Source organism: Salminus brasiliensis, chromosome 16 (genome assembly GCF_030463535.1).
Source record: "Salminus brasiliensis chromosome 16, fSalBra1.hap2, whole genome shotgun sequence".
In the NCBI taxonomy this organism is placed as follows: domain Eukaryota; kingdom Metazoa; phylum Chordata; class Actinopteri; order Characiformes; family Bryconidae; genus Salminus; species Salminus brasiliensis.
Window position 1 is genome coordinate 28,332,294 of NC_132893.1, and position 144,179 is coordinate 28,476,472.

General features: G+C 40.9%; 2 protein-coding genes across 2 annotated transcripts; one reads left to right on the plus strand and one right to left on the minus strand.

Annotated features, from left to right (window-relative positions):
* Window positions 1-13,560: 13,560 nt before the first annotated feature.
* On the plus strand, window positions 13,561-55,360 carry plppr1 (phospholipid phosphatase related 1). The gene is made up of 8 exons (XM_072658619.1): window positions 13,561-13,770; window positions 29,654-29,748; window positions 43,968-44,156; window positions 47,225-47,357; window positions 48,395-48,645; window positions 51,433-51,609; window positions 53,438-53,569; window positions 54,652-55,360. Exons 2-8 carry the CDS (start codon window positions 29,689-29,691, stop codon window positions 54,682-54,684), a joined length of 975 nt encoding a protein of 324 aa, XP_072514720.1. The 5' UTR covers window positions 13,561-13,770; window positions 29,654-29,688; the 3' UTR covers window positions 54,685-55,360.
* A 4,723-nt stretch (window positions 55,361-60,083) lies between these two features.
* grin3a (glutamate receptor, ionotropic, N-methyl-D-aspartate 3A) lies at window positions 60,084-82,887 on the minus strand. The gene is made up of 9 exons (XM_072658880.1): window positions 82,126-82,887; window positions 69,577-70,178; window positions 65,385-66,435; window positions 65,123-65,268; window positions 64,167-64,282; window positions 62,294-62,445; window positions 62,025-62,189; window positions 61,792-61,862; window positions 60,084-60,420 (listed from the first exon to the last, which is right to left on the minus strand). Exons 1-9 carry the CDS (start codon window positions 82,885-82,887, stop codon window positions 60,084-60,086), a joined length of 3,402 nt encoding a protein of 1,133 aa, XP_072514981.1.
* Between the last annotated feature and the right edge of the window lie 61,292 nt (window positions 82,888-144,179).

Sequence of the window (144,179 nt, forward strand, 5' to 3'; positions counted from 1 at the left end):
CACCATTGGTTGATACTTGGATTTCACCCCCTACCCCCCTGGTCCTCACCCCCTACCCCCAGAAATCTAACCTTAGTCTTCTTTGTCACAAGTTTTAATTAAATTTTGATTTACGTTAAATTATTTTGTCACTCACAAGCTGTGTACTGACCAATCATGACCATACAACCAGCTCTCAGTGGCACTGCCAGGGATTTGATTGATTTTGAACCCCATGAAAAAATATTGCATTGGGCACTATATTTTATATGCTATATTGGCAATACAATATTTTAGCAATATATTTAAACGACGCAGACTGAAGACGTGAAGATAGACTACTGGTGGGGTTCAAGATCGCAATGAGCATCGCGGCGCGCCTTACGCAGGGTGTAAGATAGGGCCTTTAATCTCAACAGTGAGGCAGTTCATATACACACCAATTTCATTTTATTTAAAACTGGTGATGCATTCATTTCTACTATAGCCCTTTGCTAATGTTCTCCAAGGCATGTCCAACATTGCAACGGTAGCTACAGAAGGCTGCATGTTTGGGCAGAGCATGAAATACATTGACTTTAGACTTTCAGATTAGCCATAAAACCTTCACAACTCGATACAGTCATATCCAAGTCCATCATACATCTTACGAAATCTGCTCACGACTGCCGTTGTCCTTTCAGGGGTGAAATGATGCTGCTATCTGTTTATCTACAAGCTCCTATGGCCTCCGTGCCGGCTGATATGATACACCAGAGGATGCTGCGCAGTGACGAAGGGAGATCCGTGTGTGTGTGTGTGTGTGTGTGTGTGTATGTGTGTGTTTGTGTGACGCAGAGCTTCACAATTTCCATTCTCCGATTCAGCCATGCTTTCTGAAGAGCCCCCTAGCCGTTGTATCCGTTGTGATGTTACCATGGCTACCTTCTCTCAGCCCAGGTTATTTATAGCATCTGCTAGCATTCACCACAGGCGGATATGTTCTCTGCTCAAGGAGGAGCAGAGGAGCATGCGTGCCAAAATGGCAGCCAAAAAATGGAGGCTGTGAGGAATCAGGCATGAGGAGGGCTGTATTGTTTCGCACTAATGAGGTTTACGCTAGTGATAGTGGAAAGTCTGGTGCACATATGGGATGTAAACACTCTTCTGCTTCATTGTGCTTCATCTGCTGACATGCTGAATTAGACTTAAAGGTGCCCTAGACTGGAAAGCTGCAGCCTGTTTACCTAGGCATTGTTGAATAAGTGGTTGAGGGTTCGGTACATGGAAGTGACAAACTGTGATCTTCACACACTGTTGTTTATTCATTACAGCCCGCTAGCAAAAGCCCTATAGCCCTTTCGAACCCAAAAGTTGGAACGCAAGGACCACTTTGAGACAATATGGTGTTTTTGATACCTTCAGTTTTCTGAGACAAGCAGCATATTTACATTACATTAAAATTTACGGCATTTAGCAGACGCTCTTATCCAGAGCAACTTACATAAGTGCTTTGCTATTTACCCAAGAATAACTTCATCTAGTTTGAATAGGCTAATAATTCAAAGATACCTCTAAGCTTTAGACATTACTAAGCACAAGTCAGTAAGGTGACCATAGTACTCATAGTGCTATTTGTCCAAGTACTCTCGGAAGAGGTGGGTCTTCAGTCTGGGTTCGAAGACTCTGCCGTTGGAAGTTCGTTCCACCACTTTGGTGCCAAGGGTGGATCTTAAGGGATGGTGGGTCGAGCCGAGCTGTACTTAAAGCTTGATGGGCTCTTGGTACTGATCTTCTTTTGACCATTGCCATCAAGTATGGAGGGGTTGGTCCTTTCTTGGCTTTGTAGGCCAGCGTCAGGGTTTTGAATCTGATGCGGGAAGCAGCTACAGGAAGCCAGTGAAGAGAACGCAGCAGTGGAGTGACATGGCTGAACTTAGAAACGTTGAAGACGACCCGTGCCGCTGCATTCTGGATAAGTTGCAGGGGCCTGATGGTGTGCAGAGGAAGACCAGCCAGAAGAGAGCTGCAGTAGTCAAGTCTTGAAGTGACGAGAGACTGAACGAGCACCTGGGCGACTCTCTAGAGAGGAAGGGTCTAATTTTCTGGATGTTGTACAGGAGAAATCTGCATGACCGAGTCAGAACTGCAACATGACTTGAGAATGATAACTGATCATCCATGACTACACCAAGGCTTCGAGCTTCTGTAGATGGAGTGACCAGTGAGTTCTCAAAAGAGATGGCCAGATCATTGTGAAGTCCAGCAGTTCCCGGGATGTACAGCAGCTCCACCAGACTTTGCTAGTCAACATAAAACAAACTGCTACATGAACCAGACCGTCTGACCACAGCTTGTCCTGTGGCATTGTCCGCAGAAGGCAGCTAAACCCAGCTCCCTCTGCGGAAAGAAAGAAGCTAAAGCCAGGCAAGCTAACACAGCTCGAAAAAACAGACAGGACTATCTCAGACTACAGTTATCCACACATCAGAAGGGGAGCTCAAAAGAGCTGCCAAAGGAAGGCAAACCTGAGAAAGCAAGAAGGTGCTAGGCAGGTGCTAGTCTAAAAGCTAACTCTAGCCAACCTGCTATAATCGAATCTCCTCAGATTGCTAGCAGCACATAGTGCCAGAGGGACATCGAGAGGACATCAAGAAGACTTTCTGAATAATTCGAAAAAATTATTACACTGTTACAGCGCTAAAAACAAAGCAATGCTATGCTACGCTGTGTGGCTACTATGAACTGTCAGGGTGATGAAAACCAGCCCTCTATCAGAGCAGAGCTCATTATTTTTTCACAAGCCCACCATAAAATGTGTGGAATAAAATCTGTGTGGTTCAATCTGAGGTAAAATCTGAGTTTTATGCTGGCGTGTAAAACCGCCTAGCCATTCTGGGCAGACAGAGTTTGCTGCTGTAATGCTGTTTGCTCTTGCGGTGTATGATGAATCTGGCCCAGGATTTTTTTCAGGAAGAATTTGGACAGGACTGAAAATCCAGACTCTGTGTCTAAATAACACACGCTTTCAAACAACACAGCTACAAAAATGGGCCATGTTTTCTGTTACTGAGCATTAAGCAAGTGCTGGAGTAGCCCAGCCTTTTCTCCAGCGGTCATGAGATGATGTCTTAATCTGGTACGGTTTCATTGTGCAGCTGAATGGAGGGAATCGAAGTGGCTGCAGACACCATTCATGATGGATTAAAGCTTTCCTCATGGAAATAAATCCTGCCCTGACACATTCCCATGGTTATTCCGAACCACGTTGAGAAAATGACTGGCCTGGGTTTGAAAAATGATCTTCCTTTATAGAAAACGGAAGGGCTGATTCTGGTTCACTGGTCAGTATGTTCATGTAGTACTGTATTCTAAAAACTGAGAACAGTCCTGATGAAACCAGGGTGTGACCATGCTGTAAAATCACACAATTTGCTACTTCGCTTCTCGGATTTATGACACCAACATACTGGATAAATGACTGGGAAAACACTGGGAAAACTCCAGCTTTAACATGGCTGCTACTACTGCTTTTAGTGCTACCCAGCCAACATACTCATGTGGGGCTCACATTGGTGGAACGTGGGCTAGGTGGGTTCCAGGTGGACATGGGCTCTGAGTGGGTTTGAACATACTTCTTAAATGGGCCCTGTTGTTAAAGCCCACCTTAATTTCACATGGATCCCACCTAGGCCCCATACACTGCATACAACCCAGATGGGGACATGTTAAATTGGTCCACTGACCCTGGTGGACATTCATATGTTGGGCCAACATAAAACCCGAAGACAAAAACTTCTGATCTTCCACCCGTATAGACCCCACATGGACATGTTAGCTGGGATGTGATTTGCACTATATACTAAATGCTTGTAGACAGTAGTCGTCTGAGAAGGCTTTAGACTACACTCTCAAAAGTAAAGGTATTAAAAATGGTCCACATCCCAGTACCAGGGGGTTTTACACCCCTTGAGATGAGCTTAGACTAGCTTGTACTGCTACCTCAGAGCATCCAAGTGTATTCACACAAATTCTTCAATTGTGTGTAACTGGATGCCTGTGCCAGTGCCAGCTTTAGCCTTCCCTGTGCCTCAACTAAAGCCTGACTTGCCATGGGAGGGCCTTGGCAAGTGAAAGGCTCTACACCATTTTCACAATGTGTATATGGAGGAAACCAGAACTGAACTGTGTCAGCAATGAATGCACCTTAAAGTAGCTGAACTCACTAATTAGAAGTGGTGTCTGGATACTTTTGGACATAAAGTTCATTGTTTCATTGCTAACAGCACGCCATAAGCACATCTATTTGAGTTTATCAAACCACTAGACATGGTTTAGGGCGAATGCAGATAAACGAATGCAGTTTGCAAAATGCTAAACTCGCTATTAGCTTCCATTGCTGAGCTACATTAGTATCCTAGCTCCTGAGAAGCAAACTGAAGACACCAAACACGTCTTTGCTGATCAAGTAGATTTTGGATACGGGGATAAAATTGTGTAAATTGGATACACTGTCTTGAACCATTGCTCTAAGAGTGTCGTACATAGGATATGCTTGTATGCTTGCACAGTGTACAGTAGCCTACCTTCCTCCAAAATGACAAGAGGAATCAGTAAGAAAAGTATGAAGCCTCCACTGTCCTGTCTCTCTCATTTCTCTTCATCCACCCCTCCCTCACTGGGAATTTGTTTTTCTCCTCTTTTCGCACGATCAGATAAAGGAAAACCCTATTTTAGACACAGACTTTAGACACACAGGGCTTTGTTTGTTAACTAATCATGGGAAAGGTCATTTATTTCCGTGACTCGTTTGCTTTCCCACACAGAGACATTTCAATCTCTCTTGGTGTGACCCTTCTTATTTTATTAGTCTATTAGTTCATCCAGCCAGTGGCATTGCTTTTCTTTCTCTCTCTCAGATTTATACTTGGTTCAAGAGTTATAATATGCTCATATCCAAGGATGAATGCCAACATTCAGCCACTTCTTTCTAGTGTTGGTATTTACAGGAGTAAGATATTATTGCTCATTCTGTTGGAAGTGGATATGTAAATCAATAGCATATGACTGTGTTATGAATATGAAAATGAACTAAATCACATTCATGAGCTATACACTGCCAGTCAAAAGTCTGGACACACCTGATTGAATGTGTTTTATGATTTCATACAAACATCTTATCTAAAAGCTTAAGTGCCAGAAATGGGTTTCTTGATTTAATCAGAAAAAAAATGTTTTTGCAACCAGGAGGTTCTGCTTAGTGGAGTTATGAAATAAATAACTGAATTGTGGGAGCAGGAACATGAGTACAGCCTGTTTTATCCTATAAATTCCATCTTTGCCTCGTTCCTGTGTGTATGACAAGTCGTCACAACCCTCCACCACCCCGTCACCTCCCTTTTACACCCTGTCATCTATCATTCCTGGCTCTACATATGAAGGTGGTGGTGGTGGTGGGGGGGGGGTCTTTCTACCACAAAGCAGAAGCCGCCCAAACCCCCAGCCCAAAACTCCCCTGAGTTTCCATCCTCTCTCGCAGTCTTCTTTCAAATCATGAGCCAAATGCATGCAACTAGCAGGTGGATGATGTTGCATTACTGATGAAGCACGAAGTGGCTGAGTAATGATGCCAGCGCTGATGAGAAAAGTCCATCAACAGAAGGCAGTCAGATGAACTGTACACTTTACCTGTAACTATAAGACATGGCAATGGAAACACAAGTAAGAATAAGCAGATATTGATTGAGGGCAGCTCATTAATGAACTACAACAGACCCATCTTACAACCTCACAAGATTGTAGGATCCCAAAAGGAAAAAGTATTCTCTTTGTCTGAGGAGAAATAAAGCAGAGCTCAGTTTTGTTTGACTGGTTTCTGAAGTCTTAAATTGTTTCTCCTAAACCCTCTTTTTGGAGATAAGAGGAGATCTGAAAGATCTCTGAGATGTAGAAACAAGCTTTAGAAGAAATGGAAAGGTCTCATACTCGTCTTATGTGAATCCTAGGTCTCACATTGGTCCTGTGAAACAGGACTGTGTCTAGGAGAAATAATATCTGAGGAGGAGATCCTAACTGAAATACGTCTTTCTTTCCACTGGGGGAGGAGAGGGCACTATTCTTTCACTCCCCCCTCGACCCACAAGATGAAGCAGCCACCTTCTGGTACCAAGCCCATGTATTTATCCCCCCACCCCCCAAAAACCTCTTTAGAAAACTGCTTGAGAACTGCTAAAGCTACATAAATACACATAAAGCAATAAAGGTTGGCATATACAACCAAAACAGGGGCAGAAGTATTAATAATTATGTGAGATATGCATAAGATGTAGAAAAAAGTATTGCCGGAATCACATTTCTGTAAACTAACTGTTCCTATTACTTTAGGCAGGAGAGCTTTAGACTGATGTGGAAAACTCAAAGTCCTCTAAACTAAAGTGGTATAAAGGAGACAGAGCTAAATAACTCAAATATCTGAACAAAATCCTAAATATAGACCCTACAAAGGAGGAGAAAGTGTGTGTGAAACAATCCCTATTGTCACGGCTGGCCTGTCTCTCCAGAGCCTCATTTGCAATATATTGGCTCAGCCAAAACTGTCGACACATTGATTTAGAACTGGGGCCTGTGATACGTCTTGCCAGGCTGGCTTGCATTGCCATGGCAACTCCGCTCCCAGCGCAAGGACCACCGAATTCCACACCGCAGACCCTGAATCTGAATATCCCAATCAATAGTTGTGTCTGCTTTTTGACGGAAGGCTAGCGCTAGAAAACGTAAAACGCTCGAGAGACAACCCGAGTCTTTGAGACTACTGTACATAATGCCAGCCTGCATCTAAATGAGAGAAGAAAGGTTACTTGGATGGGCTGAGGAGGAAATGGATTACCCTGGAGCTTTGCCTAGCCTGGGAAAACCCAACCCCTAATTGACCCAAGCAGTATTCCGCAGTTCCTGGACATTTTCTGAGGGCAGTGTTTTATTTATGAGACAAAAGCCCAGAGAAAGCAGTGTAAATATGTATGACTAATCAGAATTGAACAGCACTGCAAACTCTCTTGTTGTAGTTAGTATTTTGGATTTGATTGAAACTCTTTATTTGCTGCCAAGTCGTTTGTTCTTTCAGGGACAGAGCAGCTGCTACAAAGCTGGATGATCATCTAGGCTGTTTTGCAAAATATCAGGCAAGAATTGTAAATCCTTGTTGGATTTTGCCAGAAGCGATTTAACCCCTTAACGTTGAAAGGCTTATTACACACTAAGGCGTATTATTGTGTAACTACAGGGACGTTTTGTAATAACACTTTTATTGTAATAAGACTTTTAGGGTGTTATGGCGTTTAATGTATATTTGATAAATTATTGCCCAATTTACCCCCAATTTGGACTGTCAATTACCCAACCCATACTTAATCTCCAACCCGTCACACGCAATGCCGAGGGCGATGGAGACATTGCAGTCAAGACTCTTATTTATCAAACATATTTGTAACATCGCCAGACAACCAACACGACTGGAGGAAGCCTGTCTCCAGCGCGCCAGCCTGTGACGCCCAGCAACGCAACAAAGCGATGGGGGGGGGGGGGCAGCACTATTTACCCACCCACCTCTCTGACAATGGCTAGCAGCATGACCAGGATTCGAACCAGCTATCACCTGATCATAGTGATAGTGCCTTAGTTCGTTGGAACACTTAGGGCACCTAGATCCCCTGATCATAGTGACAGTGCCTCAGTCCGCTGGACCATCAGGAGCCCCTACACATGCGTTCTTAAAAAAATTAGGGTTCTACAAATGGTTCTGCGATCGATGGCATAGGAAACAAATGTGGTTGGTGTGGCGCACCAGATAATACCACTACCTGCTAGTGAGCTACCTCACCATGTGGGAGACTGGGGTTCGATTCCCAGTCTGGGTGACTATGCTGCGCTACTCCAATAAGAGTCCTTGGGCAAGACTCCTAACACTACACTGACCCACCTCTGTAATACGAGTTACCTTGTAAGTCGCTCTGGATAAGAGCGTCTGCTAAATGCCATAAATGTAAATGTAAAAATACACTGTTGGTCTTCATGATTTTAAAGGTTCTTCATACTAGAAGATTTTATATGATCAAACATGTACATAATTTATCTTTTGCTGCCAGTTTTTGCTGCTGGTTTGTCATTTAGACATGAGTTTTCTCATGACTACAAATGTAATCGACCAAGCTTGTCTTGATCAGTCAGCTACATTTGGGGTAAAAGGGGCATTGTATACATTTTAGGCTGAAATATCATTTTATCTTTTAACCTACTAGTAAGTTTAAACCTATTAGACTTAACAGAAAGTCAGAACAGTTGTATTATTATTAAAGTATAACCCTTTAGCTGCAGATGAAAGCATACCCACTTCCAACAGCTGTTTGGAAACAGTGTAGCATTCAGTATTCTTTATAGCAGAACACAATAAACACTATCACTTTCCAGACAGTGCTGCTTCTGTGGCCAAAAGCTGTTTTCATGTTTTCTGTAGCCATAGGTCAATACAAAGAGGATGTCAGCCGCCATGTCTTTACACAAAGTAGCTTACTAGTTGTGCAGGCGGCTAATTGCATTAACTCTTCCTGCAGTGCTATGAAGCGAATGACCAAATTCGACCTCTTTTGGGACCAGATTATAAACTTGGGAAGCAGAAAAGATGACAACATAAATATTAACACAGATTAAGAGTAGTATAGAATAGTCATTGAGAAAAGACGAACACAAGCCAGTGAATGCAGTAGCGATCATAAAAATCAAGTGCGATTGATGTGCAAATCGAGCAACATGAGGTAGAGGGAAACGAGGTGCAGGTAATGGAAAAATGCAGGAGGCAGATTTGAAGTAGAGAAAATATATGAGCAATACCTGTGAGCAGATGGCTAAGTCAAAGTGAACATGTGCAAATTCGGCCGGATTGGACTGGTAAACAGGCAGATAAGTGACAGAGGTATAAGTATTACTGTATTGTGGCCAGTGATTTCAAGTAGGCTCTGGAGATGTGGATAAGAAGATGGATGGATGGATAAATAAATTAAAACATCTATAATTTGAAATAATGAATAATCCAAAATTCTAATTATTGAAATAATTTTACAGCCCTTGCTAGAGGACTTTGGTCACTGGCTAATAGAGGCCTTCAAATCTGCCAGTTCTGTTATTTATCCTAATGTTTGGTATATGCATATGTTATGTATATGTTTTTTGGAGTCCCACAGGGTTCTATTTTAGGGTCTATAAAACTGATAATTAAGAGAGAATTGCAATGATAAGGGTGAAGCATGGACCCGTGCACAGGAGTTAAGCAGTTTCTTAAGGAGTTAAGAAAGCAATGACAATATTCATACCCTCAGACTGCATTCCTAACATAAGGCTGTAGACCAGTTAGGCACAGATAGCCATCTTCCAGCTTTGAGTCAATGGTCAGTTTCTGACCACAGTAAGGCTCCTGACTGGATATTTTTGGATGGTGAAACAATTGCAACTTAGCAATGGCACTGGTCTCAGCAACACTGCTGTACACTTGAACACTAGCATGTAATAGCCATGTCCAGTCAGATACTGACCCATGAAAAAAATCTAGAAGAGTGAGACTGGTAAACTGTCTGTAATTGCACAGTGAAAGTGGAGCTAGGTCATGGCATGGACAGTGAGAGAAAGTATAATGTCTATGTTTTAGAGTGTTTCTACAGTCTATAGGGTTCAGATACACCAAATGGACAAAAATATTGGGACACACCTCTTAATCATTGAGTTTTGGAGAACCTATCCATGCAGTCTGTCACTGCACACGTTAGTGAAAGAGTGGTGGTTTTAAAGAGCTCGCTGAAATCCAGCATGGTTCTGTAGGTAATAGGAGCCACCGCTGCGACAACAAGTTAGTTGGTGAAATTTCTTCCCTTCTAGATATTCCACCATCAACTGTGAGTGGCATTATTGAAAAGTGGAAACGTTTAGGAAACACAGCAGCTGTATCATTACAGAGTGGGGTCGCCGAGTGCTGAGGCGCACAGTGCAGAAAAGTCTCCAACGCTCTGCTGACTCAATAACTGCAGAGCTCCACACCTGCAGTTAGAGCTGCAAAGGGGGACCAACTGCATATTAATGCCAATGGATTTAGAATGGGATGTCATAAAAGCTCCTGTAGATATATGATGTAGGTGTCCCGATACTTTAGTCCATATAGTGTATATATAAGCTTTCTTTAAGACATGGGTCTCTAATACATAAAACTACTTAAGAGTAAAAACATGTACCACGCGCTGTGCTTCACTCTACGGAACTTCAGTTATTCGCTCTAATGAGACATAAATGTATTTGGATAAGAATGTATTTGCTTGGATTTGCATATTTAAAGCCGTCATTTCAGCACCATAATCTCCACCCAGTGGGACTACAAAGTTCAGAGCTTCCCGCAGTCACCCCGCATAAACTCTTTACAAAATGATACAATGAGAACCTCAGAAACAGCTTTAATAACTAACGGGTTTTCTATTTTCCCACCAAGAGGAATTCTCCTTAAATCACATTAAGCATGAAATAGAGTGATATCTTCTTTTTTTAATAAAATATCAGCACACGCATTTCTTTCAGCTAAGACTGCTCCATTAGCTAGCCCTGCTGGCCCTGACCTTGGCAAAGTGCACTGGACATAGTGAGTAATGATGCTGTTCACTGAATTTAGTTAGCTCCAAATGACATATCATTTGTATCCATCCTGCAGTAAAAGCATACATATCATGCAGCAGGATAATTAAAATCTACAAACCCTGTCATTACAAGAGTCATGTCCTACAAAAGTGTGCTTGGCAAGAGATAAAACGGAGTGTATCTTTGTTTCCCCCCCTGTAGAGTTCTTGTGACCGTGAATATGCCCCTTAAAATTAATGACTTTTCTTTTGTGCTCTGCTTACATTTAGTAATCAGCAGCGGGACTATTTGTCTTCACAATGAATAGTACGTTCCTTAGCCGGCAGGGTTGGCCAAAGCTGGCCACACTTAACGGCACATGAATATAGACCTACTGCATAGCGCTCGCTTAAGCTGACACAGTTCTGCCCCTAAAGAAACCATGCTGCCTGGAGTGGGCTATGCTACTATACTATACTATACTACACAAGGGGTATAACGCCCCCCAGCATTTTCTCTCAGGTGTTCTCTGGAATGATGGTTGAAGCTCCATCCAATACTTTTTGGATAAGATGGGGAGTTGGGGAAGAGGTGGGTGGTGATCGTCCAACATCCTGACCTCATTAATGATCTTGTTACTGAGTGCAATCAAATCCTCACAGCAGTACTTCTCCAAAATCTTCTAGAAGGCCTTCCCTAGTCCAACAAAAACAGGATAAACTATTTTTATATGCACTTGATTTAGGAAGAAACCATTCCTGAGCAGGTGTCCCAATACTTTTGTCCACATAGTGAAGACCCCTGAATTTATAGTCATTAGTAGTCAGTTTATATACATATTATAACCATATTATATACATATTATAACCATAGTTTTGCTTACCAAGGTTAAGGCATCTGATCAACTGTAATATGTTTATATATATATATATATGTAGTTTTATATACAGGACAGCTGTGTGGGCCTAAAGGCTAGTCACTTTAGCCTCTTTATACTCTTTATAAGCTTCAAAATGACAGTAAGATATTATGATATTATGATATTATATAACGGGCGTCTAGAGCAACAATAAAATAATATAGGACTGAATTTTGTGACTTGCCTTTAAAAGAAGACGATTCTGTTAAAGCAACACTATGGAAAATTGCCATTTCTTGCTCCTGGGCTCCCCCTGCAGTCCAGTAGTGTCATTTGCGCTTTTAACCTTCACTAAAGACCCGTTTTCCTGGATGAACTGACAGATACAGAACCATCAGTGAAAGTGAAAGAAGCAGGTGGACTGAAGCAGTCGGGTAATATTACAGGGTTTCACACAAATATGACTCGCGTAATGCAGCGTTACACAGCTCTCACAAGCGTCATCCTGCCCACTTCTCCAGAGTTACACAGTGCGGTCAGCAGCCTGCCGAGACCCGCGTGGCAATGACAGTGACACCAGCCTGCCTACTGCAGGTCAGTAAAGCATCGCTGTGATTTTAAAGCTGATATTTTAAGGTAGGAATTCTACATACGGCTGCTTTAAGGCGGCTCAGCTAATTCACAAATGATGCCGCTAGGGACTGAGAGTTACATTTCACCCCTGGCTGTCCCTTACCCACAATTGTGTGGACTTTGGGACAGCGGGAAAGTCAAAGTCTACATTTGCAACACAGTCAGCCAGACCAATATGGGGGGATCCGTGTCCAGATGGTTGAAAACTCTCTAAATCGGAGCAGCATAAGAAGAATTAGCTGTGTGATGGAGATGGTGGTAGCCTGCCATATGATGACAGCCTGCAGTGTAGCCAGATCAGTTGGGATGTAAGATGGCACTGGCCAGGCTTGGCTAATGGTTAAGCACAAAAGGAGGGACTCCTTTTCAGAAGCCAATGAAAGCTGGCCTGGAGGAGGGGGGCGACATGCCGCGAGAGCAACACGCGCTACCCTGCATTCCTTCACTCCCTTTGTCCTCGTCTCCGCGGAGTGAGCTGCTCGGCTGACAGATGTGTGAGCATCGCTTGCCACCCCAGATTATGCTGTAATGACGAGTGAGGGGGGGGGGGGTGTGGGGGGGGATTCATTTCGGATCCAGAGCAGGTTGCACGAAACTGCGCCCCCAGACGCGCGCGTGCGGTGGGACATTGGTGGATCCTTTCCTCAACCAGTAGCTTCATAATACCACTGCAAGGCGCAAGGCACGCGGCGTGGTGGCCGGTGGTGTGTGTGTGTGTGTGTGTGTTTTGTGGGATGGGGGTCGGGTCGCTTTCAGTTGTCCCGCTTTTGCAGCTTAGTTTTCTCCAGCCAGTGGAGGGGCTTGCTCTGGTTGTTTGTGTGCCCCCCTCCCTTCCACGCTTGAGTGAGCACTGCTTGAGCCTGTGCGTTTGTGTGTGTGTGTGTGTGTGTGTGTATTGCGTGTGTGTGCGCGCGTTCTCGTGCTCACCCACGGGGTGCTGTGTGTGTGTGTGTGTGTTCGTATTTACCTCTTTGTGGAGACCAAATGTCTCCTGGATAATAGGGCATAAATATGTCGTGGGGACCCGGTAGGGCTATGTGCTTATATAAATACTAAATAAATAAATAAACAAATAAATAAAGAATAAAAAATAAGCATATTTAATATTTAAGAAATAAGTCAGTAAATATGTACTTTTTATTTGTTTTGCAATTTAGCTACATCACTAAATAAAATAAATAAAAGACCCCACAAAGATAGCAATACAAACTCCGCGTGTGAATGCGTGAGCGAAGTGTTACTTTTCCCACCCGTTTCCAGTCCGCCCAAATCCCGCCTCCTCGCTTTAGCATTGGCTCCTTGTTCATATGCCCACTGATTGGCGCGCTGCTTGTGAGTGTGAACCATCCGCCAATCATAATAGGCGAAGCCCGACCGCCCCAGCCAATTGTAGAGCACGGAGGCGGGACTAGTCTGAAAACGGGTGGGATACAAAACAGCGCGTGCGAACCCCGCCCCCTCCTCAACGCCTGAATCAACTCCTTTAGCATCGGCGGCGATAGCCACTAACCTTAATCACGGAGATATCTAACAGCCAAGCACCGAGCGCCGTGGCACCTGGACGGCGTGATGGACTAGCTTAACCGACCTGACCCGTCTTTCTCATCCTCCTTCGCTTTTTTATCGATGGGTTTTCATGTTTTATCGGAGTGTAGCCTCCGTCAACTGCAACGGTAAGTTGAGGGGATGAGGCGGAGGGGAGACGCGGGGCGACCGTTGGAGCTGGTTAACCTCGCGCTACAACCTGCTATTGTGTGAGGAGCTTAAATGGCTAAATTGCGGGGTCCGGTGTGCGTTTTAAGAGGGTCACCATAAGTTTGACTGCGCTGTTAATGTCGGCAAACCTTTAGAAGGCTGTTAAACGTGAAAGCTGAGGTAGTTCGTGTGTAAATGCGACGAGCGAAGCCCTACATGTTGTTGTTGGTGGAGCTGTTAGGACTGTTGTGACTGCTCTAGCTAGCTATCTCTATCTAGCCGCTCCAGCAAACGGACACCTGTCTTCAGCGCCGTGTTTGGAGATGAAATCAAGTCTCGAATAAGTCATATTAAGCCATAACGTGAAGTTTTACACGTTTTCTGCCTCATTTCAGTCACAAGTCGTATTTACGTAAAGCGACCCACAGCTTTTCACCACAGTTTTGGGAGCTAGCCCGGGTCAGAGGCACTTTCGCCGCTCCCTCTGAAAGCACGCTGGGCTCTCCGGTGAGATGTTTCTCCTCAATCTGCTCCACGCTGACGGCTCATTTTAGTGCTAGCTGCCATCTCCACACTGCTTGATCCCCCAATATTGGATACCCACCCTCTACAGAGCAGTGCAGATTGCTGCTTTAGCCATTGTAGTTATCTACAGTCCACATGATGGCCACGGGGTGCTGCTTACTGCATTACATGCACCGTCCTTGGGATATTTAATAGCTACGAGGAGCTAGAAAGCATGACACTGTCCCTAAAAAGCCAAGGAAACGTGAAATGTGATGGTTTGGATAACCTTAAGACTCCAGATCACCAGTTCTGAGCAGTGTTTCTCACTCCTGGACCTTGATCCCCCCTGTCTTGCATATTTAGCTAGTGTTTTCTGCTCCTCATCAGCTCATTAATAAAGCCCTTCATGTGGGAAATGGGTGTGTTACAGCAGGGAAAGCACCAACATGAGCAGCCCAAGAAGACTCCTGGAGCAGGACTTGGAAAGCCTTGCTCAGATGATTCGAGCGTCCTTCAGATCCTTCAGTTTGGATTTGAAGCAAGTCATTGGCCTGTGTTGCATGTAAAGGTGGGCTAATACAGACAGACCCATTAGTGTGCACTTAAAGGTGTGCACCTTCAGCCTTCAGCTGCCTCTACAGGAGAAGCTCACTGCAAAAAGTAGGATGAAGAAGAGCTGAAAGTTGTGTGATAAGCTGCCGCTCGCAGTGTTTATGTCAGAGCCGTGTTTCTGAACCTTTAACTGCTTGTGAAACATCTCAAGAGGATAAGGTGGGCCTGCTGTTCAGGATGAAATCCAAACCTGTGGTGTGTTCGACCATCTGCCAGGCTCGACCACATCCAGTTCAGCATTGATTGGTTGGCTCTAAAACTTTCTTAGTGTTGTAAGACCTGAGTGTGTGCTTCATCACGACTTGAATTCATGGCCACCGAGTTGTGTGGACTACTGTTTGACTTAAAGTGCCACCTTCTTGAAATGTTGAAACTGTTGGTGTTGTGTTGGAACAGGAAGTTATATGATCTTGTGAAGATCCATGCATCTGAAGATACAGCCTGTCTGTCAGGGATGGTAAGTACCAGTACTAGTGGTATAATGGCACACAGAAGACGTTCAGATGTTTGACTCTGTATGGTGGTTCATGTTATCTTGCCCGTTTTAAAACTATGGGCAAGTTTCCTGAACATGGATTAAGCAAAGTCTTGGACTAAATTCCAACGCCAGTCATACATCGTCATTGGAAAGTCTTTGTAGTTACATTTAGGCTTAATCTGGGTTTCTAATCTTGGAGATGTTATAGCTTTCTCAGTCTTTCTTGTGAAACATTCAAAAAGGATAAGATGGACTTGCTGTTCAGGATGAAATCTGAACCTGGGATTCGTTCAACCATCTGCCACATCCATGGCTCAACCGCATCCAGTTCAGTGTTGAGTGACTTTAAAACCTGCATCTTTGTAAGACCTATGTGTTTGTTTTTCATCCCAAATTGAGTTTTTGGCCGCTCATTTGTATGGATGTGTAGTTTGGGGAGATGACAGTTAGAAAGCAATGACTGCTGTTTGACTAGAAGTGCCACGTTTGTGAAATGCTATTTGTCTTGTGTTGAAACAGTCAATTACATGAAGTGGTTGTTTCTCTTGTGAAGAACTATGCACCTGAAGATGCAGCCTGTCTATCCTGGCCAGTAAATATACACCACAGTTTGGACACCATGAGTTTGGTACAGTGGGAAAAGAGCAGTGAAATGTAAACTGTAAAAATACACTGGAGCCGAGTGATATGGTAAAAATGACACTTTTTACAATATACAATATTTATCGCAATATATTAATACATCCACAGTCCATTCAATTAAAAAAGACTGATTACACATTTTTTGTAATGAAATTTGTATTCTTTAAGCACTGGTGATATCCTTGATATACGCATAAAAGCATATTGTGTACCACGATAACAAAATTTATCACAATATGATAAAATATTGCCCAGCTCAAACATACACTCTTACATTGGTCATTTTTTATGTAAAATGATACAAAAGGCAACATAATAAAAAAGGCAATAGGTCAGGTCATGTCAGCCAAAACTGAAAGTAAGTAGCTTCACTTTGTCAAACACACAAACAGTAATCAATCTTATTTTGAAATATTTAGTCAGTAATTCAACATAAAATCTAGCAGCTGAACCTGTGAATAAATAAGTAACTTGGTCAAACAAACAAGTAGCAACCAGAAATGACAAAACATGTAAACATTTAGTGTAGTCTCATACAAACAAATTAAAGTGACAGAATGGGTTCCATGGATCAGCCTAATTATCCAATATCTGATCCAGCTCATTTAGTTAATATCGGGACTGATTATGGATCCTAATATCGGATCGGTGCATCTCTAGATGTAAACAATCATGGCGGATGGCTACGAAACCATTGCTATGCTAGTGACAAGTGCTTTATGCTGAAAGAAAACAAAAAATGATGTGGATGAAACGGTGCTTTTAAATAATGCTTTTACGATTCACGGTCGGGGCAGCCTCGTCTGCTTTGGGAGAAAATCTGAGGACTAAAGATATCATAGTCATAGTTTACGGTCACCCTGAAATGGAGTGTCTCGATTGTCAGTAAGAGCAAATTGGCTTAAAAATTGGCCTGATTATCTTGTAGTGTGGGTCAGACATAAGAAAAGTTATTACTTATGACTTGGTTATGACTTGCACTTGGTTCCGCCATACATTAATCAATCTTCACACATAGGCTGCACACGTATTCTCCATACGACTACGTCCACCAAACCGTAACACTCATACTGTGATGGTTTGGGACGAATTTGCATATTGTTGCTCCCCTAACGAGTAGTGAAAATTTCCTACTAAATTAGGAGTGTGGTGATTGTAAAGCTACAAAAGCCTTCTGAGCGTAATGTAATAATGTAAATGAACATAATACAGAATATTGAGCACTTCATTTGAAGTGAAAGCACTTTTCACATTTTGACACTGGCTGTGTTATTTGCATACTTCATGCTCAAGGCTCGGTGAACAGCGCTTACATTTTAACCACTTATTAGGAGGCTGCAAATTAATTCAGATCCAGGCTTTATTTTTTAAGTTCCCCTATTAATCTTTTGTTTTACTGTGCTTTGTAAGTTAACCTCTAACTTTCACTAGGGTATAAAATGCTTCTCACATTAAACTCTTAATTACTGAATGCTTTATAGATGTGGTTTGCGTTGTCTTCCTGGTTTAAAAACCATGGGCCAGTTTCCTGCACTAATCTGCAGCACCAGTGGTGCATCAATGGCATTTCTTTATAGCTTAGATTTAGTCTTATTCAAGGTTAAACTGACTAAATTGGCATTTACTTTCCTAGCATTAAGTTAAAGCCTTTATTTAATAATTATTTCCAGCCTCTGTTCTGAGTAAATTATATAATGATTTGCAATTAATTAGCAGTTAAGTAATCTGCCGATCAACAAGTTATGTATATCAGGTACCTAATACCACCTAACTACAAACTAAACAACCTTCCGACCGTTGTACTCTTTACACTACACGCCTGTCTTGTAATCGGGAATCTTTTAGTCGTTGTGGTGTTCACACTACAACACTGATCAGTTTCATGAATTATGAATTAAGATCTTTCACCAGGAAGAACCCACAACGAGTCTGTCTGTTCTCCAAAAACACATTTTGTCACAAAAACATGTGAGAACTGATGCAATACCATGTGCAAGACCCACTTTCTTTCTTACAAATCGGACCTCTATAGTGATGCAAGTTGCCTATGCGTTGATTTGCAGCAAAAACGCACAGAAGAGAAAGAAAAAAAATAGACGTTGTATAATCCTCCCTCATTTGCTGTAGCGCTGCTGTACCTCATTTGCTCTCTGCACTAACTTCCAGTCACAACACTTTCCACAGTACCGGATTTAGAGTCGTTAAAAGGTCCAGATATTAAGTCTAGATATTTGTCGAGGGATTGTGAGACACTGAGCTCTCAGATCGTGTGTTTCAGCAGTTCACACATGCTGACCGATCCAGCGCCAAGTGAACACCAATTTGTGTTCGACCTGAGACTTTTGTCTGCAATTCTCAAAAATAGTCTCGTAAATTGGGCCTAAAATCGTGTGGTGTGAATCTGGATTCATCAAGAAGGCAAAGATTCATATATTTTACAGATTTTATAATTTTAATTCATTTTTCGTATTAATTAAAGTGGCATACTATAGGTTCTAGCTTTGGTTGGTGACCTGCTCTTTAGCCATGTGATTGATTCAGGTTGTATGTTTTGTTGGTCACTGACGCAGTGGACTATAATGGTCAAAAATAAGTAGTTGGAGTGTACTGGGTCTAGATTGATTAAGTGAGTGTCAAACTGATCACTGACTCTCCCAGCTAAGATGATCGTAAGATGCTTCAGCACTTCATAGGGACTTGCAGTAAGTTGACTTGCTGATCACTGGTTACTAATTGCTAAAAACATAGGTATTACCTAACACAGAACTGTTTTCTGTTTGGCACCCTAATACCATTCTCTTTTACAATTAAGTAACACTGCAAGCACCTTCCACAGCAGTATTCTGGGATGAGGACTGTTTTCTTTGTCAGCATCGACACAGCACTGACATAATGCACTGACAGTGTTAGAACATGTTTATGTGTTGGCAGAGCCCTGGTGGCTCAGAGCTTCAGCTGTAACGAAAACCTCAGCTGTACTGGGAATGCGATAGGCATGCAAAATCTGATGTTCGTCAGGTGTGAAGTCCAGTGCAACATACAGTAGACCACTGGATGATTAATGACAGAAGCTGAACTCTCTCTTTCTCTCGCCCTCTCTAACTCTAATTCTCTAAGGCGGCTAATCTGAAACACCTCTCAGTCAAGATTTTAATTACCCGGCACTTGAACTGCAGAAGAGATGCAGCATTTCCCTGAAGAATGACAATTTTTTTACTGGGCACATGCTGACTTCCCCATGTGCCTGTAATGGATTTTCCCCTTTTGTTAATTGCTGGCGAATGGGAATAGGAATTGACGTACAAAGTCCTCGAGACTTTTTATCTGTGTGTGGAGCTTAAGATTCACGTCTGCCAAAAAGATTTATGCAAAATTCTCCCCCTTTGCACAAGTCCCTCATTAGCATTCTTTCATTTCTTAAACGGGTCAAAGGGATGCTTAGACTGTGCTTTAGAATATCAGTCCAGTGGTTCAAGGAACTAAAATCACGATTGATTTATTCATGAAATATACCAGATGAAGGATTCATAAGCTTTGGCTTAAAATAGAATGATACGTTTCCTTGCTTTTGTCCCGACTCCAGCGCACCTGATTATCCAGCTTATCAGCTAATTAGCTGGCTCTTCGTATACTTTACTGTATAGAAGGAAAATGACCTGAGTCATCATGTGGTGACGGTGATGGTCATAGTTGACGATATTCAGCTGATGAGTGCATCCTCATTAACCTTCCAATAACATTGAGGCTTACCTCACACTTTAGTGGTTGTAGCAAGTCAAATAGGACTTACACTGATCATCAGTGCCGTCAAACCACCTGTCTAATGTTGTGTAACTTCTCATTGTGCCACCAAAACAGCTAGGACTATTTACGCATGGACTCTGCAAGATCTCTGAAGGTGTTATGTGGTATGTGGCACCACAGTGTTAGCAGCAGATCCTTTAAGTTGTGAGGTGGGGCCTTCATGGATTGCATCAATGTTCCTTGGCACCAATGAGCCTGTTACCAGTTCACCAGTTGTCTTTCCTTGGAACACTTTTGGTAGAAACTGACCACTGCGTACCTGGAACACCCCACAAGACCTGCCTCATGTTTTGAAGATGGTTTGGCCCAGTCATCTAGCCATCACAGTTTGGCCCCTTGTAAAAGTAGCTCAGATTTTTTATTTTTTCCTGTTTCCAACACATCACCTTTAAACGCTGGCTGTTCACTCACTGCCTAATGTATCCCACCCCTTGACCGGTGTCACTGTAGATTTATTGAGATAAATCAGAATTATTCACTTAACCTGTCCAGGTGAAATCACAGAAATGACCTAGGCAAAAAAAATGGCCCAATACTAATTCCTCTTATCCAACATTCTTTTAAAATGCGACAAATTCAGTAAATCAGTATTAATAAGCTGTCTGATCTTGACAATAAGAAGAATATTGAATCTATACACTGTCTAAGTTGTAGATTATAGATGTATAATAGATGATAATAGATTTGACTTTTCAAAGTAATATCTGGTTATGTATTTATTGAACTCCAGAAGAACAGAATATGTTGGTGGCTCTGGGATAAAATTCCTCTTTTGCTGTATTTGTAACCCACTACAAATACATTTTATTTCTTTGTTATACTAATCCAGGTGGATTTATTCCCAATTTTTACACTATAAAGTTGATGTATCCGTATTGGCAGATACTGTATGTACATGAAAAGTGTTTGATATCAGTGCCTCCATAGTAAATTGTGCTCTTGGGATTAAATCTTTATTTTCTGTATCACCTAATTTGTTGTTTTGTGTGTTTTGCCAAATTCATCTCACCACTACACAAGTGGTTAGGGCTAAAAATCATCCCATAAAAAGTATACTAAAAATACTATTTCCTGTCCTGGCTGGTTGGTTCACAGCATCGTTGTTTTTAACAGCATCTAAGCCCGCAGTGAAACCCCACTGTTATTGTTCTCTCAGTAAAGTGGAAAAGAGTGGGAAAAAAATGTCCACAAACGTGTCCACACCACATGGTTTCTATGCCAGCTGTCCCTGAGGAGGGCTCATGAACCTTCTAGCGCATTACTGTCTACTAACTGGTATTGCATTACCCCCCTGGTAGTCAGGGAGGCTTTCTGATTCAGGCCAAGACTGGAGATGTGTCATGGTCAATCCCTCGGGAGAAAGCCTGTATCACACCGAGAAAGAGAGCGAGAGAGAGATTGTCATTCTCTAGAGAGCAGGGTAAAGATATGCTGCATCTCGAGTGATTTGGTCAGGGCCAAAGGGTGGCTTATCTCCCATCAAACCATATTGGAGACCTGGAGGATATCTGCACTTAAATGTGGATTGTACACTCTTCCCTACCTGCTAATCCTGAGCGTTTTCCCATTTTTACTGCTCTTGTGCTCATTGATCCATGCTGCATCTTGTTTATGTGACAATAAAAGAAGTCTACGACGTTCCTCTTTCACACGAGCAACTACTAAATCTGTCCTGAACAGCTGCGGGTTGTTCTCTCAAGTGACAGAATGCAAAATGATGGCTTATTTGATCTAAATCTGGAATGCCAGGACTTTTTTCCTTTTTTTGTTAATCAAATGAAGCAGAGTGTTTTCTGAAGATGTGTTTTGGACTCTTCTGAAAATGTCCTGATTGGCCTAATAAAGTCGAATCCCCTGAATGAAGGACTTGAATGAAGGACTAGTTGATAGGAAGTTGTTTGGTTAAGATGAAGAGCCAAAGGGGGAAAGAATTCAACCCTTGCACATTAGATCTAAGTTTGGATCTAAGTAAGATCCAAAGCTTCCCTGTGGCTGGGAAATGTAAAGGAATTATAATGCTGATGTTCAGCTTCTGAGAGCCGCACAGGGAGTAATGTACTGAACGTTTTGATTTAGTCTAGCAGTTAATTAAACGCTACTGTTAATGCATTTCACCAAGGAGCAGGAAATAAAATCGCTACAACGGTTATTTTGAGTGATGCTACAGAAAAACCAATAATGGGTTTCATAAAGAACCATAATTGTGGTGAGTGTTAAGAGGCGTAAGTGTTAAGAACCTTCAAATTTCTAAATAAACTTTGCATCGACTTATTTAATATAACCTTGAAATTGTTCTTCACACACATACACGTTTTTGGTCTTTTATGGAGCGTAAAGCGGTTCTTTAATGGCATCACTCTTACAAGCCCTTCAACACCATATAAACCTGGTCACTTCATGCATCTTGAGTATCAGGATTATATCTGGTTGAGGCCAAGCCACATAAAAAGGCAAGTGTAAACTCAGCCAAAATGCATTTAAACCAGATATTAATCTGATTACTCAAACCACTTCAGCAGGTTTGTCTGAGATGCATTTGAACCATGTTCTTATGGTGTAAGTGCTTCAGTCTCTCCAAGACACAAATTGCTGCACAATTAGGGAATTTACCTATTCCATCCCACGCAGCAATCAGATTGCAGTCTGATTAGCCGGAGACACATTTGACTACTGCTGTAAATGCATGTGGCTTATCAGGATACAATCCAGATACTAGTCACATTAAGTGACCAGGTGTACACTGGGTATTTGTCGCACCTTTATTTTTAGTGTGTATAGCCGCAGTGTTACAACTAGACATTTCTTCAAATCACTGTACTCTTCATGTCCAGGGAGGGATCTGTGATGCTGTCTGGGCTCTGTACAGTTTTGCTGTGGAATTGCAAGAGTGTGTGCATCATGCCTGAAGGAAAACTCAGTGATTTCTTGCCTCATGACATCTTTGTGGACATTTTATTTGCTAGTAGAAACTAACTGGCTTATGCTGCTGTACACTCCCCCACCCCTCACCCCTAAATCAGCCAGGAGGGCCAGGCCCATTTCCTTGGCCCTATCTCTCCATGCGCCTGGGAATTCGGGCTATCTAATTACAAACAGAACGGTTTGCCAAATGAGTGCTCCAGCAAGTCATTTTTATAGTAGGTGCTGTGATTGCACTGACCAGTCAATCTCTTTCCTAGGGCCTGATACTGAGACTGTTATTAGGGGAGGGAGAGGTTGACTTTCCATTGTCATTGGACATCACTGGACTGGCTAAGAGATTTCTGACTTTGATAGCTTGACCAACCCTGTTGTTTTGTATAGTTAAATATCAGCATGTGGCTGATAAAAGTAGATATTTTTTGAGGGTGAAAGAATTAATCAGATTTGTTTCTGTATCAAAGCTGGCCCGAAATATCACAGTAATTGTTCAACTCAACATAATGTACAATGAAGTAATGGAGTTGTTGAAATAACAGGAGTTATTTGTTGTCTAACTTTAGCATGCAGCGGATTAGACTGGAAATACAGTTCAGGTTAGCTATTGCTTTTTTCTTATAGGGGTTTAGTGTGTTTACTAAAGCAGGTTGAGCATATTTTTTAGATGACCATGGTGGATTAAAACGTGTATTGCTAGATTTGAAATAAACAGGAGCCGATAAATCTATGAACTAGGCTTGGGTGGTGTAACGGTAATACTGTGTACTGCGGTATATAAAGCGATGACGGTATCTCAAAATGAGGACAGTATTTCAAAATCACGATGTGTCTAATGTGTCAAATTCTTGTTTTCTATCTAATACATTGTCAAATAAGCTCATTCACCCATTTGTATTTAAGAAAGCTACAGGGTGGGGCATTGTGGGTGCTTACTGATTGGGGGATGTCACGCTCTGAAAACAAGTGAAAAAAAAAGCCCACCATAGTTGTAGATTTAGTGATGCCAAGTTCGGCGAGACTGTATTATGGGAATTAATTAACAAAAAAAAAGTGGAGCCCACCCAAAGCTACTATGAACATTAAACTTAACATGAAGCTTTTGTATTTTTGTACTTCCTGTATAAATGAGAATGTCACAGCAATGTTAGGGGGTTCCAAAGTCCACAAGTCCATCAACCTGCCCCTCTGTGCATGAGCACAAACGCCCCCTGTTGCTGAATGGCTGGAATAGTGCTGTCTGAGCCATTTTGTTTGTTTCCCCATTTACTCAGTCGAGTTGATTAAGGAACAATTCGCTGAATTTTACGAAATGTATTTGATTGAAATCGTGTACAGCACCTTTTAAATGATGCATTGATTATATTCTGACTACTGTACAGTAATAATAATAAGAAGAGTGGAAGTTGGAAGGCCCATCACCAGCTGTGTGAGTGAGGAGCTGCTTTCCACTGCATTTACTTTAGTCTTAAGTTCTCAGTGCAGTAAAAATAAACTGATCTTTCTGTTGGCTGATTTCTTCCAAATATAGCTTGTTTAAATATCAGATTTAATTTGATGGGTGTTGTTGGCTAATAACACTGTGAAATACACTGCAAATACGCAGCCGGGCTCAGTTTCTGTAATGACGGCACAGTGTGCTGTTAGACAAAATGGGAGTTGCTAACTCACTTAACTGTGAAACTGGACAGCTATGAAAGTTTATTTAGCTTGTTAATTAGACTTATTGTGACTGCTGCAATGAGTGAAGTATTCTTCCAATGGTGCTTCCAAATCTAAATTCACCTTTTTCAAAAAATGAGGACCAAATGTGTGAACCCTCCACCCCAAGATCATCTTACTTATGTCTTGTATGTTTTAGTATATGCTTTATCTCTGTATAACTTCTAAATATACTGTTATTAAATTGTGTAGTGATTATAAATAAATGAAAATCATCTAGTCAGGCTGTCTGATAACTGCTCAGTTTATCATACAGTAGAAGAGACCAATAGTTGTCCCCAAAGTAGGTTTCCATAGGCTGATTCATGCCCTTAGAATAAATAAAGATAGTGATTTGAGTTGTCTTGACACTCTCTAAGTATTTACATTATTCTGACTTTACCGTAGGTTTCCTCTGCTGTGTTAAACGCCATTGTCAACCTTTTGTTATTCTGTCGCTTGAGAGCCTGTGCAAGAGTTTCATATATTAAATTACAGCATTTATTGATTTTTACAGTCTCTTCTTATTGAATTGCCTTTAGTGACTCACGCCGTTGTTCGAAAATCATTTCAGACAGTGTTTCTAATGGTAATAAAGAGGCAGCGTTGAACTGCACTACACTTTGTTCTTAGTACAATGTTGTAAAAATATAATCCATGTCCATATTAGTCTGAAAATGTTCTATGGCCCAGTGTTTCCTCTACACTGGCCAGCAGCAGACCGACCCCACCCCAGAAATGACTGTACTAAAATGAAGGTACTAAAATTAGGAAAGATGACTTAAGACATGAAATACAGTGAAACTAGACTGCAAAACAAACTTTGTAGACCGTTTATTTGGATCTGCTTTATACATATGGCATCGTTCATTGACTTTGAGCTGGTTATATGTGCTGAAGTATATGTGCCGTACAGGTCTAGGATAGTAACGTTAGCTGAGGTAACCTGGCCTTAGCATTTGTTTGTTTACCAAAAGTCTTTCTTTGTGTACGTTTTAAGTCCCATGTGATCTGCTGTGGCTTTCTGTAGTCTCGATATAGCTTCTGTTTAATGTAGTACTGTCAAAATGGTGTGTGGCGCATTGTGTCGCACCGGGAAATTGAAAAGTCATGAAGCACCTGCAGCGGGTGCATCTGCTGAGCGACAGGCTTTATGTTAAATTGTGAATGAATGTTCTGTTCGATGGAAGAACCTCTCTAACTTAACACTTGCTTGTTTAATCTACCTTTGTCTCTTCTTTCCTCTCCATGTCTTTTTCCCTCCCTCTTTTCGGGTGTGTTTAGATATGATGATTCCCGAGTCAGTATTTCTATGTCTTTGCTTCCTATATCCATCGGTGTAAATTAGAGCTTTGTAATTGCAGTATCATGACATTTCCTACAAATTGCAAGCAGCTGCGGCAGTAATACTCTTCTGTAGCAGACAAAATCAATGTCATATGGCAGAATTTTGATGACTTTGGTCAACATCTCAAAATATTCTGTCAAAATCTAAAAACAAAGCTGTTTCAATATATTGTCTTAAGTAAATAGCTCATTATTTTTTAAATATTCCATCAAGATCTATGGAAAAATCATTTGTCAAAATGGTGTTACACTGGTGTTAGTGTTTGTCACTTTGTGGCACGGCCCGAAGCTGCATTTCTAATCTTTTTTTATTCCCTTTGGACTTCTAGAGTTTTAAGATCTTCAAATCAGTGGCTCTTATTTATTCTTCAGTCATGGTTGAGATTAAAGGGCGATCAAGCAGCCCCCAAATAATGACATTTTAAAATCCAATTTAGGAACCTGTTTATTCTCCCAGACATTTGAGTCTTTTTAAGGTTCACTGAATTGTGTAATTTGTTGATCAGTCCTGTCTTGTCATTTGTGTTTGTTTTAATGTCTTGTTTTATTAATCATTTCTTTCGTAGTTATTATTATTTGGTTGTTTTGTGCAGCACTTTGTTGGAAGTTTAAAGTTGCTCAATAAATGAAGAGTTAATTTGCAACAAGGGATGTTTAAAGGTTAGCATTTATCTGTTTTTGTAAATGAACAAAGTCTAAGGAAAATAAGCCATTACTTTGACATATTCATTGAAATAGTTGATATGCTGCTGCAGTAGAGAGGTCTGGTAGTACAGGTAGGAGGAATCTTTACTCATCACCTTCATACACATACACACAAAATACACATTGCTCATACAACAATACACATTGTTGTTACACCTCAACACAATTGTATACTGTATATAGAAAATGGAGCAATAGAATAATAACCATAATATTAAGCTACAAACTCATGTTAAGATCCTTGTGTTGCAATGGAGCAAAGTGTAATATACACTGACATGCCATAAGTCATGGGGCAGGAACTAGTATTGTGTGTCTATGGAAGTGAAAGAACGCTGCACTGACCTGTGGGATATGTGAGTGGGGCCTCATGCTTTGAATGTGGATGTGATTTCTGTGCTTGTCTGTTTGCATGGACAATTCTAGCCAGACTAGTATGGGCTAGGTGTGTTTCAGGTGGGCATGGGCTGAAAGGGACGGTACATGTGTTGTTACTGGGACCCAGTTGGGCTTCCCAAATGCGTCCCATCCTTGCAACTACCCTAACTTGGGTGAAACTAGACTGCACATGGGTCCTATTTAGGCCCCATGTGCAGTGTACAACCCAGATGGGGTCTTGCTTAAGCCTTACTGATACCAAACTGTGCATTTTTACTTACTGTGGCGGTTAAACACTCATTACTTGGGGGGGGGGGGTGATAGAGGACAAATCAAACTCAAAACTGGTCCACCATGACTGCAAACGTGCGTTATGAAATGTATCATGACACATTTTTTTTAAACACAACTACGTGCAACACGAAACCCAGTCGGCACAGCTCGAGAAGCGCTGATGATGCCCTAACATACTCCTTAAAGCACACTGTAACATTGTAATATCACAATTAAGACAGCAAAGAATCATATTGCCCACCCCTAGTGCAGTATACTGCTGCTGAAATGGCCTGTGTGTTGCTGAGCTGAGACTCTGGCTGTCAGCCTTCACACTGAAGTGCAGGACCTGCGGCGGAGAATGACTGGCTGTCAGTTTGAGGCCGATAACAGATTCGTGGATCAGCGTCACACAGGGCAGATCCCGAATGAAAGGGCGTTTAGTGAGACAGCAGTGCAGCTCAACATGATGTGTCCAAACTAAATCATCTCAAGCACCGACTGGACTTGTCCACTGCTGAGTTTGGGAGGCTGCAGTTTGGTTTTATGGCTCCATTATTGCCGAAGTCCTACTGGAACATGTAGGCCTAGGCTGTTTGCGTTTAATGATGCACTTTATCTCTGACAAGGAGGAGAGAAGGTGGCTCACTTTGTGCCCTTTATTTTGGTCAGGTGTAGGCGTGATGGGATTCATTAGTTTTACCTCCTCTACACTCGCTAAGCTTGAGAAGTTGTAGCAAACATGACTTGCTTTCTGATAAATCTGAATGTCCCAGTCTCCTTCATAGTGCATGATTTAATTCCCTGTTTGAATAATCAGTGCTTTCTATTAACAGATTCCTATTAAGTATGCCTCCCTGGTTTCAGGGAGCTCATCTGTGTCAGAGGATCGAAATAATTAATCCAGTTTTACATTAGTTTTATGTCAGACATATTGATAAATGATGAAACCTGCAATTTATTTTGTTTTAAATGTTAAAGTATATCTGATTAATGTTGTTATGCTGTGTAGAGTGTGAGGAACAGATCGGCCAAACAGATCGGTCAAAATAATACTAGGTTTGTTGGACATTTTTTTAGAGTGAAGTACATCACACAAGAAGCACAAGAAGTTATTCATCATAAAATACCACAATACAATGTTAGGTCCTTGTCCATGCTACACAGTTACTGTTATTTTAGCTGTCTACCAGAGCAGAGTTTAAATGAACTGATGAATATCAGGTTCTTGTCGGCCTGCTCAGCTGTTCCATGGCCAGGTGTGTCTTATTCCCTCATTATGTCAATAAGACGTAAGCAGATAAAAGGTCTAGAGCTGATTTTTATTTGCATTTACATTTGGGAGGACAAACAAGACTGTAGTTACCATAGCAATACTCCTATACCACTGCAGTTCCCACAATACCATGCAACCTTTTTAAAGCAAAAGATGTTCTGCAATAGCCAAGTCAGTCAATAGACCTTGGTCTAGTTGAGCTTGCATTTCACTACAAAAAACTGAAGGTAAAGTGTCTCAAAAACTTAAGACCGCTGCAGCAAAGGCCTGGTAGAGCATCACTAGTGTCGAAACTCAGTGTCTGGTAGTGTCTGTGGCTTCCAGACTTCAGACACATTGTTCATGGAGTTACACCAGAACACAATTTATTGCATATAAATTGAGCAATAGAATAATCACCCTAATAATTAAAGATGTAGTGTATATACCGTCTCTGTCCTGTCCTTGTATCTCAATTTCTTTTAAGTATCTTCCACTTTTTGACAAAATCTGAATGTGCCAGTTGTTCTTTACATTATGTCATGATGAATGGACCAATAGAAATGCTCAAAAATGACTTGGAGATACATCTCCTGCATATGGATACTGTGGATAATCATCTACCGTCAGAGCTGATTAATGGATATTTGATTAACCATACAGAAGAAAGAAAATAGTTTGGGCTGATATTGATATTGTAATTCTTCCTCATAATAAATAAGCAGGGTTCACTAATTCACTGGTGCTTGCTGGGCAAGAAAGTGGTATGCATGGGGGAGATTTGGCAGCAAGCAGATGTGTACTTTTGGTCACAGCTGATTAAACTGGTAGGTTTTCAATCTTGAATAACAGAGACTGTTTCTTCAGATGAGCTTATGAAAGTGGTGTCAGGGGCTTCCAGACTTCAGGCAGTCATTAACTCCAAATTATTTGCAGCCAAGTATTAAACATGTCAATTTAATTGGATGGTTATTAGTTTGTCCAGTTATGTTTGAGCCCCTACACAAGGCAGGGTATGTTTGAAAATGCTTGTAATTCTTTTACTATTTGGATGTAGGTAGCAGCAAATTAAAGCAAAATGTCTGCACTTCATTCTCTCCAGTATGCTGTAATAGAAGCTATGATCTCAAAATATTTGTTGATCGTCTAAATGTTTGTGGTTTTGGCTGTAATATTTCACAACTACGGAGTTTTATCAATATCGCCCAGCACTGTTTTGACTGCTTTTCCTTTTCTTCCTCAGACTGTCAACGACGGGACTGTGACTGAGTTGTGGAAATGGCCTCCAACAACACACAGCGTAGCTACTCCATCATACCATGCTTCATATTTGTGGAGGTAAGTTTCTTGGTATAAGAAGATATTAATTAGCAGCAGTGTTTTTCGTTATTAGCTGTTAGTGTAGTCGCTGGTCTTAGGTTTGCGCATGTGTGAACACCGTCATCCTCACCTCTTTATTCGCTGCACACTAGAAACTGGGTTGAAGGCATCCTCTGTATTTCTGAGACATTGTTCACAGTGCTGGCTGGGTATTTAATTAAAATTTCCGTCAAATCCCCTTAATCATTGAGAACTGCCTGACGACACTTCAAAGCCTTTTTCTCACTGAGACGAGCGCGTTGCCTGCTCACTTCTAACTGGGTCTCCTGCCCAATATACACCCTTTGCTGTGTTGGTAAAGCCTTGAACAGTGCCCGCCAAATACCCAAAGCTGTATAGCTCTGATACAGAAGCAAGCTTAGCTAGCTTAGCCTCCTGCTAGCGCAGTGTTTAAATGAACTTGAGCTACAGAGGTGGATTAAGTAAGAAGGACACATTGGCATTTGCCAGACCTCTGGATGTCCTCTGGAACACACACAAATAAACGTACACATACAGACACACATACACTTTGCCACACACACATCGCTGCAGTTCCCCTTTGACTTTTAGCTCATCATTTTTGTCCCAGATTTTTGACAGCTAACTAACTCACCAGCTGTCAGATGCCAGCGGTCTTGTCCTTTTATCACCCAGAGGAAAATTGAGCCGTTTCACACTGGCAGGATATGGCAGGACTGTCCTACTGCCAGGCTAGCAGTAGCAGGGCATGAGGAAGAAACAAATTGAGGTAATGTGTATGTATGTGTGTTGCCACTCATGAGGGTTAGGTAAGGGATTGTGTCAGATGTGACTAATACACACACACATACACATACACCCAACCTGCTGCTTATTACCCAAGCCCCCCCCTTCCTTACTCTGTGACAGCAAGAGTCGTGTTTTGCTTTCACAGCCTCTGACAAAACGGCTGTGTGCTTGTCTCCCCACTCATCTTCATCTTCTCCTCCTGGATCTGCTTATTATGGAGCTCTGAAAGCAAAACACTGCTAATGAAAACATGATGCTGCTGAAAAAAATGTTTCTGATGCTTTAGAGGTGTGCAATGTGGCATAACAGTATTCTTCATCTGATTTTTCCAGCTTCAGTGACCGTGATGTTCTCATAATTTGCATAATACCAAATCATCAGCTATGTTAGATTTTTTTTTCTCAGTGAACAACCTGCCACATTTTTAGTTTACCCCCTTTTAAATGATTGTGAAATTGAATACTTTCCGTACCGTACATCCCTAGAACCCTCGAATCCAGTATCCTGTATCGAATCATGGACTTAATTTTATAAAAGGCTCCCTCATCAGAGGTTCAGAGGTTTCTTGTTACCACAGCATTACAGCTTCACCCCCTTTACACACAACTCTGGGACTGTGAACAATAATCACATTTTAATAATAGTTAAGAATAAGGACGTTTCTGAGCTGGGCTTGTTTGTGTTTCGTAATTGGCCGTCCACAGTCTGGTGCTCTGAAGAGGACTCGTCTAGTTAGCTCACGCTAGGCTTCTAAAGTGTAATTCGGTTCACTCTAGCGCTGCATGTGTAATGGGATTAGGAATGTAATGGGAATCCATTCTGTCCTTAACCATGTGTTTAACAGAAACTCATATCTTATGGTTAAAAATTCAGTCAAACTTGCAGGCCTGCTGTTCATTCATTTATTCTATGGATATTGTTCGTCTGAATCTTGGGTCGTTAGTATGCCTGTCACTCACTTCTTAACGATGAACAAAGTAAAGACCTGCCAAACACACTTGTGGAATTTGGGTCGCTATGATGCAATGCAATGCCAAGACTAAAAGCAGACATAATGAAGTCTACAGCACGACATTACACAGCCGGTTTCGTTCACAGGCTCACTCTCTATACTGAAGAATAATCCTAGTTGTGAAATGGCTTCGTAGCTGAAAACCTTGCTCAATATGGTGACATATGTTAGTTACCTTCCCCTCCAGTGACTTACTGTGCAGGAGGCTGGAGGCTGGCCATTTTCTGGTCCTGCTCTTCCTGTTCCTGTGGTCAATGGCTGTGCCAGTTTACTGTGAAAACTGAGCGTGTGTGTGTATGCTTTTCAGATCCACAAACACACACAGCCAGTTTCCAGTTTTTAGCATGCAGGTTGTTGGTAATTTTGCAGTGTAATGCTGGAGCAACAGCAGCTCTGTGGGCTTTAAGGTGCTTGTTCTGATCCCACAGTGGGCATATAAGGATGCCATCTACTCATCACTGTATTGTGTGTGTGTGTGTGTGTGTGTGTGTGTGTGTGCGTGGGGGGCAAGGTAGGAGTGAAGTAGTTGATGTGGTAGCACCTCAGAGAAACCTGCGTTTTTGGGTCAGCTAACTTTTGTTCTTGGTATGTAGCTGTAGATTTTATTAAACCACACTTAAACAGCCTCTAAATTATAAAGCAGCCTCTTACTAAAAGAGGGATAGTGCTATCGATGGGTAACAGGTTTCTAGATGTGATGTTGGCTGTGTTTCTTCCTGTGAGGTAGCAGTGTTTGAATAGTTTGAGCATAATAGCCTGCTTTTAGATGCTCATTTTAAGCCTTGGGTCGACTGCAGGTTTTGCCTGATTTGAGTCTCAGTCTGGCAGAGTGTGTATGGGTTGGATCTAGCATGCAGGTTTTGTGGCAGTCAAAGTCAACAGTTGGGAGACAAAATTGAGTATTGAGCAGGAGGCCTCCTGCATGCATTTCAACCAGTAGGAGCGTATTAAATGTTTGCTTTTTCTTGACCCAACTCTGGACGTAATCTCGCACTGTGTACCTTTAGGCTAGAGGCAGCCTGAGGCATTTGTGGCCAGAAGGTTTACTTAATTATCATTTACATTCCCTTTGCATGCGTAAATGAATATCTGTGTTTCAAACAATGTAACCCTCACTGCCCACATATTTCTATGTATCTTTTATGTTGGTCATGGATGTTGAACCATATATTCACTTGAGGGCAGTTCAGAGTTACACACGTTTCTGACAACAACGAACATGGCGACTGTTTTGTTGTAATGGTTTGCCCTTGTGCCCCAGCGATGTCATATAGACCTCGTATAGATATTTGAAATAATTTTAGTAGTAGGTCGGTCAGGTTCTTATTGTCTTCTCCAAATAGGCTCCTGCTTTTAGCTACACTGTCCCATGATTCCCAGGGGTAATGCTCCATTCCGTCAATATCCATAAGCTTTTAGAGAAGAGTACAGAGAGAAGGCTCCATTACCACTGAGCATAAATGAGCCTTTAGTAGGTTGCCAGTTCAATCCCTTGGTCTGGCCAAAACTAAGGGCATAGGGAGTGAAGGTTTTTGGTTTGCTTGAGCGAGGTACCTAACCCCCAATTTCTCCACGGTCACTGATGTGACTGCCTACCACTATTACCTTCCGCTATTAGGGATCTCAATCTGAAGAGGTTCCACCAAGCTGGTGAAGAAAAATGGAGAGCGCAGAAGCATGTAGCATCACATAAAGAAAACATACACATGTGGCAAAATAGCATGAGTGCTAGCGTCTCGACAATGCACCAGGTAAAAATAAGGATGTCCTGATCCGATTTAGTGGATAGGGGCCAATCCAGGCATATTTGAATGGATCGAGTATTGGCTTTTTTAATCCCAGTTCAGTTCAGAGTCCTTTTTTAACCACAGTGTTTGGAGTGGCCTCAAGGTGCCATTAACAGAAATTAGGGAGTGTTCTCAGAAGGTAAATAAAGGAGTTGAGTCGGCAGTGTAGAGCTATTTTACAGTGGACACCTTTCTTTGTTTTAAACCAGCACTCAAGAGCGTATTTAGAATCGAGATGGGCTAATGCTAACGCTAATACACACGCTATAGAAACCCAAATATGGCCGTTCTATAAAACAGTTTCACATCAGCAGTCGACAAATAATAATAGATATCAGTCCAGAGTGTGTACCACTACACACAGACACAGGAAGTGATTAGACTGCAGTGCTGTAAAGGAGCTGGGAGCTGATTGGTCAGGGAGGAGAGTCGGACTGAAGTATTACACACTATATTTTAAGAAATGACTCTACTAAACTAAATCAGTCAGTCTAAAATGTCTAATCATAGAAACTGATAGTAAAAATAATGGGATTTTCATGAACAGATTAAACAGCAGTTCATCTTGGCTAAACTGTGGGGCTGGATTATTTATACACACACAAAGATCGGATCTGTATTGGCTGCCACTCAGCATTAACAGACTTGGATGGGATCGGGGCACAATATAACCTGTTTGTGACACCTTTAATTAAAAAATAACACCCTCTGATCACTCCTCACATCCTGTTTCTTCTTTATGGTTTTAGCATAAATTGCAGTGATTACAGCAGCAGCAAGTTGATATACCTCATGGTTGTTTTGCTATTCAAGTGTTCTAGTAAGGGTAGAGTGTGTGTGTGTGTGTTTGGTTCAACAGCAATCTCAGTTGTGTAATTTGTGATCTCAGAACTGGCTTCCCAGACAAAGATTAAGCCTAGTCCAGAATGGAGATTCAGGATATTGGACAGTAAATTACAGCTGGTCATGAGACAGATTATTTACTTTTGTGCACCTGAGAGCCACAGACAGCACATTAAAGTATCCAAACTGATTGTCACTCCATCATTGCCAATTCAACATACTATTTCCTGTGATTCTAGCCTAAGCACGACTGCTCCCTCGGTATGACCGCCTTGGAAAACAGCAGAGAATACTCTGTGGCTTTCCATGCATAAATAAAATGGATGGGGAAAAAATGTGGAGTGATGTATAGCAAGCTGCTGAGGTGTCCCTTTCTCAATACTGACAGGCTCATACCTGGACATCACCCCTACACCCATACCATCTGCTGCTGCCTTGCATTTCAAATGGACCAGCAGCTTGAGGAAGAAAAGAAAAACTTGGAGTGGAGCAGCACTGCAGCACATGGTCCTGAATAGATTTTTTTTTTTACTTTTGAGACGTTTCTTTTGAACTGCCATGTGTCTACAGAACCTGCCAACGTTGTGCACTTCTCTCTGTTCTTTGGGGAAAAAGGATGTAGCATTGGCTGACCATTTGTTGCTGTAAGGATGGATCAGGTTCAGTTGTTGATATGTTTTTATGATTCTCTTAGGGCTTAGCGAGTCTACTCATAGATTCACATTGTGTAATCTAAAGTACTGTGTGTTTTCACATGTACAGAGCTGTTAATCAAGCCTTTCACATAGGGACGAGCGATAATGCATAAAATTATATTAATTACAGTAAAGCTCAAAGACCACACAAACACAGGGCTCAAGTGACTCACCAACCTTTATTTTAACTGACCCTCCACCACACCAGTCCTCTAATGGGTGGGGCTCGAATAGTCTCAACACGTGCAGAATTTTTCACTAGTCTCTGGCAGCTCAGACTTTTATGCCGGCACCTTTAGGGCAGTGTAGAGTGGTGCCATGGGCAGGCCCACGGCTTTCTACCAATATGCACTACATCCAGTGTTCTGATAGTATCCACACATTTAATAAAGCACCCAGATGTAAGTCTTGTTTTAGGTTGTGAGGTGGGACTTTCATGAATCACATTTATGAGCCTAGAACATATGTGAGAATCATCGATTGCCCTCTTTTGGACCACCCTTTGGAAGGTACTGACCCTTGCATATGAGGAACACCAAAGGTGTCAAAAGTATTCACATTCATTACTCATGTAGTGGTGTAGATACTAGGGTTTAAAAAGACTTTTACTGAAGTAAAGGTGTAAAAGTACTGGTTTCAAAACTACTTAAAGTAGAATAGTAAAAGTACTGTACAGAAAACAAATGCCCAAAACTTATTTCGCGCCTTAGGGGTCTATAGTGCACTACCCCACCTCCCGAAAAAAAATTCTAAAAGCCATAATGAGGATAATGTTCTACTAAAATGTTCATGTTGAAAAATGTTGGGATGCACTAGGCTGCCTGTTTTAGCTGCATATCTGCCCATTGCAAATGAATGCATTTAGGAATTTCAGATCTATTAAAGGAGCATCTATGTGTACTATTGAGCATTTTCTTGCTTCCAACACATTACCTTCTAAAACTAACTGTTCCCTTACTGCCTAATGTGTAGATCCCACCCCTTAACAGATGCAAATGTAACCAGATAATCTGTGTGGTTCACTTCACCCATCAGTGGTTTTTAATGTTATGGCTGAAAGGTGTATAGTGGATAGAACCCAGGCTAAAAATAATAGTTTGTGTGGCCTGATGTCGACGTCCTCCCTGTGGGTGCAGTGCATCCGCTCTGCCCGTGTTTCTCCTCTGCGTGAGTGCAGCCACGTTTTGTTCCTGTAAGGTGTGAAAGCAGAGTGTCTTCTGCTCACGCTGCCTCAGCTCTCCTCAGCTCTCGCTATAGTTCAGCCATTTCCCTCAGAACAGCTGCGCTCCAGTGCACAGAGTGAATTATTTATCCCCAAAATCTGCTCTCCAAACCCACAGGCCCCTCAGTGCTGCTGTTTAGCCTCCACAACCCTGAGGCAGATGGGAGGGGAGTGTACCACGAAGATACAGAAACAGAGAAACTGATTAGCGTGGAGGCATGAGATTAAGACGTGACACCGCCTGGGTTTGTTATAGGGGGTGTGGAAATGCATCCGGGCTTAGAGATTCGACTGCACCAATTTTTGAGTGGTATTAAATTATTAGATTGCTTTTATTACTTATGTTATATAGATTTAATAATCAATATCGTAATATAATGTACAAAAGAAAAAAATGGCCACAATAAAATATATTGTCTTTTTTGAACTAATGTGTAAATATTTCCTGCAGTCATGTTTGTGTGTTCAGTGTATTGTTATGAATACATTTTTAACTATTTTTATTAATTATGGGATGCATGGGGATTTTATATCATTAATTTGACGCCAATATCTGCAGTCTATGTTTAGATAAGACCAATATTTCAAACCAATGTTTGACCCTATCAGACAAAGCATCTCACGGTCTTAAAAATAAAGTTTCCTAAAGTGTTAGGTTTGATCTGTGGTGTCGTTTAAGATTAAAGAACCTCATACAACCTTCAAGCATAAGGTAAAGGTTCTATACACATTGAAGGATTTCCCTAGAACTGCACATCCAATCCAAGATCCATGTAGGAACCTTTATTCTTAAAAGTAAAGGAAATTAGGTTCGAGTTACACCTTAAATTACCTCTGTAAAGGTTCTATGTCCAATATATGTTTTTCCTACATCACTTCAGGAACCTATATTTTTTGAGTGTCAGATGTTGGATCTTATATGGTTTAAGATAAAAAAACCTCAGCATTAGGTAAAGGTTCTTTATCTTTAAAGCATTAACGGGTTTTGCTAGAACTCCACGTCCAAGCCAAGTACCATGTCCATGTCCCCATTCCCCCTCTTTTTCAAGACTGTGAGATATTAGGTCTCATAGGGTTAAGGATATTTTATTGAGCTTAGAAGAGCAGGATGTTTAGGTGTTGCTGGATTACTGCACCAAATATTTTATCTATTTTATTTGTTATCCAACAGATGATGCAGATATGTGTTATTTCTCTGTAATGCTAATCCAGAAAGATTTAGTCCCATTTTGTGCAATATTTTTTTTTTCTGCTTTGGCAAATACACAACAATCTAATATGGGAATTTTGATACAGGTTATCCAAGCCAAGCCTGGAGGTTATGGATGAATGTGCAGTACAGCTGACAATGTTTAGTTATTGCCATTGCGGTTTATGCATAGCTGGACAATGTGAGACTGTCCAACATCCAGTATCCAGTTTATTTCCCTAGAGGTGAATGCTGAATGCTTTCCCCCAGTTCTATCTCTCTTTCTCTCTATAATATACATTTCACCCCTCTGCCTTCATTTCTTGCATGCTCAAACACTGACCCCTGCTGGAAGAAAATGTGCTGCACATGATCTCCTTATTCTTGTCCATTTTATTTCCCTTCCTTTTCTGTCCTCCTTCCTCCACACTTATTTTGTAGCGTACTGCTTATTGAGGTGTAGCTTTAGAGACATCTGAATGAGTCCCACATTGTTGAGTTACAGCTCTAGACGGGGTCATAATTCTCTGCCATTAAGCTCCCCTGCTGTTCCAGAAAACGTAATGTGTTCATTACACACCCTCTGCTGGGTCGTTATGGTGTACTACATAATGAGAGAATGCTTTGGAGGATATAATTGGAGGGGTGGGCTATATTTTAGCACAGATAATGTGCATTCAAAAGCTGAGGGTTCTGATTAACAATTATTATACCTATAACTATTAGTATTCATATGAATTCTGTTGCAATTTTAGTGGATTAGGAAAGCAATCTAGGCTTTTTTAATATTGGAGAAAAGAAAAGATCTTCCGTTTTGAGCAGCTGAATCTAAAACCAAACCAAATGTTGCAAGCTGGTAATCCACATTTGTCTTTTAAGCTTTAGCGCTTGTACAAGAGTGCTGTGGGAAAGGGTGTAGTTAGGTCAAACACCTCCAGGCAAACATTAGAAGGGCTCTTCCTCCTGCACATTCAGGCAGGGGGGATTTGGAATACTTCAATGTAAAAGTCTATTTTTTTCTGTCTGTTCAAAGCCGGGCTTATATATCACACATTTCACTCCGAGTACTCCAGACTGGAGTGCACATCTGCTCGAGTAGACTGGGCTTTCTAACCCCCTCGGGGTTGTAAGAAGACGTTAGTATGTCCTCTGTGGGGTTCTCTGTGAGGACATTTTGTGTGATTAATGTATGTATGTGCTTGCTTATGGCACAATAGCCCAGTGTGTTTTGGCAGGGTAAGATTTGTAGAGACTCAGTGATCTCCTTGATGGTATTTTGAACTTTATGTGTTTGGTACTTGTAGTACTACCAGGTGCAGATGAACCACTTTGCATGTGTTATTGGCATCAAATGCACTTGATCAGTTTATGGTTGTCTTGCCATTGTCTACAACTGGCTGTTTATGCAGTACAATCCAAACTAATGGCAGGTGTAAACAGACTCATAGAGGCTATGAAAAACTATTATTACGGTGTGTTATGAATGTTAAACATTTGCAAAAGAAAATGATTAAAGGCAAAAGAGGAGGAAAGCTTGAAACGCTGGTAAAAATAACACGATTGCATGGTGGCAAAAAGGCCTTAATTTACACCGATTAATGTGCATTTTATACAGTTATCATACAGTGGTTGTTCACAGAGTCTGTAATTAGTGTAAATCTGTTTGTGACATGCAGTTATACAGTGTTGTACAATTACTGATTATATCCATGATATACACAGAAGAACATTTGTTATTGTTTTTATAAGGATAATATTATTCCATACATTATTGGTATATTAATAAGTCATCATATAGCACTCACTATACTATTTTGGGGGGTCTGATTGTAACCCCTGATAAAATCAACCACTTTCCTACCAAGAATTAATTGGATTAGAATTGAAAAAAACTTTTCAAAAAGAAAAGAGATTTTCTTATATTTCTGAAATAACAATAACAATTCTCTCATATGGAGTTTATATTTGTATTGCAGAGTCCAGTGAGTGCTAATGTTAGGGTTTAGGAATAGCAACTAAGTGTGTGCAGGTTTAAGAATAGCAACTACTGATTTGTTGGCAAGGCATGAAATCTCCTCATGGTCATCTGCACAGTTGAGGGAACACCTATTTGCAGTCGATTTCATCACCTGCGCTTATGCAGACAGATAGCAGATGATGAACCTGCTCAGCACTTTTTAGTTTCTGTAGCTTTTGTCCAAGCCAGAACATCTCATTAGAATACATTAGTTCTGCTCACTATCCTGCACAGATTAAGGCAAAGTGAAATCATTTTTAGGGCGCTGGTCTGAGGACTGGAGAAAAGGTGCTGGAGTTCTGCTCATCAGAATTTACTCTTACTGCCAATGGCTTGGATTACTTGGTCACAGCAGATTATAAATAATTGAATTCTAAATGAAGTCCAACTGTTAGAGGTGGAGTAGTTTGTGAGTCCCAGATTGGTTATAATGACCATCATATGAAATGGAGTGAGTTACCTGACATGACTGCAAAGAATTACTTCTGACTAACGTTTTACTTTTTAGATTTTGTTTTATGCTCAGGATAGTTTTGTGGATTTTATACCAACACATGGTCATTAAAACTTCCAGGCTTTTTCCCCACACTGTTATAATTTAGGAACAACACAGCTAGTTCAAAATGCTTTGCATGTAGTTACCTATTAGTAATACTTAGGGTGTAATAAATAGGGATGCACCGATCCGATATTAGGAGCGGGTATTAGTCCTGATATTAACAAAATTAGCTGCATCTGTTATCGGATAATAAGACCGATCCATAGAACCGATCCTTTCACTTTAATTTGTTGGTGTAAAACTGCACTAAATGTACAAATAAATAAATAACACATAGATATAAGTTTACTAAATTGCCATTTGTCAGTTTGTTATATAAAGTTATGTTTAAGTCAATCCTGATGCCTTAAGTCTCTCCCACCTGGTGAGGTATACAGTTTATTAATTCAGCAATGGTATGGGACTGGTATTGGGTATCGATCGATATGCAAAGTTTATGTATGCATCCCTAGTAATAAGTTACAGAGCATGAGGAGTTCATGTAGAACGCTCCATAAACAAATTTAGGAAACTGCATTTGTTTAAATTGAGGATGAACAGGGTATTGGCGCTGCAGTATTGGCATTTGCTATATTGATGTTGCGGAAGGCTGCAATACAAAAGTTAGTTCTATAACAAATAGTTATAGTGTATGCTTGAAGCTTCATAAACCGCCGCCTGTTCCAGATCTCTGGATGCTATGGCATCCCAGATAAACCAAGGCACTCATGATCCAGCAAATGTGTACGGATTTTGTGGGAATATTGCATGCCTCTCATATCAGGGGTTCACCAGTATGTTGCCATTTCTTAATAGCACTATAGATCATATTTTGCTCTGTCAGGTGCTTGCATGTGCTCTCCAAAGTAACGTTTGTTTGTTTTTATTCTGAGATCTCTCCCTGACTGCAGTTGGTCTGCATCCAACATTTGTTTGTTTTTTGAGACAGACAAACAAACCTGACCTTCCTGACTGTATTTGGTCCCAGGCCCTGCCTTGTTAAGTCTGAGACCTCCCTTTGATTGTGATTGGTCCTAATCAATTCTTTGTTTGGTCTGAGAACCAAGCTGTGATTGGTTCTAATTCCCACCTTGTTTGATCTGAGGCCTCCCCAGACTGCCGTTGGTCCTCATCCACCCTTTGTTCCTTTTGAGACCACCTCCTTGGTCCTAACCCTCACCTCGTTTGATCAGAGACCTGCTCCAGACTGCAGTTGGTCCTCATCTAACCTAACTTTTTTTGAGACCACATCCTAACTGTGATTGGTCCTAATACTCACCTTATTTAGTGCAAGACCTCCCCCTGACTGCAGTTGGTCCTAATGCAAACATTATTTAGATCTCTTCCTGACTTTTGATTGGTCCTAATTATCAATTGTTCTGAGACATCGCCCTGACCTCTGTTTGTCCACATGTTGCCTGCACCTCTACACAGAGCGGGTCTCAAAAACATTAAGTGAGAAAACACATCGAGTTCTTGTCAAGTAATGGCACAGCAGACAGCCCGTTCAGCAGTTGTTCAGTTTGATTTAGTTCTTTTGTCATTTGAAGTACCCTGCTGACTTTACACTACCACAAGATTGCTTCAGCTGTTTGCTCTGGTGTCTAATGTCTGCGGCTGTAAACGGGTGGTGGAGGTTTTAACAAATGGTCCAATAGAACTAGCACACCGCCACCATGCAGTTTTAATGAGCCAGACAGATGCTGTGGATGTTCTACCCCTCTGCTTTAAGGAAGCTGTACTTTTTCACTGCTTGGCACTTTGAATCTTTGTAGTTTAATTGTGTGGGAAGTGCAAGTAAGCAGGAAGCCAATTCAGCCTTCTGTGACATTCTGCTCCGCTCCAGAAGTGCTGGAAAGGGCCTTGTAGTAGAAACGGCTGACCTGTTGACCGGTGCACAGTGGTGTCAAAAATCGATCCAAATACTTGTTGGCTACTATAGTAATTGGCAGGTTTTCTGTAGCGGGAAAGAGAACGAGAGAGGGAGTATTTAAGAAAAAACATTGCTATACTTCAAGTGAATGACACGGCGCAGTGATTGTAATTAAGCTTGTTTAAAAAGTCTATGGCTTCGTTCACATAGACAGTGAAGTGGGCCAAATCCGATTTTCTCCTCTTTTTATTGTGGCCTGTGTTTGACATTTGTCTAAACAGTTCACGTTGCTTGTTACCTCGCTGTCCTGCCACTAAAACCTCCTTCCCTGCTGTAATCCATTTCCTCTGCTCATTAGTGAATGTCGAATAGAATTGATGTAAAATCGCATGAATTTCAATCTGGCTGTTCAATATTTCAATATTTTACAGATGCCGTTGAGGATATGAGGATTTGGGTCACTTTTACCTGCTTGTAAACGTAGCCTAATTCAATCGTAGAAACAGCACAGAGTTTAGCACTGCTTTGTTTTAAGGGTAATTTGTTAGTTAGTTGTTGTGCTTTTTGTACACTATTTTAAAACAGTTAACTACAACCGGTTTGACAATCCTTTACTATTTTTTATGGCAAATCTAACAAAAATATGACCTACTCTTTAGGTCTGAGGTTATCATTGCTAGCATTGTCCCAGGTTTGCATGGTTGGTGAGACCAGTTGATGATAATGCATTGTACGGTATTTTGCCCATCCAGAGACCACAGAAACACGTCCACAGATAGACGTTGGACAGGACTGTGTGTACGGCTTATATAATGAGACACAAATTAGATAGAAGTGCTAATAAACTGTATAAACTGCTGTTTTTATTACTGTTGATGTGCTGTGTAGCCATCTTGGATTTGGAACTCTGGGTTCTTGAGGCTCTCCCAACTTTCAGAGTAGGAAATCTAACTCGTTGCAGTTTAAATTTCTGACTTGGAACTTAGAAATTTTGACTAGACAGTATTGTACCAAGCAATGTATCAAGCAATCAGGCAGAAAATATGTTTACAGAAAAAAATTCTCAAACAATCAACTCTAACTAAATTACATATATTATAGTTAATTGTCAGGTACTGCATACCCATACTGTCAGCAAAGGGTACCAAATGATGTAAAATAACTGAAGAAAAACCAAGTGAGAAATAGAAGCATCACTATTTTACATAGTGACCTATATTACATAGTAGATATATAAGACTCGTTTTGTAAGGAATCTATTGTCTGAACTGAAGAACAAGCCATATATACTAAATGTATAGAGACAAAGAGATGTCATTAGATTTCATTAGATAGCAAAGATGGTGCTCGTTTTACTTGTCTACAGCCTTTAGAAATTATTCATATTGTGTAAGATGAAAGCATCTTTTATTTCTATAACACCCTTATTTTCACATGTCTCCAATTTGTTTGGTCCTGGTGTATTTTGGACCCTGAACTGGACAAAACACTACCTGTAATGTTGTTTTTCATTTTGTAGTAAAAGGCGCTTTTTCTGTGTGCCAATACATTTATTTAAAAGACTAAAATGTATTTCCAACTTGATTATATCTTCTTATTTTATCACCACATGCCCTATTATGTTTTTTCCACATGTGGTGGGTAACATGTGCATCTCAGCGGAAACTCTGCAGAACCACTTTTCTGCGGTCGCACTCATGAAAGTATTAAACGTGTCTCATCCATTTGCCATGAGCTTCAAAATGAAGGCATGTTTTTTCCTGCTCAGGAAATGCATACAGTGTCATTAATCAGCCATGAAGTAGAGCAGCCCTCTTTTTTCACATTGTCGGGAGTTATGTAACATATTACTTTTTTTAAAAAGGGATGCCTGTGGCCCTTTCTACAGGAGCCGTTCATTAGCGGAGCATAGAGAAAAGGTTTTATGTAAGCCTTAAAGCAGTGTTTCAGAGCGAGGGAGAGAGTGGGGGAGGTTAGGTGGGTGGGGGGCTGAAGACGGTGCTTGTGATGGTTTTGTTTGGACTTAATGTTTTGCTGCCCTGATTATCTGAAGTTTAACGCAAATGTATGGAGGAAAAGTCATGTGCTGGGGAAACTGTCATCTGAAAACCATGTACCGTGTTTTAAGGTTTTCACACTATTTGAAAATGCTGGCTTGCTTTCGCATTGTGTGAACATGTCATGACATATGAACCAATAACAACTGGCTCAAAATGACTTCAAATTAATTCAGACCATTTCTTGTTTACAGTTGGTTATCATGGCTGGTACGGTGCTGCTGGCTTACTACTTTGAGTGCACCAACACCTTCGGAATCCACATCCAGGGCTTCTTCTGCAACGATGCTGACCTGATGAAGCCGTACCCCGGTGCGGAGGAGAATAGCTTCATCCCTCCTCTTGTCCTTTACTGTGTGGTGGCTGCAGTTCCCACCGCCATCGTGAGTAGTCCATCTCTTAACTCCTTTCTCTCAGAAATTTGCTGTTAATGCTTTTTTTCATTCTAATGACTTATAAATTAATGTATACTAAACTAGAAATAATGATCAGATAAGTCTGTGGTATTCTAGGTGTAGCCTGAGCTTCTCTGAAGGCTGTTACACAAAAGGTGCCAAAGAGTGGGTGTGTTTTTTTTGTTTGTTCGTTTTTGGGGTTTTTGGAGGGATGCCATGGGCAAGCCTCTTTTGGTGCCCCGAAGAATCTTTCAGTGGATGCTTTTTTGGAAAATAAAAAAGAATTTGCTCAACTGAAAGTGTTGTTGAAGAGCCAGAAGGCATTCTTCTGTGGTGTTTCTCCAAAGAATGCATTCTGGTACTTTTTATTTCCAAGAGTGCATTTGTATGTTTTTATTGACTATGACTTTGGAAAGAACCACTTTGCAGAGTTTACATGAGTTGAAAAAAGCAGTTTGCTTGTTTACCCAGGCCACTGAGCATTTAGAAGGCTTCAGGCACACGTCCTCCTTGGATTACCAGACTTGAACACAAGAGGGCACTGTGTCTTCAGCATCTGCAGTTCAAGAGCGACAGTCCCAAACATGAGACAAGCTTCCGACTGAAAGCCAGCCTTCACACTGTGCTTTTGCTTTTTTGGCCAAGAGGGCAACGATGACTTACACTTTACCCTTGTTTTATTGCCATTATGAATCAAAGATCAAGGTTAACTTAATGAATGGTAAATTAAATTGGCTGGCTGCGCTTTGGAGCAGCATGAATTGTGTTTTACACTGGACACAGTGACTCGTGGTGTCCTACGACCCATATGGGCCATAAAGCACCCAGCACTAATGAGATATGACTGCCTATTCCCCCTACATGGTCTTGAATGTAATCAGTAGAAGGATGGTCTTCACGCTTCTGTCTCTCTGTGGATTTCTGTCAAAAGCCTTTTCAGCTCTTTTAAGGGCTAAAGAAGCCATCGTTACGGTTGTTTGCATCATATAATTCTGGATCATATAATGTTAAGATTGCTTTTTTTTAAGGAATAGTTTTAATAAAAAATGACTAAAAAAGTACTTTTCTTACACATCAGTTAACTCAGTTCTACAATTTCTACATTACTACATATGTGACCGTATTGTCCATAAAGCTGTGACCATAAACTCATGGCTGTAAGGGTGTATGGAGTAGCCTTCTGCACTACTCAGTGAGCTGAGCATTACTGTCATTTCAGTCATAAAATAAAATCATGAGATATTGACAGCCTTATTTTACTGCGGTAAGCCTAGCAGAGCTGATAAAACAAGCTTTTAACAGGAGCACAATGCTCTGCCCTCAGGAGTAAAGAAATGCATTAAAGCTGGACTGGCCCTGCAGAGAGAAAATCTACTCCAGTGGAGAAAGAGCTGCACTGTTGCCGTCCCTTCGGCATAAAACACACTTATGTGGTAGCCTTTTTCCTCTCTCCTCAGTCTCTGTGACGCCAAAAAAAACTAGATGGCTTTTTTCAACTAGACGATGAGTAACAGCCACATTTCAATGGATGTGTTAAGTAAACTGTGATTCTTTGGGAAAGAAGAGATTTTCCCCCGTCTCACTGAGTTGGAAGTGAATCTATTCATTTGAAACCCTTGAAAAGCTACACTTGAATAATGCTATAGTGGAACAACTAGGAGCTAGCGGCAGGTGATGCAAATATGGAGCCAATCAGCGGATCCCGACGTCATTAAGCCCTCCCAATGAACAGCCTTGAGTACGGTTTCAGCCAACAGGTTGAAAAAAGCCAGTGGACCGGTTACCCTCCGTGCTCAGAACTGCTCTGCCCTGCTGTGGAAAAGGAGCCACTGATACCAGCACCACACACTGTACCATGTCAGTGTCAGTGCTATGTTAAGAAGGGTCCGCCACCCAACCTATTATCTGGTCAGTGGCTCCCAAGTGGCAAAACTGTCTTGGTTCCTTCATTTTAGAGATTCTTCAGTTTGATAAATGGTGATTCCACAACCATCCCTGACAGGTACTCCAAGAGAACATAATTGGCCTCACTCTCCCCAAATCACTCCGTGTGGGCATCTGTTAACTGACCGACAGAACAGAAGTTGCAGTTTGTTAGTTCAGACCATGCCATCAGCACATGATGATATGGGAGGAGACTGAAGAGATGGGAGAGAACTGTGGGCTGGAGTGCAGGCAGCTTCTGCTTGTGGTGGGAAGCCAGTCCCCCCTCTCTAGTAAGTGAAACCAGAAATGAGAGATGACCGAGTTAAAAGGGGGAAGACTGGGTTGTGGAGGATCGCAAACACTTGTCAAAGACACATGAACAAGGTAGAGATGGTGTTTATAGGGCCGTAGATTGGGAGGAGGGGCTTCAGGCATGTTATTCCATAACATCACTGTTCTCCTTTAGGCTTCGCTATGTTGTTATGTTGCTCCTTAAGCTGTCCAACAAAATTTTGCAGGAAGAGTATTGACAGAAATCCAAAATATGAATTTACGTACAGTAATGTGAAAGATTTTAGGCTAAAAAATGAAAAAGCTCCTTATCTGGGTGGTAAGTGTTTGTTTCCTCAGTAAAACACTAATATTAGTAACATCACTGTGTTCATTAAAACCTCTTCAAAGCTTTATAGTTATCATCCAAGACCTGGTTTGGTAAATCCGTGCCTAATGATGTTAGATCAGGTGAGGTGGGGATGAAATTGAACACATCTATACGCTGTCTGGGGGCGTCCAGGAGAGATCTGGAACCATACTTGCTTCTTCAAACTAGAAGATCTCAACTACTTTCTTCAAAATGTGAAATTCCTGTTCCTTGCTACTATGTTTATATTTACTTGAATCCCTTCTAATATGATCTAGAATTTCTGTGATCAAAATCTCTATGGCAGACTCAATTGCTTTAAAATGTGCTTAAGTGCCTAAAACATCTGCACAGTACTGTAGATCAGGTCAGCGCTGGTCCTATGATGTTCGTTATCCATTAACTGATAAAGTAGAGTGGAAGAGAGAAATGGTATGCCTTCAAAATGCAGGCACAGTGTCACAGTGTCCTTGTTTTCTCCGCTGTGTAGATCTTCATTGGGGAGATCTCCATGTACGTAATGAAGGCTACCAGAGAGGCCCTCATTGCCCAGGAGAAAACCATCGTTACTGGGGAGTGCTGCTACCTGAATCCACTCATTCGCAGGATCATCAGGTTTATTGGTGAGTCTTTTTTTTTTGTGGTTCAGAATTCTCTTCTTGAGCACCATGTATTTTAATGTGAGCTCTGTTGGCAGAGAAGCTCTGAGCAGCCCGATATGAGGGAAGCAAAAAGCAGAATCCTTCCACCCTGTTCTGATTTTTTATCACTGAGCTGGACTGGTTAGTTCAGAGAGGAATGCAGGGGAAAAGCATATCTGCTGCATGCTTGACTGTTCCTGTGTTTTACTAATAAAAGAACAACTCACATTTTTTTAATCAAAACTAGAGTTTTATAGTATAAACATATAATAGAATAGATCATAAATAAAGCACTAAGAAAGTCCGTTTATCAAGAATATTGATGGTACATTTTCAGTGTACTTTCACCTTTGAAATCCAGCTCTGGTCTGCTGTGAAGAGAGCTAACTCCTACAGCATTACTTGACCCTGATGCATAATTCAGGAGAGACTCCAGTAATGGTGTCCTTTGAGGCCTGGTATTGCAACGATATAGACTATTGTATTGAATACTTTTCACTCTGAGCTCGTAGACAATCTCTAACTCTCGGGACAGGGGAGCATTGCTTCTGTCTTTCTCTCTCTCTCTCTGTTTCTTCTTCTGTCTCTGGCGGTGGTAGTTTTCGCTTGATGCGCTCATTGCTCATGGGCACCTTTCAAACAATGGGAAGCCCCATGAATTCATAACACGGTTTTCTCGGCGGTGTGCAGTTTCACATCGAAGCAAGTCAGAAAGTATCACTCTGTTCGTCACAAGATGGCATAAATGAACAGGCAGGAAAAGAGCAGAGCTGTTTTGAGGCAGTATGGGAGGTCTGCATTTGAATCATGCACTGGTTACGATTGGTTTGCTCAGAAGGAGAAGCTAATTCTATTGTCTGATGAATCTCGTAATGCAAATAAAAAACAAAAAGATGTTCAGCCACCGCAACATTTTGTATTTGTCCTTCCTAGAATATCTAATCAGATTGCCTCTGTTGTCTGCACTCTGATTGGGAGCAGTGAGCCAAATTGAAACTTGTTGGCATTGTCTGCTGCAGGTGTCTTCGCGTTTGGCCTGTTTGCGACAGACATCTTTGTGAATGCCGGTCAGGTGGTGACGGGCAATCTGGCACCCTACTTCCTCACCGTCTGCAAGCCAAATTACACAGGCATGGAATGCCGCTTCAACCACCAGTTCATCTCCAATGGCAACATCTGCACGGGGAACCAGGTGGTGGTGGAGAGAGCCAGGAGATCTTTCCCTTCCAAAGACGCTTCACTCAGTGTCTACTCCGCTGTCTATGTCACTGTAAGAATCTGAAGGTTTTTGCTCTTTTTAATGAAGATGTTTCTCATATTTTACATTCAGTGTTTGTTACTGATGGAAGATGTTTATGTTGGTTTGTTTAAATGAAGGGTAATGTGAGCAATAGTGAACCACGAGAGTCCTGAATATTATGAAATATTATCAAATAGGGCTCTGGAGTGTGATAACTTGGGGCCAATTTATGCTTCTGCGTTGAGTCAACGCAGAGTCTACGCCGTAGCCTGTGTAAGTGGCCTACGCTGTTGCGTGCGTTTATACCTGTGCAGCCAAAACACTACTTTGGCGAGGGGGGCTGGGGTCCTAGTGCCACAGTGTTGAATCTCTTGCCATATTACAATCAGCAGCAACTGAAACTGAGCAGATCATGTAGAAGTTGGAGCGAAACTGGCTGCTGCTAGTCCAAAAGGCCATTAAACCAAATGAGGCAGAAGGAGGGTGAATTTTCTGTGCTTGTCCAGCCACTGAGAGACTCCGACGAGGAAATGCAGGTAAATTCGATGAATCGGTTCGCCATGTGTGATCATTTATCTCACATGTTCATCCAACTGATCCAACAATTTGCAGAAGTACGGAAATACGACGCTACCAAGCAGACTAATCAAATTTGTTGTGGTTCGTGTCGCCATGCCGCATAGTTACCTTTCTGGGCAATGCGTGTCAAGCTACGGTGTAGGCTACAGTATGGGGTACATGGCTATGTGTAGATTCGACACAGAAGCATAAATTGGCCTTTAGTTCAGAAAATGTCTTAGTATCATGATATTAAGGCTAGTGTTATCCACACACAAGAAGGTGGTTAAAATTAAAGGACATATTATACAGTCTGAACCTTACTGCACTAAATGTTTCATTCAACATATTACTCATATTTCCTGAGCTTGTGTTTAAAATGTTGACTTTGAGTCTATGTATGAAACAAAAGCCACACTTAAATAGTAGCCAAATCATTCTGTTCGTTTATTTCCAGAGATGTTTGAAGGCCACTTTGTCTGTTTAAGGCAGCAGTTCTCATTAGGTTATTTTTGAGGATAACCTTTTCATGCAGTCTAAGGTTAATAATCTCCCGTTGTCATCATCAACTACAACACAGAGTGTGGCTCCCCAGCATGGCTGGTGGGCAGTGTGCATCCTTGAGCCAAGCCGTTACCTTTGCTATATCAAAATTATGTGATTAGTAGCTTACTTAGCTGAAATGTTGTTTTATGGTCAGTGACACTGTGTGTTTAGCAGTTGCTAAACTTCAACATGAAACCAGACAAGAATGCATTTTATGCTTTGTGTTGGAATGGTCAGTGGTTTATATGACATGTTTTACCATCTTGTTTTTTGGGGGGTGTAAATTTTATATGACTGACCACTGCTCCCATTGGCCCTAGTCTTAAGAGAGAGGGTAAGAATAGGGTGTGGCTTTGTACAGCAGACAGGAAAAGTCAGCAGTGGCTGCCGCTCAGACAGATCAAACCTGTTGTTGATGTCTATGCTTGTTAGCCGCATATACCGTTATCCAGGTAATGGGGGGTTTGCCTGTTATGTTAGCATTAAGCTAGTAGTGGTAAATTTTGACTCCATTAGTAAACTTGACAGGAGCAAGTAAACCGTTGGTGGAAGCTTGTTGCCAAGTCTAAAAACACATAGGCAACACACTGCTGTGTCCTCAACCACAAACTGTTCTACATTAACTAATGCAAACACCAACAAGACCCGCAGAACCAGCATCATTATCATGGTAATAAGCCGACCACAATAGCCACTATGTGGGCAAAAGTATTGGGACACACAACTTAATCCTTGAATTCAGATGTTTCAGTCCCATTGGCACATAAAATCAAGCACTTAGTCATGCAGTCTGCCTTTTAAACACATTAGTAAAAGACAGACGAGGAGAGATGTGTTTTCAACAATAGAGCCGTTCCTGTGCTCCTGTGCCCAGGCCATGGTTGGAGATGCTCAGACGGGAGCAATGTAGTTCTAATGTGTCCTTCTGTGAAGTTGAAAGGGGAGCCAAACGTGTTTCCTAAGATAGGTAGAACACAAAAACTGACAGGATGATCTTCAGGCTGATGTATCAAAACTACTTTTCATGTCATTTATTATGTAATTCTATATAAATAATAAACCAGGATGAGAGAACTCTAAATTTGTATGGGGTTCATGTGAGCGACCTTGATGGAAGAAGTCTTGTAATGGGTTAGGATGGGATGCAGTGATAAACAGTACTGTATATATTAAATCAATATATGCAATTTACAACACTGGGGTCATTCAGAGGTCTTTACAGTGTAGATTGTGTGTGTGTGTGAGTTCTGGGGATGTCGTTGGATTAGTAATTTTGGGTGTGCGTAAGCTGCAGCTACACAGGCATATTTCATTTCGCAGAAGAGCCAGTGCTGGAAATAGTCAAGGCACCCCAGTCATGTTAATTCACCAGCTCCACATCAGCATGTTCAGAGAATAAGTGAGTCTGCAAAATGCCCTTGGACTAAAGTGGCGTGGCAAGCCTCGGTTTGGCCCGGTCTCCTTGAGCAGCTGAAGTTTTGTTATTTACTCCCATCGCTTCCTCCATAATTGGCTTTAATCTCCCCAAGGTTGTGCAAGCTGTGTGTATTTACCTAAGCCCCGTTCTTCAGTCACCTGGCGGGGAACACGCTCTGTGTGAAATAAATCGGCCCGCCTCTGTCTGTGGCATGTGTGTCCGTGGTTTTGTGTGTGTGTGTATGTGTGTGTGTGTGTGTGTGTGTGTGTGTCTATGCTTGCTTGCCTCTTTTTCAGATGTACATCACGAGCACCATCAAGACGAAGAGCAGTCGGCTGGCTAAGCCCGTGCTGTGCTTGGGGACGCTGTGTGCAGCTTTCCTCACCGGCCTCAACCGCGTGTCAGAGTACCGCAACCACTGCTCAGATGTCATTGCTGGCTTCATCCTGGGAAGCTCTGTGGCTCTTTTTCTGGTCGGTTTTATAATGTTTAATCTGTTATTTCCAACCTTTAAAAACAGCATCTAAAATTGTTTGCAGCGCTTTACTTTGTGTAAACATGGCATTTGGTGAGTGGACTGACCGAAACGCTCTGAAATTATGTCATTAATTTTTTGAATAGGACAGAGAGAGGCACGACCAAACCCAATTTGCAAGACCAATTATCCAATCCTTGTTCATGTGAGCTCCCTCTATTATTACCAGTGGTCCCAATACTAGGAGAGTGAAGACTAACATGTCTCCTAGGACACATTTGCAGCCAGCCACCACCTCTTTTCGAACTGCTGCTGATGCAGCTGTGCCAGGTAGCCAGTATGCTCGGAGGAGAGCATCCCAGCTTCCCAGCTCCGATAAAGCAGCTAACAGATGTCTGTGCTGACCAACATCATACTAGGAGTAATGTGGGGAGGAGGTGCCATCAACCCACCCCTGAAAGAGCAAAGGACTCTGGCTGCTGCTGGCAAGCAGAATGACCTGGGATTTAAACCAGCGATCGTTGGATCACAGGGGGCAGCACCTTAGTCTGCTGGACCACTCGGAACCACAACTTTTTAGAGGGTGTTTGTTAAATAATTTGAAAGGTATTTGTGCAAGTTATTTTTAAATGAAATCACCCTGCCCAGCTCTGCTACAGAAGAGATCATACATGTAAAACCTCAGAACTTGTAAACAGTTGAGGTGAAAGCAGAGGTAGTTTAGTGGGGGTTAATTGTAACAGACTAGTTGTACCAGTCTTTTAGTTGATATTGCCACAATTATTTTGTGCAGTTCTAGGTTATGTAATATATATATAATTATATAGTAAATAAAAAAAAAACACTGTGACACAAACAAACGTTGTGTCTGCATTGTGTCCACTATTGTGAATTGTGAAGAAATATCTGTCCAAATACGTCCAACATTCACAGCTGATATTGGGAATAATAGAAGAGCTGTTTAACTGCAATAGAAGTCTAACATTTTATCCCACATTTCTTTTCTCCCGCATTAAAGGTTAGGCATGTTGCTTTTTTCTTTTTCCTGAAAACTTTCCTCCAGTAGTCGTGGAAGGCCTGTGTTTAATAAGGAGTATGAATCTGTAGCTTGTGTTTTTTGCATACCTCAATACTGAACTCACAAAGCATGCTTGACCTTGTGTCTCTTGCTTGTTCGGTTTTCACTATCACTGTGTTGTCCGTTCTAATTACATGAACCAGCTCCATTTGTTTTGCCATGACCGCCTGAGAAGCTCTATGTAGAAGTGTCTGGTCAGTTTAATGGTGTATGTTTACTGCATCGTTGTACTAAGAAAAGGGCAACCTTTCAGAAGCCATAGATGTGTCAAAGCAATCAGTTTATGGCATTTTATTAAGAATATTATTGTAACGGTCAAAAGTGATTTTTAAATTTGAAATATAATAGTTTAATAGTACTTTAGTCGTAAGTTTTAATCTCAAGGTCAAATAATGATGTATTCTAGACATTCATCTAGATTTTAATGCTGTACAGCTTTCTTGTCATCTACCACTCTAAGCTCAAAGGACTGGCACATTAAAACTGTTTCAGCTCCTAAATTGGTTTAATTTTTTATAAAACATTAATTACTTAATTAATAACTTGTCAGTGGCAGTGTGTGGTCAGTGCATTACTGTACATAGTCAGCTTTTAGTAGCAGAAAAGACTGATTCTCTTCTATTTGCATAAACAAGCTTTATCTGTCTTCTCATGACCATGACTTTCCATGTCCTGTATTTAATCAGGGCTCTGTAGGCATTTAGACAGTCAATACACTGGCCTGATAAACATGTCTTCTGCTATACAGGGACTGTGTGTGGTGAATAACTTCAAAGGAGCCCACTCGACTCCTGCCAAACAGAAGACGGAGGATTACCGTGGCCTCCCGCTGATGACGTTTCCCCGTGTGGAGAGTCCTCTGGAGACCCTCAGCGCACAGGTAGATAGATCCTTTCGCACACTCCTCATCATAGATACACGTTTCTATGACGGTCTGTAATGGCTCAGATTTGTCTTTCTCTGCGGGTGATATTTCAAATCCTCCACATTATCTCCTAGACTTGGATCGTGATGTCCAAAAGGGCTTGAGTTCACTGCGTGGCATGTGGTGGGTGGATATGGCCTGCTTATACTTAAGAGATTATTTGTCATACGTCAGGTGTCATGAAAGGCTCAGCCTTGACGAGATTTGGAAACGTCCTTCTTTGAATTCGCAGAAACTCCTTCCACTAGACGTCAGCGCCTCTCTATCATATCTGCGCAGGAGCTTTTATATTTAGTCTGAATGGATGCATTTTAGTTCACTCCCCTTATTTGGCATGCAATTTGCTTTTAATTTCCTAACGTTCACTGAAATTTCATGCTATGTCTGTAATAGTCACCTTACCCTAAAGCACAGTCGTCAGAACTACACAGCAATTGCACCCAGTTTCTATCTGCTAGAGCACCAGCAGGTTCCCATTTATTCCTCCTAAAGCTGGGCGGGGGGAAACAGAGGTCTGCATTTCTATCATATACAGCAGGGAAATACAATGGTTCTTTTCCAAATTGATTTTGACATCCCGTGCAGCAGGGAAAATCCAGCCAGACAGCTCTATTGACAGGGAGCCAGCAAAAACAGCCCTTCTGCTTTACCAGGCTGTGCTGCAGAGTGGGCCGGAGAATCCCTCTGCACTTTTGACAAATGTGAAAGACACAAACCCATCAGTCCAGCACAGTTTGGGATGCGCCGTTAAAGACAATGCCCTGTACAATAAAACTCAATGTGTGTGGCATGCGGGCGGGAATCGGGCCTGTCAAGGGTTTTTATCCGGACAAGCAAGAGGGGCGAAACCGTTGATTGAAGGGGAAATGGGGTTGAGATAGACGAGGAGGCCTTTTTTTTTTTTTCTTTGTTTGTTTGTTTTGATTGAAGTATAATCAGTCTTTGGGGCGGCATCTGTTTAGGAAGATCTTTCCCATTTAAAGAAATGGCAACCTTAAGCGCACATCACTCTGAGTCCAATCTTTTCCATCTTTCAGAACCATTCGGCATCAATGACTGAAGTCACTTGACTAAGGGGGCAGCACAGAGTCACCTTCGCGTCACCTCAACACTTCTAGGCACAAGATGTTTTTGTACTGTCGCATAATGTAAAAAAAAAGAAAAGAAAAGAAATAATAGTATTATGTTGTTCCGAGTTCTAGGCAGATGTTTTGTACATTTTGTAAAAGACAGTGCTGTAGCTTCCCTTTCTGTTATCTCTGATCGAACGAGTACATGTCAGGAGTTACACCTTCCTTGTCATGTTTTACATCACAAAGTCAAATACAGTCTATATATGATGTTATTGAAATATCGATGTTGTTCTGTGGTATTTGTACAAAGGATTATTTTATTCTGATTTTTTTTCCTGTACATTTTTTGACAAAGATCATGTTTTTGTATTATTTTTGTTATCTGTATAAAACATTTTGATCAACTTTGCCTGCTGTTTTTCCAGGAATGTTTTTGGTATTCCTATTTTTTGATGTAAGATATGTAAAACAAATACACATTAAATTGTGGCACATTAATTTTCCAATGGCATCTTTGAAATGCCATTATCTCAGCATGGAAGTACACAGAACTGTTTGGCAAACTATTCCATTCTTTCTGAATTGTATACTGTTTTCCTTTGAGGTTTGCATTTCTTTTTAAATGCTGCATATATTTTTGATTTGTCTGTCAAATAAATAGTCTGTAGATGAACTCCTGCACATGGTGTGGCTCTGATTGACAACACCACACACTGAGGGCATAAATGGGTACATAACACTTACAGTCCTCCACAATTTTATACACTGTTTTTTTGTTATTGTTGGCAGGAAATTCTGACAAGATTTATTCCATTCTATTATTTTCTCTTTAGAGCCAATTTGATGTACAAGGTCCAGTGTTCTGTGTACAGTACTTTAAAACATACTAAGGTGTTTTATTTCAAGGGTATTTCACGAGGCAATTCCTGAGTCTATACTGTATGCATGGCACAGCATTCCCTCATCTGAGAGAGGACTAGTAAATCTGTCAAGCCTCTGCATTGTTTTTATGACTGAACGTGGGCTGGAAGCCGTAAGCTACCTGACGCTAACATTGGGTGGACGTTTGGCATTTCATCAAAGATTTTCCAGTTTGCTACAGAGCTTAAATACAAATGTCCTGGTTTCATCTGTATTTCAAACACACTGCTCTGTCAAACTGCCTACTAAGCGAGTCACTAACCGTTTGAGACGCACATTTCCGTGATTGCTTCCTTCCATGGCGTCCGTATGGAAAGCCGGCGAATGGGTAAACTCAAACAGGTCTGCTTAAAAGACAGCCTTGTTAATGGCAGATAAGATTTTTATGGCGTCATATGCTTCTGCGTTCTGCCCTGTGCAGGATTGTAAATGGCTTTCATGTGTCATGAGAGCCTACAAGCTAAAGGCCTAATGGGCTGAATGTCCTTTGCAGTCCTCTGTTCCAGGGCCTTACAGGCTTACTAATGAGCACAAACTGCTTAGCGATAAACACAAACTTTGGTTCACAGTCTCTCCTACACCAGATTTTCAGTTTGTGGTTTTCTGCAACTGATTCCCATCATTTGTGAATCATCAAGTCTTTATAGAGGTCTGTTGGAGAAGTGAAAGGTGGGCTATTCCAGACTGGAGGTAAGTAACACTAGGCTAGAACACAGCAGCAGCATTGACAACTCTAGCTCATTTGATTTATCCAAGCTTTGCTTCTTTTGTAGCTGTTGTTTTTTTAATCATGTATTTTTAATATTACTATTTCTATTCAATTTGGGAGGCCAATTATATGAATTCTCCTATTACTAGCAATGCCCCAACACTGGGACATTAGCACATGTCTACATGTGAAGTCAGCCACCGCCTCTTCTTAGCCTGCCGCTGATGCAGCAACTCTAGGTAGCCAGCACGCTTACGGCCGGCTGCGCTGACCAACATCTCACTAGTAGTGTTGTGGGGAGGAAGTGCCCTCAACCCACTCCTGAGAGAGAAGGGCCAATTGTGCTCTTTCAGACTCTGGCTGCTGATTGCAAGTGGGTTTGGGTGGGGTGAGGTCATATTTCTTAACACACAAAAATATGAGGCTTATCACAGCACAAAGACCAGTACAATTATATACAAAAATTTGAGCACCCCCAAATAGCATATATTGACATTTTGTAGTTACTCCTTTATATAACATAAAAATCAGTCCACCCGGTTGAGTTGGGGCTTAACATGCCCAATAACAGCCTGTAAATGCTTTTCATATCTAACTAAATGTCTTTCTGTTCTTGTAGATTTTTTTTCCACTTTTCTTTTCAGAAGGGTTTTAGTTTTGAAGGATTCTTGGGTTGTCGTATTGTACATTGAGTTTAAAGGTCTGTTCACAGATTTTCTTTGATATTTAGGACAGGGATCTGTGAGGGCAATTCCAAAAGTCTCTTCAGTTAGTCAGTGCTGGATTGGTATGTGTTGGATCATTATTCTATGGCAGGTGCTCTCATCTTTGGTTTGGCATTTGTATCCAGAATTAGCTGGTACTTAGTGGCAGCCCAACCCCAAAGTATGACAGAGCCACCCCATGCTTTTTGGCAAGGTGAACTCAAATGTTCATTAAATGCGGTTCTACAGTAAATACGGTTTTATGGTACCTCCAAAAAGTAAAACCTGCACCAAAGTCTTCCTTTTTTCTATTAAAGTTTGATCGTAAAAGTGAACCTGGAGGTGGGTTGAACTGTGTAAAAACTTTGCATTAGTCACAGCTATCCATAACTAACAGACTGGGCTAGAATGTTTTAGCTGAGTGGTGCTAGGTAGAGCAGTGATCTGGCAGAGCAGTATGTTTCACACAAAGTAAATGTCATTTGAAATGAATAGCACATTCTAAATTTGACTGATTTGCCAAAACTAAGCTTTTCCACCATCACAACATTGATGCAAAAGAATGTGTGTTATGGAGTAGGAGCTGAACTTTGGGAAGAGGTCTGTTCTCAAAGCTCCTCCGCCTTCCAATCTAAGTTCAGATACATTGTACATAGCCCTTTAACAACAGATGTCACGAAGCAGGTATACAGAGATCTGCGTCTGAGCCCCAAGTAAGCAAGCCAATGGTATCAGTGGGAGGAAAAACTCCTTCAGAGTGAGAAGAAGAAACCTTGGTAGGAGCCAAACCTAAATCTGGGAAGCCATCCTCCTCTGGTCGACACTGGCAAGCAAAACTGGATATCTAACATCCTACACAGTTTAAACTCAGCTTTCTGTTTCCCTTGACAAAGTAACTGCCTGCCCACCACCACCACCCCCAACCTCCTACCTATGAAATTTCTTAAATTCTTAAATCTGTTCATCATGAAAGGCTGGACTCCCTTCTGGCCCAAAGCAGATGCAACCCAAAGGTTCAGCCCAAATTGTCTTTTACTACTACGGTCAGATAGTCAAGGTCCATGCTAGCAAAAGACTCCTATTGAGACTTGGGAGACTAACTGCTACCCATGAAGCCCAAATCCATTTGAACCCAATAATCAAGGGCTTCACTGTTTTTGTTGAGTACATAAAGACCAGTTCTGTGAAGGTATGATCTGTTCCCTGGATTTAGTTTTGAATTCAAGGAGACAGTGTGTTTTTACTGTCTGTGTTTGGCCTTCAAGCTTGACTCATTATACCACAGCGAGTACGAAGGCTTTGCTCTGATGCCTGCACATCCACGGGGATTCACATGCAGACAGCACTTATGTTCTGATGGTGCGCAAAGCTTCAGATGAGCTGGGATTGTTACACCATTGAGATGCAGAACCTTAAAGCAGGTCCTGAAATATTAACTACAGCACCTCACATGGTGTCTGCCCTTTTTATTAATAGTGTGACATTCCTAAGAATGAGGCCTCTCTGTTTCACTGTGTGAATCCTGTCTGCAAAATGCAGTAATTTGTAGCCTTGTGAAGAAATTAAGACACCCTACCTTTGTCTGCACGTCTGAACATCTGGACATTTGATCTTCATTTGAACAAGATTGAGCCATAACATTAGCACCACAGGTGAAGTGATTATCCCCAGCTACAGTGGCATCTGGCATAGGATGGGTGTATTAGGCAGCAAGTGGCAAAAAGTCAGCCAAGCTTAAGAATCTGAGCCACTCTGACCAGATCCAAACTGTGATGGCTAGACGACTTGGTCAGAATATCTCCAAAACAGCAGGCAAGTCTTGTGGGTTTTTCAGGTATGCAGTGGTCAGTACCTACCAAAAGTGCCTCAACACAGCAACCAGTGGATCAGTGACCGGGTGATTGGGCACCTTGATTAAGCTCACTTCACAACAACAGGACTTTAAGGATCTGCTGCCAGATACCACAGAATGCCTTCAGAGGTCTTGTTGAGACCATGCCTCAAATAGTCAGATCTGTTGTGGTGGCACAAAGGAGACCTACTCAATATTAGGCAGGTGGTGCTAATGTCATTGCTGACCAGTACACACATTATTTCTGAAGGCATTAGAGAGCTCTTTGGATCTCATCATGGTCATAACACTCACTTCAAGTGACAATCAAGAACAAAGCAAGCTAAATGTCTGAGGTTTAAGTAAGACAGGCTCCTCCAGAATCCTCTCTGATGATGTTCTAATCATCTGCAGCTGATGTGCTGCACCTGATTCTAACTTTGGACAAGTAGTAATAAATGTGGGGGTGTTCTAACTTCCTCCTCACAAGAAAATACATTTCTATTCTATTAACTACATTTTAAAGGCATTTCCTTGGTTTTATGTGGTTAGGTATTGTACATTATCTCCCAATATTAATCAAATAAAGCTCAAATGCCCATCAAATGTTCATTCAGGGGGTGTCCTAATTTTGTTACCAAACCAACTGCAAGGAGAACGAACAACAGAAGATCCACCTTCTCAAATTCCAAGATCTGTGAAAGCTCTTTTTAATCAACAGGCTGGGAACCCTTTAGCATTTGACAGTAAAGACTCCCCCATTGCAAACCGAGAGACAGCAATCATGCTTTCCTCTATAAAACGGTGTAGCGCTTTATATCAATATGCAGGAGGTGCTACCACACATCACACTTTGACACCTTAAATAAACAGCTGTCGCTTTGATACACAGAACGCTTTCCCCCTTGGACAGTCCCACACGAACACAGACTACAGTACCAGTGAAAATAGAGCTCTGGGGAATGCTCGCCGTCTCCACGTTTCTCACTCTTTCGCCCATTTGCATCCCTTTTCACATATTCAGAGCAGCAGTCGGTCCGGTGTGAGGTCAAAATAAATAAATAGAGAAAAATAACGCTGCCTTTTAAAAAAGATGTGCAGAGGTTCACACTGAGACAGCTTTGCTCCCTCAGGACGTGAAGCTAAAATAATCCGCCATAAGGTCCGAGTCTTTGAATGCTGCACGAGAAAAGTGCACAAGAGTCGAGCCACAAAAAGAGCTCCAAAAGCTCTAGGGCTCACTTGCCATTTTTGTTTGCTGATACTGCTCCAGTTCTTTTTTCTTCTTCATGGCTAGCTGCAGCTGCTGCTTGATGATCTGGATCTGTGACTCCAGGTCCGTCAGCTCCTGCACTATGGGGTTGCGTGCCAGGCCCAGCAAGTCAGTTTTCCCGTTGGAGGTGGCCTGCAAGGGAAGCTGTCTCTTCACCTGCGGGGGAGGGAGCTCTTTGCACTGTAAACACTCCAAGTCGTTCTGCTGCGTCTCCTGGTTGGACGGGTGCCGCCGAGTGCAGATGGAGTTCTCGGAAGCGTTCCACAGTGGCTGTTGGTTATTTCCGATGTTGCACCTTTTCACAGAAGTGAGAAATGAAAAGAATGCTTTAACCCAAGTGTCTACAAACATAACCCTTAGAAGTAGAGTTAGTACTTTCCCTTTTCTAGATGACGTATGTAATGTAATTACATATTTACACATTTAATTACTAAATAAGTTACTTAGTGAAGGTACATTCGATTATCCTACTGTGCTTCAAATGGGTCTTTGAGGGATGCCAAAAAGGAACCAGTTTTGGTCACGTAAAGAACCAGAGATGTGTGCGTGTGAAGTACCTTCGTTTGATATAAAGGTCCTCTACCAATTTAAAAAACCTTTACATTCATCTACAGTGGCCTCTGTCAGGGGGTGGATATACTGTAATAGGAAGCTGATGTGTTAAAAGCAAAAGGAAAAATGGGTCGACAAGGTCAGAACATCTCCAGAACATCAGGCAGGTCTTGCTTGTTCCCTAAATCACCTAAGGCTCACTGATGTGATCCAAGAAGGCCCCATCTTACAACTTACAGGATTTCCTGCTTACTTACTAGGATCTACTGCTAATGTCTAGGTGCCGGGTACCACAGGACACTTTCAGAGGGTCTTGTGGAGTCCATGCCTCCAAGTGGGATCTTCTCAATATTACATAGGCATATTTATATAGGTTTTGATAATGTCATGGCTGGTAAAGAGCCTTTACCATCAAGAGAAGGTCCTTTAGACCTTTAAAAGGTTCTGCACACTCATACATCTCTATATGAACATGGCTCGTCATGGACCAAAAAGTGGTTCTTCTATGGCGTTGCTCAAAGAACCTCTTGAAGCACCTTTATTTTTAAGAGTACATTATTCTGTATCGCCTACAGGTTCAGGTTCGCCATTTTGACCTTTTCTGTTTCTGCAAGACTGGCAAAAGTGTAAGCTTTGAACTACATCTCTTCATAGCTGTCTTGTTGAGCATGATGTTGCCTCAATAAGGGAGCTGTAATGGCTGTTTTGCAAGCTGTCTTATTATATAGCCTTCAACATTTGGTCTTTGAAAAGCAAACAAACTGGCATTCAGGAGAGTATGACCCAGTAATTAGATTTTTACCTGGTAATCTATCCAAATTAGTGAGCAGACATACTCCAGACAGTCTGAAATTGATTCTGGCATGAACTCAACATCTATTAGTTCAAAATACCACACTGCATTCTGTTAGCTGCTGACATTCATATGGTTAATGCACAAGCAGAACAGTTCTTTTCCTGGATGTGCTTTAGGACCAGAAGGTGGTATACTGACCACAATCGTTAAGACATATTTCAGTGTGGAGCTTAGACCACTCAGTTTGTTGTCTTTGGTGTTAATTAGTGGGGAAATGAATGTATTCCAGTGCATGCTGTGCAATAATTAACTCCTTACCTTTTTTCTGGTTTCGCAACAGTCGCTAATTTGTCTTCGCTGAAGGTCGGGTTAAGTGCTCGATGTAATCTCTGAGGGGACAATCATATTATGTGTAATAAAAGAAAATGAAGAAACACCACTTAGCAATATGCTAATGCAGTTACCTTTTACCCACTCACAGTTCCCTTAATTCTGCAATACATTACTGGAATCCAATGAGATTACAGAGAATATCGAATAGGCCGACTCACTTGACTGGTATGAAGCCAGTATGTGTACTGCGGCTTGTTCTGCATTCTGGGGATCACCCAGCGATGGACAATGTGTTCAGCGATGGTGGTGAGCAGAGACAAGGCGACTCCCACGCAGAGCATTACAAATAACCCTGAGAAGTGTTTGATCCCCATTTGTAAAGTCTGGAAATCATAAAATACTCATCAGTTTATCCTGGAGTGTACACACAGCCCCACAGAGCCCCAAACCCAGCATCACAGCAGTTGAAATGATTGAATGTGCTTACCTCTGTGACAGCAAAACTTCTTTTACCACAGGGCACCACTTTGTACCATTTATCATGAAGCATGTCCATAAATCCATCTGACTTGTACTGACTGACCAGCTCTGAGATGTTTGAAGTCAGAGGGGAGTTCTGTTTGAGACCAATGCCATAGCCTGGGAATTATACGATGGGTTATGAACCTGGAGTAGATGTAACTATAGCATGCAGTTAACTACCTTAAAACAGTTGTATGCCATTGTTACTACAGACCAGTCCAATACTCAGTGAAAAAGCTGCGCTGTCATGCAAAGACCTTGTATCTCCAAATCAGCAGCATTGAACTTCCAATGGAAGTCAATGGAAAAAGATTTTATTCCAGGTCACTTTGGAAAATTGGTCCATTTATTATGAAATTCTGACACAAGGAAAAGAACAAGTGCCAGATTCACATTATGTCAATTTGCTCGTTGGGACCATGCCTTCAGCTTATGATGGTTTGGGAGCAGACTGTAAAAGAGGGACGATAACTGAAGAATCTTGGGCTGGAGTTCAGGTGGCTTCTGTCTTGGTAGAAAGCCAGTCTCCCCTCTGATAAGTGGACCCAGAAATGATGGATGACAGGGTTAAGAGGGAGGTAACAGGGAGGTGGATTGTTGTGCAGACTTGTTGTAGAGACATATACAAGTTAGAGATGGAATTTAAAGGACGTCAGATTAGGGAGGGAGGCTTTCTCCCAAAATATATTTTTGTCCAGAAAGGAAAAAAACTAAACAAAAATGGAGATAGAAGGTTTTTGGCCAACAGCAACAAAATATTGGTTTAGATAACAGTGGAAAAAGAGACAGGTCTAAAACAGCACAACTTTTCTTATAGTGCTACAAAATATCAGCAAAGTACTTCACCGTGATGACAGAAGGCACATGTAACTAGCTGAGTATTATAGTAGAACTGCAGTTGCTTTAGGGCTGGCCTGAACAGCATTTTATAGACTAAAGATACACTATTAACTATCATTTTAATTACGTTTGTTTAAATAAATTCTGCAGGTGGCAAAACTGTATTAACAGAGGATTCTGGTGATGGTGCAAATAAACTGAAATCAGTTGTGACTATATTACACGTTTCTGTCTGATGTAACAGATGTAGAATAATGTGTAAGCCCATAATGCAGCTCATTCGTTTATCCAATAAGCATCACTATTCTTACATACACTATATGGACAAAAGTATTGGGACACCTGTTCATTCACTGTTTCTTCTGAAATTAAGGGTATTAAAAAAGGAGACACAGACTGTAAAATTAAAAGTCACTAATACAAACAAAGTAGAAACTAGAATACTTTCAAACTGAAAGATAAAACTCTCCCACCGAGTTTTTATCAATATTCGCAGGAAGGTTTATTAAGACCTGATGTTCATTTTTGACTTAAGTATTAATCTGTATTGTCTCTCAAGCTAAATTGTAAAGCTGATAGCTACATAAGAGTGATTTGGTAACAAATTATAAACCCATTTGAGCAATTCAAAAACCAAATAGTTGATTAATTGCTGCATTAATAGACTGTTCAACAATCAAAACAGTTGTTGCAGAGCCATTCCATATATTAACAGTATCAGTGTACCTCAGGCATAGGTTGAATTGTTATATATCAGGTAAAGATACTTTTGATATTAGTAATATTAGTAATATTAGTAATTAGTATTAATAATTAATAGTCTTTTTTTAATTTCTTATTTTTTTACATTTAAGGTGAAAAGAAGAGTTGACTTAAATAAATAAAAGCTACTGTTTTGTATGCCATACTGTTGGCTATTCATTTCTTGCTAAGAGCTTTTCTGAGTTTTTGAGTCCAAGAATTTGCATAAACGAAGGAAAACACACTGATGTACTTGCCTTCAATTGCAAATGGCTTTCCCACTGTGAGAGTTTTGCAGTCAGCATCAATAGACACTTCATAGTCTAAGAGGGCTTTGTCCATGATGAAAGCATCTAGTTTTTGAGGATCAGCTCTGAAATTACATATAGAACATGGCTATTACACACAGACAGTCACTGCTGTAGAAAGCTCATGCAGCTGATTTAAGCATTGACGGTTCTCTCAAAAGGAGTGCGCTATCACAGAGGCAGACTGTGCTGCTTTGACATGTACATCTGTGATTACAGAAAACTTCGAAAGGCAGTGTTGACTTTAATGTGTTTCACAGCACAAAGCATCTGTTCAATGAAATGTCCACATGGCTAGATGGTAAACAGGATTATGCAGGGGACACATCAAGTTTCTAGGGAGCAGATATGTACAAATTAATCCAGAGCAATTTCAAAAGCATGTTATCTTGGAAACACAGGTTGTGCTTGGATTTTAGGAAAGACCTGCATTACATTTTATGCACAAAAAGGAACTGTCCTGAACTCCAGGATGGCTGTGCTGTTTGGGGGATTTATAAAATACACATTTGCAATATTTTGGAAGCACAAGGTGTGATTTGAGGACAAGCAGAATCCCTATGCAGAGCTTGTGAAAGATCAAAAGGGCGCTCTGAGAATTATCCATACTAAAACAGAATGGCAAAGCACAAGCTCAGGCGATGCGATCACTGGAAAACTGAGGAAACTGGGGGAAAACAAGGACATTCTGGGCCCCCAACTGCAGTCTGTGCACCCTATGTGTATTCTAATGTAATATGTAAGGTTCATAGCTATTCCTAAGTAGGTACTATCCATATTCCTATGTCATATATAACACTAGCTTGACATGTAGGACACAGTGGAGGACAACTTTAGAACATTCAGCACATTCACTGTCAGAAGCTGTGATCGACATCCCTTTTGCTGTAATGATCATGACTCACTTAAGGTGGTCTATTCCATCGGGGGTCGTAGGAACATTATAGCGCCTCATGTATTCATGCATCTCCGGAAAGCTTTTTTTCACGTAATCCTCAGCGCTGCTCTCCCGCACAGTCCCGAATCGGAAGCCCTGTGATGGATGGTGAAGCTTGAAGAAGAGAACCATTACCATTAGTACCGGCATCGTTTCTGAACTTAAGACATGTGATATTCACCCTTGAGTCATTTGGAAATCGTTCCTAGGAAAAAAAATAACGCGCTTACCTTCGGATCGTGTATACCTGAGAGCTGCTCGTAGGTTTTTTCTCCGACCATTACGGCAGCGAGATTGGCTGTGTACGTAGACAGACAAAACAGACAGAATATGGCCCAAAGGTTCATGAGAAATCGGCCTGTCCAGCACTTTGGTGGCTTAATGGCGGCTGTCCTTCCGAACAAGATGGCATAGCAAACGTTAAGTGCTGAGGAAAAGGAAAAGACGCGATCCCTGTTCCTTCCCTTCGGGGTCATCCCGAAAGGGCTCTTCCACTCGTAGAGGGTCAGAAATACAGCGGTCACATGCAGGGACACGAATATTCCAAGCCACATACTCCAGTGCAGGGGCCACATGAAGGCTCCGATTGGTGCAGCCGTGTCTCTAGTCCTGACCAGGATGCCCAGGCTGGTGGAGAAGAACGGGCTGGTGAAGTCGATCACCTGACTGCGGGCCGAGTTGATGCTGAAGGAGGTGACTGCCAAATGCGCCGCCCCACTCATGAGGTCCCCCACCAGACCCGTCCAGCGGCCGTTCTTGTAGGCGCCATATTTGCCATCCCCAACAATGTAGAGGTCAAAGTCGAAGCCCATGTCCTCGGCTAGCTTTTCCAACAGGTCAATGCAATAGCCGTAGCAGCACTTCTTTAGCTCCATGGGCACAGAGTCGTTGCCTCCTTGTAGGCCCTGAAAGAGGCTATCCAGCAGCGCTGTATTGTTCGTTAGTGGGTCCAGGCAAAGCTGCCCTGCGGGGCACTGGCCGTCCTCATCCACTTCGCGGGTGAATACAAAAGGATGCTCCACTAGGGTGACTACCCGCAAATGCAGCCTTGAGGAATGCCTCCAGTCGCCCCCAGGGTAAGATTGTCTGTTGGTGGACCAAGCTCCATAGTCCATCACTACCTTTCCCTGCTTCCAGCTACCGAGCCGAGTCCACATGGGGTTTCCTATGGGGTCATGCTGCAGGTTCCAGATGAAATGATGGCTTTCAGAGATAACAGTAGATTCCTCTCGAACATGAACGTAGCCACTTAACCCGTCAAATGTCGTGTTGGCCATGAACCTGGAGCAGAAGAAAGGATGGCAATTTCAGTACCCTTGTCTTTTACTTTTCTACATTTCCCACGATATTTCAAGTTTTTTCCCTTTCCGTCTTTGTGAAACAGCAGCAGCCGAGGCAGAGCTAACACTTGTTAAATCTGCAATAAGAATGGAGCTGAGTATCTGTAATGAAGCCCCTGTGGCAGTTGGACAGGACAAGCTGGAAGGTTGCATGACACTGTGCACCTTGAGAGGCTCCAATTGATATTCTGCTTCTTTGAGTGTGTCAGCTACCTGCATAGTGTCATGCACTACGGCTCTTTGTGTTTTTCCCTGGCAGAATTCTGTCTTCTCTCTATGATAATACTTTCCATCTTCCAGGCTGTGCTTTTTCATCTCTTCTGGGCTCCTTCATAAAGAGCGCTTTTTTGACCTCCATCACATCCTTTTCCCCTTAGAGTTAGAAGATCATCTTTGGACAATATATAGGTGTGAAGTATTTCAGAGATTGTAAGGAACCATTACATTTCTAATATCACACAGCTTTTTTTCTCCACCTAACCAAAACCCATGAAACATCTAACACTTCTGTATTTATGTGCGAGCATGTGCACCCTTTTACCAGCATATCAAAACCTAAAAAAAAGCTTCAGCTCTTTTCCCTCCAACATGAAGTGTTTATTTGAAAAAACTACTTCTCAGGTAAGGCCAGGGGCAAAATGTTATTCTGTGCGGTGCTTCAAGATAGCCTTGTGTCAGAATAGCACTTATCTTGCCTGTTGTCATGACAGGACACGGTCAACCATTTCGTATTCCACCAAGTTGCCTGTGAAATGTATGGAAAAGAGCTGGCAGGCTCCAGACATTGCCCAAGGCATTTCACAACAGTGTGTGATGCTGCTTTATCAAACTGTGAACTAAGACTATTGTGTGTTGTATGTGTTCAGTTGTTTTCAGGAATGCTGTGTGACAATTGTAATACCACCATGTCAGTGGCTTACAGGCGTTGTAAACCAATCACCTGCCTAATATTGAGTAGGTCCCTCTTGTCTGACCATTTGAGGCCTGACTCCACAAGACCTCGGCAGGCATCCTGTGGTCTATAGCACCAATACATTAGCAGCAGATCCTGTAAGTTGTGAGGTGGGACATTCATGGATTGCATTATTGAGCCTTAGGCGTCCATGAACCTGTCACCGGTTCACAAGCGGTTTCTTTCTTGAAACATTTTTGGTAGTTACTGACCACTTCATACTGGGAAAACTCCACAGGACCTGTCTGATGTTTTGGATATAATATGAAGATATATAGATACAGCTGGAAAAAGTGCCTTTGTTTGAAAACATCTATCTGGTTTTTTAAGTTTTAGACACCGTTTCTGTTTTTCCGGTGATAGCAGAACATCTTGCATCAAAACATAGTTAATCCAAAAAAATAGATGTGGAGAACTAATCACTGAGGTGAGACTTCCAGCACTGAAATACTACTGTTTTTTTCCTCACAACTGTAGTAAGTAAACGTTGCTGTCAACCAGTTTTTGTGTCTTTACTGTCTGAAAATCGGATTATTATCAGGGGCTGGATTTTGTTCTAAGAAAGTGTCTTAAGAAAGCCATTCTTCTAAGATTAGCTTTTTCTGAACTTCATTCATAAGAAAAGTTGAGCCAAATTGTTATTCTACTAGAATGTTCTCAATTTAACTTTTCTCTTAAGAATTTAAGCAATTCAAGAATTGATATTCTTTAAACAGTGTTCAGAAATGTAGTAGAAGATATGATGTGACAAATCAACGTTTTACCTCATTAATGAATGATAATATAAGCTGCTCGAGTTGCTCAGCTGACTCTTTGTTGAAGTTTTCCTCCATGTTGTTTCCATGTGGTAGGCTAGACAGAATGGAGTCACATGACAACACATGCGGTTGTTTGTTCCACAGCGAGGAAAGTACTAACAGATATTTAGAAAATATAAATAATCGATGTAAGCGAGATTAGGTCAATTAGAGGTTCTAAATGTCTGTTTTGCATAATTCATGGGTAAATGCCCAGCCCTTATATAATAAAGGCAACCAACTGCAAGAGTACAGAAGGTTAGCTTCTAAAACGACCAGTTTTAACAGTGACTTACTAAAATTTTGAAAGATTAAAAGGCGAGTTTACAAGGAGGATTTGTCTTGTTGGCTTTTCCTCCACCATTACTCCAGATGTTTTTTTTTTTGTGTGTTAAAGCTTGTGTTGATTCTGCTTTTGCTACATTTTGCTCTCCACTGCATGAAAAGTATGATAAGCTGTAAAATTCAGTACAAGGCAACGTTACAAATGAGCTACATGAGAAAACCCACAAAGAGTGTCTTCAGAAAATTCTAAAAGTATAAATAAGACTTTCGTAAGAGAATATTTGAGAACTTATGAGAACTAATGAATTAATAATTTTAAGTGTATTTCATCATATTTATTACCCTTTTTCTTAGAAAAGCTTTTATGAATATGGCCCCAGAACTAGAACTGTGGTGGAATCACAATAATAGACTCAAGGTTGTCCTATACTGTAGATAATGGCACTGGTGTGCTGATCTTCTACGACCGTAGCCCACCAGTGCCAATATCTCACAGTTTGGCACTCCCTCTTATGTCTTTTTGCATAATTAAAACATACCTAAAGCATATGCAAACACTAAAATTGAAGATTTATCATTTCTAAAATGGATCAGTGGCAATCAATAGTGGGCAATCAGCAGCATAAAGGTGTTGTGTAGGTTTGATCCTCAACTGATGCTATTCTGCTACTGGCTACGCTCCTGACCAAAATGAAATGAATGTCCTAAATATACAAGGTGCTATAAGGTGCTATTCTTGAGTGATGCCATAGAAGAACCACTTTGGGTTTCATAAAGAACCATTTTATGATAGAGATGTGTTAAGAACCTTTAAAGACTGAAATAAATCAATGAAGGTTCTTCACCCTCTCTTTTCTTCATGAAACCAAAGGTATTCCTTCTACCTAATCGCTCAAAGAACTCTTTGTATTTTTGTAAGTGTATGTGACTGTCATGCAGCAAAGCTTAAAACATTTTTGAGCCCCAATTTCTAAGCACAGAGTGCATCGAGTCAAACTTCAGACATAAGACAGCAGAAGAAAGAGGTGAGGTCACACATAAAAAATACCTGGACAGATATTTTCCTGAGGTAAGATTTTTCTCCTCAATTGCCATGCAGTTTGTGATGCCAGGGATGAGCGCGAGCTCTGGAGAAACCATGGCAGCCGATCCAACAGCTCTCGTGACAAGCTCCAAAGCATCCTGGACGTAGTGGTCCAGGGAGGGCTGGCTCATTCGCCCATGTGCAAGAAGACCCATCGGGAGCCCCTCTGTCCTTAACTCCTCCACGTTTTGGGAATCACCTAAAATCCAGTGATAGTCAGGCAGCATCAAGCCAAACTTTGACACAGTCGTAAAGATCCTCTTTATGTCCCGGATATCACATCCAAAAGTCACAATGGTGGACGTGGACTCCTTGATGGAGTCCAGATGACCCTGCAGGGATGTCTGAAAGTCCCCTTTGTTGCTGCTGTTGGTGGAGATGTTGACAACTGATCCCAGGTGAAATTTGGTGTTGTTGCGGAGCAGAAAGACGAATCTGGAAATGTTCAGTTCCTGACACATCACCAGGCTGACATCATACCAGTTATTAATGGACAGGAGAGAGAAGATCAGATCAGCTTGTGGAGTTGGGGGATTCTGCATGGCCATCTGGAAATGCAGGGAGTTCTGTGGGGTGAGAATGAGAGAGAAAATCTTTACAGAAAGATAAAGGCAGCTTATACTCTACCTCAAACCAGCAAGATGAGGAAAACAGCATTACAAATTTTAGGAGACTGTCTGCAAACACACATGCAGTTCAAGCTCAGTGTGTTTTACAACATTTGATCAGCGCTGTCATCTGATGTCCTGTAGCTTTCAGCGATCAGCCCCATAAATCCTTTTTATCAGCAGTTCATTTTATTTTCATACTTTGATTCATTAAAACTGATTGCTGTTGATTGTGTGGGGTTGCTGTCTGTATACAAAGAGAGTGTGAGCAATTACCTGTAATAGCATGCCATATTACGGTTCAGTAACTAATACAATTCAGTGCACTACCCAGTTTTGTGTTGTGTTTTAGATGCTCTGTCAACAATTTAAAGTCAGGCCAACTTCAATTGAAGCAGTAGCTGATAACAGAGCATTTTCTGAGTTAACTCACCGTAGTTTGGTCAAAAGTTCTCCTAACTCACATTTTTTAGTTCTGCTTCTCAGTTTGTTCAACAATACACATCAAGTTCAGCCTCAAAAACAGATGTTTAGCCTGAAGCTCCTCCCTCTCAATCTGTATACTGTTTATTCCCATCTGCGGGATAGAAGCCCTCCGCCACAAGACGTCCCCAGACTGGCAGGCTTTGACAACGGAGCGCTGAGCTCTTGATAGGACTTGAACTTATGATCTCACCACTCTTGATTAGTAGGCAGTTAGATTGTAGGGCCACTCTAGAGCTGGGAAATTGCACTATATCTTAATTTCTAAGTGTGGTCCACACTCACTGTGAGGCAGTCTTGGGCTGGAGTTCTGGGTGGCTTCGGCTGATGTATTTATTTATTTATTTATTTATTTATTTATTTATTCAATTGATGAGACTTGAGACCAAGCATCAGTTTGGAAAAGAAGAAGGAACTAGGGTGGTGATGGGTGCAGATTTTCATCACAAGAAGGTAAGAGGAGAGGAGTGGTTTATTCAGAAACTTAATAATGCAGAGGAGGGTGTGGTCCTTACTATTCCTTATCTCCATAAAAACACAGTCCTGAGTATTACCTTCCCCTTCTTTCTTGGACATGGAAATGCACATGGTTGTGTAACTGCCTGCTTGTCAACAGATGGGAGATCATAAGTTCATGTCCCATCAACACCACAGCCATGACTCCATGGTCAGGAGTCTGAAAATTGGACCCCCCCCCTCCATGTGATGGGGGAGTTCTAAATTGCTGATGGGAATAAACAATAAACATTGCTGATTGAGAGGAAGGAGCCACAGACAAAAGATCTTCATCATTTAATATTTATTCATTTTCAGCAGGAGCTCATTTACTGACGTTTTTTAAGCTTACCTAAAAATGTGAGTTAGGAGAGTTGAGTTAACTCCAAAACCGCTCTGTAATCAGTTACTGCATCCTTTTAAGCTGGTCTGACTTTACATTTTTACAGTGTTCTCTGATGATGTTTCAATGTTGGTTAAATGATACTAGTTCTTTAAAATAAGGCAATGTGTAAATACTTAAATAACATCCCAAAACCCTGATAGAGAGTTTTACACATCAGATACACACTTACAAATGAGTAAAGAAGTAAATAAGTAATAATCAGACATCAGCCTTTAATAGCTAAACACTAAAAGTCTAGTACATCAGAAGTATAATGCTCAATCAATAACCTCATATCACCCGACTCAGAAGAACAAGTCCTTCACAGAGACGGCGAGATGAAATGCTTAGCAGATCTGTTTAATTTCCCTCGGGAGCTGTGTTTAAGTGACAGCAGAAAACAGGCTAATGGTAAGTGATTAGAGAAATGTTTTTTCACGGATTTCTTTCAAGAAGTCGTAACAAAGGAAAATTTTATTTTCACTTCATAAATGATTATGAAGAATACCACACGGGCACCGTCTACCCGAGAACAGCAATTACCAACAACAACCTTTCTGAATTTTTCAACAGTTGTCTAATCCTGAACATTACCTGGTTTTACCTGTGGACGTCCCCGTCTGATTAAATGTTTGCAGTGAATGACTAATATTCAATCTACATCACCCACGAGACAAAAGCTATGTTTGACATGCGCCACAGCTCTCGTGATGAATTTGGCCTGAGATGGTTTTGTCTGTTTGATAAATGCTAATTAGTGGAGCCGGTTAAGCTTTGCTTCCTCACTAAAACTGTCAAAACAATCCCCTGATGGTTAATCACTGAGGTGTTCATTTTATTTACAATGAAAAGCTCTTTTAAAAGCCTCTCACATTAACTGCTCACCAAACATAAATCAAAGACTATTGGAATAAGACTAAAGAGGACCTTGCAGTGTGCTGCATCCACTGACTGGTTACAATTGGGTCCAAACTGCACTATTTGCACAGTAGACACCCTAAAGCAGGGGTATTTCATTAATATCCAATTATAGATAGAGGTCCAGTTCGAGAAAATGTACTCAAGCCAGGGTCCGGAACATGCAGCTTTGGTATGACATTTTTACAGTATCATAACCATCTCAGAAAATATCACTGTTTTACTGTATCATTTTGTTTAGGCAAACATGCATGGTATGATAACCATACATGTTCATATCATGGTATAGCTAAACTGGTAGACTGCTGCAATCCTACTGTATACTGAATAGCCCAGTAGTTCTAGCAACATTTTATATAGTCAACAATTGAAGGTCAAATCAAATATACAAATTCAAAATACAATTCAATATTTAAAATAATATTTATTGTCTGTTTTCACACTGAACTGGTCAAATTGTAAATTCTCATTCTAAATAAATGTCGATTCTTTTTTCGTTTAAATCAGCGATTTTTACAAGAAGATGGAAACCTGTTACTGTTTTCCTCAGTAAGCCCCGCCCCTCCATCCTTTTTTATTCTTCTGCCCCCTCCTTCTGAGTATGTATGTGTGAATAACACTCCTCATTTATCTTTCTAGAGCTGCCATCTGAATTGTGAATTCCTCTGACTCGCTTTCTGCTCCGACCGCTCCCTTTGGCTTTTCCCTGTATCCCTCGATCGAGTCGCAGCACTTATCATAATGCACAGATCTGATAGGCTGAGCAGCGTGACATGGGATTTTTACAACACATGCACAGGTCTGTGAGTTTCCTGGGTCGCTAAACCTGTACTGTAAAGGCTAAAAAAAAAAGCTGGGTCGGATTATGATTATTAGTGACCTCTGCTCTAAAGTATAGCTTCTACAACGTGTTTGTTGAGTGTTTGTTGTTCTATCTCTTTTTTGGAAAAGAGATTGTGAATGTGAATGTTATTTAAAAAGATGACACCAACTTCTTTAAACCTTTAAATGGTTCAAGCTCTTTCATTTTTAAGAGTGTCTGCTCAGTGCAAACAGAACCAATGTGTGACCAACTATCCTCAACATGATAAGGTAAAGAATTTATAGTAAGCTATAAATAGTAAGACTTTAAGGTTTGTGGTCACTTTCATGAGTAATTACTAGGGATGCACCAATTCAGCTTTTTCTGTTGCAATACAGATACCGATACATGGACTTTGTGTATCGGCCGATTCCCGATACCGATCCGATACCACTATGATTGTTGAATTAATAAACCATATACCGGTTTATGACTTAAGGCATCAGGATTGACGCAATCATTACTTTACTAACTTAAAACAAACTATAACAAATAAACACTGATAAAAATGAACCCAATTTCTGTTTATTGGCCACTAAAATTAATAACTGTGCTGGACCTCGGCACAGTGTTGTCTGGGCTCAGGACTTTTATTCTGAAATTTATCTCCTTATATGAAAGACAAGCTGGATTACTCGCTGATAGTTGATGACAGGTCGAGGGTTGGATTAGGAGGCTTGCTGTTTGCTATGATATGTGTATGATGTCTGTGGGTTACCCTCATGCGAGAATTGGATTCTGTGAATGGATCGTTTTTTTGGATCAGACTAATTACCCGATACTGATACGATAATTATGTTAGTATCTGGACTGATATCCAATCCTACAATCGGACCTATAAATCCCTAGCAATTACAGGTTATAGGCAATAACCTGGTCCAGGGCTGATTCTTACTTTACTGCATAGTTCTCACTTTCATAGGGGGTATGTAAAAAAACACAGTATACAGAATTATGCAAATCTCCAGGGTGGGATTTTGCAAAGGCATCTCATCACAAAGATAAATTGTTAAATTGTAAAAATGCAGCATTATGTGATAATTGCTTTTTTGGGCTCTTGGGCTCACCCTACAGTTTGGGGGTGTAATTCACTTTCACTCTACTGCTGTAAATACAAATTGTGCTTTGAGCGCCCCCTCATGGACAGCTATAAAAGTGAATTTGTTGACAAGCAAATATGACTTGAGTTAGGCAAGCGCTGCGCAATACCTGCTAAATATCTCATACAGCTCCAATAAAGATCCATAGTCCAGTAGCAGAGTTCTGCCCTGGAGTGGCAATGATGAGCAAAGGAGCCATTCTTCGTATTACAGTCAATGGAGCATTTATATGATTCTGAAGCTGGTTTTTATGGTAATTGCTTCAATAATGTTGCTCTAACACTAAAGCTGAAGCTATGCTATACAACCTTTGCTTGAATTTAGCTATTATGTGATTCTGAGGTGATGGTTGAAGAGCAAGTCAAATCAAGCAGTGTGTGATATTCAATTGGCAAAATAATCCATAGAAATCAATCAAATAACTTGATACCCAGTATGTTTAGAATCTGTTAGGGCTCTAGACGTGGTATAGTATCCAAGGCCTAAGATGCTTTTGAGATCCTAAGCCCAGAATCCAATCACACTGGATTATAAGTAAATATTAAACATGCATTAAAATACATATCAGTTATCATCATCGTGTCAGATATCCTTCAGCAGCTTATTCTTCCTGTTCAGTTTAATCTATTACAAAACAGTGACTCATTTCTAGTCCCTTAATCCTCCCTATGTTTCTTTTAGAAGTTGGAAATTGCTTTTAACTGTCATGTTACATTTGTGTTACATGATGCCAAGACACCAGTGTCTTATAATTACCCACCTCTCTAGCTAACCATGCCAACCCATATCACAGTAGACCTGGTACAGATCCTGTTCAATTTTCATCTTGATACTCTGGAATGGCAAGATGCTGCTAAACTACTCAAATGCTATCATTTTAATGCTCTCTTATGTGTCAGGGAATATCTCATCTGTCAGGGATGAGGATTTTTCCCTGGCAGATGAAACATGATGAACATGAAACAAAGACACGGTTGGCAGATTTCTTGAAGCAGTGTTTAGAAACCTAGCACTTCTTTCTGCCTTCAGTCGGCACAGGTCATGGATGTAAATGGGAACTGCCACGGTTTCAAACCAAACGCCAAAGGTCAAGAACAACCTTCACCCAACATTCACGGGATTCATTTTTATTTGGTCATTTAATGGACGCACCTACAGGCACCTTTAATCGAATTCAATGTGCACCAGCTTTTACCTGGACACATGTAAACAAAGACCTGTCTGGCCAGAAGATGGTGCTAACTTCAAGTGCTCTGACCGTCTGGAATGTGGCCTGTAGGGAATTTGCAAGAAAACACAGGAAAAGATGGGGGCAGGTTTAATATAACCCAAATTACATGTTTACATACTTTTGTAAGACATATATATGCATGATTGTTAAATGTGGAAATTTTGAGGGATGCAAATGTGCACTAAAATATACTTTTAATGTATGTTTGTTCCTTAGGAAGTCAACCTAAGACATCTGCGTAGCTCTATTTATTGCTCAGGATTAAACAGGATGTTTCTGTTATAGTGCCTTTAAGATATACATTACATATTAAAACATCTGTAGGTGTGCTGAGCCAATGTTTCTTCTTTAAAAAAGGGTATTAATAGGGAGCTTGCACCCGCTTTGCTGAAGTAACAGATTGTACTGTTCTGGGAAAGCTTCACACTAAATGTAAGAACATCCTGGATCCCAGTGGTCCTGGACGGAGCTCCATCACTCAAGAGAATACAGTTCCCCTGCTATACAACCCAATGATAGGGGTTAATACCCCTGTAGACTGGTGACTTTAAGATCATTCCACTGGTAATGTATTTCTATGGAGATTATAGTTGTGTGAGCACTACTGAAAACCTGTGTCAGCAATGAGAGCACCTTAAATTCACAAATTAGAGGTGGTGTCTTCATAAATTATATGAAAATTGACCACTTTTATACTTTAGGGAAAAACTGTTTACACTGAAATCTCAAGGAAGTCAAAAATAAATAAATTAAGCCACTTCTTTTGAATGTCTCGATCATCTGGAAGGCTGCACTGATTCATGTGCAGTTCAGTTGGACTGTTATGATAACTATTTTTGATTGTGTCAGAAATTATTGCAATAAATTATATTATTGTCATTTTAAGATCATTTTATGTCACTGATATAGTGATAATATGAGAATAATAATGCCTTTACACCCTTTTAAAGAGCAATGAATTTTAGGCTTATGAATATATTGAAATATAAATTCAATATCCAAAATAAACAACAAATAAACAATGTAAAAACCCTGTTTCAAAGGTTGACATACCAGCTCTTTCACATTAATGGGCTCCCCTCACTTATTTGGTTTAAAGCAAAATGTTCCCACAATGAAGTTGTGGAATGTGGCTTTTGAAACCATCTGGGTTTACTCTTCCAAACCTTCTGGCTGGAATTAGCCAGTTTTTAGGAGAAACAGCTCTTAGCCTCAAGTATCACGTCTTCACCTGTCGCAGTCCACTCTATATGTATGGAGGCACTGCTGCTGATGCATGACCATATACTGAGGTCATGTGCATATACCGTCCATAAGTCAATAACAGAATTATCGTGACAGGCCGACCTCCTGGCAGTGAGGAGCAGCACAATCTTAATAACTGCAATAACTACATCACTGCAAATGAGCAGCTAAACAGCAATAAACTTGTGACATATATAAACACAGGGACAGTCAAAAAGAACTGCTCAGAGGTTTCTTTGTCGCCTACTACCTAGGTCTTTATTACGGCCATTATTCCAGTGTTAGCCAGGTATTATTTGGGTGGTGGGACATTCTCAGCACAGCAGGGAAACTGGCATGGTCATGGCATCAGGCACAGAAAGCACCACCTGCTTGTTAGAGACTGTATTCTGTCTGTTGATGCACAGTTTGTGCTAGCCATTGTCTCGCTCTCAGTTTCTACCCAGGGTGTGATATGTGTGGGTGATGGACCACGTTCAGCCTAGCAGTGACATTGATGGCTGTAAAAGCTCAGCTCCAGTGCCTGGTAGGGCTGTGTACTGGCAGAAAGCTGGTAATATGATAAGTTTGATACGTATGACGATACGGAGGGGCTATGATTTAATTTATTGCATTACCAAAAAGGTTGTAGCATAAAAAAACACACCATCATTAGCGTAGAATCAGATTAAAGGAATTATTGACTTTTTAATCAACACTAAATAAACAACTGTTTGTGACCAAGCTTTGCATGTATTATTAATGAAAAAATTACTACTGTTGAAAACTGATACAGTGTTTTTAAGAATCAATACAGTATTGCAAAACATAATATCAAATATTCAATATATTAGTATTTACTTACACCCCTAGTCCTTACAGTGCTAAAAATGGTCCACCACTTCCCAAGTACTATCTGACCTGCTGTGGTCAGGGGAGAGTGACCACCATGGGACCACAGCAGGTCAGATAGTACTTGGGAGGTGGTGGACCACTTTGACACTGTGGATGGAGTATGAATAACAATGAAGAAAGCAGTGTAGTGAAAAAGTACTGTTCAACAAAATACGTCTGAGCAGGTCTGTCTGACTGCCGATGCACGTTCTGGGTTTTGACCCTTTTATTTCATTAAGCAAAACTGCAGCTTTCTGTTGGTCCTTAATAAACAGGTCTGATAATCTAATGGTGAATCTAAATGGCATTCATCCCTAATCAGTCTCTGGGGTTCCCAAACCAGTTGTATTACCACCACGAATACTGCAGCAGATGTTGAGCCCCCAGTTCATGCATATGCATCATGCTCCTCTGTGATTCATCCATTTACACAAGTCAGGCACCCAAAAATAACTGACAGGAAAGTCACCTGAGAACTTAACCACTACATCAGTGGTCAGTCCAACAAGCTCCTGCGTGATTTGCACGTATACACAATTCATGCGTGCAGAAATAACTAACAGAAAAACTACTTAACTACTCACACCATAAACTCACACCTAAGTATAGCTGTGTTGTTGGTGATGCTGGTGATACAATCAATATATTGTGATATATAGTGCTGTGATACTGTAAGCAAGCATATATTGTGATTTATTTCATTCAAATTAGTATAAAAACACACCATCATTTGCATAAAGTAGAGTACAAGACTGCTGTCTAGTGATCAGGGTTTAAACACAACACCAAATGAACCACTGCAGCTCTAAATGGTCCAGTGGACTAAGGTACTGCCACTCTGATCCAAGAATCACTGGTTCGAATCCCAGGTAATTCTGCTTGCCATCAGCAGCTGAGAGTCTGAGAGATTGGCTTTGTTCCCCCAGAGGTGAGTTCATGGCACTGACTGGCTTCACGTGTGTTGAGGCATGTGCTAGTCTGTGCTAGTCTTCACCCTCTGAGCGTGCTGGCTGCCCAGCCATGCTGCATCAGGCATGTGCTAGTCTTCACACTCCTAGTGTCGGAAGCACTGATAGTGAAAGGGGGAGTTCATGTGAACAGGGATTGCATAACTGGTTGTCCAAATTGATATATAAAAAAAAATGATATAACATCACAATATCTCAATATGTAGATATTTTCTTGCATCATTACACTTATGGGCAATTTAACATAGCCAATTCGTCTACTGAGTATGTTTTTAAGAGGTTACCAGAATGAGAAAGGATCATTGGTCAGAAGGGGTCACAACTTGGCACAAGGTGCAAACTGGTGTTCTTCGAGTTGTAAAATACAGTCCATCAGACACCATGTATTTCACATTCAACCACAACAATTACAGTACATTTGCTGTTATTTCTGCATTATAAGGGTGTGACCATGTCAATAACTCTTGTTATCTGCTTTTCTTGGTCAGTGCTGTTATGGGTCTGGAGACTTCCCCTAATAATTGGCTGCAAGGCAGGAATACCTCCTGGATGGGACGCCAGTCCATCACAGGGTACCACACACACCTATTCACTCACACCAAGTGTTTTACAACAATTTAGAATTGCCAATTCATCCAGCAGGTGTATTTTTTGGGAGGTGAACAGAGCAAGGGTCCAACCCACAATCCCAGGCCCCTAGAACTGTGTAGCGCACAGCGTACATGCAGAAAAACAGCTTACATGAATTTTGAACCATACTGTCGGCATAATCTGACATTTCTCATTCACTGTCTTTCATGGAAAACACACTCAGCAATCGAAACTAGACAGCTGTACGCATCCTATCTGTTTATATAGTTCACAGGTATTTCCATTCTTTTAATTAAATATGTATTTTTTAGAGCCAGTCTGAATAGTGTGTAATCAGAGCTCTGTAGAACCAAGATATCAACATCTGACATCAACATCTTGGACCTCCGAATTGAAAATCACACTGAACCTGAATATGCAAGTCTATACACTCTGAATATACACGCTTAGATTTACAGTCACGGCTCCAGAAGGCCTCAACACATAATCTTATTCATGTCAGGCCGCCTCGAGCCAACTGTAGCTTAGTGCTAGGTGATATTGACAAAATTCAATATCAATGTTCTCTCCATACATCACAATATCACTTTATCAGAGGGTATTTGAGTTCACCAGACCCAGACCCATATAAAATATGTATTTGCCTTATTTGCATTTCTTATTTGCATTTCTTTTTGCATAACAATGTTTTTTTTCTATTTGACAAATAAGTCATAAGAGTATCTTCTCAAGGTCGTGTCCACAAGCTACTGTAGCTGTAGAAAACTGAGCAACAGACTAATGCACAGTTGAGAAATGCTGGAGTTAAGAGGTGTTAACATTTCCGTGACATTCACATTTCTGTACACTACAGAAAAGTGTTAATTCCATCAGTATCTGGAGCGTTTCTACTGTTATGAACTTTTGGGAATACACCCGTGTATGTATGAGTATGAGCACTGTCTGAGCACATGAGTCTGGAGGTGTGACACTCTGCCCTTTGAATGTGCACTCGAGGGGTGCAGTTTTTCTTTGGATGGTTGTGGATGGTTGTATTCTGTGTCTGGGGTTCGGTTGTTTGGTTGTTGTGAATCACCGAAATCATTTGATTCACTGCTGTCAGAATCATCAGACCCTCTTGACCCATCAGTTTCCATGTCTTAGTTTCTGGGAGTTTAATCAAGGTCTTCAGGGTCTTTTTCTGAGCCACTTTCACATCTCTCAAATTCACAAATCTCCAGTGATGATATTGAGGGCATGCTGAAGACGGTACTGTTTCTTGGCGTTCATACTACACGTATCTACGATTACTCTGAAATAAGCTCTAAAAGAGGCTCAACAGAGAACAGTAATAAGCCAGCGTGCAATTTCAGTACTGATATTGATATTATTTTTAAATAATACTGATTTCAAAATAATTCAAATAATGAAATGAATTGAGAAACTCATGAGTACTATTTTTCTTTATGTCGCAATAAGGCCACATGCCTTTTCTGTAATTAATTTAAGGCTAAAATCCTGATGTAACATAAGTCAGAAGATCTATTTTGTAACTCATATTTCATTATTCTGTTGGGTCAGCAATATTTACTTATTAAAATATTAGAATTTGGTAAATGGTTTGGAACAAACCTTTACAAAACAAAAAACACTTTTAAAGTTACCTGGTTTTGAGTCTGCACCAATCACACCACAATTTTTTCTCAAACTGCCATATAACTGCATCCAGGGTGTTCAGGGTATGTTCATGTAAAGGGAAAGCTGTGAAAGAACCTTCCAGACCTTTTAAAGAGTTTATGAAGATGAAGTGACAAAGAACACCTTATATAAATCTGAGGGTTCACTGCAACCTTCACCTTCAAGAAGGTTCTTTACCAGTTCTTTTACACTCACAAGGTTCAAGGTATTTCTTAAAGAACCACTCAGGAACTTTTCGTTTAAAGTGTGTAGATCTCTCACATAATATTTTTATGAAAAAAAATGTGTGTATTATACTGAATGTGCGTATTTTGAAGACAAAAAAAACCTTTCTGACTTTTAATGGATTTTGGATCATTTCTACTGGTCCACTCATCATGAAATTACAAATTTAACATGAATTATTATGTCAAAAATATAAAAACACCAAAAAATGGAGAAAGCTACAAGATTCTTACACAACATCGTCAGGAGGCATGTGCTAGTCTTCACACTCCTAGTGTTGGGAGCACTGATAGTGAAAGGGGGAGTTCACGTGAACAGGGATTGCATAACAAAAAAAAAATGATATAACATCACAATATCTCAATATAGAGATATTTTCTTGCATCATTACACCTATGGGCAATTTAACATCTATTAAGTCATCTACCAAGTATGTTGTTTAAGAGGTTACCAGAATGAGAAAGGATCATTGGTCAGAAGTGGTCACAACTTGGCGCAAGGTTGCTTGTAAATGTTGCTGTAAATACAGTCCATCAGACACCATGTATTTCACATTCAACCACAACAATTACAGTACATTTGCTGTTATTTCTGCATTATAAGGGTGTGACCATGTCAATAACTCTTGTTTCTGAGTTTTCTTGGTCAGTGCAATATAATGTATAATAAATATAATATATATGATATGTGTAATATGTAATATCACGGTATGTAAATATCGCGGTATACCGATGCAGACGATATATCGCCCAGCACTACAGCTCGGTTCTCCTGAGATCAGCTGTACTGCGTGAGGAACCCTGGTAAAACCCTTGAACCCAGTCAAACCCCCAACAAAACAGGTCCTCCTACCTGACTCTGTCGCTTAAACTCCCTCTGAACGACGCTGACGACCGGAATCTGAAGCGACGTCGAGATGAACTCCAACTTCACCAACTCGTCCCTGTTCTGAGGGAACGCCATGATGGCAGCGACTCCCTGGACGATGACCGTGTGGCAAACGCTGTGGAGAAAAGAGACGGGGTCGGAGCAGACCGGCGTCGAGGAGGGGGAGGAAGAGGAGGAAGGGAAGGAGAAGGCCGGTAGCTCCCCAAGACCTGCCTCGACGGCCATTACTATCTCTAGCGACAGGTTGTAGGGGAGCAGACCGGGCATGCGGTTGAGCGTCTCGGTGGCCAGCAGGATGGAGTCCCTGGGCAGGAACGCGCTCTCCGTCTCCACTTGTTTGAGCGCGTTCTTACTTTTGGAACCTTTTTGGCTCGAGCCTCTACCCCTGACGGCCCTCGCGCCCAGCTCGTTCACGCTTTTGGCGACCACCTCTAGCTCCAGGTCGCTCGCGTCTCGCTCCCAGTCTCGCTCCCAGTCGCGGTCAGAAGTTTTCCTCCTGAGACCGGACTGCTGCTGCTGCTGCTGCTGCTGAAGATGAAGCTGATGATGATGCCGGAGCGCGCGCGGCTGCAGGTGCAGGGCTCCGACTCGAACCGTGTGGCCCACGAGCTTGAGCACCTGGCACGGCTGCGGGTGCGCGAGGCACGCGGCGGGGGCAAGAAGGAGCACGAGGAAGGGTAACAACAGCAGCAGCAGGGCCAGCAGCGCGAGCCCTCGAGCCGTCATTGCTCAGCGCGAGCCAGAAGTGTGGAGAGCTCGAGGTTGGAAGAAGGGGGGGTGGGGAAAAAAAGGACGACCACGACGTTGGGGGTCCAAGCGAGCAGAGCAACAAACAACAACCAGCAGCCCTCCGTTCGCCTCGTGCCTCCGCGCGAGAAAGAGAAAGACAAAAGCAACAGCAGAGCTCCAAAGTTGCAGGTAATGTTTCCGCGCGCGCTGCACGTGTGGCAAACAACAACGTCGTTTTGCATCTCTCTGCAGAAAAAAACAGATAATTCGTTTTAAAAGGGTTTACATTTTATTCTAAGTATTAAACTCGCACGTGCGCGAAAGGCGCAAAACGCAGCCGCCTGCAAAACGCTGCAACGCACAACTGGAAACGTTTGCATCCTCTGAATCAAAGCCCAAAAGCGACCAAAAGGAGAAAAAGGAAAAACAGTATCAGCGCCAGGCTGCACCGTGTCCGTGCTCCTGGCTCAGCTCCGGCGTTGCGCGTCACGCTCCATCCTCCCCAACGACGCAGGACATTTACGCACGAGAGAAACAGACTGAGAAGCTGGACAGGAGTAATCCAAAGCGCCGTGGAAATCCGTAAGGGGAGCCCGCGGAGGCGTCCCTGTGCTGAACTCCCACGGTGGCACCTGCACTGTACAAATGTTTGGCAGCGCGAGCGAGGCGCGCTTAACCCCGTCCATGCTGCAGGAGGTGATGAGTGAAGTTCAGTCTCAGAGAGGGGGAGGGTGAGATAGCTCGGCTCAGCACTTGCGGACAGATCAGCATGCAGTGGAGTTAGGGCGTGACTGACCAGCTCTTGCCCTTTAATCCATCAGATCTATTTACAGGAACTACATACAGTAACGTCTGCATATGCATTACAGTACACCCTTCTGTAGAATCCACACACTCATAAGAGTTCAATACATACAGTCATAACAGAAGAATTTCATCAGTGCATCAGTGTAATGTAAATATTCTTAAACTCCACACAATCACAACAGTACAAACTAACATCTGTACATATCATAATCATAACAGTACAACCCACACATCCAAAACAATAAACCCCACACATTCAAAGACATTCACATATTCATAACAATTCACATTTCAATAACATTATTCCCCTCACATTCATCACAGTATATTCTTCACATTCATAACTCTATAATCTACACATCCATCACAATACAAATTCACACATTCATAACAGTACCAACATGCACATTCATAACAGTAGAATTTCAACAATAATAACAGTATAATCCCCACAATCACAACAGCATAATCTCCATAATAATAACAGCATAATCTCCATAATAATAACAGTATAATCCACACATTTATAACAGCATAATCTCCATAATAATAACAGTATAATCCCCACATTTACAACAGCATAATCTCCATAATAATAACAGTATAATCCACACATTCATAACAGTATAATTCATGCTTTAATCACAATATAATCCCCATAATAATAACAGTATAATCCCCATAATAACAACAGTATTATCCACACATTCATAACAGTATGAATCACCCTTTAATCACAATATAATCCCCATAATAATTACAGTATAATCCCCATAATAACAACAGTATTATTCACACATTCATAACAGTATGAATCACGCTTTAATCACAATATAATCCCCATAATAATTACAGTATAATCCCCATAATAACAACAGTATTATTCACACATTCATAACAGTATGAATCACGCTTTAATCACAATATAATCCCCATAATAATAACAGTATTATCCTCACATTCATAACAGTATAAATCACGCTTTAATCACAATATAATCCCCATAATAATAACACTATAATTCACACGATAATAACAGTATAATCCACACATTCATAACATTAATAGCACACACATTCATCACAGCACTAACACATATTCATAACAGTATAACAGTATAATCCACACATTCATTAAACGTACAAAGTCCACACATTGGGAAAAGCAGAAATACACACATTGAGAATTCCACAATTTATTATAATCATAAGAGTCTAACACACATATAACAAAACAATGTGATGCTGAAACTAAATGAAAAGCCAGTTGTTCACTGTGTTGTTGATTTACTGGTTGTTTATTTATAAAATGTAAAGATTTACATTTTTAATTTTGGCATGTAAACTGTTAAACTGGCAAATGCCGCATTTAGCAAAGAATTCATTTGTAATCAGCAGTGGGGGGATCTCTGCTGAGATGACTAATGAGATGGATCATTCTTCTCAACTGAGATATGACATAAGGCAGTATTGCCATAATTACAGCAGCGCAGAATGAATGCCGGGCCAGTGCAGGCTCTGGATGTCGTTCTTCCCCCATGCTGCTCAGGGATCTCTATTACTGACCTTCTGGCCTCCATTGACAGCCCTCTGCAATAAATCTTATGTTCTCATCACCCAGCAGTCACCTATTACACCTATTACAGACATTACTGTGCACTTGTTCTGGTGATGTTTGTTGTGGAAAGGAACAGGCTTTGACTGAGTGATATAAAAAATTACAGAAACTGAGAAATGCCAATAATTCATGTGTTCATATACTCGGCTGCACCCACTGGACCCACTACGCTTCCAGTCAGTGGATGAGGATGATGCTGTTGATAACGAAATGTGTAAGCTACTGGAATAGTAAGATTAAAATCAGGTCAAATACAGTACTAAACCACATTTATAGTCCAAACGTTACAATTAATGGAACTAATCTTCACCTTACCTGATGCTCATGTGTCTGAATCCACTTAAATTCTCACAGCAATGTTCCAAAATAGAAAAGTTTTACTGCAGCAAAGAAGAGACACACTCACTTTAAACACCCTTGATCAACAGATACACTATTTGTTCAAATGTTTGTGGACACCCCTTCTAATGAATGCATTCAGCTACTTCAAGTTGCCCCCATTGCTAACAAAGATGTGCAAATGCACGTATACGGATACACAGCTTGTCTAGTCCCTATAGGCAAATATATATTATAAACATGAACCTATTGGCACCTTGTCTAATTCCAGGCATTGGCTAGAGGTGTATAGAGCCCCCCCAGCATTGAGCTGTGGAGCAGTGGAACTGTGTTCTTTGGAATGATGGTTGGTGCTCCATCCAATACGTTTTGGATGAGGCGGGGTGGTGATCATTGAACATTCTGACCTCACTGACACTCTTGTCACTGAATGCAATCAAATCCTCACAGCAATGTACCATAGTCTATAACAATGTTTTCAGTTATTCCAAACAAAAGCAGGATAAACTCTTTTTAAATATTGTTTTGGTTTCAGAAGAAACAATGAATGAGCAGATGTCCCAATACTTTTGTCCATATAGTGTGTGTGTAAGAATAGTGATGCTTATTGGATGAACAAATGAGCTGCGTTATGGGCTTACAAATTATTCTACACCTGTTACATCAGACAGAAACGTGTAATATAGTCACAACTGATTTCAGTTCATTTGCGCCATCACCAGAATCCTCTGTTAACACAGTGTTGCCTCCTGCTGGAATTATTTTAATCTGCAAGAACAAACTTAATTAAAATTATAGTTAATAGTGAAACTAATATTAGCGACTTCAGTGGTTGTTATGAGTTATGATTATTTATGTTATTGTTATGTATCTTTAGTCTATAAAATGCTGTTCGGCCAGCCCTAAAGCAACTGAAGTTTTACTATATAAATGAGCTAGCAACCTACTGTTATGTGCTGTTGCAGTCTCTGTTTTCCTATTTCTGTTAATATTTGTATGAATACTAGTGGAATATAGGTGTTTTTGCCACTCAGTGGGTGCAGCTGCAGTGATGTCACATGCATACCCTCTATTGGCCGTGTACCCCCCACCCCGCACAGGCGCCTATTAACCTGTGGGGCGGAGCTGGGGACCCAGCGCTTTCTTTGAGTGTGTCAGCTGCCACATTGTTGGCAGTTCAAAAAAGTGTGTATCCAAGGACACACATGTTAAGTCCTTACCTTCCTAGTGTAGGGAGCACTGGTAGTGCTGAGGTAAGCTATAAAGAGGTGGGTTAATTAGAAATGCCCAATTGGGTGAAAAATTGGACAGCCAAAAAAAACAAAACAAAAAAAGAACAGAAAACCCCACGACTTTAAACTTACCTATGGGCAGTTCCTTCAGCAGATAAGAGATGAGAGGTGGAAACATCCTGGATGTATTGTTTTAAAATCGACCGGAGAACTTTTCGGATTGGTCTGCAGTGTCAGGGGTTTGTCCAGATCCATAAAAATGTGTCCATCACATGTCACTTATTCAGGTCACCAGTCTCATTGCAAAGCACACACTTCAGTTTATAGAGACAATAATGGACAGCCTTCAATACACAGCCACAGTTTTCGTGAGATCTGTGTTTTTATTTGATTGGCTCAGTGGGGATGTGTGGTTCACTTGTTTAAGGAGTTCTACAGGAAGGGTTTGTGAAAAGTGTGTCAAGGCAGTGCTTTCAGTAAGAACAGGCCCATTCAGCGATTAAATGCAATGCCTTTGAAAGCACCAAGGCTTTAGATGACAATGAATCCGCTATCCTTACATCTCCCTAAACTAGGCTTGAACTGTTTGCTGGAATCAGCAGGCTGGCTCAAAGAACCTTGCCTTTGGAAGGAAAACCTGGAGTAGTCTTAGTGTTACAAGCAAACAGGAAAGCTTGATTTATCTACTGATTTATCATGGAACAGCTGCGTCGTTTACAGTCAGCTTAATTACACTGCGAATCATTACCGGCACATGATACTGACTCTGCAGCGGTTCGTCTGAGCACATGCTGCTTTTACACTATGAGTATCGGGACGCTGCTCATTCATTGTTTCTTCCGAAATCAAGGGCATTAATTACTGTCTCTGCTGTCCAGGGAAGAAGGCTTTCTACTAGATTTTGGAGGAGCATTGCTGTGAGGATATGATAGCATTCAGCAACAAGAGCGTGAGTGAGGTCAGGATGTTGGATGATCACCACAACACCTCATCCTCAACTCCCCAACTCCCCATCCAAAATGTATGGGATGGAGCGCCATCATCATTCCAGAGAACACAGTTCTTCCACTGCTCCACAGCTCAGTACTTCTCCACAGGGACTAGACAAGCTGTGTGTGCATTTGTGCAACGAGAGGCAGCTTAAAGTAGCTGAACGCATTCATCAGAAGAGGTGTCCATAAACATTTGGACATATAGTGTATAACTTTGCATCAATGTTTCACTTCTTGACATAATGTAAATCTGGCAGCTGTTCTGACCAATAGAAATGCTCCAAAATGACGTATTGATGAATAAAAAAAAATTCTATTGACTTTGAAGTTAAGAAGGTTTCTGCTTTTTCCTGTAATGTTCTGCCATTTCGGAGATGTGAGTTTTTGCATAACAGCGACAATATATTAGTTATATAATAGCAGGTTTTCCCAACGTGTGACTCCCAACGAGTGGCGATAAGTCCGTTAATTACACACTCATAATCAGCATCAGATAATCAACCCTGTGTGCCCACTTTCAGAGGAAATAATATTTCTCATATTCCCGTTTATTTGGTTTATGTCATCTGCTCATTAATTTAGCAGATGTGATAGCATTATGCATTGACACAGAGGATTAAGCCCATTTTCGGCTGAAATCTCTGCTTATATTTGACGTCTTATCCTGTGCTTGCCTCCATCATTGACTTTTCGCAGTGTAAATTCATTTAGCTTTATGGACATGAATTATGGCTGAAATTATTACTCAGATTCAACATCATTAATAACCCAATGTTCCAAACTGCTTTATGACCATGTAACGAGAGGCATTACCAGTGATGTGTTTATGCGAAAAACTCAGCATAACAGAATGTGCTTGCCTAAGCTTTGTTTTGGACAGCGGCACTAAAAACTCAGTTAGCGGCCTTAAGAACTCAGTGGGCTCTTCAAAACTTCAACAAACGTGGTTCCTCACAAGCGCCAATGATGCCACATTCAAGGGCTAATTTCAGGCCTTTGTGAAGTGCTCAGCTGAGGGATTCAGGCCTCTTTTTTATTTAAGCTAGATGGTAGTAAGAGTATGCTAGTTTGCTAGTGTGGGCCGTGCTCAGAGATGGAACAGAAGGGTGGACTTTGGGTTGGCTTTCACACCCTGTTGGTGTGGTGAGTGATGGAAGAACAAACCGACTAATGAACAGTTTCTACCCACAAGCCATCAGGTTCCTGAACAAGCTGTGAACCTTTCACCAACATCACTGCACTCGGACACTTTATTATTAATACTCTATAGATCACTGCTATGGACAACATCACTAAGTCACTTTATACAACAGGAAAAGACTTAAACATACATATTTATATTTAGCTCCACTCTCTCTCAGACTATACCTGTCTCTTAAATGTACATATCAGAGAATTTCTACAGATCCCTCCTGTCTTTGTATATCCTGAATTTTGTTTGTTGTATTTTAATGTTTAGTATGTATATAGTTTTGTCCTCTTATAGAGCATCAACCTGAGCCTCACCACAAGCATTTCAATGCATAAATGTCCTGAAATGTTGTGCAAATGACAAATAAACTTGAAACTTGAAACTTGAAGAAAGGAAGGAGATGGGGTGGAGGTAGGTGCGACATTTGTTTGACATGAAGTTGGACTGAAAAATAAGGGGCTTGAGGGCCAGGAGGAGGAGCTTGGGGCATTCTTGGGGCGTCCTTCTCCCAAAATTCAGTTATATCATCCCATCCCTGACTTGACGAACTACTTGACAAGCTTCTTTCTGGAGGCGAAAAACTCCTCCAAGTTTAACTCCTCCCACTCAGTCCATGTAAATGTAAATTCGCAACATTAACAAGCACCTGAACACCACAGCAAGCAAAAAAACTCACCAAGATACGGCGCTAAGTGTCTGTTTCTCAAGGGTTTTAACCAAACCTTCCTGGTAACTGTTTGACTGGATGCTAAATGGTAATTCTGTACCACCGTTCAGCCCTGCGTTCAGCCCTGCGTTCAGCCCTGCCTTCAGCCCTGCCTTCAGCCCTGCGTTCACTCTGGTTCACTCTCATTTTATTGGTCGCCTCGTTAAAAATGACACACGATGAGTTTTTCAGCTGGAGCTGAACATGTTTAAACGTGATGGAGTGGAAACTCTGGTGAGTGTGTTTGGTTGAATTATGGGTGTATTTAGGAAAGGGCAGCAGCCTCAACCATTTACGATTACAACGTGACCGGAAGCCGTTTAACACTACTACTCACGCTGCCGCATCAATGAACACAGCAGTGTGATATCAGTGCAGCGCTAACAGCGCTATCCACCCAGAAGTAAGTGTACTGTTATTGTGACGTAGCATTGAGTCTTATTATTACTAACTAATTTCCTTACTCTGTTCTAGGATGTTCTTCCCCATTCACACTGTTCTAGATTGTTCTAGAATAGATATCACATTCTCCTCCCACCGAATCTGACCCATTCAGAATTGTCATTCTCACAGAATAGATCATCCTAACTGGTGGAGAGAGTCATCACTGGGATGCTCGTTCAGCCATTTCAGAATCATCTACAGGCTACAAGGCCTTTGGAAATCCAATCCTGGTCTTTTCTCCCCCATTCACTCTGTTCTGGACTGTTCTCCATCATTCACTCTGTTCTGGACTGTTCTCCATCATTCACTCTGTTCTGGACTGTTCTCTGTCATTCACTCTGTTCTGGACTGTTCTCCATCATTCACTCTGTTCTGGACTGTTCTCCATCATTCACACTGTTCTGACCTGTTCTCCATCATTCACACTGTTCTGGACTGTTCTCCATCATTCACTCTGTTCTGGACTGTTCTCCATCATTCACTCTGTTCTGGACTGTTCTCCATCATTCACTCTGTTCTGACTTGTTCTCCATCATTCACTCTGTTCTGGACTGTTCTCCATCATTCACACTGTTCTGGACTGTTCTCCATCATTCACTCTGTTCTGGACTGTTCTCTGTCATTCACTCTGTTCTAGACTGTTCTCCATCATTCACTCTATTCTGGACTGTTCTCTGTCATTCACTCTGTTCTAGAATGTTCTCCATCATTCACACTGTTCTAGAATGTTCTCCTAATCACACTATTATACATTAGCATCCCCCCATCCCATTCACACTGTTCTGGACTGTTCTCCATCATTCACTCTGTTCTGGACTGTTCTCCATCATTCACTCTGTTCTGAACTGTTCTCTGTCATTCACTCTGTTCTGGACTGTTCTTCATCATTCACTCTGTTCTGGACTGTTCTTCATCATTCACTCTGTTCTGACCTGTTCTCCATCATTCACACTGTTCTGGACTGTTCTCCATCATTCACTCTGTTCTGGACTGTTCTCCATTATTCACTCTGTTCTGACTTGTTCTCCATCATTCACTCTGTTCTGGACTGTTCTCCATCATTCACTCTGTTCTGGACTGTTCTCCATCATTCACTCTGTTCTGAACTGTTCTCTGTCATTCACTCTGTTCTGGACTGTTCTTCATCATTCACTCTGTTCTGGACTGTTCTCCATTATTCACTCTGTTCTGACTTGTTCTCCATCATTCACTCTGTTCTGGACTGTTCTCCATCATTCACACTGTTCTGGACTGTTCTCCATCATTCACTCTGTTCTGGACTGTTCTCTGTCATTCACTCTGTTCTAGACTGTTCTCCATCATTCACTCTGTTCTGGACTGTTCTCTGTCATTCACTCTGTTCTAGAATGTTCTCCATCATTCACACTGTTCTAGAATGTTCTCCTAATCACACTATTATACATTAGCATCCCCCCATCCCATTCACACTGTTTTGGACTGTTCTCCATAATTCACTCTGTTCTAGACTGTTCTCCATCATTCACATGTTCTAGAGTGTTCTCCTAATCACACTATAATACATTTGTGCACCCCCCATACCATTCACACTGTTCTGCATAATTCACCTGTTCTACAATATTCTCCTAATCACACTATTATACACAGTTACAGTGTTCTAGAGTGCTCTTCCTGTTTCATCCTGTTCTAGATAATATATCTATTAGAGTAAAACATCACTAAAGGAAATAATACTTGAACACTCACCTGGGGGCAGCAACATCGGCTGAATATCAGGCAGCTGTGTACTGAGTGTGGAATACTAAGACGATGCAGTGTAACCTGTAAACTCTACTGAGCGTGACTCAGAACAAATCTCTGAGGCAGTTGTACAGCGGTTTGATGTTTTTGCCCTGACAGTGAGTGACAGGAGCAACCTGATTCAGCCATTTTCACAAGCAGAGCTTTTGCTTCCTGTGATGAAAGACTTTCTACAGACGGAAAAGTCATTTCCAGTTTATTTTAGATTAGATTGGTGTGTTAAGTCATTGCTTAGTCTACATCAACATCTGACTGAAATGTTGTATGGTTATAGCAAAGACTGGTATTGTATTGAATGAGGGTCACACATATGAAGATGGGAATTGCATACATCAACTGATTTGATCATTTATTAAATCACCTTCAAGGGCATCAGGGTTATATGACTTTTCAGAATTCTGATCTGAATAATTCTGCTTGTAAGGCTGCTTTCTAAAACAATTTTATTTATTAATTCAGTCTTTTTAAAACCATGTCGTCTGATATTTGACATGAATATCTATCTGTCCTTATCTTGCCTCTGGTCTGGAAACCTCTGAACTGCTGCTACTTGAATGGCAATGCATAAAGAAGGAGCCAGAACTCAGGTAACAAGATGCTTAACTACTATAGATTGTACATATCAACTGTCGTTTAGATTTCAGTGAGTTCGGGTTGGTCATATGCCTACTTCTAGAATATAGAAATAGCCTTTTACAGCATGTTGTGTGATCTACTGATCAGTACCAAGAGCTCTTCAAGCTTCCAGCACCACTTGGCTTGAACCACCATCATTGAAGATCTCCATAAGGCAAGCTTCCAGACTTGTCCTGGCACCAAGCGGTGGAACGAACTTCCCCTAGATGTCTGAACGGCAGAGACGCTCGCTGTCTTCAAACGCAGACTGAAGGCTGATCCATCTCTTACAAGACTATATACGTAGAGTAGTGTAGTGTGTGTTGAGTATTGTGGTCTCCACTCTTTTGTATTTAATTGTATCTAAGCTTGGAGGTATCTTTTGGATCCTAACCGATACAAACTAGCCAAGGCTATTTTCTGAGTGAACAGTGAAGCACTTTTGTAAGTAGCTCTGGAAAAGAGCGTCTGCTAAACGCCTTACATATAAATAACACTTTATTGAGTGTATTTAAACTGTAATTGAAAAATGCTGACAAAAGGACATTTGACCACATGAACGAAACTATTCCTCTGTAATACACACTGTAATAAAGGGCTCTTTAGTAAAGGCAAGGGCAATGGCATCTCAAAGAACCTTTAGGGTGGCTAATTGGTTCTTGGGATTGCTGGAAAATCTTTTGCATGTGGTTGAATATCAAACCTTTCAAACATGGTTTGGGATTCGAACCCTTTTGCTTAGAGTGTAGCTATCATCTTAAAGCCCATTGTACTGGTGAATACTGTTGACTACACAGATGGTAAAAAATGGTAAACTAAAAAATGACATAATTTGATATTTCAATTAATTACAGAATGAATGAATTAACTAAGCTGATTAAACCTGAACTGACAAATGCTTTTTTAGCTCTAATGATTCGAGGAATGACTAGAGCCACCCTAATAAGACAACCTTGAAGAACATGTCTTTTTAACTTCCATATCAACCTCCAATTTTCATCCAAAACCTTAACCTTAACCTGAACTATAGAGAGTTCTGTCGGGTCACTGAAGAGTAATTGTTGAAGCATATATGATCTTCTTCATTTCACTTAGACTTGTCAGTGTGTCTTTTTTCCCATTTCAAGACGAGTCCCAAAGGTGGACAACAAGGCTGTCTTGTCCTTTGATGGCATTTCTGTCATTTTAGAAAGGGTAACGAGAATAAGTCTTATGGGGAACAAGGACAGTTTCGGCATAACCAAACAGCAGAACCAACAACACAGATTTGTCAAATGCGTCGCATCAGGGCTCTCTTGCCAGACTCCACACAAAACACGTCCGCCAATTTGCACATAGTAATGTCTCTGAAGTGCGAGCTCAGTGTGCTCTTTAAACTGTAACATATTCAAGCAGTATAATATGACCATTTTGTCTTTAGAGAGCAGTGATGGCAGTGTTGAGTAGAAGCGAAGCCCCAATGCCTTGCCTGATCTGAATGCACAATTTCAGGACAAGGAAAAGCAGAAGAAGACATGGTTCACACACTTTGCATAGCTCTGGACAGCATACGGATATGTCTACATTACAGAATAGTCAATTGAGTGGTCTCAATGAGGGGGTGGGTATCAAAGTATCCACTGGGAAAAAGAACTCTACGAATCACTGCAATAAAATTCCATGGATTACCAAAGCATCGGCAAAGGAAAACAGGATGTTGGAGCATTTTTTTTTAAGTCACTGTCCATCGCAAGGAACGCTTAATGTTCAGCTTTCCCTGGAGCACAACTTTTGCTGACACCACACCTGAAATATTCAGCAGAGTCTCCCTTTTAGAACTTCTGGAGATCAGCCAACCACCATTAAGGTTTCCACCCACGGGGCTTGGCTCTTTATAGATGGCTAACTATCTGTCCTCTTACTTCGAGGAACCAATGCTGCAGATGCCGTGCATACTTCTGAACTATAAGAGATATTCAAACTAAGGCTTATTTGTTTTTATGTGGTGCTTGGTTCCCTTAAAATGGCTTCTTGCAGCTACACCATATTTGCAAATTGAATTTTTTGGCAGCCAGGCACACGGCAATAGATTTATGCCACTCTAAAATGCAGATGACATTCCAAATCATGGCTCAGAATGGAAATGCTAATCATGTGTGATCTTCCCCCTTGGCACATCTGTCCTGGCTCTGTGGGCTTTCTGGACCAGAACAGACAAGTAAGGCAAATCACGATGCAATAAATTATACAGAGGATTCATAGAGACAAGTTCAGAGGTCTGTACATAGATTTCTACCAGCTGACACATGCAAGCTTAACATCTCACATGTATGGAATATGAGCAGTATCATATAGTTCTGATATCGGTTGTAGATACTGCATAGTTGTGTATGAATAAGAGATGAACAGGCTTTCTTCTGTGTGAAACTGAGGGTTGTTCTTGTGATTTTAATGTAATGGATCTTGCATGCTTCAGGGCCTTCAGTGTTTGAAATCAAAGACACGCATCAGTTCATCAAAAGAGAACTCAAAGAGAAACATCACTCTTCCCAGTTAACCCAAAGAAGCCTAAAACAGTTTATTTGGGTCATTTTCCATTCAGTTCACCTCAGCTAATTAGTTTTATGTAATTAGATCATTATAGAAATATACGTGCCCAATGGGTTCTTTGGGGTGATGTTTTTGAAGAACCACTTTTGGTTTCTTAAAGGACTGTTTAAAGATACTAAAGATGATACATTATGTTAATGAGCTCAGAGTGAGAAATACAACATATTTATGGCTTCAAAGGGCTTTACTCAATGGGGCTAGGCTCTTTCTAGACGGCTAACCATCTGTCTTCTTGCTCAGAAAACCAGTGCTGCCATCGCCTTGCATATTTTTAGACCATGGCTGCCATCAGCAGCCAGAGCCTGAGAGAGCACAATTGGCCTTGCTGTCTCTGGATGGTAGACATGTATCTCTCTCTCCCCACATCACTGCATCACTGTGATGCTGGCCAGCACAGAGTTAAGTGCGATGGTTGCCTGGTGATGTTGCATCGGCAGCAGTTCGAAAAGAAGCAGTAATGGAAAAGGCACGTGTCAGCCCTCATGCTCCCAGTGTTGGGAGCATTACCTGTGAAATGGGAAGTGGGTTAAATAACTGGATAAAATTGGATAAAAATAAAAAATAAAATAAGAACTTATTTGAAACATATGTTTCATAATGTAACGTATGTTACATAATGTTTGCTAATATTTGAGTATTGGTAAATGTTAAGTTCAGTTAATTAATCCATACAAATTTATCATCTAGTCTTGGTATCAGAAGTGTAAAAATACTGTATGTTTTCATGGTGGTGCTTGGTCCCCTTAACATTGCTCCTGGCAGCTACACTATATTTGCAAATTTAATTTTTTTTTGGCAGCCGGGGACACATCAATAGACCCTTTTTTGTGATACTCTGATATTAAGTGTGACTTCTAAGGCTTCTAATCTCACACAAGGCCACTATTTAATATTTATTTAAGATAATGTGTGTTTTAGTAGTCAACCAATGGCCAGATCTTCTCCTGGAGTGCCACGACACTGCAGAGTCAAGTGTTTTTCCAGCCTGAATCGCACCTGATTCAGCTCATGAAGCGCTTGATAATTAGCTGATGAGCTGAATCAGGTGCGCTGGACCTAGGAGGAAATTGACCTGTGACCCCTCAGGAATTGGACACTGCTGCACCAAAGCATTTGCTATTGCCCTGCCAAAAAACCAGCCCAGCCTCAGAAGCGCTTTCTGACTGGGGGTTTAGAAATGGTTTGAAAGAAACACAGTAAAACAGTCCAGAAGACGACGGCAGCAGTTGTTGTGAATGCTAATACACTTTCGTCCAGTGTCCTGGTGGAACATGTTGGGGAAACACATCAGGTCCATGTGTGCTGTCTTTTCATTTTGATGATATCCTGTCATGCCCCTCTGAGCTCATTCCAAACTGTAAATGTGGTTCCAGCCATTGGCAGTTATTGTTTCCTTGTCATTCAGCGCCAAGTTTCCCTGCCTGATACATTATAGTAAGACTACAATGCCAAAGAATTTAGCTGAAGACTTTGCTCACAATCAATACAAATGTATTTTTGTCCCAACAGATGATGAGGTGAGATACTGTAGGAGTATCATGTCTGGTAGGAATTGAACCATCATAAGTCTAATCCATTAGAAAGCACTGTTATTTTTGTACAACTGAATTGTGTTAGAAGAGCAGAGATATATACAGTAATATATATATATATATATATATATATTAGGATATATAATAGGATTCAACTTATTAAATATTACTGTTATGTGAACAGTCTTGCTTTGAGAAAGAAAAATACTTTATATAAAATATAAAATATATATATATAAAAAATATATAAAATATACCTTAAAAAATGATATTATGTCATTGCAGATCTATGCAAATACACTATATGTCCAAATGTTTGTGAACGCCCCTTCTAATAAATGCATTCAGCTACTTTGCTGACACAGATGTGGAAATGCACTCACATGGCTTTACTGAAGCTCTTGTCATCGAATGCAATCAAATCCTCACAGCAGTGCTCCAAAATCTAGTAGAAAGCCTTCCTCCTTGGACAGTAAGGACAGAAACTGCAACAAAAACAGGATACACTATTTTTAATATCCTTGATTTCAGAGGAAACAATGAATGAACAGGTGTCCCAATACTTTTTATGTCTTTTTATATCAATTACTTATATGTAATTATAATATGTAATTAGGTATATGTAAAATACACCAATTACATAGTTAAATGTAATAACGTATTTCATTTTATTATGAAGTTAAGTATGAATATTAAGTAAGCAAAAAAGTTAAGCATTCAAATGGTCACAATGAGATGTTCATTTAAGGTTTAGCTATATGAGATTTCATCACTATAGAGAAGATGTGGGGAACGCTCACAATTTAAAAAATCAGTATTAAATATATGTATTTAATAACTCAATTCCGAATGAATGAAATCATTCAAATAACAGTGGTTATGTTTAGTGCCTCACTGTTAAGAATAGGACCGAAATGCTGGTAGGAACCAAATGTTCAGGGAGCAGTTCTGTATGATTGGTCCAAAAAAATTTTTTGGAGCCAATGGTTTAGAATTGTTGCTTTACTGCATCAACATTTGCTTGCATGAAGTTTAGAAAATCTCAATTTGTTGCCTTTTTTTGCCTAATTTTTGTCTTTTTGATGCTTGCCTTGAAAACCAGTGCTGCCATTGCTTTGCATATTTTAAGACCATGGCTGCCATCAGCAGCCAGAGCCTGAAAAAGCACAATTGGCCTTGCTTTCTCTGGGTGGTAGACCTGTATCTGGTCACTTGGCTTTCCGTCGTGGTGTCGCTTGCCACTTGTTGCTAAACTGGGGCTAAAAGTTGTACACTCTCTTAGGAAATGACTGGACGGTTGTTGCTCCGTCGCCTGCTAGTGTGAACGCACGGTTAGGCTCTTGGAGACCATTCAGAACAAGTTTGATGTCATTTTTCCTCATCTTGCTAAATTTAGATGTTGGCTGTGAAGGAGTTAATGGTGAAGTATGGAGCTGTCTTTCACTCACCAGCTCCACTCTTTTTAAAAACTGTCCACACTATAGCATTCACAAGCTGTAATACTGCTTTTTGCCTCTCTTTCTGCAGATGACAGTGATAATGAAAAGTCATGGTGTGGCATTTCAGATAGCGTTTTACTTCAGGACATGTCTATCCATGGTTAGCTGATAGGATAGAGCTATCTAATTTAAGCAGGTTTTTTTTCTATTGGACGTTGCAACGGTGAGGCTAAATTGAACCTCCATCTAAAATCTCGTCAGCTCTTAAATTTTAGCAGTCATGGCATGAGTAGAAATAATTGCAATTCACTATTCATGTACACTGAACACCTGACTCAGCCTGGGAAGGATAAGCCGAGTGTAGTCTCTGAGTTAGCTGAAATAATTCCCATTTTTCCTCTTTAAACAATAACACTGAACCCTGTATTTTAAATGTCACTCCAAAATTGATTTTAACACCTCAGCATAATCTTCTGCTGTTTGCAGGCCGCACCTCAAATGCCAATATACTGCTATACCTGGGGTGATTGTATTGTTTGCTGGGGGTTCCTATATAGCGCAGAAATACAATTTGAGCAACTCCCCCTGTGTCACGGAGACCAAGTCTTTAGACACGAGTCTATTTTAGCTCAATAGATATGCATTCACTTTCACACAGACTCTGCATTTTACAGTATGAGGCATGGCTTACTGCATTCAGCTACTTTAAGCTGCACCCATTGCTGAAACAGATGTGGAAATACACACACATGGCTTCACTAAAGCTCTTGTCATTGAATGCAATCAAATCCTCACAGCAGTGCTTCAAAATCCAGTTAAAAGCCTTCTTCCCTGGACAGTAAGGACAGAAACTCCAACAGAAACAGGATGCACTCTTTTTAATATCCTTAATTTCAGAGGAAACAATGAATGAACAGGTGTCCCAATACTTTTTTATGTCTTTTTATATCAATTACTCGATATATTTAGTAATTAGGTATACATAATTACTAATTAGGTATACGTAAAATACACCAATTACATAGTTAAACGTAATAACGTAATTCATTTCATTATGAAGTAAAGTATGAATATTAAATAAGTGAAAAATCCAAGAATTCAAATGGTCACAATCAGATGTTCATTCAAGGTTTATGTTCATATGAGATGATCTGAGATGAGTGTAGTGATTGTAGATATATGAGATGATCTGAGATGAGTGTAGTGTACGCTGGGGTTTCTTATATAGCACAAAAATACAATTTGAGCAACTCCCCCAGTGTCAGGGAGACACAAGAGATATATGCATTCACTTTGAAACAGACTCTGTATTCTACAGTATGAGGAATAAACCATGGGTGGAGAATTTAGGTTATTGGTTCTGCTTCACTCATATCTCTCTCTCTCTCTCTCTCTCTCTCTCACTCTCTCTCTCTTTGCCAGACTAACTTTAGGATCACATAATCACTTGTTTTGCATGTGCACTGCTACAGTACGAACCAGGTACGACAAATTACCCCATTACTTAATAGTGTTTAACTGTGACTGAAATGGATCCCTACTTACTATAACCTCCAGGTCTAAGCTGCACTCTAAGCAAGCAAAATAATCCAACTAACCCAAGAAAAACCTCAGCTAGTTTAAATAGACTAATAATTCAAAGATTCCTCTAAGTTTAGACACTGCTAAACACAAGTCAGTAAGGAGACCACTCTACTATTCGCCCAAGTACTCTCTGAAGAGGTGGATCTTCAGTCTGTGTTTGAAGACAGCGAGCGACTCTGCAGTTCGGACACCCAGGGGAAGTTCGTTCCGCCACTTTGGTGCCAGGACAGAAAAAAGCCTGGACGCTTGTCTTCCGTGGATTTTGAGGGATGGCGGGTCAAGCCGAGCCGTACTTAAAGCTCAAAGGGCTCTTAGTGCGGATCGGCTTTTGACCATTGCCATCATTCTACACAGTGCTGAAAAGGGTTCTTTGATTTGGTGATATAGAACTATCTTTTAAGAGGTTCGGAGGGCAGGAAGTGTTATTACAAACTTCTGTTATCAAGGAATAGCCCCAGCAGTTTGTACAGAAGTCCCTGTAGTTGCTGAGAAATACAGCTTAGTGTGTAATAAGCCTTTCTGTATTTCTGCAGTTTCTTTAAATTTTAGGAAAATCTTGAAGATGGTTCCCTATAGCTTCTTATAAAAAAATGCACTGTTCCACTGTTTGTCACCTTTTTCAGTAATATACTTTTTGCTTTAAGCTCAGACAGGGATGTCTCACTCTGCTGTCTGAAAAGAGCAGGAGACGAGGGCCGGAAAAAAATTAATAGATTTTAATTGACTTACATGTTTAGCAATTGCAGTCACATCCAGCAGTCCCCATATGGTGTTTTGTGCTGCATGATGAGCAGCCGACAGAAAGTGCATCAGGGTTTCACAGCAAGTCAAATCGGTACCAGTCGGACCAGCATAGGCTTTCTTCCAGTTGGCGAAGTCATCCTTGCATACTTGGCCCATTTTATTTTAGATGTTTGTTATTGGTGTGAAATCCCGAATGAAACAAGGGCCAGAAAAGGACCACATTTACACATATTTATCTTCTTCATTTCAGCCTAAGTTTTTCAATATAACCACTGTATTAACAGCTGTATTAACCGTCAGTACTGATATGGAGGCGATAGTCTTCAGTCAGGGTCTGTGAGGGAGCTGTAACACTGCATTAGTGTGTGAGCATTTCAGAGTCGTTTCTTCATGTCGATGTAAATATTCCGATGATTCCTTCCTAATTATCCAAAGTGCAGATTATTTCCACATTTGCATCGGCTTTGCAGTATTCGTTCTCCTTTTGGCTTGTCAAAGCCGAGCGTGTCTTGGAGCAGAGAGACGTGCACGTCACCAATAATCTGACTTCTCACCATTCCCCTGATGCTGCTGTCAGTAAGAGCGCTGTGGAAAACAGAACATGAAATCCATCTCCTGCCCCGTAGAGGTAGGATCCAGGCATGGGAAGATCATGGATGACTCATGGATGATAGTCTAGTTCTCAGTCTGTATTTTACTCTGCTTTGTGAAGGGAGGCTTGCTTTTTAAGTTTTTTTTTTAACTAGTGAAAGGCAGCACTTACCTACCATTATCATACATCAAGGTCATAAGTCCAAAAACATTGGTCACATTGGTCACATACAGTCATGCCAAAACTGAGAAACCCCCATGAAGTTCATTGTGTATTTTAATATATTCTGGACATCTGGACATTTGATTTCACTTAAACAGTATTGAGAGAAAACACATTTACATTGCATTCATGGCATTTAGCTGACGCTTTTATCCAGAGCAACTTACAAGTGTTACAGAGGCAGGCCAACGTTATGTTAGGAGTCTTGCTTAAGCTTATCGGTGTAGAGCAGCACAGTCACCCAGACTAGAAATCGGACTGCCACCTCACTGACTGGTAGTGGTGCTATCTGTTGTGCCACATCAACCACCTAAACACATACAACTGAAGAAATTTGATCTTTTAATAATAATATCTTTATATCTTTATTATGTAATCTTTTAATAGCTACAATTAGAATCAGGTGCTCTACATCAGCTGCAGATGATTAGGGTGTAGATGCAGATGAGTCTGGGAAAGGTTTTAAAAACATCTCTGAACATTTAGACACCAGCTGCTCCACTGTCTGTAAAATCTTCCAACAGACCTTTCCACACGCAGCTGCAAACCCACTGGAACTCAGCTCACGCTTTGCTGGGGATCTTAGCGATCAGCTCACTGATTTCACAATTTATCTAGTTTTTAATGCTAGGCTAAGACATTGATAATGGCATCGTTTTGGACCGAGAGAACTTACGTATTGCCCAAAAACCTCCTCTGGGGAGATGCAGTCCTATTAGTAGTGTTTGGCCATCTTACACATGTGGACAAAATTGTTGATACCCCTTGGTTAATGAAAGAAAAATCCATAATGGTCAAGAAGTAACTTGAATCTGGGTCTTGCAACAAGATGATGACCCAAAGCACACAGTTAAAACACCCAAGACTGGCTAAGAGGAAAACATTGGACTATTCTGTAGTGGGGTTCTATGAGCCCTGACCTAAATCCTATTGAGCATCTTTGGAAGGAGCTGAAACATGCCGTCTGGAAAAGGCACCCTTCAAACCTGAGACAACTGGAGCAGTTTGCTCATGAGGAGTGGGCCAAAATACCTGCTGAGAGGTGCAGAACTCTACCTCAAAAGGTTATGCAACAAAATATTAAGTTAAGGGTACCATCATTTCTGTCCAGGCCTGTTTCGTGAGTTTAAATTTTTAAATAATAATAAAACAATGGATTTTCATTTGTTCATTTTCATAGAATTTTTATTTATTATTACTTTTGTCAGATTCAAGTTATTTCTGTGACCATTTTGGTTTTTTTCTTTCATTAACCGAGGGGCACCAACAATTTTGTCCACGTGTGTATATGAGGTGAAGCTAACCTTGGATAGCAATTCAGAAAGTATGTAACATCCACTGGAGGAGCTTGTATACATGTGCTCAGAGACTAAATACGGCCAAGCACCTTTTTTCCAGCGTGAGACGTCATCTGCCTGGAAAATACAGAGATGTAAATCCAGACGGTTCTAGAATGATCAGACAGTTGCTGAGTTCAGTGAAAAACAGAGGACCACATAGAACAACACACAGATACGATAGATCCGGATGGGAATAAACTCACAGAGGAGCCTCTTTGAAAGAGGGAATTACCACAGGACCCCGTGTAAATTTAATCCCGTCCCGTTTTTCTAACAGTAAAGATCTGCTGTTTTGTTGGGTGGGGTTTGACCGGTGTGGTAGTTCTTTTCTAGAGCATTATAAAACACCTGCCAACATTCGACTGTTGGGGTTTGTCTTAGAATGTTTAGTTGGTGTGCTCTGACCTCAAAATGTCATCACGGGACCTACAGGTAGCTCTTCCCACAGTTGATGTCAAATCATCAGAAAGAGACTGCAAAAGTTTGATTTTCATGGGAGGTGTGCAAGGAGGAAACCCTTGCTGTCAAAATACATGAGGGCAAGACTCCAGATTCATCTATCAGATTCAGTAAAAAGATAAAAGTGATCATGTGATGTCCTCATTTTCTCACAGAACTGTAGGTGTATTTTATAGGTTTGCAATTGGTGACTGTAGGCCATCTATTGCTGCACAGTGTAGCAGCCTCCTCTACCCCAATGTTTAAGTAAAAAAAAAAGACAACCATATTACATTGGCGGGGGCTTTACCAACACATCAGTGACACTGGCAGTGTGTGGAGTGCTGGGAAGAGTGTATGAGGCACAGCATTGTTGCTGAGTTTATATACACTTCAATGTCAGACCTGGGTTGAGATAGCTAATAGAGGTCCTGTGGTCAACACTGACTGATGAAGGGTTATATATAGTCTCGAACAAGACAGGTGTGTCTAATAAGGTCTCCAGTCTGGCAAAAAACCCACAACAAAAACAGCAAGGCCGCTCAACCTCACACACTCATACCAGAGCCACACACACCACTGTCACATCTGTTCTGAGAATGGCCTACCCCCTCATAATATCACCACATATGGTGGTCCCGTTCCACCATGAATTCTGGTTCATTTTGGACTCCCAAAATAAACCTTAATTGACCTTAAAAAGCTGTTTATAGAATCTGTATGTACTGTAAATAGTGAACCCATAAGGTAGACTATTTAAAAAGAGGTTCTTCAAGGGTTCTCTAGTAAATGCAATGGTTATGTATTTCATGGTTTAATGGTTTTTAGACTGGGTCGATGGTTCTTTATTGTAAATAGAAATCCTCTATATCAGTGATTCTCATCCTTGGTCATGGAGGCACTCTGCCCTGTGCAGAGCTTTCCCTGCTCCCAACACACCTAATTCAACCAAACAACTTATTAACAAGCCCTTTAGAGTAGCAGGGGTGTGTAAAAGAGTGAGTCCACCAAAACGTGCAGGGCAAGGTGCCTCCAGGACCAGGGTTGAGAAACACTGCTCTGTATAATAGCTGTAAGTGGCCAGAAGTGTAATATGAGGTAGATGTTTCAAGTAAAGTGGCGAGTAAGTGCAAGTATGAGGTAGGTGTGTCTAATAATGTGGCCAGTGAGTAAAGGTATGGTGTATGTAGTATGGCGTAGCTGTTTGTAATACATTGGTCAGTCAGTGGAGGTTTAAGGTAGGCCTTTCTAATAAAGGGGCCAGTAAATAGAGTAAAGTATAAAGTAGGTGAATCTAATGAAGTGGCCAGTGACTGGAAGTACAAAGCAGACATTTCTAAAAAAGTGGTCAGTCAGTGGAGGTATGAGGTCAGCATTTCTAATAACGTGGCCAGTTATGGCATTGCTGTTTTTAATAAAGTGGCCAGTGAGTGTAGCATGATGTAGCTTTTTCTAATAAATTGGCCAGTGAGTGGAAGTACAAGGTAGGTGTTTATAATAAAGTGGCCAGAGAGTGGAAGCACAGTGTAGGTGTTTCTAATAAAGTGACCAGAGAGTGGAAGCACAATGTATGTGTTTCTAATAAAATGGCCAGAGAGTGGAAGCACAAGGTAGGTGTTTTTAATAAAGTGGCCAGAGAGTGGAAGCACAATGTAGGTGTTTCTAATAAAGTGGCCAGCAAGTGAAAGTATAAGGTAGGTGTTTTTAATAAAGTGGCCAGTGAGTGGAAGCACAATGTAGGTGTTTCTAATAAAGTGGCCAGAAAGTGGAAGCACAATGTAGGTGTTTCTAATAAAGTGGCCCGTGAGTGGAAGCACAATGTAGGGTTTCTAATAAAGTGGCCAGTGAGTGAAAGTAAAAGGTAGGTGTTTCTAATAAAGTGGCCAGTGAGTGTAGCATGATGTAGCTGTTTCTAATAAAGTGGCCAGTGAGTAGAAGCACAACGTAGGTGTTCTAATAAAGTGGCCAGTGAGTGAAAGTACAAGGTAAGTGTTTCTAATAAAATAGCCAGACAGTGCAAGCACAATGTAGGTGTTTTTAATAAAGTGGCCAGTGAGTAGAAGCACAATGTAGGTGTTTCTAATAAAGTGGCCAGTAAGTGGAAGTACAAGGTAGGTGTTTCTAATAAGGTTGTCTATGAGCATACATACCAGTTTGAGGTTTGTAATTCAGTGAACAGTGGGATATATGCAATTCATATTGATTTGAAATTCATGTTCAGTCTTTCTCCACACTCTGGGGATGTCTTTGTGACTTTGTGTCAACAAAGCATCATCATATTACACAATTGGCCTATTTTACATTCTCTGACCGAGATGCTTCATGAATAATTCCTTCCCTCTGAAATAAGCTGATAATGTCTTTTGAGTGAGTCAGTGTGGATAGAAATGAAGTAAGCATTTACAAGGCAGTGCTGACCCTTTTTTGACCTCCTTTCCTTTCCGTTGCAGTTCAAGGGACCTGACAGCCATTCTACAGTAATATCCTCGCTGTTGAACTTTTGGCTGCTTTCTGGTTGAGGTCTGTAAAACTTCAGTGCTTTCTCACTGTAGTACTTCAGTGCAATCCATTATTCTGGCAATTGAAGTTGACCCCAGCTGTTCCAATGATTTGTCTTCAGTAGAAATTGTTCACGCAGTGCAGTTGCCAATGATGAAAGCACAACCTGAAGAAACACTCATACAAAGTTTGGTCTCACATCTTCAGGGTGTGACCTAGAATTCACAATGTCAATCACAATAGCAATAGGCCTTATTCACCAATAGGTGACATTTCTTAAATCAGCATTATGTAGCATTTTTAACTTCAAAATAATTTTGATGGACCTGTGATCCCTCCCACTCCAATATTATTGTGCTGCTAACTGCACTATGGAACACTGGTGAAGTGGACAGGACAACCCAAGTCATATTGTTTAGTAAAATCCTGTAATATTACTCTACTGCCTCAGTCTATGTGCTTCTTTCACTTTTAGTGACAGATCTGAGATCTCTCAGCTTGTCCAAAAATGCATGTGTAAAGTGTGTCTATTAAAAATGGCTCAAAGTGCGCACACCACCTCCCGTCTGTAGGGGTAGACCAGGAGCAAGAAATACCAATTCTTGCATAATGTTGCTTTAAGAATGGTTGGTAAATAAGGCCCATTGTTTTTAACCTCTCTGAATATGGAGGACATTAAAATTGCACAGATTTTATATTTTGGTGGCATGATAGTAGTGGTGGAGCGTGTCACACAGCTCCAGGGGCCTTGGATTGTGGGTTCGATTCCCAGTATCCCTCCCCACCCCCAAAAAATATAATAGGTATTATAAGCTAGGCTAAATTGCCCCTAGGTTTGACTGTAGGGGTGTGTGCTACCCTGTGATGGACTGGTGTCCTGTCCATAAGGAATTCCTGCCTTGCCCCAAAGTTTCCTGGTAGGTTTCAAACCCATCATAACCCTGACGAAGAAGAAGAAAAGATGTTTTTCAGATAATGAATGAATTCATATTTTGTGATTCTCAAAACAAAAGTTTATTGTGGGTCAAAGTTCATGCTAATGTTAAAACGATGAGATTTTATAGACAGTACTAGTGAGTCAACATACTGTATGCCAGGGTTGGGAAAATAAATCTGCTAGATAATGGCACTTAAACATGACTCATCTGACCATTTTGCTTCCTCCCACTCCTACGTAATCTCATTATTTCAGCTGTATTGTTTTGTGCACTGACTTGGATACATGTTGTTTCCAAATGGCAGCTCTGTCATTTCAGAGGTGTGAAAGTAATGGTGCAGTGTTTTGGTTGAGAGCGGTTCCAAAAAGTATATATTTCAGTTCTGTCGTCATTTGGACATTTCTGAAATCAGTTCGCCCACCTATCCCTGTCAGCGGGTGTCGCCGTTCCTCAGGCAGTTTCTCCTAGCATGACCTGCCGTCACTTTTTGACAAGTGCTTTTTAGAAGGAGAAAGAGGATTTAGAGGTTTTTCAGTGTGTGTGACACAACAGCAGTTTGAGCTCCAGCAATGTGAATAGAACTGCCTATAGGAGGGAAATGGCTGTGTGTACGTAGAGGTGGATAGTAACTTGCTTTACTTGCTTAGATACATGTATTTAAAGGAACATTTGGTAGCAAACTATGTAGCAAAGCTCACAATAATTAACTGTTATAGAAATTTCACCTCACAGACTTTTACCTCATAGACCTTTTACCTCATAGACCTTTTACCTCATATAAATCTCATAGGCCTTTTAACTCACAGACATTTTACCTGAAATAGTTTTTACCTCAAACATTTTACCTCACAGACTTTTTACCTCACAGACATTTTACCTCATAGACATTTTACCTCATAGACATAGACATTTTAAGTCATAGATATTTTACCTCATAGACATTTTACCTCATAGACATTTTACCTCATAGACATTTTAAGTCATAGACATTTTACCTCATAGACATTTTACCTCATAGACATTTTAAGTCATAGACATTTTACCTCATAGACATTTTACCTTACAGGCCTTTTACCTCATAGACCTTTTACCTCACTGACATTTAACCTCATAGACATTTTAACTCATAGACCTTTTACCTCATAGACCTTTTACTTCATAGACATTTTAGCTCATAGACATTTTAACTTATAGATATTTTACCTAAAAGACATTTTAACTCATAGATATTTTAACTTATAGATATTTTACCTCACAGACATTTTAGCAAATATACATTTTAACTCATAGATATTTTACCTCACAGACATTTTAACTCATAGACATTTTACCTCATAGACATTTTACCTCATAGACATTTTAAGTCATAGATATTTTACCTCAGAGACATTTTACCTCATAGACATTTTACCTCATAGACATTTTAAGTCATAGACATTTTACCTCATAGACATTTTACCTTACAGGCCTTTTACCTCAAAGACCTTTTACCTCACTGACATTTAACCTCATAGACATTTTAACTCATAGACCTTTTACCTCATAGACCTTTTACCTCATAGACATTTTAGCTCATAGACATTTTAACTTATAGATATTTTACCTCACAGACATTTTAACTCATAGATATTTTACCTCACAGACATTTTACCTCATAGACATTTTACCTCATAGACATTTTAAGTCATAGACATTTTACCTCATAGACATTTTAAGTCATAGACATTTTACCTCATAGACATTTTACCTTACAGGCCTTTTACCTCATAGACCTTTTACCTCACTGACATTTAACCTCATAGACATTTTAACTCATAGACCTTTTACCTCATAGACCTTTTACTTCATAGACATTTTAGCTCATAGACATTTTAACTTATAGATATTTTACCTAAAAGACATTTTAACTCATAGATATTTTAACTTATAGATATTTTACCTCACAGACATTTTAGCTCATATACATTTTAACTCATAGATATTTTACCTCACAGACATTTTAACTCATAGACATTTTACCTCATAGACATTTTACCTCATAGACATTTTAAGTCATAGACATTTTACCTCATAGACATTTTACCTTACAGGCCTTTTACCTCAAAGACCTTTTACCTCACTGACATTTTAGCTCATAGACATTTTAACTTATAGATATTTTACCTCACAGACATTTTAACTCATAGATATTTTACCTCACAGACATTTTAACTCATAGACATTTTAACTTATAGATATTTTACCTCACATACATTTTAACTCATAGATATTTTACCTCACAGACATTTTAGCTCATAGACATTTTAACTCATAGATATTTTACCTCACAGACATTTTGACTCATAGACATTTTAACTTATAGATATTTTTCCTTCATAGACATTTTAACTCATAGATATTTTACCTCACAGACATTTTAACTCATAGACCTTTTACCTCATAGACATTTAACCTCATAGACATTTTAACTCATAGACCTTTAACCTCAAAGACATTTACCTCATAAACCTTTTACCCCATAGACATTTTACCTTACAAATCTTTTACCTCATAGACCTTTTAACTCATAGACCTTTTACCTCACAGACCTTTTACCTCATAGACATTTACCTCATAAACCTTTTACCCCGTAGACATTTTACCTTACAGACCTTTTACCTCATAGACATTTTACCTCATAGACCTCTTACTCAATAGACCTTATACCTCATAGATGTTTACCTCATAGATATTTTACATAATAAATTCAACCTCACAAACCTTTTATCTCTATTTACTATTTAGCTTATAGACCTTATAGCTCATATAATGTTAGTGTTTATCTACAACAATAGACTAGCATATACCATTGGAAACGAAAGAATGCAGATACCACACATAGGCAGATACCACACTAGAGGGACTTCTTTACAAACTGCCAATGGTTTGGTAGGTTATGTTCTTCTGGTTTTGGTGCTTCTAAAATAAATGATAATATCCTCAAATGTTAGAGCTGCCAGAGGTGTACAGTAGATCACCAGAAGTTCCCCAGAGTACTAGTTTCTACAAACCTTGGGAGCTGTTCCCTCTCTCCTGAAACCTTTTACAGTGTCTGCTTATTTTCAGGTCGCAGACGGGGCTTTGTTATGAACGGAGGATGAAACACTCTGAGCGTCTGAGTATCACTGCCGTGTTTAGGAGCAGATACTGACAGCTTCTGTGTTTATATAAGCAAATCCATGAAAGCGCAGACCTCTAAGCCATGCACTGCTCACATCCTCAAAGCGGTGGGTAATTTACAAAGAACATACACACACACACACACACACACACACACACACACAAACACACACACACACACACACACACACACACACACACACACAATAGACAATACAATAAAGACAAACTTTGAGCACCAAGCTTTAAATTGGCAAATCAATTAGTTTCACTTACAACATTCAAGCAAATCACTGGAGTTATTTTATTGGCCAAGAACTGAATGGAATGGATAGAATATCAAAATATAAAAATAATAAACAAATACAAATACATCATCAATCACAAACTATATTTTATACACGATATGTAAATTAAATGTATAGTGTTGCTGTCAAATGGTGATTTTACAGAAGAAGGCAAAAAGGTTCTTAACTTTGAATGGAAATCAATGTAAAATAAGACAAGACAACCATATTCACTATTTGTCTTGGACAGAGCTCAGGGATCGAACCCACAACCCTGTCATCAATAGCCCAGAGCTCTCACCGCAGTGTCAAGTAATTTAATGCGTTTCTATTGGTCTGTTCATCCATCTTTTTTTACACAGTGTACAGAAGCAGCTACAGGGTTCAAACCATGGAGAAAACGGACAAAAATGGAGGTACATGTTTTTCATTAGACAGCAACTATATACAGTATATACATTACTGGGCCGCTTTCCTAGGCCTCTGAGAAAACAAATTGTAAAGCAGTGTAAATCAATACATTGTGATTAGATGTTTGTGAGTCTGTTAGCTTAACCTCTCCTCGAGGAAGGGCAGCGTTTGCAGTTTCCATTCAACACCTAGTTTATCTAATCAGTCCTACATTAAGAAACCAAACCTGTGATCTTCTTACCGTGTTCTTCTAACCAACATCTTAATAACTTCACTGACCAGCAGTACATTCTGAATACTGACTGCGGCACCTGTGTTGATTTGTACTCATTCTAATGTAGTTGTTGGTTTCCAACACGTGGATGAAGACTAGTCCTGGACTACATCTATATCGTTGTACAGCATTTATGTCATTGTACAGTTCTCTATGTACTGTTCTTAGCTGTGTACTCTAGGACTACGCTTAATCTCTGTCTGGGAAAGTGCCCAGTAGAGATTTTGCACACAGAGTACTGTACAATGGCGTGAATGCTGTACACTGACAGAAATGTAGTGGAATATGCCTATAAACCAGTGCAAACGTGAAAAGGTGTCACAAAATATACACAGCCTTATGTTGTAAAATGTACAGGCTACTGCAGATGGCACTGCATGAGAAAGGTGGGGCTATAAATACCTGCAAATACTGGATTCATCGATTGAGAAGAGGTGGTGCAGTGCAGTGTGTCTCATTGGATGTGTGGGAAATGGGTCGCAAACCAGATGTTAATGATTGGCAAAAAGGAGTGATTGCATTTGGGCATGCCAAAGGCCCAAGGAAGTAGCTGAATTTGCAGATGTAAGCATACAGTTATACGGGTCTACCAGCAGTAGCAAAAATCTTTGAGCAACACCATCTGCAGCTCCACTGAGCTGATGTGATTCTAAGAGTAACAGTTTCCAACATATTAACCTCCTAAACTGCAAGCTTTTGTTGTAAAAATGTAGGAAAAATATATTTTTGGAATGTTTGGAGCATAAAGCCTTTCCTGTTGGTATTAATTAGTGTAATGAAGCTGTAAATGGCAAATTATTAAATCAGATCAAATCATGTTTATTGTCACATCACATTACACAGGTGTGAAGGTGAGTGAAAAGCTAAGGTGCATAGTAGGAGTACTAAAAACACAGATGTTTACTGATATACTATACATATACTTTACTTTAATTTCATTTGTTTACAAATTACCCCCTCCCCCCTGTATGTTTTTTTGCTCGTATTCAGAGTGACATACATTTGGTGGCTCAGCGGTTAGAGCTCCGGGCTGTCGATAACAGGGTTGTGGGTTCGATTCCCGGGCTTGGCAAGCTGCCACTTTTGGGCCCTTGAGCAAGGCCCTTTACCCTCTCTGCTCCCCGGGCGCTGGAGTTGGCTGCCCACCGCTCTGGGTGTGTGTGTGTACTCACTGCCCCTAACACATGTGTGTGTGTGAGTGTGTGTTCACTACCAGATGGGTTAAATGCGGAGGACACATTTCGCTGTACACTGTACAGTGACAAAATACGTGCACCTTTATTTGAACCATTACACAAGAATGTAGCGTTAGCGGTCTTTCCCAAGGACTCTTATTATTGTAGTGGAATGTGCTTTTCTGCATCAGATTCAAAACCCTGATGTTGGTCTACAAAGCCAAAAAAGGACCAGTCCCTCCGTACTTGATGGCAATGGTCAAAAGCCGATGAGTACCAAGGGTCTTTCGAGCTTCAAGTACGGCTCGGCTTGACACGCCATCCCTTAAGATCCATGGAAGACAAGCATCCAGGCTTTTTTCTGTCCTGGCACCGAAGAGGTGGAACGAACATCCCCTGGGTGTCCAAACAGCAGAGTCGCTCACTGTCTTCAAACCCTGACTGAAGACCCTCCTCTTCTGAGAATACTTGGGCGAAGTATAGTGTGGAGTATTTGGTGTGTCTACTATATGTATTTAGTAGTATCTAAGCTTAGAGGTATCTTTACAAACTAGCTAAGGGTATTTTTCTGAGTAAACAGCGAAGCAAGTCGCTCTGGATAAGAGCATCTGCTAAATGCCTTCAATGTAAATGTAAATACTTTAGCAGTCTGGAAAGCATCTTATCCTATGACTTATTTAGTTGATTATTAATTAACATAGCTATATGACAAAAAACAATCTGTCAAAAATGTTAAAAAGTTTATAAATATTTTTGGCCAAATATTAAAAAGTCTGAAAATGAGAGATCTTCCACAGTAAAACATGATCTTTAGGGGGTGAAAAACTATTCAATTATTAAATTGATGCTAATCAAACTACAGGTAGTGTTTATGGTGAGAAAGCCACTTTTAGATGCTTTAGATGCGCCGGTCAGCTCTATGTGGGAACATCATTGCTGTTTTTTAACAGAGGGGTTAAAGGGTTAATTGTAGGAAGCACATTTTCACATTTGGCCATGGACTTAGCCATTCAATGCAAGTTATTAGTACATACGGCACACCTTACAGCTGGTGGTCACTGATAACCTTAGCTCTGCATACATGCTAAAAACAGAGTTGAAAGCTAGCGTTGGCGTTTCTATGCAGAGGCATTAAAGCAAATTAGATTAAAGAAATCTAATAAAAGCATAAGAAAGTGACCCGCAGACAACAAACCACATTCAGAGGATAGTGCTGACTTTGGGCAGAGAGTGTCCAATGTCACTCTTTCTGATGGCTCTGTTATCTCCTCGAGTCGTAACACCGCTGGCAGAAAGGAGTCTTTTGCATCAGAATTGGAAGCCTGTGAAAAATGAGAAGTGTGTCAGAGGAAGATTATTTAGGGTTTTACTCTTTCTTTTTTTTTTCTTCCTCCCCTGAACTCATACCGAGCTCATAACTGTTCGGGGAGTGCTTGTTGCCGTGCAGCTGCTACCTGTGCTGCAGTTTATATCCTTCATTTTTTCCACCCTTGCTTGACAAAATATGCAGGTGAGCACGCCAGTGATGAACGTAAGCTGCAAAGTTCATCTCGCTTGGTTTTAGTGCCGGTCTGAGACCAACCCTGCCTCTTTGATAATTAACCTTACAATCTGCCTCTATTCAGTAGACACATAAATGTCCCGACTACAAGATTTTACCACCAGTACGCCAACACTACTGCTAATATGTGAACAGCACTGCTTTTTGACTATCCCAAATTGACATCCGCTGCAAAATAAAAGAGTGTGTGAGCATCTTTCTGGAACAGAGTGTCAGCTTTGTGTACCAGTGACGTGGTGGAGATTGTTAATCATGGCTCCGCTGCTGCGCTGGTAAACAAGCTGACAGTGCATCCCCGTGTTGAGCTCCCAGCTCCCACTACGAGCGTCAGGTCTTAATTGAGACGCAACATCAAGAAGAGCGGCGCCCTCAGAGAAGCTGACTGGAGCTCTTGCAGTGGAGATACTACTGCTGTTAGAGAGCATCACAGATGATGATAGTCATGCTAGTGGTAGCATGTTAGCTAAAAAATGGTGCAGCAAGATGTATAGACTAGTTAAAAGCAATAGAAGGCTAATAGAAGAAGTTCTTACATTACAAATATGTTATTTTTGCTCAAATTTGTATGCATGGCATTTGGGTGATGCACCATTTGTTTTGGTTTGACCGGAAACAAAATGACCTGCAGGTCTGCAGGGTGGACATTATGATTTGAAATCCAACATTTCAAATAATAAATCTATGCATGATGTTATGCATGTGTGCCCAATATGTAGTATTTTAACAAAAGTATTTAGACACCTGCTCATTTTTTGTTTCTTCCCAAAAAAGAGTAATAAGAAAAGAGGTTGTCCAGGTCTCAGAGTCCAGTGGACTAAGGCCCTGCCACTATGATCCAAGGGTCACTGGTTCAAGTTCCAGATCATGCTGCTTTCCATCAGCAGCCAAAGTGTGAGAGAGCACAACTGGCCTTGCTGTCCTAGGGGCACTCCTAGTGTGATGTTAGTCAGGTGTCTGTTAGTTGTTGTATTGGTGCTGGCTGCCTGGCAATGCTGCATCAGCAGCTGTTTATCCTAGCCTTGTTGGAGTAACTGTCTCTACTGTCCAGGGAAGACTTTCTACTATATTTTGGAGAAGCATTGCTGTGAGGATTTGACTGCATTCAGCGACAAGAGCATTAATGAGGTCAGCAGGATGTTGGATGATCACTACCCCACATCATTCCCAAAAGTAAGTAGTGTCAGCAATGAGTGTGACTTAACGTAGCTGAATGCATTCATTAGGAGGGGTGTCCACAAACATTTGGACAAGTAGTGTACATGTATTTTTAAGTATTTCCACTCTTGTTGATGAAAGTCGTTAATGGCTCAAGGACTGAACATGGTATGTCCCAGTTAAGTCACAGTTGACTTTAAATGAATCTTAAAGGTTATATTCTTACAATTAGGACAGTAATTGTCACTGTCAAACACTATTAGCAGCTGAGTGCGCTGGTATTAGTATGCAGTGCTGACAATAATCTATTTCCCGAGTGATGAAAGGCGATTGCCTTGTTTGTGTTTATTGGGCCAGTAAAAATGATCTCTGTTTTTAATTAAGTCTCTCTGGTATTTGAAGACAGTCTTATCCCACAGTTACATCAATTTGACAGCACAGAAGAAAGAGCAATACATGCTTCAAGGTATGTGTGGAAATAGTGGATAGTAACAGATTTCTGATAGTAACCAAATTCAATTTAAATAACACTGGACTGACCAGGTTAACATCCATGACTTCATGTCTCAAAACATGAGAAAATCATTATTAAATTTAAAATTCGGAATTCCTGACATGAGGAATACCTGTAGTTTGTAGTACACTGCATTTCTTCTTCTGCATATATACTGTATTTGCAGTCATATACAAAGGTCTAAACACCCTATACACACACACACACACACACACACACATATCTATATATATGTGTGTAAATATACATATATACAGAGTGTCAGAGTGTCACTGATGCTCATGACAAACATGAGGAAGTTAGTTATTAATGTACATATAATTGAATAAAGTAAAGGTCTATATTGAAAAAAATGCATGTATTGAAATATTCTAGAAAGTATTTCTCAATATTCCAATATTCAAGTATTTCTCTTGCACAATCCATATATTCTTCAATAAGTGCAGTCCAATTACCAATTACAGGCAAAACTGATTATGTGGTACCACAAAGAAGAAAGATAGGCATCAATAAAATAATTGTTTCAGTCCACAATACATTTTTCAGTTTTTTCAAAACATTTTTCTATACAGGTAAAGAAGGTCTTTTTAACAATTAAAAGTGTTTTCTTGGCTACTAATGCAGATAAAGCTAATACTTTGCTCAGTTTACATATAGAGGTGTGACCTAAAACCATTAATCTTTGACATACTGTTATATTAACATTAGGGATTTCAGATATATGTTAGCAAAATCCAGAAAGGTGTTACATGTGGGCAAGACCATAACATGTGGATAAGAGACCCTTTTCCATTCTTACATGAATTTCTTCTTCCTTCTTTTCTTTTTTAGTATGAGGGATGCATATTTTTGCAAATAAGTACAAATAGGTGCACATCATCTACATATAACACACACTTTATTTACATACTGGAGAAAACATCTCACAAAATGTGGCATGTACAAAGGACAAGACACATTTTATACAGTATATTTTATTGTTGTGAAATACACTTAACTTTTACTCTGAAATTTGCCATATTTAGTTAATTGTCACTAATAAAATATACAAACTGTACTTTTTTGTACCTTTAATATCAGTCAAAGTAGTTTTCATTTATTTATTATTTTTTATTTAATTATCAGAAACAGCTTTTCTTGCCAGTAATGTAAAAAAAAAAAGTATATATAGATTCTTTAATCTCTGCTCTTTGTTTTTAACTGGAGGTTTAGTCCCACCTGTTGGGACCTATTTTAGGTAACATGCCTCCTCTTCGCCTCAGGCTTCCAGCCATGTCTTTGCGTAATGTAATGTGTTCAGTATTGAAAATATAGAAAAGAGGAGAGCGCGTAGAACGAAAAGCAGAGCTGCTCAATAGCATCAACATGGGTTCTGTGGAGATCAAGTCAAATAACTGACAACTGTATTTCATCACTGAGTGTTAGACATCATAAAGAGTCTGGAAGTGGGTCAAGGAGATGCAGAGGAGATTTAAGATCTGGCAACATGCTGCTCTGCAGTATAACTATTATTATAGTTCAGTTAAAAAATAGATCAATTGGACCTAAAAGTTGGGAAGACTGCACACATTTCATCAGCCACTGGGGAAAAAGCGGCTCTCATGGAACATTACCAGTATTAACATCTAAAGTATCCCAAATCTTTATTCATGGGTTCATTAGTGAAGCTCTGGTGCCTACACACAGCTCAGCTCGTAATAGATTCATCTGGACAACAGGGTTCATATCCACCAAGACAAGGCATTAAATATATGAAGAAAACAACAACAATAGTGATAATAACACTAATAACAATAAGACACTATATGGACAAAAGTATCCTGCTTTTGTTGGAGTAACTGTCTCTACTGTCCAGGGAAGAAGCCTTTCTACCAGATTTTGGAGAAGGACTTCTGTGAGGATTTGACTGCATTCAGCAACAAGAGCAATCATGAGGTCAGGATGGTGGATGATTACCACCCCACCTCATCCCCAACTCCCCAACTCATCCCAAAAGTACTGGATGGAGCACCATCATCATTCCAGAGAACACCGTTCTTCCACTGCTCCACAGCTCAATACTGGGGGGCTTTATACCCCTCTAGCCCACGGCATAGCACATGGCATTTGGCAGCATGGTGCAAATAGGTTCATGTTTATCTGCTCCAGTGAGTCCTATTGTATTGGCAGTACTTCTCCACAGTGACTAGACAAGCTGTGTATACATGCATTTGCACATCTGTGTCTGTCAGCAAGGGGTGCAACTCAAAGTAGCTGATTGCATTTTTTGCAAGGAGTGTCCACAAACATTTGGACATACATTGTAGCTTTTTTGAGTGAAATTACACTCAACAAGCCCTTTATTAGGAACACCTGTACACCTGTACACCTGCTCGACCATCAACCATCAGGGTGAAAAATGTGATCTCAGTGATTTCAAGTGTGGCATGATTGTTGGTGTCAGAGGGGCTGGTTTGAGTATTTCTAGAACTGCTGATCTCCTGGGATTTTCAGCACAACAGCCTCTAGAGTTACTCAGACTGGTGCGATAATTAAAGTCAGTTCTGCAGTTCAGCGCCAGCGAGCGTCAGTTCTGCAGACTGGAACATCTTGTTGATGAGAGAGGTCAACAGAGAATGGCCAGACTCAGATAAAGGTATCTCAGATTACCACTCGGGACCATGCCTGGGACTTATGATGATTTGGGAGCAGACTATAAGAGAGGAGGGAGAACTGGGAAGAGGTTTGGGCTGGAGTTCGGGTGGCTTCTGCTCTGTGGTAGGTGGCCGCTCCCCCCTCTGATATGTGGAGGCAGGAATGATATATGACAGAGGTATAAGGCAGATGGCGAGGTGGTGGAGGGTTGTGCAGACTTGTCTTATGTGGATGGAATTTATAGGATTTTGGATTGGGGGAGGGGCTTCAGGCATGTTCCACCTCCCAAATTTTTGTTATTTCATAACTCCACTTAATGAGTGTAAATGCTATGATAGAAATATAATATGGTATTTAGTTAAATGTGGCATTGTCCATATTTTACTGCTGTGTAAACAGCTTTCATTTGCATACTCTATCTCGCAGTATAGAAGTGCAGTTCCTGGGTCAGTTAGTCCTTTCACTGAAACAGTAAAGGCCTCTGGAAGAAGTGACAGTGATAGCTGAGAGCATGACTACTGTTATGTAATGCATTGTGCAGACAGGCCCTGAAACCCTGAACTTTGTTAAAAAGGATTGTGGTTAAGCAAATCCTGGCCTAAAGCTTTTACGCTTCATGGAAAAATGTCAGTCCAGACTGTTAATAACGATGAGGCAATGAGTTTAATATTCTATGATGATGCATTACTACACTGAAGTAAGAGATAAAATACTTTCAGAACTGGTTACCTGTTCTGCAAATGCTTAACCCTCTATGTCATGAATTTTATTTTATTATTTGTTTGGAGAGAAATAAATCACTCTACATTTTTAAGTTTGGGACCCTGTTGATATGTCAGTCATAAAATGAACTGCTGCAGCTTCCTAATAACAAACCGATCAGGGAATCACCTAAAACCTGCAGTGCAGGAGTCGAGAACCACTGCTTTAGCATGATTGCCAACAAAAGTTTTTACCCAAACTCCTCTCATCACATGTAATGCTCCCGACACACAATGCACAACCAGCCACCACCTTATTTCAAACTGCCAGCAAAGCAACAACACTGGGCAACCAACATGCTCGGAGGAAAGCACTGGCTCTGATGCACTGGTATGCAGACGCCCAGGTGATGTGGGGAGAGAGAGTGTGCCATCTAGAAACATGGACCTCTTGGCACCATGATGCCTAATGCCAGGTGTGGTCTAGAGAGGTATAGGAGTTGTGGAGCTCTCTGGAATGATGGTTGTGCTCCATCCATTACTTTTGGGAGGAGTTGGGGAGTTGAGGATGAGGTGGGGTGCTGATCCTCCAACATCCTGACCTCACTTACACTCTTGTCACTGCATTCAATCAAATCCTCACAGCAATAACCTCTACATTTGGAACACACAATGAATGAGCAGGTGTCCCAATACTTTTGTCTATAAAGTGTATCAGTGCTCTTGCTGCATTTCATCACTGTCACAGAAAAACCTTGTATCTCTGTAAAGGCCACTTTTCACTTTTTGTTGTCCTTTTGGATTAAAATTTTGTTTTTACATTGACTTACATTGAAAGTTAAGAAGGTTTTTTTTCTTTGTCCTGAAATAATGCCAGTTTAAAGATACACAGTGATTCATGTTTTTTATTCATTTATTTTATTTTATCATCTATTTTTTTATTATTACAATGATAAGCTCTCAGGCATGAGACCTGTGTTCTGAATGGGTTAGCCTACTTACCCGCATTGGATATATCCTAGAATAGAAGTACTTTATTGACCCTGAAGGAAATCACAGTGCATCCACCAATAAAGACAACACCAAGCTTCATTTACACAGTGACTCTATATCACACAAAGCTTCAGTTGCTGATGCATCTTACTACCCAACGTGGACATGCACACACTGTCACTGCTCGAGCAAAACGAGTTAAAGGGAACGTCCCCAAAGTCTCTGAATGAGATTGCCAGCAAGATGTTTGGATTGATAGGGTTAAAATGTCAGGACTCTCTGGACATGTGTTTGAAATAATGTCAAACAAGAAGCATATCTCGTGTCTCTACTGCGAATAAAAAATAGCTTTTCCCACAAAACGATTACAAACGCCCCTAGCCAGTCCATCTAGAGGGAAACACACACTGCCTTAAAGTGGTCAGGCTTGTTTCATAGTGGGGGAGCTCCCAAGGGCTGAGAGATGACCCTCGTTTTCCAGCCTCTGATAGACTGTTATCTGCTGGAACCTGCGCTGCCTTTGACTTTCTTCAGCACTGGAATACTCACAGATTGAATGCAGTGCTGTACAACTGTAAGTTGGCTCACAGTGTTGTTTTGGGGTTTGGTTGTCTACAAAGACTGATTTAGTCTAATCACAGAAACATCTCTATGTCTGTTCTGAGGCTAACTGAGCACAGCTATATACAAAGGTTTGGACACAGCTGGCTTTCTAGTTAAAGCTAAGTGAGCAAATCCTCTACAGGAGTCACAAATGTTAGAGCAAATTCTAAAAATCCAGGGGTGCCCAAACATTTGACTTCATATTTTGACTTCATAAGTTCTCAGTTAGCTGTACTTTCGCGGCCATAGCATGGATAGATGAATTGTCAAATGTCAGGAGTTGGCTAGAGGGGTATAAAGCATTAAACTCTATCTATAAATTATACTGTGCAGGTACAAGCAAAATTGTGTAGCATTTTACCTTAAATTTAACAGCTTGAGAATCATTATGATGCATCACTGTCTCTGTCATTCCCACTGTCATTCAGGGCAACCTGATAACTGCACTATGTAACTCTGGTGAAGCAGACAGGTCAACACTTGTAAACACCACATAACGCTGCATTACCTTTTTTTTGCCAAATTCACGTTAAACCTTCTGATATTACTCTACTGCTTCAGTTCACATGCTTACTTCACTTTCAGTGATGGTTCTGTATCTCTCAGCTTGCCCACAATCGCATCCTCCATTCAGAGAGGCTCAAAGCACAAATTACTTCCCAACTGTAGGGGGAGCCCCAGAGCAAGAAATTATCCAATTCTCGCATATTGCTGCTTTAAAGTCAACCAAAAATCTAAATAGACTTGTTATACTTGCAAGTTTTCTGGTCTCTGATCATCCTAACCTGTATGCCCTATGAAATAATGTGATTGTATTATACCCCAAGGATTACTATTTGTAAACTGGCTGAGTTGTTCCCAAGTTGTACCAGTGGGGGACGCCAGGAGCAACCGGTGTTTCCGCAAAGTCTAAGAAGTTGAAAAAAGGTCATAATAGCATTTCAAAGATAATATCTTCTAAAACATCTGTAGATTTTTTGATGATGTCACCATGCAAAATACCTTTTCCTCGACTCCCACTGATCATCATCTAGATTAGAGACACTCCCTGATACCATGTTTTACAGTATAGAAGGTAAAAGTGCTATGATTTCTGATTCACTTCCACTTTAAGTGAATAAGTGAAAAGTTAGCATGCTTGTAATAGAATAGAGGGGGTTAATATGGTTTGGTGAGTTCTAAATCACACCTGGCTGCAATAAAGGTGTGCGTCATAGGGTCAGACAGGCCATGCCACCTTGGATCATGAAATATGTCAGTCTCCTGTCCCTAGTTTTCAGACTGATTTGAATGTTTGAGACAAGGTGATGGCATAAAGCTCTTTCCCCCCACATCATTAATAGATGAGCCTTGTAGGTGAGAAGGCAATGGCCGATATTCTGGTCTCAAAACGCTTGACAAATGTCATGCAGTGGCCACTGAGGAGGAGGAAGTACTTCTTATGACTCACTTCTAGTTCCATTTCTTTACAAGTGCCTTCACTCCAGCTTCCACTGACAAGGTGCTTCAGTTCTTCTGATCTTACCCACGTTTTGTAAATAAGGAGCAAAAGGGTCAATGCACTTAAGCGATGCCAAGGTTTGTTCTAAATCACACATTAAAGCCTAGTGGAATTACATGCAGTGTTTCAAGATTGGTGATTGGTATGCACGGGCCTCCTCCATACACCGCCTTGGAAACACTGGCTCGAAAAACACGTCTAAAAGTCTGTAGGTGGTAATTATAAGCAAGCACATGGATTTATTTGTAGACAACTTATCAGTCACATAACAGTGTGATTATATTAATCACATTAATGTTAATCTATGCCCTAGAATGCCGTGCCCCATGGCAGAACTGGTGCAGTGCTGGTGCAGTGCAAGTTACACTGCTGACAGCAGCACACGGTAAATGTAAATGTTGATATTTGCCATGGTGATAGCGATGACATTCATGTGGGATGATGGGGTTACTAGCTATGTACTGAATCTTATGTACCTAGGGTTTCTTCAAAACCCAGGTATTACATCACTGGGTTTGTTTGAACTTCAACTGAGAACATATATACTGTCGCATCCATTTCTCTAGAAATGTCAGTGTCCAGATTGTTTCACTTCTTGCTGTTGACAGGAAAACTGAACTCTTGGTGGAATTTTCCTGCAGTGATGCTCTGATGGTTGTTGTTGGTAGTTGTCAAATTTTCCTTGATTGCTCCATTGGAAAACATTAAAAACTGGAATGTCCTGTCGTGATCCAACATAATGTAACCCAGCATGAGTTTTCAATCACTGTCCCATCATCATTGATCAGTTTACTAGCCTATTGTCAGTCTTTCTACCACACCTCCTTCCACTACATCACTCAGCCCCAGTGATCAAGTGCACGTCCTGAGTTGTATATTCCTGCCCAGGCCTACTTGCACTGTGATCTGACCTCTAAATCTGACCTCTAGACTGTTTTTTGACAATGCTGTTCTGGTTTTTGGTCAACAAACCAGAGCTCAAAGTGGGCCAGTACCAAAATATATAAACTAAAATTTCCCACTCACCTGTTCCTGTTATCTCAATAAGTCTAGTCTTGTACAAAACAAAGAACAATACTTAGCACTTAGCACTTAACTGATCGCCTGGCTCCAAAAGCATGGTTTGTATTTCCGGAAGGAATGGAGGGGGTTACCATGTAAATAAGGGGACAAACAAACTAAACTGCCTGCACTTATATCCTGCTTCGATTTAATTCCAGTGTTTATTGACTTGTTTTGGAAAAGCATGTTTTCTAGCATGTTTAACAAAGTGAACTGAAGTCAAGGTTGATCTTGTATTTATGCAGTGCTTTTATCAATTGCCATTATCAGAAAGCAGCTTTACAGAGATCCGAGTCCAAGGCCCTAGTGTGCAAACAAGGCATTTCTTCAGAGGAAGAGGAAGGAACCTAGACGAAACCAAGACTCAAAGGGAAACCTTTCCTCTTTAGTTTCGACCACTATCAGACATGCATAAAGTACTAGACACCCAGACTTGAGTAAAAGTACAAGTGCTTTATCAAAAAAAGTGACTTGACTAGAAGTAGAAGTGATCTTTGAACTTTATACAAGGTGAAAATATCAAAGTATTCAGCATGTTTCGTACTTAAGTATTGCAAGTAGTTTATCCTAAAATTAACTGCTTAAGTACTGAAAGTAAAAGTACAAGTATTGTGTTCTGTAGTTATTACAAAAGCAGTCAAATGTTTAAATATCATTGATTTATTTCAAATGCTCAGACTTAAGGACTGTCACAGTTCTTTTGGCTGTAGTACAAGGACAGGACTGTAGAAGACAGAGTTCATGTACATGGAGTCTTCAGTTATCTCTCTAAACAAACTCGCCCAAAAGAAAGAAAGGCTGAACAGCACTGACTCAACCTGCCACATACAATTGTTTCGTCTGTAAAAACAAGTGAGGAGAGCAGCTTAAACCACTGAGCTTAACGCTCTGTAATCTAAACTACAGCTAAATATTACAGCTTAACAGCTTAATCCTTAAGTACAGTAGTTCTACTTTGTTACAATACATCTCTGACCACTATATCAATGTGTATGTATATATATATGTACTACATGTACTGTACCTACTACACTAAGTACCTTTCACAATCCCAATGTGGCTTTACTTTTACTGTAAAGCAGTGCACAGTAAAGAGGAGGGCCTTAAAGTTTGGGTTTTAAGGATTAAAGGGTAGAGCGGTCATGAAGAAATGGTGGAAGAGAGTTTGAGAGTTTGGGGGCTGTAGCACTGTACACTATACCATCCTGCTGCCCGTTGATGAGAGTTTTGTGAGCCTGGGACTGGAAGACAGCCAGTGTCAGAAGATCTGAGGGTTTGAGAGAGACTGCCTGGGATGAAGGAGCTCAGTGAGGTATGAGGCGAGACCATGAAGGGCTTTAAAAGTTGGGAAGAGAAGTCTGTACTTAATATGGGAGGATAATGGCAACCAGTGAAGCTGATGTTAGATGGTGGTGATGTCTGCAGGTGGTGAGGTTAATGTGAGAGAACTCTGGATGGATGATTTTGAATAAACTAAGGTTCGTTAAGCAATTTAGCCTGTCGTTGCTACTCCAGGCTCCGTACACTGCTATTGTTACTGTGACTTTGGTGAAATGGGCAGAACAGCTTTTGCAAAATCTGTGTTGTGCTGCTTAATCTGAATTATATTTGTGTAAAATCTGGTATTATCACGTGCTTGTCTTACTTTCAGTGACGGTTCTCTCAGCTTGTCAATAAATGCATGTGTAAATTGTGCCCTTTAAGGGTGTCTCAATGCACTAATTACTCTTCCCAACTGTAGAGGAAGCCCAGGAGCAAGAAACACCAATTGTCAATAATGCTGCTCTCTCCATTATGGGAGACCATCAAAGGGGGACTCTTCATTAAATGCATATGTAGTTACCAGAGGAGGACAGAGGAGCCTAAAACTGCACTCTAAAATAATAAAGTAGAACTAAAAATAGCCATCTGAAAGATTACTTGAGTAGAACAGTATCTAATAGATAAACAAAGACTCAGGAGAAAGGAGAGTCTCTGGTAAAGGATAAGAAAGAAAGAAACTGAATGAACACGACCAGGAATGTTGTGAATTTCCCTCCCTTTCATTTAATCCAGGATTATCAGCATTAGATCACCGGGTAGCAGTTACAGATGTTCCTCATTTTGCACACAAAGGTCTTGCTCTGGCACAAAAGTGCTTCATCTCAGTGCCAACAAGGGCTTTAAAGGAAGGTGATTAATCCTCATTATCCAGAGTGCTGGACTAATACCTGCAGCAGGTTTAGAGACGAGTGCAATTATCCATGACACCCTTGGATCCAGCAACATCTTAGTGGTGTTAACCCAAGGTCAGGAGGCTCTCGGTGGAGATATTCGCCTGAAAAGCATTTCAACATGAGTGACAGACCGTACCATGAACTCGCTAAGTAGATGGGAGGCCATGATCCCAGTACACCTCTCACTCACACTGGTGGCAGCATCTGTGGCTGAGTATAAAACTATGCCATTCACACACAAGTGCTGAACGAACAGTAATTCACATTTGAGGAACATTTACTGACTTCATTTAGTAAGAACATAGAAAACCATGTCAAATAAAGACCCTGTGAAAACCTTTGTTTTTTAAACATACTGAAACATCTGGACATTCGATCTTCATTTGAATAATATTGGGAGATTGTAGGTAAAATCACTAAACGCCTGTAACTGAAGAGATGCCTTGTAATGTAGATGCAGATGAGTCTGGGAAAGGGTTGAAAAGATCTCAGAACAATTAGAAAACAGCTGTTCCACTGTCCACTAAATCAATTCCAAGTGGAGAACATTTAAAGCAACTTCCAACATGACCAGCTCAGGCCTTGCTAGCAAGTGTAGCCCTAGAGCAGATTACAACATGCGTAAAGAAGTCTCCAACAATCCTATAATGGCAAAAATCAGAAAGATCAAATATTGATATGCCCACAGGCCCTGGATGGTCCAGCGGACTAAGGCGCTGTCACTGTGATCAGAGAATCGCTGTTTCAAATCCTGTTCATGCTGCTAGCCATTGGCAGCCAGGGCCCCCGAGAAAGCACAATCGGCCTTGCTCTCTCTAGGGTGGGTGGATGGCACTACCTCCCAACATCACTCTAGTGCGGCACTGGCGTCTGCTAGCCGGTGCATCAGAGCCAGGAATGCAGCACTTCCCTCCAGGCGCGATGGTCGCCTGGTGACGTCTCATTGGCGGTGGTGTGAAAAAGAGGTGTGGCTGGCTGTGTTGATAAATATATATATATATATATTGATATGTTATTATTTCTTTATAAAGAACTAAACATTTAATGGGGTGTCCTAATTATTCCACACGCGCATGTGTTGTCCAAAAGCCACTTTTGACTGCAGGAGTTATTATAGGCTGGCAAACTGCTTCATCCCACTGTTCATTAATAGCATTTGCATGACCCAGTGGTACACGCATTTAGGTCTGAACATCTCCCTTTTCATGTAAATTTGGCTAGATAAACAGCACGGAGATAAACAGTGATTTCAAACAGCAAATTCCATCCACGTTAATTAACCAACGGATCCGAGCAGCGTGAGCAGCTTTGTACTCGGCGTGCAGCTCCATTTAGTCAACAGATGTGTGATTTACTGGAGTCCATCTTTCAAATGAGGAGCTCTATCTGCTCTGTAATAACTGCTGCAGGAGTGTGCCAGGCCGTTAATGCCTTAGATGTGTGAGAGACAGCCTTTATAGCCGAATGCAGAGCGACGCAGAGCTGTACTGTGAAAAGATTTTTGTCAGTTCAGCCATTAAAGTGTATCTTATATGGTTAGCCATGGGAAGCCATATTGTCCTACAATATTGTAGTCTGTACAGAAACATACAGTCCATATAAGAAAACCAGCCACGTCTTATACAACCTTTCCAATGTCACAAATTCAGAACATCGCTAAGATACACTATTTGTCCAAATGTGTGACAAATCGGTGTGGACACCGATTGCTGACACAGATAGGTGCACCTTAAATGCACACACACAGCTTGTCTAGTGTCTGTAGAGAAGTACTGCTAATGCAGTAATGGAGTTATGGAACGGTGGAACTGTCTGAGTGTCAATCCAATACTTTTGGGACGAGTTGCGGAGTTGGAGATGATGTGGGGTGGTGATCATCCGACATCCTGACTTCACTAATGTCACTGAATGCAATTCAATTCTAACAGCAATGCTCCAAAATGTAGTAGAAGGCCTTCCCTGGACAGTAGAGACAGATACTCCCACAAAAGCTGCTTTTTTGAAGCCCTTGAGATGTCCCAATACTTTTGTTCATATAGTGTATGTTATAAGGAGTGTTTTAGCCTGGACTGCTTTTAATAGGGCAGACAATAAGGACATAAGTCACTGTATATACAGTATGTAATATAGTAACAATTTAGGTCTGGTCTGCTCAGCATTCCTGTTGGCATATCTGATGTTGAAAAAAATAATGTAAATAGTCACATGGATAACAAGTCTCAACTGATTGGACAGACTAATTGCAATAATATCTGGAACCCATGGGCCTCACCAAATGCCGAGGTTCCTCCACTGAGATGCTTTACCGGGTCTTTACTGCAGTCACAGTTGCTGCTTGTTTGCGGGTCTTTCACTCTTCAATTTTGTCTTTAGTGAGCTGCTCAATTAGGTTGCGATCAGGTGGCTGACTCAAGCATTTACAAACATAATATTTATTTGGCCTAAGAAGCTCTTGGGAGGCTTTTGCTGTATGTTTTGGCTCATTTTCGATCTGTGCAGTGAAGCACCATGTGCCATTTGTTGCAGGAATTGACTGGATCTGACGAGAAGATAAAGCTCTATACGCTTAAGAATTCATCCAATTACTTCTACCAGCGCACACATCATCAATAAACACCAGTGCCTCAGTTTCTTTGGCAGCCATACATGCTCATAACCACAGTACCTCCACCATGCTTGACAGATGATACTCAAGTTAATGAAGATACTTGTTCCAGAACATGGCAGACGTTGACAATGATACACTTTATTATATGCCTCAATGCCTTAAGTCTTCACTGTGACTTGATGTTGTAGGTTTTTTTCCTTATTCTTCTGCACTCTAATCAAATTTTGGTTGAAAAATGTCCAGTAAAAGACTGCTGTTGCTGTCCAAATAGCCATATACCTAAATGTATGTACGAATATGTGTATGAAAGTGCCATGATTCACTATAAAAAGGGTTGCAAACCTACAGATGGCTAAATATCCAGCTACCTGAACCCTCACCCGAAAGGCTAGGCTAAAACAGTAAATTCTAAACAGTTGTGCTTGAAGCAGTGAAAGGTGATCCTGAATTATGGCTGTCTTGTATATCATCTGTCCAGTAAAGATGTGTAAAGTTGTAGCAGTAAGGGGGCTGTGGCAGTGAGCTGGATGGCTGGGCTTTAGCGCTGTGATAGTTAGCGGGCAGGGCCAGCAGCCTTGTGATGGGGTTATCATAGAGGTCACTTACCCTTCTTCACATTTCACGCCACCGAAACTGATGGATTCTCCCGTCGGCCCTGTCCCTGCCAGTTGCATTCCACTCACACATGTACATCAGACAGACACACACACACACATACACACACTCTCACTCACTCACTTGTCCCCCAGATCACATTCTGTTTTTAAATTCTCTCTCGCTCACCTCGCTCTCTCTCTTTCTCCTTTTGAAAGGTTTCTTTCTCTGCCTCGCTGATGATTTACATCGCCCTGAAACACCTTTCACTGTAGGCTTTACTCACCATATCCGCCGCCGGCTTGAATATCCCAGTTGCTATACTATTCCTGAGCTGTTTGCAGATTAATCACTAATGTCATGGTGCAAACCAAGAACAGATTGATGGCAATGACTAAATATGCCCCCTCAGGAAATCGTGACCTACTAAATTTGGATGATCTTCCCACTGACATCTGAGTGGTTCATTCAGAAGGAGATTTCCTCAGTTGTAAGCCTCCTCTCCCACTATGCTTGCATAACTTAAGAATTGTGTTTCGAGGGTGTCATTATGGAAATGGTTGCCTATTTATAGGCTTCTGCATATAGAACAGACAAGAAAAGAAACCTCTATATAAGATTTAATAATTGACTCATTTAATAGTGGAGAGTAGACAGGTATTTGATCACACATTTACATTTAAGACATACATCTTATCCAGAGTGCTTCACTGTTACTCAGAAAATACCATACAATCCTAAAGATACCTCAAGCTTAGATCCTACTAAATACAAAAGACAGTGTGGAGACCACAATACTCACTACTCACACACTACACTCTGGCTAAGTAGTCTTGGAAGAGGTGAGTCTTCAGTCGGCATTTGAAGACAGTACTGACTCAGGGGAAGTTTGTTCCACCACTTGGACGCCAGGACAGAAAAAAGTCTGGAAGCTCATCACTTATGAACTGTTCATGTAATATTAAAGTTGCAATATTTTCATTTTATTATAAAAATATAGAATAATACAGGATACAGAAATAAAAACAAATACTTTCAATAGCAGTCAATGTAAAAATATTTTATTTATTATAGCATTTTTATTGGTCCATTCAAATACCAGATTCCAAAAAGTGAAAAGCAGTAAAAATGGAGATTTAAGGTTTTTGGGTAAAAGCCTTATGTAATTTTCCTATATTAATGGTCTATGGGATATTTTACTACAGGTGCAACCTCAACCTCATCTTCATCTGAGGACCAAACATTTTTTTGATCATTATTAACATTTCTATCAATAGACTGATATATTGTATTCCATCAATAGCCAGATATATTGATTGTTTATAATAACCTGTATTAAGAGCTCTACCACAAGTATTTTCTGTATGTAAATCACAGAGTGTAGCTGTTTTAGCTATGCTTAAGCTTCAGCCTCTAGGCCAGTGTTCTTATTTAGTTCTGGTCCTGGGAGCCTGGTAAACCTGATAATCAGACTAGGCCATCTGTACTGCACCTAAGAATGCTTACCCCCCCAAAGCCCACTTCATTTGACTTGTGCAGAGGTCTTCAAATCAGGACCTTGCATCCAGTTTCTAGTCATGGATTTTGTTCTCGCTAAATGTTAAGGGAACAGTTAATGTGATGCCATTGTAGTGTCACACCTACCAAAAGGTTTGAAGACCTCTGGACTAGTGTAAGTGCTCCGTGAATCAGGCCAACTCAAAGTGCGATCACTGTATTGCCTAATTGAAAAGTCTATGAAATATGTAAGAGAAGGGGTATATCAGCGCACCCAAAACCACTCCAAATCAGCATCATAGTAAATCAAATCTGTGTAGCTGAAATTCTGTGCATGGGCAGGTGATGTAGATCATGTAGAAAGTAGAAGGACCTGAAGACCTGAAGCTCCTATTACAAGGTAAATTATCATGTAATTATACATAGTAGCAAATAACTCATGAAATTACTTAGTGAAATATTCTTAAAAAGGGCCATTATATATATATTAATATAACAGAAAACTACAGATGTTTGTATGTCTATAGTAATTTACTTCCACCTACAGTTTGTTCCAAAATAAAATTAAATGAAGTAGAAATATTTATGATACAGCTCTATTTCCATGTAAATATTCAAGAACTTAAGAAAACAAGTGCATTTAGCTAACAGTGTAACCATGTCTCTTCCATTGAAGCTCGTGTTCAGTCAACTCTCTTTGATTTGATGCAACAGGGCTTAAAAAGACGAAGTCAAATACTAAGAAATTTTAAATGAAAAAATAAATATTAAAATTTTACTCATTATGCTAAAAAAATGTAATAAGAATATTTTTCATAAAGGTTTTTGAATAGCCAATTTGTTAACCACACTAAAATGATAATTTTATGTTTAATTTCAAATTTTATCAATATTTTAGATTACCAGATAAACATCTCAACGGCCTATTACATTTGAAATTTCCTTATGTCCTTACATGCTATTAATCAGTAATCACAAACCAAATCAAGTAAACGTTATAGGAGTGAGGACATACTGGGCACTTAAACGAGTTAGCCAATGCATTTTTGATTAAATTTAAGGCACTGTCATCTGCATACGCACATGCAGACAGCTGGTGGACAGCGCAGACTTTTTATTGACAGGCAAAGGTGTTGGATTTTTTTTACGGGGGCTTTCACGCTGTTGATTCGGAATTGGATCAGATATCTTCTGGGGGGGGGGGGGGGGGGAGGGAGAAGACAATGGCAGTCAGGGTCACTGCAGGTATCAAGGGATCCAGTTAGTTTTGTGAAGGCTGTTTGAATTGAAAGAAAAGTCTGTAGAAGCTTTCTCCCAACTGCCCCCATTGTTAACCAGGGGGAAAATGCGCCTTTCAGCTTCTCGTATCTGTCTCTCTGCGGAGGCTGCAACCTGGTTTCTTGGGGAAAAAAAGGCTTTTAGAGTGACTTCTGTTCAGACACTGACATAAACACAGCATTGCCAGGAGGTATAGGACTCAGGAGTAAGTGGGCTTCCACTGTGCATTAAAAGTGCTCACAAAACATCTTAGTCGCTGTTTTTCTTTGGTAATCCCTGATGTCTTTTTAGAAAAAAAGATTTATTCAGCATTTGCAAAGGTGATTTTTATGGTCGCTATAAAGTTCACTGTTGTATTGATTTTGAAACTCTCTCGACTCGCAGGTTTTTACAGCCGTCCGGTCGCCGGCTCGCTGCTATTGATTTCATTATTTGAAATACAATGCACAATAAACTTTAACTGGCTGCACGATTTCTGCATGAGTGGGAGTTTTAAACTGATTAGAATCTGGCCCATATCCTGCAGGCCGGACGGGACTTCTATCCCCTGTAAAACTGTGGAAAATGACCACAGACTTATCTTAATTAAGTTGAAAGTAGCAGAAAAAGACTTCAGTGCATTACATTATGATTTAGCAGAGTAAAAATTCATCTCTGTATCCCTGCGACGTCTGTTTTTGCTCTCTGCGCCATGCTCCTGTCTGTCCCAGACCATTGCATTAACATCCCCTCGGCCCAGGCCGTACCTATTTGATTTTATCTTGGACATCTTCCACTAAGTTCTTCCTCTGATTGATGGTTTAAGTGCATTTCTTCATTTAAAGTCTACTTACTTTTAAAGAGCCATTTAACTGAAGTGTAATATTGTCTCTGCCGGCTGCAACAGAAATAATGAGGAGATATTTAACAGCTGCTAGAATCAAATTTGGGTTTCGAATTAAAGGCGGACATTTGTACTCATTTTGTCAATCTCCCAAATAAACACAATTCAGTGATGCCATTGGTGTAATCTTGGGTTCTAGCACTTATTTTGCCAGTAGGAGAAGGTATTGCTCAGTTTAAAGCCATAAGTATCTTTATTTTCCCCACTGGAAATGCTCAGCTTCATATTAACCTCAGACAAATTAGACCGTTGTGTCTTAATGAGAACTGCCTAATCAACTCACTGCAACAAACTTGGAGAAGCCAAACTACAGATTAGCCAATTACTGGACTATATAAAATCTATTATAGTTTTTGCAGTATTTGTGTATCATTGAAAAATAAGATGTCAGTGGGGCTTAAGTTACACATTATGAAATACAATGTGTTTTAAAGTGCTTTTTTATATCTAATTCTAACTCATTCTAACTGAATGTTTCTTCTTTTGGTGTGTCGTAAGAACATCCTCTATCAAGGCTGTTCAATTCTGGCCCTGAAGATCGGTGGATCTCAGGACCAGGATTGAGCAGCCCTGCCCAAAAGGTTTGCTTGTGTAGGCTTTATTTAGTACCAGACTGCAATGGGTCACAAACCATATGCATTATACTAACTAACAAGATCTTAGCTTGAGGAGTTGTTAAACATATAGCATGTACACTATATGGACAAAAGTATTGGGACATCTACTTTTGTTTATCCATTTTGTGTTGCAGTAACTGGATTAGGTTTTAGTTGAGGTAGGGTCAGGATTAGGGCCAGGGTTAAGTTAAGGTTAGGGTCAGATGTATGGCAAAAATAAAGGTTGGGATTAGTTTGGGGTGAGAATAAGGTTAGGATTATGATTAGGGCCAGGTTGAGGATTATGATTTGGTTTTAGGTTGAGATTAGAGTTAGGATTTGGGCCAGGAATTATGTATGGGGTTGAGGTTAAGGTTGAGTTTAGGGAGAGTTTAGAGTTATGATTATAACTAGAGTTAGGGTTAGGTTTTGTGTTAAGGTTGAAATCAGATTAGGGCCAGGAAGTGGATTATGATTAAGTTTTGGGTTGAGGTTAAGGTTGAAATTTGGACCACGACTTAAGTATTGGGCTGAGGATAAGGTGAAGTTTAGAATTACGGCCAGAGGATCAGGATGAGGTTGTGGAATGAGGTTAAAATTAAGGGTTCTGATTAGGGTCAGGATTTGGTTCCGGGTTAAGGTTAGGACTAGGGTCACGGTTAGGGTTTTTAAAGTAAATCTGATTAAAGGAAATAACATATTAAGCTATATTTATTCTAATATATTCACATGCTTCACTACTGATATGCTGTTGATGTGTTGATTAAGTCTATTAAGAGATACAGTAAGTATCTTGTATATTTGGATTATTGGATATTACGGCAATGTGGTGTAATTGTAGACAGCTGCCTGCATTATACTGTAGACAAGCTGAGCTAATTACTGTAATTAAGTCTCTCTGTAATGGCTGGGGGCCACAGTTATTTAATATATTTATTCTGGGGATTATTTTTGCAGCGTCTGTCTTAATGCATCCAATACTGCACCCCTATACAACAAAAACAACAAAATTGAGTGTAAATGAGTCTTTTTGGACTATACTCTCACTATAACGGCCCTTAATGATTACCACATTTGATGAGAGAGACATATAACCATTATTCTAAATGCCCAGGCAGAGGTCCTCCATATCAGTTTCTTTCCCTTAATTTGCAGGGCTCTTTCCCTATTACAAAGTCAGTAATGGTGTAGAAGAGACAACCTTGTGTGACCTTACGTCTCCTGCCACTTCTCTTAGCAAAAATCTTGTCCTTAAATAGAATGGGCCCAGAGTTGCAGAATGAGTGGAACGGATACTCCCCTTTAAATCAATGCTCTGGTGAAGGGCTGCTATTTTCTGGGTTCCATTAGATGCAGTTAGAAAACCCATGATAACCAAGTAAACAGGCTGAAACAGGGTCAAATTCATTGCTGTGTTATCAAGCCGAGCATGTCAAAACTGTGTTTTTTCCACATTTACATCAGTGAAAAAGTGAACATTTGGCTTGTTGCACTGGAACAAGGACTCCAGGGATATATGGTATGACCTGACTGTAATGTGACTCTACTTCAGTGGCTGGTTCTTTTTTTGTTAATGAAATGTGAATGTGAAAGTTTGAAGAACCTCCTACAGAGAACATGGGCAGCACAACATCTCTCAACAGTGAAGCAACCTCAGGTCTAGCACCTCTACTGGCTGGTTGCAGTAGGATGTGTAGCTCCGCTCATCCCTATATGTTTCAATGACAAAACAGCATATTTTCCATCTCATTTTTCTCCTCTGAACTGTCTTTCCATCTCTTTTTTTAATCTGTTATTCTGCTATATTGTAGAAGAATAAAAGGCGTGGTTCCACTTAGGAATCAAGTGATTGACAGCCTTAGCTGGAAGAGGCTGGACGTCTGCATGACCTGCATTGCGACATTTCTGTTCGTTACATGGAGTAGCAGTGGAGTTGTAGTGGAACATGCAGCACTTTTACTATTTAAACATTACTCTCACTGGACAAACTGGGAATTCAAAGGAAAACCTGCTCTGCTTCTGCGCTTTGAGCTCAGTGAAGGCGGTCTGGGACACGTTTGTTCTAGGCAAAGGTGGTGGGTCTCCCAAATGAGTAGGCAAGTTTTCCTTAGTCAATGGTCTAAACCAAGGATCAGGTTTTTAGTGAAAGTTGGTACATTTTGCAAGGGATAAAATAATAAAGCTATTACATGACATTTCAAAGGCCATTGCAGAAATGCAGAAACTGCCCTGTTAACTCACTCTACACTGTTCACCCATAGTCCAAAGATTCAGTACCACTCTAGTCTTCACGTGAATCAGAATGCATTAGAAGTCACTCTTCTAGATCACTGAACGATGGAGAAAGGCCTCTTGAATATTAAAGCTTCGCTAGACGGATCACTTGACAAAACTAGGACTGTGTGTTGATACGGTCAACCTGAGTGATCATGCACTTTCCAAATGCCAAAAGGTGGTGGGGCACTTCAAACACAGTGCACCAAATACTGCAGAACTTGGGAAGCAGCTGAATGGGCCTGAATGGGAAGTCCAGCTGGGACCAGAATGTTTTGTCCTCAGGTTCCACATTGGCACCACATATGGATGTCAGCCAGGGTCAGTAATGGGACCAGGATGGGCCCCATCTGGGTTGTACACTGCATACAGGGCCTAGATGGGACCCATGTGAAATTAAGGTAGGCTGTAACAATGGGGCCCATTTGGGAATCTCAACTGGGTCCCAGTAAAAATGTATGTACAAACCTACTCAGAGCCCATGCCTACCTGGAACCCACCTAGCCCACATTCCACCACATGAGCATGTTGGCAGAGACGGCCAAAGAAATGGTCAAATGTGAGCAAAGAAATCAACATCCACTAAGAGATGCAGTAGCTCTGCAGAAAGCCAACATCACCAAGGCAGTGAAGACTGAGACGCTGAAGGCATTGCTGGAGCCCTGCAGGTACCCTCCCCCCCTCTCTCTGTGGCTGCTAACAGGTGAAGCTCAGTACTTCTATTGGGACACTGAGGCATTGTAGACGCTGACTGTGCTAATGGTTTCAGTTCAGTATGAGGCTAAGATAACAGAATATGACTGGCTGTCTTCAACCCTCACATCAATCTAACTGATGTTGGGTAATATTTCAACCAATCATGTTTTTTAATCACTTGACAGCCCTAGTACTATACAGGTTACATGTTTTTTTCTAGAATTGACCAATTTCCTAGCCAGGACCAATTTGGGAACTAGCCAGGCAATTCTCATTTATTGATGACCATCTTTGGGACACTAGGCAGATTGCCATTTGAGGAATGTTATGCAAACTTGGGCTTGAAGACTGTTTGCTGATATTTGAAAGACACACATATTACATTGCATACACATTATAACACCTACATACACCAAGGTGTATTACTTTGTAACTACAGGGACTTCTGTACAAGTTAGTGGGGCTATTCTCAGGTAATAGATGTTCATAATAACACTTTCGGCCCACCAGCAGGACATAGGCTGTTTATGGGGTTAACTTCAACAGCCCTGCTTAGAACCTTATGTGGAGGAACTTTGAAGTTCTTGGAGTACATTGAGAACCACTGCACTTTTGCAATTTACACAATAATCTACTTAGTTTCTGCTTTTACCCAGGTACAACACAAGTAACGTCTATGTAGTAATACTCACTCAGTGCTGCATTTACTCAGAAACTAAAGCAGGAATATAGATATACACTTGTCGAGCAATTTACTAGGAACACTACATGAAAAGATCCATGTCCATGTCAATTACTGCAGATCTGTCAGGAGTATCTTCATGCTCTGAATTACCTGTGCTACCACATCCCAAACAAGTTCTTTAGGTTTTAGCTCCACCGACTAGGAAGGACCAGGCTGCATTTTCCAGTCTTCAACTGTCTGCATTTGGTGAGCCTGAGACCACTGCAGCCTCAGCTTTCAAGCTGGCCATTCGCTGTTGACTTCTTTGACTAGGCACCTCTGTCTGCAGGACAGCCGCTCAATGGATGTGTTTTTCTTTATAATAACAGACTGAGAATGTTCTGTGCAGAGACACCCAGGAGATCAGCAATTACAGAAATACTCAATCCAGCCATTCTGACACCAGCAACAATCAAGCCATGCTCAAAATCTCTGAGATCATGGTTTACCCATTCTGATGGTTGATGTAAACATTATCTGAAGCTGCTCGCCCATAATGCACTGCACTGCTGCCACACAACTGGCTTATTACATTTACATTTACATCACGACTTATCCAGAGCGAAAAGTGCTTTGCTATTAATTCAAGAAAAACTTCAGCTAGTTTGAATAGGCTAAAAATTAAAAGATACCTCTAAGCTTTAGACATTACTAAACACAAGTCAGTAAGGTGACCATAGTACTCTGCTATTCACCCAAGTACTTAGTAGGTCTTCAGTCTGTGTTTGAAGACAGTGTGGCGACACCCAGGGGAAGCTCGTTCCACCACTTTGGTGCCAGGACAGAAAAAAGCCTGGACGGTGGGTCAAGCCCCGATGGTGGGTCAAGTCGAGCCATACTTGAAGCTCGAAGGGCTCTTGGTGCGGATCGGCCTTTGACCATTGCCATCAACTCGAAGAGTCTGGTCTTGGCTACGTAGGCCAGTGTCAAGGTTTTGAATCTGATGCGGGAAGCAGCAAGAGAGAACGCAGCAGTGGAGTGACATGGCTGAATTTAGGAACATTGAAGAAGACCCGTGCCGCTGTATTCTGGATAAGTTGCAGGAGCCTGTTGGTGCGCAGAGGTAGACCAGCCAGAAGAGAGCTGCAGTAGTCAAGTCTTAAAGTGACGAGAGACTGAACGAGCACCTGGGTGACTCTTTAGAGAGGAAGGGTCGAACTCTCCGGATGTTATACAGGAGAAATCTGCATGACCGATTAGATAATCACATGGCCGAGTAGGTGTACAGGTCTTCTTTATAAATTGCTTAGTAAGTGTAAATGATTACACATGAGTGGAAGGCATGCTTTTAAAAACACCATGTAATGAAAAATGGACCTGTCTTGCTGTTCAAGTGAAACATGAAGATATTACAGGCCTAAAAAAACATTAATATTATAAAAAAAAATAAAGGAAGTCTAGACTAGGTACATATTGAAATGTCCGTCTACCATCTTTCTCATTTCAGTGAGATGTCTGGTCTGTTATTGTGAAAGGTTACAGTGCTCCAGTATAGGTTTGGCCTCTCAAGCAGCTGGTGCCCTTCTGCTTTGCAGTCACGTACCATAGCTTTGCAAATCTTTTACAAGACCGGCTGATCTCTTTGAACCGAGCTGGACTTGCTGCACCAAATGTGACTTTGCACAGTGATCAGTGTTACATCAGAAAACAACACTTTGAACTTTCTCTCTTCCACATAACCGCAGACTTTAAGCTGCAAAGGCCTGCTGTGTGAAGCCCTGACAATTATGCCCCTTTACTGCTGGCCAGTGTGTTCGGACATAACAGACATAACAGTAGGTCCAGTTGTTTAAGGGCTGAAATGAACACTGTTAAAGTTTTTAACAACAGACTCACTCTGCAGTCCATGCGGCCCATATATGGCAATTAAACCCCAGTGTATTTACATGCTGGCCTATTCAGTCGACAGCAGTTTACTAACATATATTACATATATTACCACATATTGCTTTCTCAGAACAGAGACGGGTTACATGTACGCTATATGTCCAAATGTTCATGGACACGCCTTCTAACAATTGGATTCAGTTACTTTAAGTTGCACCTATTGCTGACATAGATATTCACACACACACATACAGCTTGACTAGACCCTGTAGAGAAGTACTTCCAGAAATTGCCAATAGAATAGGACTATGTAGAGGAGATAAACATAAATCTACTAGCACCATGCCTAGTGCCAGGCGTTGGCTAGAGGGGTATAAAGCCCCCAGCATTGAGCTGTGGAGCAGTGGAAGAACTGTGTTCTCTGGAATGATGGATGGTGCTCCATTTAGTACTTTCGGGATTACTCAGTGAGTCGGGGATAATGTGGGTGGTGATCATCCCATATATTGACCTCACTAACACTCTTTTGTCCCTGAATGCCATCAAATTCTCACAGCAAGGCTCTAGTAGAAAGCCTTCTCTGGGCAACAGAAACAGTTACTACAATAAAAGCAGATAAAAACCTATGGTTTCGGAGCAAACCATGACTGAGCAGGTGTCCCAATACCTTTTTCCATATAGTGTAGCTGTCTTTACTGGCAAATATCCACCTTTTTTAATAGGTCAATGAGCTAAATTATTTTCTGACCCCTGTTTAACCCTAATAATTAAATAGCCTTACTCTTACTGAGTCTTAAAGTGCAGTGACCTTTAAAGTGAGTGTATGCTGAACAGGTAGACCTGTCATGTGTAACTGCATTTGTTTTTATGAGTTTTTGCAGCTCATATAATTATATAATTAAATAGTGCTTTTATTCTAAAGTTCTGCATGATACCAACCTTTTAAGGCCCCTGTAAGACGTCTGTTAAATTATAACCAATAAAAGAGGTTGGAAGATGCTCAACAAGATCAAAAATCCACACCATAACCACAATAAAACCATTTTAATTAAACACAGCATTAGTGTAAATTGTTCAAAGACAAGAGCCAGACAGGCTGTACAGCACAGGCTGTTCTGATGCTTTAGTGACTCTGGAATGTACTGTTAAAAAGAGCAAACACAGCGGTCTAGCTTTCTAATAGTCATTGGTTAGCTATTATTAGTGATCTACACTATGGAAAACACAAAAACACCCCTCAGCCTCCAAAACAGCTCTGACCTGTTGAGGTATGCACTTCACAAGACTTCTGAAATTGTCTTGTGGTATCTGGCACCAAGAAGTGGTGATGTGATGGGCCTCCATTGATCACATCAGTGAGCTTTGCGTGTCCTGTGCATGACCATGGTTCTTTCTTGGTCCCATTTTGGTAGCTACTAAACACTGCTAAATGCTGGGAACACACCACAGGACCTACCTATTGTTTTGGAGATGCTCTGAATCCTATAGATGTGAATCCAGCACAGTTTGGTTCTTGTCAAAGGGGCTCAGATTCTTACGCTTGACCATTTTTCCTGCTTCCAACACATGACCTTCAAAAACAGACTGTTCACTTACTGCCTAAAATGTAGATCAAACTGTCATAACATTAGCACCACTGATGTGCAGTGAAAAAATGGATTATCTTCATCTACAGCGGCATCTGTGAAGGGGTGGGTCATAAATGTCAGGCAGCAAGTGAACAGTCAGTTCTTTAGGTAAATGAGTCAGAAGCAGGAAACATGGTCAACATGGCCACAACTTTGAAAGGGCCCAAATTTTGATGGCTAGACAACTGGGTCAGAACTCAAAACATCAGGCAGGTCCCGGTATCTAGTGATCAGTACCTACCAAAAATTGTCCAAGAAAGAAACCACCTGTGAACCGGTGACAGGGTCATGGGCACCTAAGGCTCAATGATGCGATCCACTGAGGCCCCACCTCACAACTTACAGGATCTAAATGATCTGCTGCTAATGTCTTGGGGCCAGATACCACAAGACCCTTTAGAAGTCTTATGCCTCTATCTTATGCATTGGATGATCAGATCTGTTGTGATGGCACAAAGAGGACCTACTCAATATTAGGCAGGTGGTGTTAATTTTATGACTGATCTGTGTATATAGGGGCAGTAGTGGCTCAGTGGTTAGAGCGCCAGGATACTCGATAACAGGGTTGTGGGTTCGCTTCCCGGGCTCGGCAAGCTGCCACTGTTGGGCCCTTGAGCAAGGCCCTTTACCCTCTCTGCTCCCCGGGCGCTGGAGTTGGCTGCCCACCGCTCTGGGTGTGTGTGAGTGTGTGTTCACTACCAGATGGGTTAAATGCAGAGGACACATTTTGCTGTACAGTCTACAGTGACCAATATGTGCACCTTTTAACCTTTACATATACAGATCTATTAATGCGGAAATACTTACACAGTGTACAGAGCAGCTACAGGGTTCATACGATAGAGGAAACTAAAAACGGACAAAATTGGAGATACGTGTATTTTTAATTGGATAGCAGCGACATTCAGATAGAAAAATACAGGATATGGGCCCTTTAACTAAGCTACCCCTGAGCTTATCAAAATGGCAAGTATAAAAATGAAGCAAGGATGTAAGAACTATTTTAATTTAGAGCACCATATATTTCTCTATCAAATTTCATCTCCCTAATTTGTGCTTTTCCACCATGCACAGTGCTATAATTAAACACCAGCCTACTTCTGTCCCACTCTGATCCGTTAAAACAGCTTTACTTGTATCCAGTTGTCTTGCCATAACCAAAACATATGGCCAAAGTTACTCAAGCAACACTTCGGAATTAATCAACACGCTGTACGATAATTTAGACTCATGCCAGGCGCGGCATATGGATGTACACTTTGAAGCTAAATTGGACTTGCATCTTTCCTTAAGTGAAAGCCTGACATTACTGTCTATACATGTTGGATGAACCCTTACATATGAATGAGACATTTATTAGGCATAAAAAATACACTCTTGAAGGTGCACTAACAAGTTCCTTTTCAGAAATATGCTCTGAACCTGTGCCCTGTGCACATACATGCCTGACGTATTCCACCTATTGATGCCTGTATTGCCTGCCTTCAATAGGTTTGCCAATGTAGCTGGTCCGATGTCACTGCGCAGTTCTGACTGTGTTTCTCTGAGATTTACAAAGGCCTTTTTGATACGGGGTCATACTGGTTGCCTGTGTGCACACAGTGGCTGTGTGTGGGTGACTGGTGGGCACTCTGGAGACCTCCTACTGTGCTACCTGTTGGATGACGGCCATTTGGAGCTGCGGCTTTTTGTTAACAGCGCTGGCTTGTGTGTGTGCTGTGTTCATCATGAGTCTTTAAAGGGGGGCTTAAACGCTGTTGTGCTCAGCACGGCTTTTAATGGAAAGGACTTCGCTTTTCTCCGGGTTTATTAATAAAATTCATTCTGTGCAAACTGTCTTTCTTCTCCAGCCCAGTGTACAGAATTCATCCAAAGCTAAACAAATGGGGCATTTTGAGGAGTGTTTAATAAGAATATGCATGCTAAGAGGCTAAATACGGTAAAGAGCAGTGGTTGAAGAAAACCTTTTTCCCAAAGCGAGGCGGCATCTGCCTAGAAAACATCACTAGAGAATTCCCCCAGGAGTCCATGTACACTTAGTCTGGTCAGAAGCGGCCTAGAGAAAGAGCGGTCTGATCATACTTGCTAATAGCTTAGCCACATACTTCAACTGGTTTATTCAGTAATGAGACGACACAGAAAGCTGCTACCTGCTGTCTGTGCCTGGTTACAGTTGCTAAGTTACAAGAAACCAAATGGGTGAGGTAGCTGGTTGGTTGGTTGCTGAAAAAAATTACTGACAGATGCAGCGCGGGCAGTGGGCCTGGCTTAATAACAATGAACCCGCCCTCCACGTACTCTGTGTATGGTAACGCTTCCGCACACACATTCACCTTTCACATTATAGTGTTTCCCCTGCGTCCTACACAACTGGTCCAATCAGCCACAATCCCTACTCTCAGTCAGACTGTGTGAGAAGCTATGCGGTAGGCTTGCTAGGGTCCCCTGGCCAAAAGAGGGCACACCAAAAGCAGTGCGAAAGGAGGCAGAAGTGCGGCAAGCGAGCAAGGCTGTGACAATGACAAACTCCAGCTGTTAACGAAATCATTAACCATAAACCATTTAGTTGAGTTGACACATCTATCTGCCACTATTAATATCACCACTATTAACTATCTGCTGTATCTGGTTTGGTCATTTTTATCAATAATTTATAAATAGTTCTGATCAGAGGAGGACGGGTCGTGTCCCCCTTGTGAATCTTGGTTCCTCACAAGGTTTCTTCCTCCAGCTCTGAGGGAGTTTTTCCTTGCCGCTGTCACCGTTGGCTGCTCACTGGGGGTCTTTCATCCTTCATGTCTCACGTTATTTCTTCTTTTTGTCTCTGTCTTTTACTAATTACTAATTATGTAAAGCTGCTTTGTGACGACAACAGTTGTAAAAAGCTATACAAATAAATCTGACTTGACTTGACTTGACTTGACACGTGCAGTGTGCAGGGCAGAATGGCTCCTGGACCAGGGCAATCCTGGTGACGATGTGATACATCCATTAGCTCTGTTGCTAAACTGTCATCTGGAGAAGTAGATGCACTTTCTCGTCTTTCCCAAACACAGTTTTTTGATTTTTTAACTTGGTTTAACAAGAGCTGAAAGTGTGCAGGTTCAGAAAAGTCACTTAAACTGCTGTCACTGTTGGCCATATTACAGTAACACGATCAATGCTAGCTAACTATGTTATGTTAGTGCCTTTCCTTAAATAAAAAAAAAAAAAAAAACTGCCCATGATTACATCACAACGACCAGCAGCCGTTCCTCTAGAACCCCAAAGGAGCAAGAATGCGTGATTTTACATGCAGGTGTAAATGTGGGTATTTGAAGTACCTTTATTTTTAAGCGTGTATCACTTTAAAACAGAAAAACACAAGCTAATATTCAGATTTTGGGACTTTCTCAGACCCTTCCAGGCTCACCTGTATATCACATTATACTCTGTAAGGGAAAGAAGTACACATACGAGCATCTTAAAATTGTATGCTTTAATATAGTGTATAAAGCCGCAGTGGAGGTCTGCCTTCAGCGCAGAACCCCCCTGCCTTGCTTTTCATTATATTTCAGAGGCTGAATCAGTGCCAGAATACACTCTGTCTGTACAAACCGCAATAAAATCATAAATGTTTGGCATTTATGAGTGCTTTTAAAATATTACTGTCAACCCATATAGAGACCTGAAAGATTTAGGCTACTGGAGAGAAAGCTAATAAGCTTATTGAGGAGAGCTTCTTTATCCCTGATGCAGCTCTACATGGCCTGTCTGTCAGAGATACATTTATACATATATTTAGAGATGTACACCGATCAGCCATAACATTAGTACTATTAGTATATTTATTAGATCCTACTTGTGGCACCACAAAAGATCTGACCATTCAAGGCATGGACTCCACAAGATCTCTGAAGGCATCCAGTGTTATCTGGCAGCAAGACGTTAGCAGCAGATCCTGTTAAGTCCCGTAGGTTCTGAAGTGGGGCCTCCATTAATCATATTAATGAGAATTAGGACCTTATGACCCTGTCACTAGTTTACAGGATGTCCTTCCTCTGAGCCGTTTTGGTAAGTACTGACCACTGCATACCAAAAAAAAAAAAACAGATATTCCAGAGATGTCCTGACCAAGTCATCTAGCCATCACAACCTGGCTTGTGACTAAGTGACTCAGATACTTACGCTTGGCCAATCACCTTCAAGACCCGACTGTTCACTTGCTGCCCAATTAGTCCACCCCTGGACAGATGCCACTGCAGATGATGAAGATAATCAATGTTTTTCACTTCACCTGTTATAATGTCCTAATGGTATGGCTGATCAGTGTACAGCATATAATGAAAATAGTGTTTAATTAGTTATTTTAATTAGTCATTTACTTTTATTTCTTGCCCTTGTCCGTACAGCATGTTCTATATGCATTATAAATGTTTGCCATTTGCTGGGAAGTGATGCAGTATGTCAGTGTGTAGTCAGGCATACTGTAGCTGCTTCCTGTATGTGTAGCAAAGCGAGCATAACTGAAAAAACCCTGAAATACTTGGTTTCAGACCTAAGCTTTTGGAGCAGCACTTCAAGGAAACCGTTCATGAAAAGCCTTTACAGCTGCTGTTTCATCTCAACATCTCAAGCTCACAGCATGCAAAGCTGTATTTCCACACAGCTTTGAGTAAATTCATCATTACATACCAAATATATGTGAATATTAGCACCATAATTGGGCATTGCCTAGAGTCAGTCTTTGACCTCTGGCCTAAAGGTTAGTAAAAGGACCTCGGCATGAGAAAGTCCACCATCCATAGCTGAGGAGCCC

Excerpts from the sequence above, each read along its gene's own strand:
- plppr1 (XM_072658619.1), top strand. The coding sequence starts at position 29,689 with ATGGCCTCCAACAACACACAGCGTAGCTACTCCATCATACCATGCTTC. Across the intron at positions 44,157-47,224 it reads CTGCAGTTCCCACCGCCATC|ATCTTCATTGGGGAGATCTC; the intron begins GTGAGTAGTCCA and ends TCCGCTGTGTAG. Across the intron at positions 47,358-48,394 it reads CAGGATCATCAGGTTTATTG|GTGTCTTCGCGTTTGGCCTG; the intron begins GTGAGTCTTTTT and ends TGTCTGCTGCAG.
- grin3a (XM_072658880.1), bottom strand. The coding sequence starts at position 82,887 with ATGACGGCTCGAGGGCTCGCGCTGCTGGCCCTGCTGCTGCTGTTGTTA. Across the intron at positions 70,179-82,125 it reads AGTTTAAGCGACAGAGTCAG|AACTCCCTGCATTTCCAGAT; the intron begins GTAGGAGGACCT and ends CTCACCCCACAG. Across the intron at positions 65,269-65,384 it reads CAGGTATACACGATCCGAAG|CTTCACCATCCATCACAGGG; the intron begins GTAAGCGCGTTA and ends CTCTTCTTCAAG.